The sequence below is a fragment of the Phymastichus coffea genome, unplaced genomic scaffold (assembly GCF_024137745.1).
Source record: "Phymastichus coffea isolate CEN01 unplaced genomic scaffold, Cenicafe_Pcof_1.1 PCOF00018, whole genome shotgun sequence".
Classification (NCBI taxonomy): Eukaryota; Metazoa; Arthropoda; class Insecta; order Hymenoptera; family Eulophidae; genus Phymastichus; species Phymastichus coffea.
Genome location: NW_026706829.1, coordinates 4,442,376 through 4,572,009, shown reverse-complemented (window position 1 = coordinate 4,572,009; position 129,634 = coordinate 4,442,376). Strand labels below are relative to the sequence as shown.

The 129,634-nt window shown below is 38.0% G+C and overlaps 4 protein-coding genes across 5 annotated transcripts in view; all 4 read right to left on the bottom strand.

Annotated features, from left to right (window-relative positions):
- Positions 1-775, bottom strand: part of LOC131675293 (piggyBac transposable element-derived protein 3-like) — a 1,149-nt gene extending 374 nt beyond the window's left edge. Inside the window, exon 1 of the mRNA XM_058954222.1 lies at positions 1-775. This exon is cut by the window's left edge and continues 374 nt beyond it. Coding sequence (XP_058810205.1) covers positions 1-775 — 775 coding nt within the window.
- A 9,359-nt stretch (positions 776-10,134) lies between these two features.
- On the bottom strand, positions 10,135-52,994 carry LOC131675292 (ATP-dependent DNA helicase pif1-like). Its single transcript, XM_058954221.1, has 3 exons — positions 52,637-52,994; positions 50,764-51,391; positions 10,135-10,360 (listed from the first exon to the last, which is right to left on the bottom strand). Exons 1-3 carry the CDS (start codon positions 52,992-52,994, stop codon positions 10,135-10,137), a joined length of 1,212 nt encoding a protein of 403 aa, XP_058810204.1.
- Positions 52,995-53,015: 21 nt separating this feature from the next.
- On the bottom strand, positions 53,016-54,854 carry LOC131675291 (uncharacterized). The gene has a single exon (XM_058954220.1). The coding sequence runs from the start codon at positions 54,852-54,854 to the stop codon at positions 53,016-53,018; it is 1,839 nt and encodes a 612-aa protein (XP_058810203.1).
- A 13,141-nt stretch (positions 54,855-67,995) lies between these two features.
- Positions 67,996-70,134, bottom strand: LOC131675268 (prefoldin subunit 6). Of its 2 annotated transcripts, none has more exons than XM_058954195.1 (3): positions 69,792-70,134; positions 69,486-69,681; positions 67,996-68,912 (listed from the first exon to the last, which is right to left on the bottom strand). In XM_058954195.1, exons 1-3 carry the CDS (start codon positions 69,853-69,855, stop codon positions 68,906-68,908), a joined length of 267 nt encoding a protein of 88 aa, XP_058810178.1. In that variant the 5' UTR covers positions 69,856-70,134; the 3' UTR covers positions 67,996-68,905. The 2 variants fall into 2 exon arrangements, with proteins under 2 accessions (XP_058810178.1, XP_058810176.1); XM_058954193.1 differs by having other exon boundaries at positions 67,999-68,916; positions 69,792-70,126.
- Between the last annotated feature and the right edge of the window lie 59,500 nt (positions 70,135-129,634).

Genomic DNA, 129,634 nt, shown 5'->3' with positions numbered 1-129,634 from the left:
TCTCGTCTATCGACAATGCCGTTTCAAAAATTCCAAATCTCATCAAATTTTGTCTAAAAATGTTTACAAATTTTCTTACGCGATAAATTCTATTATTATTATTTTGATCTTGAAGCTCGTGGAATTTAATTTTGGATTTGATATCATAAAATTTGTTACGGCTCATTGCAGACGCCACCAGTTCACTTCTCAAGCATGGATCTAAGGACCAATAATCCTTCTGAGATAGTCTTTTATTATACATTGTAAAAATAATAATACCTATAAATATTTCTAGATCGGTAACTGTGATATCATAATCATTTAGTTTTGAGCATTTGACAATGTAAGATTTAAGTTCGAGTGAAAAGTAGTATTCAAATAATTCTGTCGGAGTACTTTTCAATATAGCAGACACATTATTTTTACTAAGGAAAAGCTCATTTGATAAAGTATTATTGTGACTATATTCTCCTTTGATCCACTCATACTTGTGATTATCTTCCAATTTTTTTTGTGAACTGGTATAACTGTCATACACATTATTATGAGATTGAACAGTAAAGTTAGAATCGCAATTATCCATTATCTCAGAAGAATCAAATTTAGAGTTATCATCATCCTCATAAATATTGGATGCATCTGAATCGGAATGTTCACAGTCCGTAAAGTCAATAGATGGAATAATGCTTCCGTTCACGAAATATTCGTGCTCATCATACTCGACTGAATTGAATTGTAAGTTATTTGGCCGATGTTGATTGGCAGGTGCTGTATTAGATTTCCTTTTAGACATTATGTTCTCTGTTTTATATAAAAATTATTAGAGATTTTATTCAAATTGAAATGAACAAAAAATTACGCTCAAGTTTATGACAGGAATTTACTTTGATTTGAATAGTGGCAGTGCGTTGTTAAATTCTAAAACGTAGCGACTGTTTTTTGGTTCTTGCATAAAGGTAATTGTGCAGTTTGATAGAAACGCAATTACTGCGTAGGAAAATAATACATGTACAACCTACACCTATAAACTATATTCTAATTCCTTGACAAACTTCGTAAAATTAATCTCCATTCGATATGTTGAAGTCACTGATATGTAAAGTTTTCTTTTCGAATTTTTATTCAAATTTTATCTCAAAAACTATAAACTTTTATAAAATTTTGGAAAGAACAAAAATGTTTTAGAATTCATCAAAGAATGATCTCAATTTTTTTCAGATTTTTAAAGGACGTTTTTCGAAATTTCGATTTTTTGACTTTTTGAAAAATCCAAAATCGTACCGGATCAATCTGAAAAAAATTGAGTATATTCTTTGACTAAATCTAAAACATTTTTATTCTTAGGAAATTTTTATGAAAGTCTATAGTTTTCGAGAAAAGAATCTGTGGAATTTAAAACAAAAATTGGGCTTTCGGACGCCATTTTGAATTGGATAACACTATATATCGAAATGTTTCGATGCATATTATTGAAGTGCAAGTATCGGGAACACCTTTTATCTGTATTAGAAGTTGCCTAGACATTCGGAACATTGCTAAAATTAGGTTTGAAAAAAAAATCCGAGTTCAAAAAGTGCATTTTTTTTTATATTTGTTGAAAAATAATAGGTTAAACGTTATTTTTCGGAATTTTCGACACCGCTAATCGAAAGAGCGACCTCAAAAACATAAGTATATGTGCCTTGAGTTCAAAGTCCCTCGTTTATTTTAAAATGATGCGCGGTCAAAGTCAACGTTAAAATTTTGTGCGTTTGGGACTTAATGGGTTAAGACTAAATCACTGACTTCTGAAATCTTAACAATGAAATGTACTGAGACTTATACTGAAAATACTTGTAAAAAAGTTATTCATTGCGAGGTAAATGATTATAACCATTTTGTGAAAAGTCGTCGTACCTAAATATATTTCATGCGGAAATCTTAAATTCGAGGTGTTGTAGCTTGTAACTTAATTAATTAAACTCAATTCATTGTTGAAATAATATGAAATGGAAAAGGAAAACTTGTGCATTATTCATAGGTTGTACCAGAGTCGTCTACATAAAACTTGATATATTCCTAACTTAATTATCGAGTGAAAACTATCCAATTAATTAATTGTTCGGAAATTGTGTTTTTTGAGTTTTGTTGGCCCTTTGATTTACGTAATTTCTGCACAATTAATTTCAAAATTTGGACATAAAAATCGTTCAAATTTACATTTATTATTTTATCTATTGAAATCAATTTTATTTATTACATACACAATTTTAACTTGTGTCGCATAATGGACTAATATAGTTCTGTTCAATAATTAAATTATCTCTGGCATATTTAAGTTTTCTAACTTATGTAGGAAAAATAGTTTCAAAACTTTCGGTTATTTTTATTAATTGTACTGAAATTATGTCTCTAATCAAAAAACATGTGGGAGGTTTCAGGGAGCTGCGAATTTTTTCTATCATTCTGTTATTTTCTTTATTCATTTATTTAAAAATTATTGTATAGTTTTCTTTCCTATAATAAATTTTTTTAGCTTCCAAAAGTGAAAACTCTTGGGAGAAATCGTGTAACAGGATGTAGATAAAATTCCCCAACCTCTTTACTCTATATCCAAACCTATTCAAAAAAAATTTACGTCTTTTCGGAGGAAAATCAGAACGTGCACGACGATTTTGATAGTTTCGTTTTTTATTAAATTTTTTAATGTTATTTTGCGTCAGTATTCCAGTGTGACATCGTGGCAACGTCACATCTCAGGTGCACCTGAGGCTTAGCGCAGTCTCAGGGTTTTGTTGTTGCTAGTAGTGCGATTTCTCGCATAGACTAGCGGGATTACCAATCGAAAATTATTTTAACTGAGGGGGACAGTGCCACAGAATCTATACTGGATTCCAATTGGGTTGGAATTCCAATTGCCATTGGATTCCAATTAATAGTTGTAATCTGAGAGCGCGAAGTACCCAGGGTCCTATCAATAGTAGTACCCGGTTTTTCTATCAAAATTGTACTCGGAGCCTATCAAAAGTAGTCTCCAGATACGGAAAAAGGGAACAATTTTTTATTCACGAGCTGTTTCTAAGATAGAGGAGACATAGATAAATCAGACAATTCTTTGTTTGCTCACTTACTTTTTATTAAATGTTTCGAGTTTCAAAAACAAGCGCGCTTCGTTCCGAACTGGCTGCTTGGCTTGATTCGCTTTTCTTGGTCTTCTTGGCTTCTTGACTGCTTAATTACTTGGTTGACTTCTTGGTTGACTACTTGGCACTACTGATCCTCAACTGATACTCACCCACTGGTACTCAATCTCCTGTTTGGGTCTTGTACAGCCCTTTCTATATTAGGTGGGTGGTTGGGTGGTGAGTCCCTCTCTTAGTCTCTCGGTTTCAGGAGAAGTGGAGCAGACAATGATATGTTAATTGCCTCGTTTATCTCTTCGGACTTTCCTCGCTGGGTTTTCGGGCCCTGATTGGAGCGGGGGCGTGGAGTAAATCGGAGGCACGGACGCAAGGGTACAGGTCTTGCGTCCGCTCATGAGATGGCTCCTCGAGTATCGTTCACAGCCAAGATTTACTCAAAATTTTTGTAATTATTGAATAATCGAAGTCGGAATAAATCTAATCGACCGTACATAACTGATACACTACTTAATACTAACAATAATATTACAATTACATTCGCCGCAAAATATAGTTATTAATAATTATGTAGTAATAAAATATAATAAAAATAGAGCGATGCTTGTTATCTCGCACGCTACGTTGTATAAATTCGTAGATTAATTTCTTATAATAAAAGTTCGCTAAGTAACAGTGAGTTTATTAAAATTAACGTATATTTTTTTATTTTTTCTATTTTCTGCTTAAACTAAGCTCCGGAGCGAAAACTCGATAAGAGGTTTCGAGAGGCCAAAATTATTTCCGTCATATTACTGAAATTAAAATATTCAAATTAAAAAAAAAAATATATCATAATTTCTAATGCTTAATTTCTAGTTTGAAAGGGAAAAATTCGTTAGTCATGATGAGAACAGGATGCAGACACAATTTTATGGCTCTTTTCTTATCGGTATCTCGGCGCCCACGTGTTCGGAGGCTGCATGCACCTTGTATGTAAGTGCGAGAGTGCGAGGGGCGGAAGAGCGTAATAAAAAAAAGGAATGACCGCTTATATGAATTTGGACTTTAGATTTTTATTGCTGTTTGAAGACTGTCAAGGAAAATTTCCCTGGGATACTCGACTCGGTTCCCACAGCTCATAAGAAACAGTTTTAACCGTCGTCGGTCTTCAAACTAAGAAAAAAATTATTCCCTTCTTTTGAAATCATACGGCTCGCCGTCACACCCCCACACTTAAACGATTGCTAGAGGAGTGCAACGAGGAAGAGCAATCGAACTTTTAATCCTAATTATAAGGATTTTGTCGTATCATGCTGTAATCAAAATGTTATCATTATATTTATATTCTATAACTTCGAAGATCTTGCTCTATTATAGAAGAAACCGAAACGATGGTTTAACAGCTTGAGATTGTGATGCTGGAATAGAATTATTCTGGTTGTGTTGTGCTATTTCATTTTCTTTTGTATGTAGAGTCGGATATAATTCCGTTTTGCAATCTTGATCTGAAGCGGTGACAATATTTGCTGGTGTTTTCACATCTCTCTTCATTTCTGTAGGCTTTGGTGCTAAATGTATCAGAAAGGTGGTTAAACTATTCCATATGGCTCCAATCAGATGAAAAGACCATCCATAAATGCTGTGTAAAGTTATTCCATTGATAAGGACTTCTAATAATTTTTTAGTGGTTCAGACAATTAGTATAATCCTAACTACACCGACACTAAATGTACCAAAGGTCATAAATTTCATCCACATTTTATTCCATGTATTGACTACTAATTGATCCATTACATTCTCGCTCATCAGCTTTCCAATTATTCCATTATTATTTTTTATGGTGTGTCCACGAATTTCTTAGGATACATCGTTTATTACTGCAGGTTGTTCCAAAGGGAACAGGATTCTCTTCATTAAATCTTGTAGATCCTTTTCTGTATATATTCCACTGGTGGCTAGTGAAGGAATATTCTGGTATTTCCAGGTTAACCGAGAGAAAGGCTTAAGAGTAGTGGGAGTTTTTGCTTCTACCTCTTTCAGAATCAATGCAATGTTCATTACCTAAAACTTATACCAATCTTCATTAAAATAAAAGAATGTGCGTAGCAGAGCATTACAATCAACTATGGTCCCATAAGCTTTTAAAATGTGAGTTTTAAGAGATAAAAACTTAGTATGATTGTTATGGATTACTTTCAATTTCACCTTCAATCTGGTTAGATACACCTTCATACAATATATGATACTAATTAAATTTACATACATCTTTAGGTATACTTTCCCAAAAAGTATATCCTCTTTCAGAATCAATGCAATGTTCATTACCTAAAACTTATACCAATCTTCATTAAAATAAAAGAATGTGCGTAGCAGAGCATTACAATCAACTATGGTCCCATAAGCTTTTAAAATGTGAGTTTTAGGAGATAAAAACTTGGTATGATTGTTATGGATTACTTTCAATTCGGCATAATATTCGTCTCTTTGCGATTATTTCACATCAACGGGTATACACTTAACGAGGTGTACTACCTCTCCTGCTGTTACAGCCATATATCAGAGATCTCTCATGAGATTAAAGGTAAACTGATCGAGGGATTGACTAGCAATTGCAAGTGCATTTTTCAAAATTTCTCTTTCTTGCTTACAGCGATGTACGACAACATCCTTGTACATACAACTTATTTGTACCTTTATATGATTTACGTACGCAAATATATCTAGGTTATTCAACGATATTTTCTTACGCAGGGAAAACGCATTATTTTTGACAACATAGACAAATAATTTTGGATGTTCGGTAACTATAATTTTATAACCACATAGATTACGTTTGGATTTGGATATTAACGCGAACGCGATGTCTTGTGTTACTAATGAATATAAGGTTTGTTCAATTTCACCTTCAATCTGGTTAGATACACCTTCATACAATATATAATACTAATTAAATTTACATACATCTTTAGGTATACTTTCCCAAAAAGTATATCCTCTTTCAGAATCAATGCAATGTTCATTACCTAAATTACATCTAACGCCACTGCGTAATATTATTTGGTTATTATCTAAGTCGACAAAAGCGGTATATTCTTGCAAAGTTACTCTTATTTTAGCTTGGACCACTACTAAATACCAACTTCCATAAGCATTGTAATAACTACCATCGTTACATTTTCCATTTTGGTCTACACTTCCTGCAAGTATTGCGGGTCTAACTATGGTTTTGTTAACTTTAATATCTCGAAACACATGCGAATTGTCAAAATAAAATGTACCGCTTTTGTGCAAATCATAACAAGTTTGTCGGCTTACATCCATTAAATATTCTATTGCTCCATTCTCTATTATGGAATTGTGTGAATGCATTCCACAATAATAAACAGTTCGATCTACTTGGACTTTACATTGAATTACTTGTGTAGTTTCATAATAATTTAGTTGTAACAATTGAATATAGTTTTTTGTTATGTTTATTTTTGTAGAAAGCACTTCACATTCTTCCACGTTTAATAAGGATATAGTTGTTATGTTGAGAGACCTTGCTCCACAGTCGTATCCTATGACTGTAACTGGGTTATCTATTATTAGGAATAGCAGTGATAATAGAAGAGTATACATCATGTTATAGTTCTGTAATCAGAAAATATTTCATTATATGTTCCTTTTGTTTGAGTGTTAAAGAGGTTATATTATTATCATTATTGTGATCATATTTTTATTTATGTTTGGTTTCTTTTGTTGGCTTGTTAATATGTGAAATTCGGAGTCTACTTGAATGAACTACTTTTGTGCCTTTTTTAATTTCTATTTTAATATTATGTTCTGGCAGAATACCAACTATTTTATAAGGTCCTGAGAAATGATCCCCGAATTTCCCTGGTTTAGGTCCTGATTTTAAAAAAACGAAATCACCTAAACTAAAATCTTTAGGATTTATATGCTTATCATAATATTTTTTTGATCGTTCTTTAGAACTAAATTTTCATAAGCTAATTTCCGTATACTATATAAACGTGCAACTAAGTCTATTATATATCCCTTATATGTAGGCAACGTATCGCTCTCATGAAGAGGATTACTTGAAGGCAATCTATCAAATACGACTTCATACAGCGTATGCTTGTTACTTTCTTGTACATAGTTATTGTAATTCAGGATAGCTAAATCGAGCCAATCATCCCAATCATTGTCAATGTCGGTGTACTGTTTTAAGTATTCAATAAGTGCGTGATGGGATTTCTCAAGGAAGACGTTGGATTGAGGCATAAATGCTGTAGTTTTCAATTTTTTTATTTTAAACCGCTTAGAAACACGCGTCATTAGCGAACTTAAAAAGTTTTTGCCTTGATCAGTAAGTACAGCTTTTGGGCATCCAAAAACACAAATGAATTTCTTGATGAAAGCGTCAGTTATTGTAGATGATAAGGTGTCTCGTAATGAGACAGCCAGGCAAAATTTACTTAATTGATCTTGCAAGGTTAAAATGTATTCATTTCCTTTTATGGTTCTTTTTAGAGGACCTACATTATCCATTGCAATTTTATCAAATACCATAGCGCAGTTATTGTCATCGGTTATTTGGTTTGTAAACGAGTGAGCTTTTTCAATTGGCATTCTAAACATTGTTGAATACGCCTTTGGATATCGTCTTTTAGATTTTCCTAGTAATACTCTTGTCTGATTCGGTAAAAGGTCTTTGAAACGCCACGATGTCCTCCAATCGGGGATTTATGGAATTCATAAAAGATCGCGTCTCGTTGTTCTAAGGGTACGTACGTTAACTCATCCATACAAATTATTATTTTTATTCCACTATTTCTAAACACACTATCTAATAAATTCAATATCTCTGGCCAGCTTAAATTTTCTATGTGTTTACTTTAAGCAAAACAAATCTCAGTTTGATTAGTATTAATTATAGCAAGTCTCTTAATAATTTTAAAGTACTATGTACATAATTTTTAACATAAGTAAGGGATTCTGGATGGTCTCCTCGTATACAAAGTTCAAATTGGTAATAGTTCGTTTTCTTCTTCTCCTTCGAAACTTCACCTACTCTCAATATTTGTTTACTATTATTTTTTTTCTTTTCCATCAGTTTTCGCGCACCTTCGTCAAAAGGCTGTCCATTGCTACTTATAAAGTGAGCAACATTGTCGTTTCGAACATTTGATTTTAACTATATTAGTGGGGTTGTTATTTTCGTCTTCGAATTCGTCCGAACTACTGTTTATCGTGTCTTTATCAGAATCATTTTCTTGTATATCATGTGAAGAATCGGGATGTACAGGCATTTTTGGTACCGCTCGTGCCTCACCTTCAAATTCACTATCTTCAAGATCACTTTTCTCGTAGTCTGGTATATCTTTTCGTATTCTTTGCGAATAACGCTTTGAAGCAACTTCATTAGTTGAAGGAGTGACAGATTCGACAGAAGATATTTCGGGGCGTGGAGTGACATTTGCACTATTATTGTCGACAGGGTTTTTTCGCGGTCTTCCACGTGGACGTTTTATTAGTTTGATCTTATTAGTTTCTTTATGAACTAACACAGGGTCAGATGATTGTTCCATTTGTTGTTTTTGCGTTCTAGTAACTATATTTACTTCAGGAATTCAATGAGTTTTATCTGCTTCGGTGATTACTGATATGTAAGTATTATTCTCTTGTGTTGGTATTTTCCATCTTCTAAAAGAAATGTACGTGTTTCCTATTTTTATTAACATTGTGTCAAAATTAAGACTTGCTTTACTAGAAAAAAGGAAATCAGATGCCTCCGCAATTCACAGGAAAATCATTTTGCACAATATAGAATTTCATTGGTATCAAATATTTTCAATTTTATTGACCCTAAGGTTCTATGAGTTAAACCATTAATATCTATCAGGTCAATTTGATCAGTCTCATCACGAATTCCTAAAACATATTTTCCCTTTATCAGACTCTGTTCAGATAAACTATTAATCATACACCGTGTCCATCCGTATTTTGCATTATATATGTTCAATAAAGGAGGTTCTTCGTCAACGAGGGGTGTATACAAATTATAAATTTTCCTATATTTCTTCACGTTATTCTCACTAATAATAGGTTTCACAACATTACTTTCGTTTATGCTATTGTTATTATAGTTTATTCTTGTGCTGGTGCCGTACAAGAAGTTTTTACCTATAATTCCGTGATATAGTATTTGACAATTTATGGCTAATTAAGCCTGGTCAAAGACTATTTAAGCCTGGTCAAAGGTTTAGCAATTTTCGCAAAATCTTTAATGAATCTACGATAATAACCACATAACCCTAAAAATTGACGTACAGGTTCAACCGACTTTGGTCTTAGAAATTCCTTCACTGCTTCAATTTTTTTCGGGTCTGGCTCTAGACCATTTTCACTTATTATATGACCTAAGTAATTAACTCGTCGCATCAAAAACTTGCATTTTCCAATTTGCAATTCAATCCTGCCTTTTATAATCTTTCAACCAACATTCGGAATTTGCGATCATGTTCTTCGAGTGCCTTGGCATATATAACTATATCATCTAAATACACGAACAGATCTAGTCTTGAAGTCCGCGGAGCAACGTATCCATTAAACGTTGAAAAGTCGCGGGCGCATTCTTCAAACCGAATGACATACGCACAAATTCATATTGGCCGAAAGGAGTACTGAAAGCTGTTTTATGCGCTTCTTTTGGGTGCATCTTGATTTGATAAAATCCCATGGCGAGATCGAGCACGGAATAGAATAGAATCTAGCACCTCCTACTTGGTGAAAAATTTGTGTAATGTTAGGTATTGGATACGAATCAGCAATCGTTTTTTCATTCAATCCTCTCATGTCCAACACCATTCTTCCATTACTGTCTGTTGCCTTAGGAACGATCAATATGGGGATGTTGTATGGTAGATTCTTGTATTATTCCAGCTTTTAGTAATTTTTCGACATGATAGTTAATCTTATCCTTTATAGCGTGGGGAAATTGATACTATTTACTATTAACTAGTACGTCATCGATTGTTTTTATCTCATGCAAGACAAGATTGGTTCACGGTAACTTGTCGCTATGGAGATAAAAAACATCTCGTACTTCTTTAATGAGGTTAATGATGTAAATCTTTTCAATCTCGTTTAGGTTTTTTAAATCTAAATAATCTTCTATGCTTTTATCTATACTATCCTCGTTATTTTCATCTAAAATTACGTCAACTATTCCTAAATCATTATCTATGTCTTCTATATCTAGTTCTTTATTAACGCTTTCTTTTGCAATACTACAAATGTGTCTTACGGCTGAATTAAACGGTACTCCAAAATCTATGGGTATTAGTTCGTTTAATATACTATCAAACTCGTCAGGTCTAAGCTGCACTTTATTGACTCGTGGTCTTGGCATGATTTTTCCGAGATCTCGTTCTAATAATAGAGGTAGAACAAAGTTTTCTCCTCTAAAATTATTGAATCCGAAGTCTATAATAGCTTTAGTTTCTTCGAGAAATAAAGCGTCTAGTATTCCTTCATAAGTCATTCCAAACGCATCATCAACTACATGAAAAATAGTATAAGTGTCAAATATCCTTATTTCGGTAGTACCAAGGGTTGATATTATTTCCTTTCCTATTCCTCGGACTCGTAACATCAATTTCGTTTCCAGGTGACAGAAGATGTTTTTTTATCCCTATTGAAAAAATCCAGCTGGAAATCCAGGCTGGATTTCCACATGGATATCCAGGTAGATTTCCAGGTGGATTCATATGGATTCCATATGGATTTCATATGGATTTCCAGGCTGGATTTCCATATGGATTCCAGATGGATTTTTTTGAAAATCCAGGTGGATTTATCAATCTGGATTTGACGTGAAGTAAAATTTCAAATAATAAAGAAATAACGTATTGGTTATCAGTATATAAAATTTTACTAATAGGTTCTATGGAGGATGAATTATAAAAAAAAAAAAAAAAAAGTGTCTTGACCAAGGCTTGAACCCGGGATCTTTATATTATCAGACTTGTCCTTTACCACTTTGCTATCGATGACTGTTGGGATGCATTCGTTTTCTTTCCTATATCACGTGCAACTTGAAAGTTGCGAATAAGCCATATTTCTACTTATTGTATTGTTCATCTCTGATTATATGCATGAGTTTCAAATTAAGGACGTCGTCTGGTCCATTTCAAATAATGACAGAATTTACTGAAACTCAAACTTATCATCGTTTGAAGTCTTCTGTACTCACACCAGTTTTTTTGGGACATATAGTATAGTACTACATAAAGAGAAATATGATGTTTAACATGTGCTCTTATGAAACGGCATCGAAATTATGCGTAAAAAAATAAGTGTACTTATGGGGCAGTGTCAAAACTATAAGAAAAAAATGTAAGCTGCTAACGCCGAGACTGCGATGATGACTTAAGAGAGCCTTCTTATAATAAGGAAAAAAAAGTAAAAATAATGAGCGTTAGACTCGCAGGGTACATCGGTTCTCGCAGGCTCTCGTGGTTTACCTGTCAGAGTTGTAGAGCTGTTACAGATTACGGTTTTCTTTCCAAAGGAAAAAAATTAAAATAATGAGCCTAAAACTCGCAGTGTATAGGGTTAGAAAAGAAAAACACTAATCCGAAATAACGCTACAACAGAGAGAGGTCAAACTCAAGAGCCAAAATCCAAGTACCCTGAACCCTGCAAGTTTTACGCTACATATTTTTTCTCACGCTCCCGGTGAAAAATAAAATTTTACGCTCGATATTCTTACACGCATTTTCCATTGAGAAAAAAAAATAGAGCCGACGCTACTCCTACGCCGGCTATTTCCGGGAGCCGATACCAAACTACCCTGGACCCGCCGAGTTTTACGCTCATAATTTTCTATTTTTTCCTGTAGAAAAAAAAACACTAATTTGAAACAACGCAACGACTCAGAGAGGTAAACCACGACAGTCATAACCCAAAAATCTTGTACCCTGCGAGTTTTACGCTCATGATTTTTACTTTTTTCTTAAAAAAAAACACTAATCTAAAACACCGCTGTAATTTAGACATGCAAACCACGAGAGCCAAAATCCAAGAACCCTGTACCCTGCGAGTTTGGTGCTCATATTTTTTTTTATATTATACCTAATATTTCGTAAGTATATGTTATATTTTCTGTAGGTATTTCTATGAAAGCAAATAATTTTTGAATAAATAGAGCTAAATTTCTTAAAATTTTGTTGTTGATCTTGATCAACAATTAAAAGCCGAGATCAAATTCTTCAGAGTGAACAAAATTTGTTCAAGAAGAAAAAAAAACTCGTGTAAAAGTCTGGAGCATAAAACTCGGCGGGTCCAAGGTGGTTTGGTTTCGGCTCCCGGAAATAGCCGGCGTAGGTGTAGCGTCGGCTCTATTTTTTTTTCTCAATGGAAAATGCGTGTAAGAATATCGAGCGTAAAATTTTATTTTTCACCGGGAGCGTGAGAAAAAATATGTAGCGTAAAACTTGCAGGGTTCAGGGTACTTGGATTTTGGCTCTTGAGTTTGACCTCTCTCTGTTGTAGCGTTATTTCGGATTAGTGTTTTTCTTTTCTAACCCTATACACTGCGAGTTTTAGGCTCATTATTTTAATTTTTTTCCTTTGGAAAGAAAACCGTAATCTGTAACAGCTCTACAACTCTGACAGGTAAACCACGAGAGCCTGCGAGAATCGAAGTACCCTGCGAGTCTAACGCTCATTATTTTTACTTTTTTTTCCTTATTTTAAGAAGGCTCTCTTAAGTCATCATCGCAGTCTCGGCGTTAGCAGCTTACCTTTTTTTCTTATAGTTTTAACGCTGCCCCATAAGTGCACTTATTTTTTTACGCATAATTTCGATGCCGTCTCATAAGAGCATATGTTAAACATCATATTTCTCTTTATGTAGTACTATACTATATGTCCCAAAAAACTGGTGTGAGTACAGAAGACTTCAAACTATGATCATTTTGAGTTTCAGTAAATTCTGTCATTATATGAAATGGACCAGATGACATCCTTAATTTGAAACTCATGCAAATAATCAGAGATGAACAATACAATGAGTAGAAATATGGCTTATTCGCAACTTTCAAGTTGCACGTGATATAGAAAAGAAAGAGAATGCATCCCTACAGTCATCGATAGCAAAGTGGTAAAGGACAAGTCCGATAATATAAAGATCCCAGGTTCGAGCCTTGGTCAAGACACTTTTTTTTTGTTGTTTTTTTTATAATTCATCCTCCATAGAATCTATTAGTAGAATTTTATACACTGATAACCAATACGTTATTTATTCATTTTTTGAAATTGTACTTCACGTCAAATCCACATTGATAAATCCACTTGGATTTCCAAAAAAATCCATCTGGAATCCATATGGAAATCTAGCCTGGAAATCCATATGAAATCCATATGGAATCCATATGAATCCACCTGGAAATCCACCTGGATATCCATATGGAAATCCAGCTGGATATCCATATGGAAATCCAGCCTGGATTTCCAGCTGGATTTTTTCAATAGGGATTAGATTAACTTCGGACCCGATATCTATTAGAAAATATTCTTTGGTTCTAGTTGATGGGTTCAAAACTTTGACCTTTGGAGAAACTTTTTGTATTGCATTAATATTAACTTCTTCTATTTCTTCTGTACTGTGTAAATAACAAAAATTACTATATTGAAGATTAATTATTTTCTTGAAATCGTATAATATGGTCTCCTACAATAAATTGCCGCGTTGCGAAATTTATTACAGAATTGCTTTCTGAAAAATATGTAGCTCCTAAAATTACTTCACAAGGTACATGAAAATCATCTGATACTAATTGAAATTCCATCGGTAAACCAAATATTGATAATGTAACTGTTCCTAATGTGATAATAACCTCTGAGCCTATTCCTTTTAGCTGTTTGCATTTAGTACTATTTATATGTTCTGTATAATTTTGGATCATTCCTATTTTCATTATGTTTGCTTCCGAGCCTGTATCAATCATAATTTGAAATTTGATATCATCTAAGAAATTTGCGTTAATTATTGGGACTTTAGCTGAAATTCTTGATTCATATTTGGTCTAGCAGGTTACTATAGACGTTTCATCAATAATTTTGCAAAAATTGATAAACCATTAACTAACCTACTGAGGAAAGAGCAGTCATTCATCTAAGGAAAAATTTCTCAGCAATAAAGGCTTTTCAAACTTTCAAAAAAAAGCTATGTGCACCGCGTGTACTCAAACACCAAGATTTCGAGAAAACTTTTTTCTCACAACAGACGCATTCAAAATAGGTATCGTCGGATCTCTGTCACATTTCGACGATAATAATCACGAGCATCCTATAGCATACATATTAAGTAGATAAGCAATGTATGTTCTGGGACACAAAGGAGCCGACAAAGGATGCCGCCAATGTATAAGGATACGTGTATGTTCTGGGACACAAAGGAGCCGCCCGATAAAGGTCTGAAGGTAATGACACCTTTTAATTTATGGTCAGACCCCATGGTGAGTGTCTAAAAGGCATTTGATGTACCTTTGACATCTTCCGCGTGCCAGTGGGCCCCATGCTGAGTGTTAAGGGGCATTTGATGTTGGTTTGACACCTCGCGCGTGCCGCCAATGTATAAGGGATATGTGTATGTTCTGGGACACAAAGAAGCCGCCCGATGAAGGTGTCGTGATAGTGACACCTTTTAATCGCGATAAGGTGAGACCCCATGCTGAGTGTTGCATTTGATGTTCGTTCGACACCTCCCGCGTGCCAGTGGGCCCTTCGAGGGGGCCAGTTTCCCCCCTCCTTCTTCGATAGTAGGACGCTTCACCCACCCACCCACCCACCCACCCACAGGGGATGTTAAGGTAGGATGCTGTAGAAGTCGGTAGGGTGTTTGGTAAACTATATGCTTATGCTGGCTGAGTGTGGACCCTCGGAGAGGGGGTAGCGTCTCTAGCTTGCTAGGCGCGTACGCCGTATAGTGCGGATGCTATTTTCACTCTCTCTCTCTCTCTCTCTCTCTCTCTCTCTCTCTCTCTCTCTCTCTCTCTCTCTCTCTCTATCCCTCTCTCTCGCTCTCCTTCGATAGTAGGGCGCTTCACCCACCCACCCACAGAGGTTGTTAAGGTAGGATGCTGTAGAAGTCGGTAGGGTGTTTGGTAAACTATATGTTTATGCTGGCTGAGTGTGGACCCTCGGAGAGGGGATAGCGTCTCTAGCTTGCTAGGCGCGTACACCGTATAGTGCGGATGCTGTTCTCTCTCTCTCTCTCTCTCTATCCCTCTCTCTCGCTCTCCTTCGATAGTAGGGCGCTATGGGGCCCCTTCGACAGAGTGAGACCCCATGCTGAGTGTCTAAAAGGCATTTGATGTACCTTTGACACCTCCCGCTGAGTACCTAAAAGGTAATCGATGTAGCTTATGCATTGAAGATGCGCCGCCAATGCATAAGGTATATGCGTATGTTCTGAGACAGAAGCTAGTGGGCCCTTCGACAGTGCCCCCCCTCCCATTCACCCACTCCCCCACCCACCTACAGAGGTTGTTAAGGTAGGTTGCTGTAGAAGTCGTTGCTAAGAGTCTAAAGCATAACCGATGTTCCTTTTTTAAATGAAGATGCGTTCTAGCAGCGTGCACTATCCTTTTTCAGGGCCACACATATAATTTAGGAAACTTTCGACCACCCACACCAGCTTGCACTTTCTCCAATAACGCTTTACCTCATGCTAAGGGTTAAAACGCATTCGATGTTCCTTTTTCAATGAAGATGCGTTCGAAAGTATGTACGCAGCAGGTGATTGGAGATAGAGTAATCTTAATGATGAATTGTCTGTTAGTCATTTTATTGCTTTTTTTTGCCTTAGAGATAAGGTTTTTGAGTTAGCCTTGTTTAGTTGCGTTAACATCCTCCAACATGCTAAGCGTCTAAAGCGAAATCAATGTTCTTCTTCCTTTAAAGATTTTTATCAATTTGACTAGAGTTTTTTTTGGAGAGTAGGAATCATCCTGATTTTTCCGAAAATCTTTTCCGGAGTCAATCGTTCGGTAGTGCTCAAGAAGTATACATCGACGAAGCATTTAATATTTTTAATAACTATTCTTTGCTTTTTATAAAAAATTAAAATGGATAGTGTACAAATAATAAGTACAATAAATGCTGTGATTATTTTCATGGTTAACGTAAGTATTTTATCTATATATTCTATTAATTATTTAAGATAGTTTTTATAATAAATTTTTTATTTTTTTCAGACTCCTCCGATCCTGCTAGCTAGTTTACCAACTAGCATATTTTATTGTTTAATGATTGCCATTTTAATAGTGGTACGTATTTTTTATATAATATCAAATATATTTATTTTTAATCTTTTTATTTTTTCTTTTCAGCTAAATATAATCGTGACGGAGCCGTCGCATAGGCGACATATTCAACATATATTAGAAGTAGTTATAAAGGTATGTATATAAATAATTATATTTAAATAAGTATTTTTAAATAAGTATATATATATATTGTTTTTTTAGTTACAGAGCGATGTTGAAAGAATAGAAAGGGCTGCCGTCGAGAGAGCTGTCGCCAAAAGAGCTGCGGTCGAAAGAGCTGCGGCCGAAAGAGCTGCAGCCGAAAGAGCTGCAGCCGAAAAAGCTGCAGCCGAAAAAGCTGCAACTGAAAGGGCCGCAAGCGAGAGGACCGCTGAGCTCGAAAGGGCCGCAAGCGAGAGGGCCGCTGAGCTCGAAAGGGCCGCGGCTGAAAGAACAGTAAAGGCTGCAAAATATTCAGCTGAAAGGGCTGAAAGGGCTGCTAAAGCTGTGGCCGAGAAGACGGCGAGGGCTGCAAAGTCTGCAGCCGAAAAGACTGCGAGGGCTGCGAGCGAAACAACAGCCGTAAAAGCAGCCAAAAAAAGATGTGTAAACGCTGTTCCGTTAGCAGCGTTTACATCTCTTCCACCAAAGAAGAAATTTCTTAAGGTAAGATTATTTATTATTATTATAGATAAATACATTTTTTATTTAATAACTAAATTTTTTTTAAATGAATATTATTTTTTTAGATTAATGTTGCTACTGATGCTGTGGATCGCAATGAACCATCGAGATGCCCCATGAGTAGCATCGAAAATGCCCTTCCACCGGCATTCATCGCTACCAGCAGCAGCAGCAGCAGCAGCAGCAGCAGCAGCAGCAGCAGCAGCATAATTTTACATACCACGAGCAAGCAGAAAGTGGTACCTAAGGTAAAATGTATTAAAATAATCCAGGACCCTAGTGTATTTTCTTGTTTTAACAGGAAACCTACACGACTTACCAAACCATGTGGTAGGAAAAATAATTAAAAATTTTTTGTAATTTAATTAAATTTAATGTAATGTAATAAAATTAAATAAATTGATTTAAATTAAAAAAAAATATCTCTCTCTCTCTCTCTCCCTTCCTCTTTCACTCTCCTTCAAAAGTAAACATGCTGACTAGATGCATGTCCTAGGAGAGGGGGTAGCGTCTCTAGCTGCTTGCTAGGAGCGTGCTCCGTATAGCCCTTGAAGAGGGGGATAGCGTCTCTAGCTTGCTAGACGCATACGCTGTATAGTGTAGATGCTGCTCTCTCTCTCTCTCTCTCTCTCGCTCTCCTTTAATAGTAGGGTATTTGGGCCCTTGGAGAGAGGGTAGCATATTGCTTGGTAAGCTACTATATATGCTTCTCTCTCTCTCTCTCTTTCTCTAAGCAAGCGCTATAGTATTTTCATTAGATTTCGGGAACCTTTCAACCTCACAGTTGATTTTATTCGAATATTAATTAATAAAACTTATAGAATTTTCGTTTAATTATTAATTTATTGTTCATTCAACTATACATTGAATATAATACAGTCTGTCTATAATCTTTATTTTCAGTAGTTGACATCGCTATATTGAAATATTGAGTTGAATTTTTATATGTAATATTGTCCACTTCATCAATACCTTCCATTTCAGATTGCTTCAGTCTAGCTTTTATCCATGAAAACAATCTTTGTGCATTTGTAACGGCACATACAAAGTTAGCTGTATGGTTTATTATAATGATATGTACATATTGTTTCTAATGGGTAAGGTAATGCGCTTATTGGCGGACATCTCATCTCGCTTTCAAGTTCTAAAATTTTTCTAAAAAAGGAAAAAAATTTTTAATTAATAATGATTTTAATTTCTAACCAAAAAAAAATAAATATACTTACTTTTCAGGTAAAATTTTTTGTAACTATTGTTTCTTTTTTAGTCCTTTTACATAAATATTTCTAAAATTATTTAAATGATTGTTTAGTACACGTGTTAAATTTTTATATGGAATAAGACCGGATCTCCATAATAAACCATGATGACACGTTTCTAAGAAATGATTCACTTTTCGATACTTGATAGGAAGTTGAAACCAATGATATGGTGGTTCGAAGAAAAACACAGTTGGAACAGTATCTATATCTAATGGTAGATATGCGAGTTCTTTACAAACAAAAGTCTCGTTTAAACTTTGAAAGCCTTGAAAATCTATTACGAAATCCATTTGAAAAGATGCTGAAGTTAATGTGAACTCTAGTAGTTCCTAAAACCGTTATGAGAGTAGAGGCACGTGTTTGTTCTATATAAAGCCTATACCTTACTATTCAAAAGTAGAGGGCGCCATAGTCACCATACCTCACCAATCGAAAGTATAGGGCGTCATAGACACTATATAATATGGTTATAGGTAGTTTTTATTAAATTCCAACAATATATATAATTTATTTTCTTTTTTATTGAAAAGCATTGTATACATTGATTACATAATGTCTTGTTAATTTCAAACTAATTTTTTAACATCACCACTAATCGGGTTATATTGTACAATACGATCGTGTAATATTAAGCAGTAGGCTGCAGTATCTTCAGGAAAATCACTCCGAGTTTCAAATTCTAGGCGAACATCGACTGGCGCGCTTTTTAATGTTTTATTTTGTTTGGAGCAGTCTATAACTATTAGCGGCATTTTATTAATGAAATCTTTTTTATTGAGTAACGGCTCGTTTTCTTTACCATAATAAGCGTTTTGAAAATTAGTATACATATCGTAGAGAACAGCATACTGATTTTGATTGATATTCAAATTGAGACTTCCATACGGATAGCATTGTGAATTGAGGAATAGCTTCACATTACTAATATTACAATGATCAAAATTACTAGAATTAACACTCGCCGAACTTTTACGTTTAGTTTGAAAAGCTAAAATAACAAAGCGAGGCTTTTCCAATTGATTGGAAGTCTTAACATTCCAAACATGCTTTGATGTACGTGGTAATTTTGGATACTTATACATTTCCCAAGTACGATAACTCATTGTAATTGCACGATCTCGTTCGATCTGATTGAGTAATTTGATTTTTTCTTTGTCTGCAACCATCACATATGGCATCAACCATTCAACCTTAGTTAAAGTAATTTTTGTTTTTTCTGAAGCAGCAGGATTGCCTATTGGAGCACACAAAATAGCATTCAAATCATCTCTTGATCTTGTGAGAATAAGTTCATGCTTGACATTGACTACAATTTTCCGATAATCTTCAGCAAAGCCCATCAACATACTAAGAGGTATAGTAACATCAAAAAAACCTAGAGCATTACATATTAAAACTTCATTGTTATCACCATTCCAACCGGCATTTTCAGCGATAGAGCTCTGACATGGATTGTGTGAAAGCCAATTTTTCATGAGAGTTGTTAAGCCTACATTTTTCACTTTATCAATTTCAATAGCATTTATTTCATATCGTATTTCCTCGAACAAATGACAGAGGGCGTTGTTGATTAATAAAGTGTTCTCCACTGGCGTAGTACCATCCGGCTTGGTTAACCTACCACGAATATGAATCATACTGCGCGATGGAAGCAGAGATAAATCTTGATATAAAAAATTCTTATGTTTTCACTCCTGATATTTGATGATTTTATTTTATTAAATTTCTGATCTTAGGAGTTATCCCTGTAAATAATTACACACCTTGTTTTTCTTGTAAACGTTTCGCAATTCAATTTATTGCCACCTCAGTATACATTTGTTAAATATATAAAATGAATAATTTCAAATCAAATATAGTAATAAATTAAATATAAACCTACGTTTTTTAATATGCTTTGTACTGCAATGTTGATTAAAATAAAAATTATTTCCTCACATATATAACGTCAATATAAAATTATAACATCAATTAAATAAAACAATAATTTTTTGTCAGTACGGTATAAACACATCATGTCCAAGCAAATTAAAATAAAACTGATAGAATACGTTTGTATATGCTCCTAGTAAGTCACTCACGCTGTATAAGAATAGAAAGAGAAAGATTGAATGGTCTAATAAGAGAGATATGAAGAGTGGGGAATACAAAAGAGGAAAACAAAGATCAGATCATGTTAATCTCATAATACTATTACTAAATAGACTTAATGATGTTAAATATTCTCGAATATTGGTTGCTGAGATATTTTGTATCTTCTTGTGAATTAATGGTATTATCCGTAATTTTAATGTGTACTGATTCTGCGATGCATCTTTTTTTGTAATTCTGTTCTACATGTATAATTTTTGTGTTATCCCAATCAAATTCATGTTTCGGATTATTCACTATATGAGCTGGTATAGGTAGATGTCTAAATCTAGAGTTACTTGGATCTTGAATCGTTTTTTTTACCGAATATTTATGTTCATTGATTCTAGTTTTTAGAGCTCTTTTGCTTTCGCCTATGTAGTTAGATGTACATTGTTTACATTGAACATTATAAACTATACCTGTTTTTTCATATTTTATTAATTTATCTTTACCTAGAACAATAATATTGGATAACTTGTTAGTCATTTTTGGTATGCAAACAAGGTTACTCTTCTTTAATGTTGATTTACATTTATAGAAGAATTCTTTTTCGAATGGAATTGGAAAGTATATTGTCTGTTTTTTGTTTTTATTTTGTATAATGTTATGACTGTATTTGTATTTTCTAATGCGATCTTTAATGCACGAATTTACAATTTCTTCAGGATAGTCATTATTATATAATATGTTTTTTACAATAGATATATTATTGCTATGGTAACTTTCATCAGACAACAATATCGATCTATCTACCAGGTTATTAACAATGTTCTTTTTTTGTTTTAATGTGTGGTTTGAGTTATAATTTAAAATACGTCCCGACATAGTTGGTTTTTGGTACCAGTTTGTAATAATTGTATTATTTCTTCTAGTAAGCGATAAATCTAGAAAATCAATAGAACCATTAACCTCTGTCTCGTAGGTAAATTTTAAATGTGAATTATAATCATTAAATGTTCCAAAAACACGATCAAAATCCATGCTCTTAATGCATATTAATGTGTCATCCACATATCGGTAATAAAAAATTGGGTTGATATTAAATTCCTCCTTCAGAAAAAGTAAACATTGTGTCTCTAAATCCTCCATGACTAAGTCTGCAAATAATGCTGATAATGGGTCTCCCATCGAAATACCAAATATCTGTTTATAAGTAGTATTATTAAAACGAAAAAAAGCATTATTGAATAAGAAATTAATTGTTGTTATGATTTCGTCAAACATAATTATCGATTTCCTGTGTAATTTTTGGAACCTCTTATATATGCTGTTAAGTATTAAATATCTAGGTATACTTGTAAATAGTGAAACTACGTCGAAAGATACCAATATATGGTCTGTTGGAATGTATATGTTCTCGATACGTTTTTTTAATTCAAAACTATTTTTAATGTGTGATCTAGGTACGTCTATGGATTCTTTAAGAGCCTTGTTGATCAGTTTAGATAGGAAATGCGTAGGAGTGTTAACTGTGGATACTACAGGCCTGAGTGGAATGTGATTTTTATGGATTTTTGGAAGTCCATATGCTCTAGCTAGTGTTGTATGGGATTGTGTGAGGATAAATTGGTTAATAAGCATATTCGGGAAATATTTTTTTATGTATCCTTTTTCATTGAAATTTGTAAGGAAATACTGAACATCTTTTTGCATTTTGGTTAAAGGGTTATTTTTCTCCCAGATTGTGTAGGTACTGTTATCTGACAACAGCGAATTCATTTTTTCAATGTATTCATTTCTGTATAAGCATACAGTAATGTTGCCTTTGTCAGCTCTAGTGAAAAAAAGGTTTTTGTTTTCTTTTAGAAACATGTTAGTTGCTTTGAGCTTTTTTTAAAATTGTTATCCGATTTTTTAACGTGTCTTTTTTTGTTAAAACTGGACTCAATGTTTTTAATCAAGATGTTTCTAATATCATTTAAAGAGTTTTCAGTGTCCGTATTATTATTATCTTTTTCTCTACTAAGTAAAAATTCTAAATTCGTAATACTGTCTATTATATCTTTTTTATTTAAATCATTTTGTATGTTGTAATTAGGGCCCAAAGATACTACTTCAATGACCTCATTAGGAATGTGTATGTCAGTAGTATTTTTGACCCAATTTTCCTTGTTTTGATTATTCTTATATGATTCATTAGAAATTCCTTTTTCCTTTTTATTAACTATTCTGTCAAATCTATTATTTAATTTTTTATCTAATTTCTGATAAATTTTGTTTGCTTTTTGTTCTGTAAATATTCTAAATTTTTCTATGGTTTTTAAGTTTATATTCATATCATAAATAAGATTTGCAAGGACATTTAAACGCTTCTGACAAAATTTTATATGTATATGTAAGTCAGAGATTTCAGTATTAAGTAATTTTTTATGAAAATCAGATTTTAATTTTATGTACTTTCCACTGGTTGAATTACTATGGAAATGAAATACTCGATTGAAAATGTTTGTAATGTGAGTAGGAGTAACATCATTTTTCCTACAATACGTAAGAAAACGTAATCTCGCTTTACGATAAATCTTGATGTTGAATTGCTATATGGATTTCATCGCTATTATTGAAATATGATAATGAATAAGGCTGATGCGCATGAACTTCATGATGAGCTATAGACTCATCGAAAGCGACAGCTGAATGAATGTCTAGAATTCCCTCCATATTGTTGTTGTTGTTTTATACAGCACACTAATATGCACAATATTTTCTTCCACGATTTTCGACGACTTCTAGTCTCAAGTTTTTCAGGAATTGAATGTTCTGAGGTGTGAGCGGTCTGATAGCTCGCTGTTGACTTGTTGTTGTTCGCCATTTTTCTCTTTTAATATAGCCTCGGCCGCTCTTTATATTGTAAATGATACCCATTACTAAGATATGGTCTTTATATGCACTCGCACTGTGATGACTTCTCCTCGAAAGTTAACTAGGTTTCCGTCTTGATCAACTATACGAATTTGAAAATGATCAATGCTCCTCACAGCGACTGGAAGGTAAATGACGTGAGAGGGAACTTCTATAATCTTATATCCAGGTGGGACTGCTGGGAAAAATTCATGTATAGTATGTACTTTGCGATCGTTTATGTAAGAGCCTGTAGTAATATTACACTCTACACGTAAAGCATTGACTTTGAGTATAGTGACGGGTAAGTCAGAACTATGTGTTTCGTTTTCAACGAGCGTGCGTTTAGTGAAGTCTAAAATTGATCCAATAAATCTTCTGGTTCAAAATGTATTTTTTGACTGCACCGAAGGACACTACGTAAAGTATTATTATTTGGTTTTAGGCTAAACGATATACCTTTAGGTGCTAATTCATCTATGAGAAAGCTTTCAATATCTTCTATTTCGTAGCTACCAGTCGGTTAAGTGATAGCTTCTTGACCTTCAATGTAAAATTTATTACAACCAACGTCAATGTTTGGTATTGAATTAAATGTCAATAGCTCAACTAGACCAAGAACGTATTTTTTGTTTGCTATCAATTCGATCGGTGGAAAATAATATGATTCGAGCACGGATGATGTTCCCGAGAGACTCAATGTTAGTGTATTCTCCATGACAGATTCATATCAAATGACAGTCATTCTTTGAATGAGTATTTTATATACTAGTCGTCTTTTCTATAGTTTGTTTAAAAGAAATTTGAGACAAAGATGGCCGCAATTATATGTATTAAAATCTTGATATCTAATATAATTATACATGATTCTATTAACTTTGAGATAAAGCAATAGATCTATAGGCGGCTGTAGATTACCAAAACTATCAAAATACATAACCTCATCGCCTTTCTTTTTATATGCTACCCAATGAGTACCTGGCCCCCGTTTATTATCCAAATTTACAATAGCTGTCTCTTGATATCGAGGCCCATCGGTCGGTAGAGCATCACGCATAAAAACACCTCGAAAATTTGCAATTTTTAGTATTTTAGCATATTTTCTTATATCATGATCTGTCAGTGCTCGATTAGGTAAAGTTATTTCGAGCTTTTTTTTTTAAACCTTTTCCACTTGAATATGGTTTCAGATGAAGATCATAACCTTTACGATGTGGTTTCAAATAAAGTCCTTTACCAATAGCAATAGCTTCCATAGTTTTATTGTGTCTATGAGCTTCTTTCAATTCATTTTGAGCGGACTTAGCACTGTTAACGGCTTTTGCTATTGAAGCAGCTCCTCCAGCTAAAGCTCCAGTGGCGCTCAAAGCGGCAAATAATGGAATTAAAAAAGGAAGAGCTCCACCCACTTTACTAGGAATTGGTAGAATACGAGGAATATTTATTTTTCTTCTTCCTCCAGCCTTCTTCATAGCTTCTTTAGCGTCTTTTATAGCCGAACGAATGACAAAGAGTGATTTATTACTAGGTACAACACTTCTCGAGGCAGCGTTAATAATTTTTTTCAATGCAATTGATAGATTTTTACTTTTTACATGTGTCTTTCGTCGCTGTCGTTGTTGTTGGCGATTTTTTAATCCCTTACCTCGTTTCTTTCCTCGTTTTAAAATTTTAACACCCATACCAAGTTTACTTTTAACTTTCATTATGTTGGCTACAGCAAATGCAGCAACTTTCTCACCAAAACTACTATCTTTCGCTTGCACTCTATCCCAGGCTTGTTTAGCTAGAATTTTGTCGGCTTCGTTTCTTGCCTCAATGTTCTCTCGATTTTGAGAATAAGAAATATCGTGATCTTTACAAGCAGCGTCTAGCGGATTTTTTCCAGGATCACCACAAGCAAGTCGTTTTTTCAATTTAGTTCCCGGTCCGCAATACTGATAACCAGGCAAATCAGCTTCGGATGGTAAGTTATTAATGATCTTATTCACTAAGCCAGCACCACCAGTCTTTCTTTTGTAACAAATGATCATACCTCATCAGAAGACAAAGTCTTAATGAAACTAAAAATATATAAACAGTCTTTTTATAGTTAGTAATCTCATTCGTCCTTCGATCGGTGATTAGAAAACAATATGGACTTCAAAGAGCAACCACTTAAGTTGCAAGTCATAAATTTTGATAATGTGGTTGAGACGGGAAAACGAGAAAAAAGACAGGGTGAACTACTGCCTGATAGTATACGAGCAGTTTTCTGTGGTCCTAGTAACTGTGGGAAAACTAACTGTTTGCTAACACTAATCACACATCCTAATGGACTTAGATTTGAAAACATTTATGTTTATTCAAAGTCCCTCAATCAACCAAAGTATAAGTTTTTAAAAGATTTATTGGAACCGATTGATGGTATACAGTATTATGCATTCAGCGAGCATGAGGCAGTTGTTTCACCGGATAAAGCTAATCCAAATTCCATCATGATTTTTGACAATATAGCCACTGAAAAGCAGGACAACGTGAGAGCATTCTTCTGTATGGGAAGACATAAAAAAGTAGATAGTTTCTATCTCTGTCAATCATACGCTTGCATACCGAAGCATCTCATTCGAGATAATGTGAATTTACTAGTTTTGTTTCGATAAGATGACGTGAATATTAAACATATTTTTAACGATCATGTTAACTCAGATATAACTTTTGAGAAGTTTAAAGCAATTTGTTCAAAATGTTGGAGAGACGATAATCATGGATTTATAGATATTGATAGAGATAGACCAATCAATCATGGACGGTATAGAAAAGGATTCGATTCTTTTGCTATAAATATAACGGAGTTAACGAATGAAGATTATTTAACTTTAGAAATTGCAAGCGTCAACATGGCTAATTTTGAAAAAGAAAAGAAGATGCTCGAGCAATTATCTGAGGCTTGTGATGCCATCAGACGTAAGTATCAACTAATAAAACGTGACAAAGCTGATTTAGAAAATACATTGAATGAAACTTTCAAACCTATGGTTGATCCATTGAAGAAACTTGTGGAGGTAGCTATTGATAAAACCAACGATAATACTGAACAGGAAACGAACAAGGAGAAGAAAATTACGTTCGATAAAGTTTTCAAGTCAAAAACAACAGCTGACACTCCCTATAAATCTCGATATTTCAATAGTACTGTTAATGACTTAAATTCAACATTACATCCGCTTGATTCTACATTTGAATCCGCTATGTCTATTACTGATAATGGTGATGAAGACGAATTTAGTAAGACTAGTGAATCAACACTTGATAGAACTGCAATAAATTTAGACAATGTTAGTTCAAAACAACAAAAACAGCTATTGGATGACTCGATTGTAGGAAACTATATTCGACTATTGCATGAACCGCAACAGAAAATTAATTTAGACAAGACATTTGGCGTTCGCTTGCATGAAAATACATATGTCATAGGCAATTCTCCAATTTCTTTCCAAAACGATAATGTGACTGTGAATGATAAAGCCTTCAGCAAGACGCCTGGATTAATGGAACTTCTCTTTCGTAAAGAACCTAATTCTAAATTAATCAGTTCATCAGATATTGAAAATTATATAAAAATTCTTGAAATCACTAACGCTCATCGTAAGAGATATGAAACAAATGGAGAATATCGCAATAAGCGTGTAAATAAATTTAAAAAGTATATTGGTCCAAATTTATCTTTAAGTGGTAGTGCTAAGAAGCGAAAATTGACTATTGATAGAAGAGGTCTTTTTCCTAACTATAAAATAGCAAGAAAAGGAACATTATTTGATTATGTATATTGGGATGATCCAAACGAGCTCGTTGATCGATTGAGATTGCTTATCGCCGAACAAACCGCTGGTAATCCTAGTCATATTAATGAAATTCACTCAATCATTGAAGAATTACGTGAAGCTGGCTATATATATTAAGACAATTCTAAATATTCCTCAGTAATAAAATAAATGTTGATGTGTTTGGACGTACATTGAAAAAAAAGGAGGGTAATCAAGGTCCTCCTGGTATAGGGTATAATATCACTAAAGACGGACAATACGACGCGAATGACAAAAGAATTTGTTATATAGCCGATCCTCAGGAGAGTAACGATGCTGTAAACTTACGAACGTTGCAAAAAACTATTGTAGCTAACGTTACTACGCTTACGAGTATGATAAATGATCTCACAAAATCATTGGATACAATAAGATTAGAATTAGTAAAGCATCGAGTAATTATTACTAAGTTAGAAAAAGATAATACTAGTAATCATAAAGAGAAAGAAAAAACTATTGGACCGTTTGACATTTTAAAAACTATTGGACCGTTTGACATTTAAAAAAAAAACTTTAAAATGAAACATCAAAGAGTGGTGGATGAGTTACACAAACCAGCACGTCGAAACTATCCTCGTCGAAAAGTCGATATACGCGGAATAGATGAGACGTGGCAAGCTGATCATGTTGAGATGCAAAACTATTCTAGAGAGAATAAAGGTTTTCGCTATCTATTAACTATTATAGATACGTTCTCTAAATATGCTTGGGGAGTTCCAGTAAAACAGAAAATTGCTACAGATGTCACTAACGCAATGGAGTCTGTATTAAAAAAGGGACGCATTCCTAAAAATCTCCAAGTGGATAGAGGCAAAGAGTTCTACAATACAAATTTTCAAAGTTTAATGAAAAAATATAAAATAAACCTTTATTCTACTTATAGCAATCTTAAAGCATCAATTTGTGAACGTTTCAATCGAACACTAAAAAGTATTATGTGGAAAAAATTCAGTTTAATAGGAAATTATAAGTGGATTGACTTTCTCCCCAGTTTAATAGAATCTTATAATAATCAAAAACATCGTACAATAAATATGAAGCTTAAAGACGTGACTAAAGAAAATGAAATGCAGGTCTTGACACGATTCTCTTACGATCAACGTCTTTTCAAAAAACCGAAATTCCAGGTAGGAGATAAAGTGCGAGTAAGCAAGTCTAAACACGTTTTTGAAAAAGGATATACGCCTAATTGGTCTACAGAAATTTTTACTATTCATCGTATTTCGAGAACTAAACCTGTAACATATCACCTACTAGATTATCAAGAAAATCCCATTGTTGGAGTTTTTTATGAGCAAGAACTACAGAAAGCTATGTATCCTGATATTTATCTTGTAGAAAAAATTCTCAGAAGACGGGGTAATGAAGTCTATGTAAAATGGCTTGGCTTTGATAATACTCACAATTCTTGGATAAATAAGGAGACTATACAACAATGAATTACAAATATAAATTTATATGTATCTAGCTTGTATTTAAATAAATAATTGTTTTCATTTATAAATATTACATTGTTTTTTTTTTTATTTTAAGGATAAGAGCCCCAACCTTCGCTCTTACCTGTGAGGTACTTCCATTTTTTATATTCGACACTAGTGAGTCCATTAAGACAAGTCAAAACCTGCTTTAATAGAAACACTAATGACTCATTTACCTCTCCAGAAAATAAATTTATATAATACAATCTTTATTGAGATCTAATAAGATATACAAATACATTTACTTAATATTAAATTGAAATCTATCACATCCATAATATTGAATAAATAATGCATATTTTTGTACTCTATCAGAAAGATAAATAAAAAGATCCAAATGATGAATTATCGCTCTTGACATTTGGTCCGGTAGAACAATTTCGAACTCACAATCGAGTTCAAGAATAATTCGAGATTCATCTTGCCTCATGTATGTTATTAGATAATTCTGATCTTCATGCAATTCATAATGACTCTTTTCAGGAAGTATATTGAAAAGCTTCATTTCAATGTTATTCAACATTTCAAAATTTATCTTGCTGTAGGTAAAGAGATCTAGAATGTTACGCCTTCTTCTTCTACTACTGCTTCTACTACTACTTCTACTACTCCTGCTGTCACTGCTGCTGGTGCTGGCGCTACTGCTTATGCTGCTATAATAGCTACTACTCAATTCTTGAGGCAGAATGAAGCTCTTCGAGGCTCACAGCTCTTTTAAAACCTTTTCCCACTACTTTGGTTTTCGAGCCGCCACAACCGCCTCCCTCTACTTTAGATTAGATTTCCATTTTATTTAACATATATATAGTGTGATGATTTTCTAATATAGGACCAAGCATTCTATTCATCATCAATATACGTTTCTAGAGTAATACTCGTGATATAACTTTATTCAATTCAGCAATACGTCTTTGGAAACGTTCGTGATCTCGTGCTATTTGCTCCCAAATACCTTTTCTAGAGTCTTTTTCTTCGTATGGAAGATGATGTATTTTAACATTCTTCGCAAACCATACATGCTTAGAAAAGGAGTGAGATCTCCTGTTGTCTCTTATAGCTGGCATGGCTAAGCTTCTACTACTACTACTACTTCTTCTTCTTACCAATGCTTCGAACAGAATGGTATTCCTATTAACATCTTATCGATATTTTAGAATATAACCCCACTACTTCGCTTTTCGAGCCGCCGAAATCCCCCCCCCCCCTCTTTCTTATTTTTTGTTAGGGAATGGTGAGAGCTCCAACCATCGCTCTCACCTGTGAGGTGCTTCCACTACTAACATTGCTTATGAGACCTTTACACTAAGTCGAAACTCAGCAGAAAGAACGCATAAGTAATTACTTCAACCTCTCCAAAAAAAAAAAAAGGATTTGAAGGAATAATTAAATTAGGATTAAAGAGATAATTAAAATTTTAAATATAAATTCATTTACTATTTATACATTTACATATTATGCTAGATTAATTTTTAAATTCAAAATTCGAGCCTTCTCGATGGTAAATAAACAACTTCTTTCTTTCCATAGTCTCGAATAATTTTTCAGCATATCTTCATCTTTTTCTAACACTAAGCTTACTCGCTTAGGTAGAAATATTTCGAATTCGTTGTCTACTGTTATAACTACACTAAATCCATAACGAATATTAAGCCATCTTAATTTCGTTATCATGTAGGTACAGTTATTTTCTAATTGTGCCATTGTTTTTCTTGGTAAGAATGCAGATTTGGCTATCTTATTAATTGATGAAAAGTCCATTCTACAATAACAAAAAATCAATCAATAATTAATACTACTAGGATATATAGTTAGAAAGCTACTAGTATACAAGAAACTTACTTTTAAGAGAAAATCTAGAAGTTTAATAGGAGAACTAGGAAGAGAGACTACTGCTGTTGCTTCAACCTACTGCTGAAGAACTGCGACGGACTGAGGTGTGTTCTCCGTTTTGTACCATGCGTCCCCTCTCGGAGAACTCGAGCCGCCGTAATTTCCCTCTCTTTTCGCCTTATCCCCACTTGAGTAATTTCTCATATGATTCCATTGCCCATACTCCTCAGACTTCAGTCGCCATGTTTGCCGTTGTCCCTCACTCTACCGTTGTCCCCACTCTCTCACTATTCTATCCTTAGTCTTTTCCTAACTGAGCCTTCTTCCTCCCCACTATTACTACTCTGTTCTGAGCGACTTCTGTCGGAGGTTGGAAGAAGCTTACAACTTTCTTGAGGATTTTCTTTCATACTACTCTGTTCTGAGCGACTTTTTTCGGAGGTTAGAGGAAGCTTACAACTTTCTTGAGGATTTTCTTCCATTTTTATGATCTTTCTTTTCCTGCGTTGTTCCGCACTCTTCATTTTAAGCTTTGACGTTTCAATAGTTTTGTAATGACCCCATGGAAGTGTATCAGGATTTTTATCGAATATACATCGTTTATCATCATATGGACTTAGTGCTACTTTCTGCACTCTTTCTGTTCTTACTTGATGTAATACACTTCGTATATTACATTGCTCACGCCTAATAATTTCTAAATCCAATAAACAGTTTCGAAAATCTTCATGATCTATTGTTTTTATGACAGTATGTGTTTTTACGCCTTTTGCTTTCTTTATTGCTTGATGGTTTTCTATTAGTATACTATACATTTTACTTCGAAGTCCAATGAATTCTCTCATAATATTACCATTGCATTCATCTTTCATAATACCGAGAACCTTTTTATTAACTAACGGCATATTAAACTGATTATTTTCTGAGTAATCTGATGTATCAAATTTATTGATATCTTCTTTCATTATTTCATATATATCAACATCTTTAAATTCATATACGAGGCTATCTGTATCAGTATAAAGTAATTTTGCTTTATGAGGTAGTTTTTCTTTTATGTAGCCATAGTGGAAGTCATATACTAATGTTTTTGAGAGATCTAGCACACAAAGTCCAATATATATTGGTTTTTTAATACTAATAGACGTCCATGATAACTGTATTGCTACTAAATTTTCATCAAAGATTGAACTACTATGAAAGTTGGGTTGTGCGATCCGTGCTTCTGCTCCATATCTACCACTCCATGTACTAATTAATTTAACGTCTTTTCGTTTCCTTTCATCCTCCATAGTCTTTCCGTATACTGCATTAATCATGAGTTTATAGAATAACTTTTCAAATTCATTTTTAGCTTGTTTTCTTTTTTCTGTATTCAAATCTACATAAGTTTTAAGCCAAGGCTTTTGATTAAACTGAAGTGCTCTGTGTATTTGTTTTATTTTGAGTCCGTATTTAATAGCCTGCTTTAGCGCTCTATAATGAATGACATACCGTTCTTTATCATACAGTGTTGTTAAAAGTTTTTTTTGTCTTGATCCAGGTGGTGTATTGTGTTCAGAACAAAGTGGAAGGTCCTTATGTTCGTCGTGTAGTTCTTTTGGATACTCTAGATCAACTTCTAAAATATATCCAACCTCATTATTATCGGAAACATTGAAAAAATGAGGCTCATCGATGTTAGAGACCCACTTAAAATTTTTATATGGTAATGATTGCGTCATCGCCCATCCATATAAATTGTTAACGTCAAAGTACATCAAAGTCTTGCTAGGTTCTTTTTCATTATATTCTGAGTCCATATATCGATTATTAGCTTTTGAGTATCTATTACAGCATTGACTAATACCTCCTCGAATGCCTTTTTGGATGAATAAAACCATGTCTATATCGGTTAAAAGTTCTAGCTCAATTTTTGTACACTTTAACATAGCATCCCATGTTAATCCAGGAGTAGTATAATAGTGTGCCGGGTCGAGTTGATACGCGTCCATACACGTTTTACGAAAATTTTCAAAAATATCGGCCAAGAGTAATACGTCAGTTTTTAAATATAAATCAGAATACTGTCCTAAATCAATGATGTCAAATGCATTCCACACTTTTTGAGCATGCTCATAGTCAGCTTCAGAGATGTTGCTATCTATCAATTGACTATGAAAATCTTCGATAGGTGGTAATTGAGTCTGTTTTAATCTTTCAAAACTGTTAACATACTCATATGGAAAAACGTCTTTTCTCTTCAATAATTCTATTTGTGTTTTTAAATATTTATCTATCTTGAATTCATGCTCTACGATATTTAGTTTGGTTAAGTATGAAGACAGTTTTTCGAGAGATGATGGCATAAAACGAAACGAATCAATAAATCGAAAATTTATAGTACTACCGTCCACGTGTTTTGTGAAAGCTATATATCTTTCCTTGTTTTCAGCTAAAACAGTCACATTTCCCTCAAGATCAGAGCTAGTAGCTATTTCTTTTATTATAAAATGAGAATCATATCCAGTAAGGTTATGGAAGACAACTGGTATAAAATAAGGATTCTTATAATTTAAATTACAGGATGCGTGAGCAGCACCTCTAAATCGACCCGTCAAATGACAATGATCTCTAACTCTTGTTTCATCAGGTTGAAAATATTTTCTACAAATATGACACATTTTGCTCATCTTGAAATCCATTTGATTACGCCATGAAAGATTCATTTCTATTGCATTCTTATATATTTGATTCATTTCATCTAACAAAATCTGAAATTGTTTGATAATCCATTGTGCGGGTGATTGTTCTTCATTCAGTTTTTTTCTATACATCTTAAAGACTGATTTGGAATCATCATAACTACATTTTATATAAAGCCCCACACTAAAGGCTTCATGATCTTGTAAGGATCGTCCGTTATTTACTGGTTTCAATAAGCACTCTAAATCAGCATAGATAATAAACGGAACCATTTCTTTTCGATCATAATGATTAAATTTCAGAAGAGGAAAATTAGATAGATTAACTCTATATTTATTTAATTTTGAACAATCTGTCTCATGAATATTCAATTTTTCTTTATTATTAAAATAGTGAAGACAGCGTTCACAGAGATAAATTTGTGCAGTATGTTTCGTTACTTGACTTCTAACAAGAGCAGATAAGTTTTTAATCCATACTTAGTGGAATTTTAATTTGAAATTATCACTGTTATTTGATCTATTAGATTTTTCTGTTTCATTCTCATCAATATAATCGCTTTGTAGTAACAAAAGATTTACATGCTTATCTTGTTTTAAAGTTGATATATAATATGGTGAGACTTCGAATTTAAAACCGTATTTTTTTAGTATGTATAGATTTATTGAAATACTATTTAATTTTTCAAATTTAGGAATATTCTTTACCTCAACAGGAAAGTTTATATCATCGAATTTCAATTCATTCGCAAAGGGCATATAATTTTGAACTCTTTCGCTATGAAATCTAGCTGGATGAAGACAGGCAAGCACAGCCCATTTAAAACATTCATCATCTGTATTTTGAACGTTGATAATTGCTTTTTTATCTGCTATTTGTTTTGGTAGTTGAATATATGAGCCAGGTTTGAAAGGATTAAATTTATTTATATTAACAGTAATACCGATGATAGTTTTTAATGTCCAACAGGAATCTTTTTCTTGAAATTCTTCTAAATTTTTAAGTATAACATCTTCAATATTTTCTGTAAACCATAATTTAAGATCTGTCGTTTTATAAATAGAAACATTTTCGGTGTTGAAATACTTTACTTGAATGTCCTCTACATTATCTTTTATTACGGTAAATTGAGCTGACATTTCTATATTTATTTTTAGAGCATTATGAATTGAAAGATATTTTGGTATTTGTAGTTGTAATAATTTATTTGATGCTTTTAAGAATGACTTTATATCTCTATGTTCTTGATTGGCTATGAATGCAGTAATGATACGTTTTTCAAATGCTGAATTTAATTCACGTCAAATAACTCCGTCCCCTTCAATTTGGTTTGGAATGACTCCTAATGAATTAACTTTTCCTCCGACTTTTATGGAATTATTTAAATTAATTTCGATTGAATTCAAATGAGTAGCGCATGTTTGACATCTCTGTCGTATTGCTCTACTTAAGTTAGGCCGTAACATATATTCTTCAAGAGAATGCAAAGCGGTAATTGTTATATTTTTCCATCTAATAAAATCATCCTTATTAGCGTCTGAGTTGTAATAGGCTTTCCATAAATCGCGTACTGTATTTTCAAAATAAGAAATAGAAGCCATTGTAATGAAAATGTACGTAGGATAACTAGTAATACTACTACTACTACTAGTACTACTACTACTACTACTACTACTACTGCTTGTCACTGCTAAGAAAGCTAGTGAAGCGGGCTGTCTCGAAAGACTGCGCTCTTTTCCAATCGAGCACGGCTTTTAAGCACTATGGTGGCGCTGAAAGCAGCGGTTTCGACGCTGTAGGTTGAAGAGGGAGTAGTCAGACGAAAGGTAGGAGGTGGGTGGGTGGGTGAGTGGTGGCTGCGCCTAGCAAGCTAGAGACGCTACCCCCTCTCCGAGGGCCCACACTCAGCCAGCATAAGCTTACTAAGGAGAGCGAGAGAGAGAGAGAGAGAACGGCATCCACACTATGTATACGGCGTACACGTCTAGCAAGCTAGAGACGCTACCCCCTCTCCGAGGGCCCACACTCAGCCAGCATAAGCTTACTAAGGAGAGCGAGAGAGAGAGAGAGAGAACGGCATCCACACTATGTATACGGCGTACACGCTTAGCAAGCTAGAGACGCTACCCCCTCTCCGAGGGCCCACACTCAGCCAGCATAAGCTTACTAAGGAGAGCGAGAGAGAGAGAGAGAGAGAGAACGGCATCCACACTATGTATACGGCGTACACGCCTAGCAAGCTAGAGACGCTACCCCCTCTCCGAGGGTCCACACTCAGCCAGCATAAGCATATAGTTTACCAAACACCCTACCGACTTCTACAGCATCCTACCTCAACAACCTCTGTGGGTGGGTGGGTGGGTGGGTGAAGCGCCCTACCATCGAAGGAGAGCGAGAGAGAGGGATAGAGAGAGAGAGAGAGAGAGAGAGAGAGAGAGATAGAGAGAGAGAGAGAGTGAAAACAGCATCCGCACTATACGGCGTACGCGCCTAGCAAGCTAGAGACGCTACCCCCTTTCCGAGGGTCCACACTCAGCCAGCATAAGCATATAGTTTACCAAACATCCTACCGACTTCTACAGCATCCTACTTTAACAACCTCTGTGGGTGGGTGGGTGGGTGGGTGTGTGAAGCGTCCTATTATCGAAGGAGGGAGGGGGAGACTGGCCCCCTCGAAGAGCCCGGAGAGGGAGGTGTCGAACGAACATCAAATGCAACACTCAGCATGGGGTCTCACCTTATCGCGATTAAAAGGTGTCACTATCACGACACCTTCATCGGGCGGGTTCTTTGTGTCCCAGAACATACACATATCCCTTATACATTGGCGGCGCGCGCGAGGTGTCAAACCAACATCAATTGCCCCTTAACACTCAGCATGGGGCCCACTGGCACGCGGAAGGTGTCAAAGGTACATCAAATGCCTTTTAGACACTCACCATGGGGTCTGACCATAAATTAAAAGGTGTCACTACCTTCACACCTTCATCGGGCGGCTCCTTTGTGTCCCAGAACATACACGTATCCTTATACATTGGCGGCATCCTTTGTCGGCTCCTTTGTGTCCCAGAACATACATTGCTTATCTACTATATTACGTACACTAACACCGGCTGAAAGCAACTACCCAGCAATACGGCTTGAACTCCGAATAATAGCAATTGAGTATATTACAATTCACACCATGCTTATACGGTCGAAAATTTGTTATAATCACAGATCACACACCATTGTACACCTATATTTGCTATTATACGTAATTATTTTTACACTCTCTTTATGAAACTGGCCACGAGTAAATCGTTTGGTGAAAACGAGAGGAATTATTCTAATAATCTGATACTTGAACGTAAAAATAGGGTGTTGCAATATCGTAATCTAATATTAATTTGACTCATATGGTAAAAAAAAGAACCATAGAAATCGTTTATGTCCGTGACCGATATAATAATCCATAAATTCTACTCCAACGAAAGTGACCATGTATTTACTAATCATTATTTTTATGTAACAAAATTATTTGCTTTAAAGAATTTATATTCGTAATGACAAGTGTCTTTACATGGACCCAAGGACCACATATTATGTACCCTGAACCATAAATTTCTCAACTTAAGTTTATTAATCCGTTAGTGGAGCTAACAACGATTATAAGATATCTTTCCACAATTGTATGAACTGTAGAAAAAGTATATTCATACCTAGGGAAGCAAAAATTTTTAAAGTCATATCTTGTTAAATTGACACACAATACGAAACCCATCGGCTTGCCATTTTACCTTCCATGGTGTGTATTAGATTTTCGTTCTGCGGCGCAAACGAATGGGATCTTACACTATCTGCCCGGTGGCATGAATAAACATACTAATATTTACACAAGATTACACGATGTCAGTTATTGAAAAGGATAGCGAAAAAGACTAATTGTCTAACAATTTTATACATACAGGTGGTATATAATATGTAGAAATTTTGATGTACATTGTATTTGTATAGTATTTTCGATTTGTCGACCGAGAGCTGTTAATACATTTTAAAAGGGTTAAATCAGTAAAAGGAACTCAAGACAATCAGGTATTTATTTCGATCATAGAAAACAATATAAAAATGATTATGTTCAAACGGATGTCGTATGGCTCAGAATATCAAGTACTGAAAATAGAGAAAATAAAAAGAACTATTTAAATGTCAACAAAAGTACACGTTACACTTGCATATTTATAAAACAGAATATAAATTATATTATAAATTTTCTTTTATTATACTCCAAGTTTATTTACAATTTGTCTCACGTATTGAGATAATAAGCAAATATTTTTGCTATTAGACACACACGCACACGCACACACATACGCACGCGCGCACACATAATTTTTACATATAATAAACAGTAGTATACTCCAGTAAGTATACTGTCTTTGTTTTACAGTATGATTGAAAGTATTATGTTAATTTATTTGCGCATTTATTAATTTATGTTACTTCAGTATGGTGTGTGCGATAGATATTCTGAGAAGTTTTTTGACAAGATTATTTAGATAGTTTTGAAGTCCGAAATTATATTTTGCGTAGAATTTAAAAATTTTTTTTATCTGTATGTATCTGTAAATCATTTCGGATAATTTCTTTCGGTAAAAACCATGAGGCCCGTACTATATTGCGTAGAACTTGCCATTTTAATCTTTCTAGGATTTTGATATTCGAGTTAGGAGCAGCCCCCATAGAATACCATATATCCAGAATAGTTCAAGTGCAGCTTTATATAACTTTATATGTTTTCAGTTGATAGTTCTGATTTTGTTCCAATGAGCCAGTACATTTTCCTTCATTTTAGACCATTGAGTAAATATAAGTTCATTTCATGTAAGTCTTCGGTCTAGGTGAATATCTAGATATTTTACTTGATTGCTTTGCGGAATATATTTATCATTTAATCTAATAGAAGGACAGGTATCTTTTCGAAATATGAATGTCTAATGTAATGATTTGCTTTCATTTACTTCTATTCTCCAGAAGTTAAGCCAATTTTAAAGATGATTTTTTATGTAGTTTTTTAATGTTTTAGTCACTATTGCTGCTACTGGGTGTACTGTTAAAATTGCTGTATCATCTGCATATGTTACTGTCAAGATATTGATAGACTTTGGTAGGTCCAAGGTATATTAAAGATATAGTGTTGGACCTAGAACGCTGCCCTGCGTTACCCCTACTTTTATTAAGTGATATTTTAATACATTTTTATTTATTTTAACTTGATAGGTTCTATTGTGTAGATAATATTGTAACAATTCGTAGTAGGGCTGAGAAAAACATCTTTTGAGCTTATTGTTATGTCTAGGCGAGGAGATGTTACTGCTAGACGTAATAATGTATACAAATACTGTCGCGTTGGTAAAAGTTGGATCTTAGTCAGGAGTTAAGCAGAGGTTGGTTAAAGGGATAGCGCCTTTATTATATGTAGCGCGTTTAAGTAGATAAATTAGTTTCTTACCTTATTAGGATTGGATTTCAGAAGAGGTTTTTACGAACAGTCTCAGATGTTTGCGCTTGATTTACGATTTATTGTTTAATGACAATTTTTATAATGCTTAGCAGAGTATAATTCCGGTTCTGAGTAGCCGGACAGTTAGACTTAAAAAATAACTCAATTAGTACTGCGCGAAATGTATGCTGTGCGAACTGAATTGCTCTGAATTGCCAAACTGCTGAACTGTACTGGGTTTTGCGGATCCCGATCCAGCCTTTTTATACCGTAGGCTGATGTACCCCTTCCTGTGTTTTCGCCGAATTAATATGCGGTGAGTAATATTCGCGGAAATATTATGGAGACGTGCTTAGACTAATCTATCCCGCTAGATAGATTTACAAATGTTCCTGGGAGGGTTGATATAATAGGAAATTAAATTACCGATACCCGGTTTGTTACCATAACCCGTTATTTACTTATCATAATTCGTCACGTATTTTTTCTTTTGTATCGACGTGACATGCCCACCCCTCCGAGTCATTTGCTGATAAAGCAAGGGACTAGCGCTCTCCGAGCGCTACTATAACTATTTTGTTGGAGTATATATATTTTTTTATCTGTTTTCTTGTGTCTTATCATTCTACATACATATTTGTTAAATATTTTTTGTGTTTGTTATATATAGATATATATATATATATATACACACACACTGTAACGGGGTAAAACCGTTTAATTATATTTTATTCGCGTAATTAAATCAAAGGGGCGAAAGTAATTATTTATGCTCAAAGTGCAGTTCGGAGAGCATGTGAAGACAGGCGTCAGCCAACCAGTAATCCTAATTAACCTATAATAAATTGAGTGGAAGCTATGAGGTATAAGCGAGTCGATAAACACTTGTTAGTAATACGAACTAAACCTTTTATTATTCCTCAAATACTACACAAAGTCGGCCCGCGCGTTTGTTTACATCGACGCTCGCTCATCGACAACACGTAATGTCGGGACGCTCGCCGCGCTTTGTTAATAGCGCTATTACATGCACGCTTCGGAAACGCTGATTTATTTATTAACCATGCAATCGCGATCGCGAGATTAAGCTGGCCAGCTTACCTTATTATTGCAGGCGTACGGAGAAAACGACAGTCACACACTGCGCGGAATTGTTTTTGTTCGTCTTTCGCCGGTCGCGAATGCGCGCACACACGATTTCGCCCTCGATGGCGAAACCACACACACTCTGCCGATCTCCTGGGGGCCGGTGCTTCCTCGCTGGCTCGGGTCTCTCCCTTAGGTTGCTGAAGGGCACCTTGACGACGGCAGTCACAGCTAACCAGCACTTATCTGCACGTCCTTCCCTCGATAAGTTAGCGTCAACGGCACGTGAATTGTCGGTAGCAAAAAGAAAGCGGCGGACTCTATGATAGTCAATGCTTCACTAGTTCGGTTTCAATCGCGCGCGTTCCGTCTGCTCGCGTGCCGAATTCCTTCGTTACGTATTTCGTCCCCCCGGTAGGTGCTGCCCTCCCAGACAGTAATTAAGTTAGGTTATCAGCGCTAATTTGACGTTTACCGTCACAGCCCCCTTCTAGTCTGGACCTACGGGGTCCTCGACGATAATTCCATTAGCGCTGTCCTTTCCGAGGAGGAGAAGAGAAAGGGTAATAAAGGGTTATAGTCCATATGATGTTAATTTAACATTTATTCGCCGGGTAATATAACGGTGGCGCTGCCCACGGGGGCAGGGGAAGATCACCTGGCTGGTCTCCCGGGTACTTCCTCGCCCCGGTCCTCCAATGGAGGACGGCCACGCGCCTCCCACCCCAGCCTCTCTTGGACCAGGTCGGCGTGTTGTCGCACACGGGGGCAACGGTCCGGGCGGGTCACCCCGGGGTAGTGGCATACGTTGCACCCTTCCCACTGAGCGCGGGAAAGGGTGCCCCGTGGGAGGCCTCGTTCTCTGGAGGTCAGTGGCAACCCGTTCCTACGGTTCGGGGCGGACCACAACGGTCTTTCAACCGTGGGGTCCTCACCCGCGGGGCCTAATACCACATTGATGTGGATGGGCCCTGTTGCATGACCGCCCTGGCTCCCGTCCACATTCACCACCAGGTTTACCCCGCACGTTTGCGGGCCCTGACGCGATGTGACCTCCGACCTGACCTCCGGAGCCGCTGTTCTGGCTCCGGTGATCGGAGGCTGGGGGAGGTTCGTGGAATTGCCACTCGCCGGGCCCTCGAGGGCCTGACGGTGACGCTGCTGCACCTCTCTAATTGCCGACGCGAACTGACGACGGCGGTATACCACCTTATCCCAGTGATCCAGATCGTCTAGGTGGTGCCCCGCGGCCGTGTATGCGTCGTACTCGGCGTACACAGCCCGTTGGAGGGCGTTGAGGGTCACCCAGCCTTGCTCGACTTCCCTCAACTCCTCGACTATTTCCTCCCAGGTCCGTCGGGAGGCGGGAGCGTCTGGCTAGTGAACCTGGGGCGCCAGGTCGCGTCGGTGGCACCCTCCTCCGTCTGGGTGCCGATGGATGATGTTGGATCAATCCCGCTAGGGGTCCGGCTAGCGGTGTGGCATCACTACGTGCGATGCCGGGATTCGTCAACGGCATCGCGGTGGGGTCTTCCGTCGGGAGCTCCTCTATGAGCACGGATGACGAGCTCTCGTGAGCTCGCACCCGTGCTTGCTCCTCCTCCTCCTTCTTGGCACCGATAAGGTGCAGGGCGGCATACACTACCCCTTTAACGGCGGGACCTAAGTCCAAGCCGATGAGGGCGGCTGCCGCTTGCTCGAATTGTTCGAGCGTGATCTGCATCCTGTAATAATCCAGCAAGTTAGTATCCTGAATAATTTTAGATATCGAAGACGGGCGCCTGCTCGGCTGCCCAGGGCCTTCGTCGCCGGAGTCGAAGGTGGGGTCCTTGGCGTCGGTCTTCTAGGTCCTTCGTTCGCCGTGTCTCATGCATTCACGGTTGTCGTTTTCGGTGGTCTGCCCCTCTTCCTCTTCCCGATGCTGGGAGGAAGGGCTCGAGTAGTCTGTCGATGTTGTGTATTGTGTGTGGTTAGCGCGCACTTACGAGGTCTCCCTCGTGGGCGCTTCGTCGCGTTAGTAGGAGAGGTATTTAGTGGGACTCGGCTGGGGGGACCACGACGAGTACGGCGAGGTGAGCTCGGAGTTGTCGCGTCGTCATTTCGGAGTGTATTGTCCGCAGTGTCGGCGCTCCCGTTTCCGTGTATCATCGTATCGCTCGCATTGGGCGGGACGCTCATCGCCTTGGTTCCCTCGGTGGTAGAGGTCTCGTCGTCATCTCGTGGTCGGGTTCCATCTTCCGGTATATCATCATCTCGCCCATAATAGGGTTTGAGGTCCTTAACGTGTATCAACTCCGTGACCTCCTCCTGTTGGTTGGCGAGGCGATATGAGTTGGCGCCGAGTACCTTCGTGACGATAAAGGGGCCTATGGACTTGGGTGCTAGTTTCGCGGAAATGCCCTGCGCCGCGCAGGACAGTACGCGATTCCTTTTCCACACCCAATCCCTTTCTTTAAACCTGTGGTCCCTGTGCTTGGCGTTGTAGTACTTGGACTGCCTCAGGGACTCATCCGAGGCGCTCTCGTGAGCTTGCTGAACGGCAGAACGGCTATTGTGCATGTGCTCGTTCCATTGCCCGATTCGAAGCAAACTCTCCTCTTGTGCGGCGAGCTCGTCCATCCCTTTCCGGAGAGTATTCGGGGCTCCCGGTTGTCTACCGTAGTTGAGCATGGCAGGACTAACCCCGGTGGAACTATGGACGGCCGTGTTCAATGCGAACATGAGTTCGGGTAGCGCTCGGTCCCATTCCCTATGATTCCCCTGCAGATACGATGTTATCATCGTCTTCAAGGTATGGTTAACCCTTTCCGTAGGGTTATAGGTTGGGGTGAAAGTCCGTTTTACCCTCTGATCTCTTCGGTACCCGTCTACCAACTGGTTGCGGAACTCGGTGCCATTGTCGGACAAGAAGATCTTTGGCGTGCCGAAACGTAGGATTACCCGTTCCCGGAGTTCCTTCACTATTGTCTTGCCGTTAGCACTACGTATGGGTATACATTCGACCCATCGTGTGAATACGTCGATGAATACTAGGACGTATTCGTGCCCTCGAGGGCTCTTCGGAAAGGGTCCGGCGATGTCGCCCGCGACCACTTGCCAAGGCATAGACCACGTTCGGTCCTGCATGAGCCCGTGCGGCGGTCGCTGCTCGACCTTGCACTGTTGGCAGACCTGGCACTTTTGGACGTATCCTTTAACATCCGCGTACATTTCCGGCTAGTAATAGGATTGGGCGACGCAGGCGAAGGTCTTCTCGCGTCCCAAGTGTCCTGCCGTCTCTAGGTCGTGATTCTCGAACAACACCACCTTGCGTTCCTCTGGGGGCACGACGAGTTTCCATTCGTCGCCGTATCCATCTTCTTCTTGGTGGTCGTAGTTCGGCTTTCGGTGATACATCACCCGGCCGACGACCTTTCAATTCGGGTATCTTTCTAGGTGGCTCTCGACGCGCCGGAATTGATCCGTGTACCAGGCGCTGTCCCTTGACTTCGGTTGGTACATCGCGCCAACCTCTGCCTTCGTGGGCTCAAAAGCGCGTGATAAGGCGTCGGGCAACACATTGTCTGCCGCTTTCGGTATTCGATCTCGAAAGTATGGCCTTCAAGTTGTAAGGCCCATCGGGCAAGACGTCCAATTGGGTTCTTCAGGTTGTATAGCAATTTTAGACTATTGTGGCCAGTTACCACCTTGAACGGGTACGCCTTTATGTATGGGCGGAATTTTTGGATGGCCCACACGACCGCCAACTACTCGCGCTCTGTAGCTGAGTAGTTTTGCTCAGCCGGATTAAGGACTCTGCTAGCGTACTCTATGATTCGGTCTCCGTCTCCTACATTTTGTATCAGGACGGCACCGATTCCCGTAGCGCTAGCATCTATCTCCAGCACGTACTGCCCATCGGGTTCCGGTAATCCCAGGCATGGTGCGGACATCATGAGTGCCTTAAGTTTGGCAAAGGCTTGATCTTGTTCCTCTCCCCACACATATTCGCTCTTTTTTCCTGTTAACCTCGTTAACGGTTGAGCGTGCGTGGCGAAGTCGGTCAAGAATCTGCGGTACCATGAAGCAACCCCCAGGAAGGTGCGCAGCTGTCGCACGTTTCCTGGTCGTGGGTACTCCACGATAGAGCGCACCTTTGCAGGGTCTGGCCTGATTCCCTCGCGGTTGATCAACAGGCCCAGGTACTTGGCTTCGGACTTGCAGAAGACGCTTTTCTCTCGATTAATCGAGAGGCCAGCTTTGCACAACCTGTCCAAAATGTCGTAGGTGATCCTCGAAACTGGACGATACCACTATGATATCGTCCAAATAGGCGAAAGCGAATTCGCCTAGTTCGGGGCCGATCACGCTATCGATCAACCGTTGGAAGGTGGCGCCGGCATACGAGAGGCCGAACGGCATTCGTACGAACTGGTAATGTCCCAGTCCGGGTACGGTAAAGGCCGTAATTGGCCGAGATTCGGTCTTGAGTGGAATCTGGTGATACGCGCTGCTGAGGTCGAGCGTCGATATATAGCGTGCGCTTCGCAAACGCCTTAATATATCTTGCATAAACGGTAAGGGATACGCATTCGGTTCGGTGACTTTGTTGACCTTTCTGAAGTCAATACAAAATCTGTACGAACCGTCCTTCTTGCGTATCATAACCACTGGGCTCGACCAGCCACTGTCCGCTGGTTCGATTACCCCTTGGGTTAACATTTCCCTTACCAGTCTATGCATTTCCTGCTCGACCTTGTGCGATACCGGGTAGTAACGCTGTTTGATTGACTTCGTATCACCGATCCGAATCTCGTGCTCAATGCCTGCCGCGCATCCCAAGCCCGCAGGGGCTTGCGATAGGGCCACATCGATGGTCTCCTGCAGTGTCGCCTGTTGGGTAGCCGTAACCTCGGCTAGTCCGATTGTAGCTAATCTCGGACCAGCCTCCAAGCTAGCTACTTCTAGCTCCATTTTGGCCTGTGATCCCTTGAACAGCAACGTGTTATCGTCGGGGTCAAGTACCGCTCTGAATAACCTGATGAAGTTCACTCCTAAAATACATTCTTCGACGAAGGTAGGGAGGATGGCTACTCTCGTCGGCATCGTCAATCCTCCCACGGTGAATGGTAGCAGGGCGTGACCAACGATCGTTAACTTACGACCCTCTGATAATCCTGCTGTACCCGCGTGGGTGGTGTCCAATCTGACGCCCAGCACAGACGCTATTTGCAGAGCATTACTACCCATGACCGTGGTGGAAGCTCCCGGATTATAGAGGGCCCGTATTTGGAAGTCCCTTATTTTCACCGGTAGCCACCAACGCGTCTCCTGTTCCGGGGAATATCAGGAAACAGTTTCGACGGCTCCACAGCTTTTCTCCTTACGTATCATAGCGCTAGCCACTGTGCTGTCGCGTGGTCGAATGGCGTCTCTTGTCGTCCGAGCCCCTTTGGTTCGGACGATCGGAGTTTCCATGGGGTTACTCTTCGACGATTTATCCGCCTTTGCCCGTGCCCCCGAGGGCGTGTGCGATCCATACGTGACCGCCTCGGCTGGTCTAGGGTCTCTCGCTTTATTAAAGTCATTACCCTCTTTCTCCGCGTGCACTCTACCACCACGTTCATCTTTGGCGTCACTAAGGGAGTTCTCGCTCTCGTCGTTCAACATGCTGGCTACTAGCGGCGCGGGCTGTGTTGACGAAGGCCGCGAGATCTCTTCAACGGGGTTTTGGTTACGGGATGAAGGAGTGGGGTCAACCCCACCTATCCACTCCTTTGCTCGTTTCCCTTATTACATTGGGGACAGAACTTCCTGTAGTGCCCAGTAGACCACACTCGGCACATTTGATCGGCCCCGAGAACTCTCTTCCTCGTCTGCGGGGAGTCTCCGGCCTCTTGGCTCGGTCCTCGGAAGTCAGACTTTTGTCGGCGCGGTTACTCTTTATATCCACCAATATTTCCTTAAGGGACAACAGCATTTGGTTGAATACGTCGGTGGGTAGAACCTTCTTCTCGCCATCGACCGATTCCAGGCTCGGATAAGGTGTCGCCCCCGAGGGCGTCGGCGTGTAGACGACCTGGTGCGTCACCTTCTCGAGTAGCTTCTCCATGCGGTCCAACCTATCATTGACTTCCGGTTTGTCACCGGACATAGATGCCACCTTCCCCTTACGACCCTTGCGGGGGTGATACGCCAACTCAGGATATAGAGTCGACTGAGGGTCTGGGATCGTCCGCTCCATCCTTCGCTGATGCAAGTTATTCTGGGCCGTCGTGGCCAGGTCGTTCAGGATCCGTACGGATTCCACTTCTGATCTCCGTATTTGGCTCTGGATTTCCGGGAGGAGGTTGGCATGTAGCAGGTCCAGCTGGTTCTCGTGCGTCATTTTGGGGTTCAGCCGACTCATTAGGCCCATCATGTTCGCGATGTAGACGTTCGCGGATTCGTCTGGGCCCTGATATCGGCCTTGAACCTCTTTGGTTAGACGCTGCTGTTGTTGCCTGCTGGTCCCAAACCATGCTCTGGCGTCTGCCTCGAAATCCGCGTAGGAGAATCATTCGTTTCGCATTGCTTCGTACCAGACGAGGGCAGGACCGACGAGTAGCTCGGATACAGCCATGAGCATCTCGTCTTCTGTGAGTCCGGCACTGCTCCTCGAGTTGTCCAGCCTTGATAGGAAGGTGTCAATGCTCGCGTTGCTTTCTCCGGAGAACCTGAGTTTCCATTCCCGGACGATGCGGCCGACGTCCCTTGTTGTCGACCACGGGTTTGACGTCTGTTGGGATGACCACATGCTCGGCGGGTGGTTGTCCACTTCAGCATTAACTCCACCGAGTTAATGCTGTCCACCCTCTCCGAAAGGGGGCGTCCGGCGGGGGGGTCCTGCCGGCGGCCCCCGTGGGCCTCTGTCCGGGTCCGGCTGGAGTGCTCTGGAGTAGCCTGGCGTCGTAGTGGCATGTGAACGTGTCCTGGAATGCAACGCTCCTAAGCGTGTTTTCGGGTTGTGGCTCCTCGTTGGAACTGTTCGCATCTTCTTGCCGCATATCTCTGTGTATGGCATTTTCCAGTGCGTTCATCCTGGCTGACAGGTTGTCCATTTGGTCCTGCACCTTGATGTTGGTCCTGAGGATTTGTTCTACTATTTGTGTTAGGTTAGACATATTCGAACTCCGTGAGTCTTGTATCTCCCATTTCTTCTCATTTTCTCTGGACCGGAAAATGAGGTCTTGAATCATCACCGCGAATGCCGGCGGGAGTTTGAACTGGCTGCCAACGTCAGCCGTTATAGTAATACTCTTATTACTGTTCGTGTTCTCTCCGCTGTCCAGGGCATTCGCGATGTTTATCGCGGTTTTCTGAACTCGCGATATTACGTCCGCACTCTGCATTAGTTGGGCTAGCGGGTGTTCTCCCTCCTGCTCGGATGCTGTGTGTTCCTGGCATAGGGATACGATTAGCTCCGAGCGTAGGGCTGCTTTTTTGGCTGGACTGCTGTGCTGGTTGTTGACTTCCGCGAAATCTGCTGTGGAGTAGTCACCAAGCAACCAGTTATGCAGGCGGCCAGCTCTCGAGAGCTTGGTCCCACTTGTTTTGAGCTCCAGTTGCTCGAGGTACTCTTCGATTTCCTCCTCTTGGAGCGACAATACCCTATTTTCTATCTCTGTCTAAGTGCGGTCCATAATTCTCTGTTTGTTTACTTGCGTTTAATTTCTTTGTAAACTTTACAGGTATGTTACGCGAGTGCGAGTGTTGTATTAAAATTCGTACGCCAAATGGAAATAAAAAAAAATTTTATTAGCCAACACTGGGCTTGATCAAAGGCGTTTTACGATTTATTTGCCGAAAGATTCTTCGCTCGTTAATACGCAATATAATGATCCTGCCTATCAAACGCACTAACTGTTTGTTAGCGCGGCTGTGTTGGTTAGTATCTAAAATATTCTAACGAGCGTTGCGCGTGATCACCAATAACCGCAGTTAATAATATTTAAAAAAAAAATGTTTACTTTAAGGTAACACGACATCAATTGAAATTACTAAATTAAATTAATTTCGTTTGAAAATTGCCGGTGTTAGTTTTCCCCGGGCCAACGGGTATAATAATATTATTTGCGGCAACTTTCAAAATTCGTTGGTGTTTACGCTTAAGAATCTTTCGGTCGCACTCGCACGCGTTCACAGCTATTGTTTACACTTTTACGTCGCGGCGGGCCTTCGCAAGTTAACTAACAGGCTTTGTTTACTAATGTGGCCTTGGGTATCAAGTGTGCACAACAACACTTGATTGCCACCTAAGTTGCTAGTTGACTGGGCGCGAGGTCACTATTGAGAACCGGTGTTTTGAACAATCAAAACACCGTAGGTTCTTTAACGTTGGGCGCCATGTAACGGGGTAAAACCGTTTAATTATATTTTATTCGCGTAATTAAATCAAAGGGGCGAAAGTAATTATTTATGCTCAAAGTGCAGTTCGGAGAGCATGTGAAGACAGGCGTCAGCCAACCAGTAATCCTAATTAACCTATAATAAATTGAGTGGAAGCTATGAAGTATAAGCGAGTCGATAAACACTTGTTAGTAATACGAACTAAACCTTTTATTATTCCTCAAATACTACACAAAATCGGCCCGCGCGTTTGTTTACATCGACGCTCGCTCATCGACAACACGTAATGTCGGGACGCTCGCCGCGCTTTGTTAATAGCGCTATTACATGCACGCTTCGGAAACGCTGATTTATTTATTAACCATGCAATCGCTATCGCTAGATTAAGCTGGCCAGCTTAGCTTATTATTGCAGGCGTACGGAGAAAACGACAGTCACATACTGCGCGGAATTGTTTATGTTCGTCTTTCGCCGGTCGCAAATGCGCGCACACACGGTTTCGCCCTCGATGGCGAAACCACACACACTCTGCCGATCTCCTGGGGGCCGGTGCTTCCTCGCTGGCTCGGGTCTCTCCCTTAGGCTGCTGAAGGGCACCTTGACGACGGCAGTCACAGCTAACCAGCACTTATCTGCACGTCCTTCCCTCGATAAGTTGGCGTCAACGGCACGTGAATTGTCGGTAGCGAAAAGAAAGCGGCGGACTCTATGATAGTCAATGCTTCACTAGTTCGGTTTCAATCGCGCGCGTTCCGTCTGCTCGCGTGCCGAATTCCTTCGTTACGTATTTCGTCCCCCCGGTAGGTGCTGCCCTCCCAGACAGTAATTAAGTTAGGTTATCAGCACTAATTTGACGTTTACCGTCACAACACACAGAAAATGTAAGTTTCAATAAGGATATATTATTCGCAGTTTTAAGAAATAATTTACCGTGTAAATCACAAATTGGCTATTTACTGCTTTTTATTAATACTTCATTAATGAAAACGAAAAACATAATAGCTTATATTTTTATTATAGCACTAATTTATTAGGAAAATGTTTTAAAATATTTTAAATTAATATGCATGTTATAGTATATGTAACGTCGGATAATTCATAGTACTATTTTTTTTAATTTTTTTTCTATTACGAATTCAATGGTTCAAACTGCATAATTTCGAGAAACGAAAATACGTTGGAAGGTTTCTCTTCTCAAGGTTTCTACAAATTCCAAGAGAAGACAAGCTGACCAAATATTTTGCGATTAGAAAATAGATATAAGAAATTTTACGACTTTGTTATGTGCGTCCATGTCCTTGTATTAACAGCATGGGCTGCCGACGCCCAAACCCTATGCGGAATGTAGAAAAAAAGAGAAAGCTCCTCTCATGCGTTTTCCACTGAGTTTTCATTTTTCCGTTTAGTTTAGTCATCAAAAGTTAAAAATTTATTTTATTCTATTGAATAGCTTGTGCAGTTAGATAAATTAAGTCGTACGATTTATCATTTAAGCTACGTTTTATTTAAGTTTAAAGATGTGAATAAATAACATTTGAGAATTAAATATAATTCTCAGATTGTTATTTATATATATTTAGTAACGAATAATAGATAATAGTTAAATAATAAGTATGTTAAGTCCTTGCACGGTAAGAAATGGGTACTTTTATACGCGATTTGGCATGAGCAACTCCATCTGTCTTAAAGAAACTGTACGTTCTCCTAATGCGGGAAAATTTCCACCAATCAGTTTTGGAGTTTTCATGCCCAAATCCTTCAGAGGCCCTTGCGGCCTTATTTTGAAAGAGAGCGCATCACGAGGGAATGTGCTAAGTAAGGCGCGAACTGTTCGCCACTGCTACGCCACCCGCAGTAAGAAGTGCCACGCTCAAAAAATACACTCTCTCTCAAGTAGCCCAAGGATTCTATTACGAAAACGATCAAAGTTTCCATTGATCGTTCTAAAGGATTCTACAAAAAAAAAATATATATAAAAGTAAGTTTTATTTCTAATACTAATTTTTTTTATTTCTTCACCTTTCACAAACTATTTTTCCCAATTCCGTATCGCTCGGTCCTCTCATTGAAAAACGAGTTGGATAGAGTTGATACAATAGTTTAATGCTCAGAACTTGGATCATTAGGATCTTTATAGGTCTGAGTGGAATCTATAGTTGATGATTCTCTGTGCCTTCCGAAAAGATTTGCGCTAGAATAATCGATTTAGATTCAGGAATTAGAAAAGCACCCACCCCGTGCGCATCAAATTTTTCTGTATTTTAGCAAACACCAATCTTTCCTTACCCGGGTAAAGTGAGAAATCACAGCCCAAAAAGGATTAGAAATCATCACCTCACGAAAAGTGAGACGTAATATATAATCTGATATGTAATAAGATTTAAATTATGGTAAATTTATTAAACTAGAAGTTTATCGCGCGCTACGCGCGCTGTAAATCGCTATTTCAATTATACATTGTTATATAAAAATATCATAATATTTCATTAATTAAGTATTCATGTAAATATTAAACAAATTGTTAGTAAGTAAGGCCATACAATATAATTAACAGTATGTATTTTCAAAATTTAATTAATCTTGAAATAATTCCTTGTAAACGTCATTTTTTGCTTTATTCGAATGTATTTGGCTTCCAAAATAGATTTTTATAGAATTCCACGATCTAACACGAGAGAATGCTACATACAATTGCCCATGACTAAAAACATCTTTTCGTAAATCAACGACAACTTTTCGGAAGGTTTGCCCTTGAGCTTTGTTAATAGTCATAGCAAATGCTAATTTAACTCGGAACTGTCTCCTTTTAAAAGCAAACGGATATTCGTTTTCGCAATATAAAGTAATGCGGTTCAAGAAAACTACTTGTCCTGTTTTATCACCCGTTAAAATTTTACATTTTATTAAATGATTTGATAGATCTATTACTTGCAACCTTGTACCATTGCATAGACCTTCATTAATGCTGATATTTCTTATTAACATTACGATACATTTTTTTTTTAAATGTAATTTGTAAGGTGGCAAGCATGGTGGGTTTAAAGCATTCAAATGTTCCAGCATAATAACATCATCGAATTCACCATTATTTTTGTTTATGATAGTATCAATAGCAGTATAAAAGCGTTGATCTGTGTCATCTAATAAATCCGTTATTTGTCTATTGATCTTATCTACGTCTTCATTCCTAGCAGACAAAATTGCACAACTACTCATTTCATCAAATTTTTTGTCTTTAATTAGTTGACCAAAAATATCATCTATTATGCTAACTGTTTTGGGAAGTATACAATGATGAGGAATATCTATGTAATCATCTGTATCATTTAGTGAACCATTTCCAACATTTATCAAAAAATTAGAAAATTCAATTTCATTTGGCAGAACCCTCATATTAGTCGTTAGTATATATTTTGTGAAATTTTTCTACGATGGGTTGTACTTGTATGGTACTGTATCCATCTTATGGATCGAAGGATGCATCAAATTTTGTGTAAAAAATAAAATAAAGTGCTCCGAAACACTTGAAATGTTGACGGTGGCATACGGTGAAACTGTTCTGAGTAAAAAAAATGTTTACAAGTGGTACAAACTCTTCCAAGATGGCCGGGAAGATGCCAATGACGAGCCTCGTTCTGGACGCCCAAGCACGTCAACAACTGATGAAAACGTTCAAGCAGTGAAGAAAATTATTCTGGAAAATCGTCGAATCACTATCAGAGAAGTTGCTGAGGATGTTGGTATATCACTTGGCTCGTGCCATGAAATTTTTTCTAACGTTTTGGGCATGAGACGTGTGTCAGCGAAGTTTGTTCTGAAATTGCTAAATTTTGACCTAAAGAACCGTCGCATGAGCATCGCTCAAGAACTGTTGAATGACGTCAACGACAACCCAGATTTACTCAAAAGGGTCATAACTGGTGACGAATCATGGGTATATGGTTATGATATCGAAACCGAAGTCCAATCGTTCCAATGGAAGAGCCCAGATGAGTTAAGACCGAAAAAAGCACGCCAAGTTCGATCAAATGTCAAAGTTTTGCTCACTGTTTTCTTCGATTACCATGGCGTGGTGCATCAAGAGTTCTTACTATATGGACGTACGGTCAATAAACAGTATTATCTTGAAGTTATGCGCCGTTTGCGAGAAGCAATATGAAGAAAACGCTCAGAATTGTGGAAAAACAATTCATGGCTTTTTCATCACGATAATGCCCCTGCTCACTCATCTTTGCTTGTGAGAGATTTTTTGGCCAAAAACAACACCACAATCATGCCTCAGCCACCATATTCACCGGATTTGGCCCCATGTGACTTTTTCTTGTTCCCAAAACTAAAGAGACCTATGAAAGGACGGAGATTTGCAACGATTGAAGAGATAAAGACTGCATCGCTGGAAGAGCTCAAGGCTATACCGAAAAGTGCTTATGAGAAGTGCTTTGAGGATTGGAAAACCCGTTGGCATAAGTGTATTATATCTGAGGGGGATTACTTTGAAGGGGACAACATAAATATTGATAAATAAATAAATATTTTTTCTTAAAAATACAAAGTCACCTTACTTTTTGAACACACCTCGTATTTTATAAAGAGATTCAGTATTTCATTTCGTGTTCCTCTCACTTTTATTGGTAATAACTGTTTGAAATCTCCACCCAGAATCATGAGTTTTCCACCAAATGGTAAATTATTTCCCATAATATCTTTCAAAACTTTGGTTGCAATATCTAATGCATATCTTGGAGCCATTGGAGCTTCATCCCAAATAAAAACCGTAGTTTTTTTAAGTTTTTCAGCTTCTTTAGATTGAACTTTGATATTAGAAGTTGAATCATTAAACATGGGAACTGGTAAACCAAAAATTTTATGCACTGTTTTACCGTTAGGAAGTAGAGTGGCAGCAATACCAGTATAAGCCATTGTACATACTTTTATATTTTTTTATGTTAGTAAATCGTATATTGTTTCATATACATATGTTTTTCCTGATCCTCCTGGTCCCTTCATAAAAATACAAGTAGGTCCACTATAATTTTCATTGTCTACAGCATTGATAACTAAATCAACTATCTCTTTTTGCGAAGGATTTAAATTATTAAATTTCTGATTGCCTCTATCAGTCATTTCTTGTAATGAGATATTCTCTTGAACGTGAAGAATATTAATTGGCAATAGTGGTGGCATTGAAGGAAAATCGTTTAAACTTTTACCTTCATTGTTTAATATACTATTAATATCTTGATATGCCATTTGATAAGCGATATCTTTTTCCCATGTTGTAGAAAAATCTTCTGATAATGCATCTTGAAAATTTGTCCATAATTCTTCTGGTTTAACAGGCTGACAATGTATTAAAATTCGAACGAAAAAGAAACGAAGTCTTTGCGGCATCATCCATTGCACTCCTTCATTTATAGCTGTATTCCATTCATCATCGTTTTCAATTAAACCTAAAGCTAAGCAAGCTGCAATGAAAGTTGGATGTATGACGTTATCAACTGTTCTTAAATGCTCAAAATTTACAGCACCTTTTACATGTAATAGTAATAATCTTAAATGAAATAGTTCTAACTGGGCTGGACTTACAGAATACATCCTACCAATTGTATTAAAATGTTTTTTTCTAGGCTGCCACTTTGTAACAGTGACATCCATTAACTTTATTTTTTTATGTGTAAAGTGAGATGGAATTTGATAATAATAATACTGTCTTGCTGATTCATCATCTCTATTTAATTTAAAGTAGTCTAATAGCAAACTGCTTTTATTTTGCAAAAATTCTAAATTTATCTCATTAACTGATTCAGAAAATATTATATTTTGTTCATTCGGTAAATGTATCGGTAATCTAATAATAGAATGACTTTTGTCTTGTAAAGGTTTGCTAAGTATGCGCCAACACGCTTCAACAGGTCCAACGTAACGTGCATCAAGATATTGATAGATTTCATTATGTATAACCATATTACCATTTTCAGAATCTTGGATTATAATTGTTGCTGCATCATGACCTTTATAAATGTCCTTGTACAAATATTTTACGGCACAAATGCTTGATACCGCTGCGAGATTAATATGGCAATCAAATAATTTCAATAATAATGGACAGTATGGTACTACCCAACGATTATCTACTACGTGATCGTTTGTTTTATCAACAGGAATGCCATCGTTTCGTCTTTGATAGTACGGATAACCATTTTCATCCATGGTTGCTTCGTTTTGAAATTCTTTTGGAAAATGTTTTGAGCATTCTCCATCTTTCATGCACCAGACACCACAGGGTCCGTGTGTCATGTGATTTATTACAAGATCGTGCAGATGCGAATTGTCTGTTTTATTAGGAATTTCTGCAGAAATAAATTTGTCTATAATTTCAACAGTAGTCCATTTATATCCTACTGATAACGTTATTAGTAAATGCAAGTGCGGTAAACCTCGTTTTTGAAATTCAATGACATATACATAAGCTGTCACTTCACCAAATAATTTTTTCTTTATAACTAAATCAAGTAAACGTTTTTTTTTCAAATTAAATACTCGTGCAACATTATCAGGCCGGTCACATGCTTGTTGACCAGGTAAAAGGTTTTCTTGTATTTCAACCCAATTAGGATTACACGTCATAGTCAGAAAAATATCAGGTTTTCCTTTTTCATTTACCAAAGCCATTGAGTCTTGATAACATTGTTGCATATAACGTGGTGAACCTATAAAAGTAGATGGAAGAATGACAGATTTACCAACTCGACCATTCACATTATTAGCAGAGTTTTGCATATAATCACTCAAACCTTTATATGTATCTGATCGCAATTCTTGTTGGTGATCTTTACAGTATTGAATACGGTCTTTTTCAATTTTTAATTTTCTTTTTCAATTCTTTTTCATTTTCACTAAAATGAATGGATTAAATTCATTGAGCCTTATTGCAATTCGAAATTTATAATAAGCCATATGAGTTACACGTTTGTTGACATCATCTTTTCGTTGTAAATGTTTATGCCACCCGGGTGAACCATACGGATAAAATAATGGATATATCCACGGCTCAACATTTGGATCCATTGTACTAACACATTGTAATGATTTCGTATTATTATTTCTAATAGTTACATACGATTCTGAATTCTCTCCATTAGCTGTCGTAGTAAATATAGCAGCTACTTCATTAATTCTTTGAAAGTTATATCTTCTTCTGTCTTGCCCTGATTTCAAAGAAAAAAGTAATTGTAATTCCGGTTGAGGCTGATCAGTTTCATTAAATAATTCTTGCTGATATACAATTTCTTGTCTCATCATATGATACGATTGTGCGAAAGCATTATTTTCCCAAATTATTGTATCTAAGATTATGTTAAGATCTTGATTTAAATTTGAAAATGTGTTCATTCGATAATTTATTGCTTCCTCTTGATCAATAATAAAAAGCTGACCATAGGATGGATTTTCATCATTACACGGATATAGTGATGTATTGATTTGATAATATACTTGTCCTTGAATTTTAAAACAATATGGACCTGGTTGACGTGATTGAAAATTAACCAAGTTAGCATTGAAGGACGCAAAAGATAATGAATTATTGTACGCTCTTATGCGTTCAAAAAATAGAACAGATTGACGTTGTTCTCCTTTTAGTAATAACTTTAGTAATAATGGATCTAAAAAAACTGATCCATGGCCACAACAGTCATTAAATCACAATCCTTTACCACTTACCATCTCATCTTTAAAATGTAATGCATGACAATGCTGACATGAATTTTCCAATTTTCCTAAATTATCTGGTCTAGTATTATTCTGTATATTTATTGGTGTCGAATCCCGTGTAGTCCTATTGTTTTCATGAATCAAATGTCGACTTTGTTGCCGTCTAAACCGCTGGCGTTCTGCTCTTTCTTGTCGTCGATTTTGCTGAAAAGCCTCCTCTTCTTCTTGTGACCGAATAGTTTTTCTAGGCATAATGTTTAAATTACAAATTTGCAATATATAACTATCACTAAACAGTAAATAATTTTAAAAGTAATTGTTAAAAAAGACGTATAATAAATCACCTTACTTAAAAATTAATGTATTATTTTTTAAATATATGAAAAATTGATTACTTTAATTATTAATGTCGAATCATCACATGTAAACCCAACCCTACTAAAAGAGTAATTTCAAAAAATAAATATTGCTATTTACAACATTGTGAGCATGTTAAATATTCGTACAAAAATTTAATTTCATGTAATGTAATAATGTAGGTTTAATTCGGTATAATAGATTTCATATATTAGTTTAAATTTCATATATGAGTTCCAATTTCGTATAATAGTTTAAATTCTGTAACGGGGGGGTAAACCTGCAAAATGAGAAATTTATATAAGAGCAAACTCCCACGATGCAGAGCAAACCGCCGCTCCGTTAACACGTATGTTAGTACGTGTATTCGCCTTAACGTCAGCTGACTTAACTTGGTTGTCTTCGATCAAGCAGAGTTGAACTCACCTTAAGTCACGTGCCTTGTGACACACGATGAGTTTCAAGTGTAATCGACTTTACTCCTAATACACTCAATCCCCTAGCTATGATCGGATTAAAACTTAAGCCTATTTCAATTGTTTAAACTACTAGGAGAAATCATACGACGAAATCGGCGAATAATTTTAATAGATTTTATTAATAAAAATTTCTACAGTCTTTATCGGGCCGAAAGACTGACGCACGCGAACAGGATTTACAATTAAATAACTTTCGGTGAGAAAGAGAGAGAGAGAGAAGATACGAAAATTGGCGCGATCTAACGCTCGGCGCGAATACAAAATTATCAACGCTAACGCGGCTGAACAAAATAATAAATATATTTAGACACGCGATAGTAAAGGGAGGTGCACCTACCCTGCGGTGCAATTACGGTGATCAGCCGTAATTGTTGATGTCAGCAAAATATCAACTGCCTCCGGTCCTAGGTTATCAGCTGTGCTGCCTCGTACCACCTATCAGCTGCAAATCTGCTGCTACCAAAACGCTGCAATCTGTAGGTCTCGTTGTTGCACTCACGCGCGTGATTCTTATGGACCAGTAACTATTAGTCGGCGAGAAAAAACAGTGCAAATAACTTCGGCGATATCTACTTGTCACAACAGCTGAGACGTAACTGCTAATTTGAAAGATCGCGCGCCCCCTCTCTCTCTCAATACTTAGAACTAACGCGCGAAAATCAGAATCGCGAACGGTTCGATTAATTGAATCGACTACCGTTGCAGCCCCCTCCAAGTCCTGACTACCCGGACAGGACGAATACCCGCGATTCGCTGCCATCAGGAACCTGAAAGTAATAAAGAAGGAAAGGAAACAAAATAAACACTCCCTTCTTTATTTCGGCTAATTTATTTGCCCTCCAGGGCCTACATCATTGTTTGGCTACACCTGGCGCGCGATGTTTCGGGTAGCGCCAGTGTGTAGCCTTCTTCGGGCACCGCTGGGAGTTGGTCACCCCAGGCTCTCCACAGATGTAGCAGCCCCTCAGCTGCGACCGAGATTGAGCAGCCTCTCGTCCTTGTGATGGCTGCTCAGCAGCCAGAGGGGACTGCTGGGCACTGACTCCCTGTGAGGCGACGATGGTCACGCCTCCCACCGTGGCGGTCGCACGTCCATCCTGCGACCTAACCACGATGGTGGTATCAGGAGCCATGCGCCCCTCCACATGAACCGTGAGCGTCGGTCCAGCGTCAGTAGCTCCCGGGACTCTCTTCTTTTGAGCCGGCGCCGGGAGCGCTGCGGAGGACTCTTGTCCGTTATCTACCCGCAGCAGAGCCTCTTCATAGGCCCTCTGACGCTGAGCCATCCCTGCCCACTCCCCGAGCAACTCTTCTGCGCCCTGGCGGCTCAAAAAGCGTCTCAGGTGCTCCTGCACCTGAGACTGGAGTTCTTGAGCGAACCGCCAGGCACTCCCCACCTCGTTGATCCCCAGACGCACGTGTCTGAAGTCGAGGAGGAGAGTAGGCTGCTCAGGGATCCGGGGATGATTGCAGACCCAGTGCGAGGCCCCACAGGTTTCCCTGGGTCCTGGGCATTGGCTCGCACTGTCCGACGTAAGGGTTACGCCGGACTTGAGGGTCTGCACCCCCTGGTCCATTGTAGACTTGGGACGTTCGACACTGTCCTGGTCCTCGGTCTGTGTCGAAGCGTCCCGAGAAGCCTTCTTCGGGGCGACCCACGACGAATCCCGGAGAACCTCTGCCACCGAGGCATTACGCCGATCCCTTCGGGTGGTCCCTTCCAACTGGACCCTGGCGAAGCTCCGCAGATCTTCAATTAGCTGCGTCGCATCAGAGCCCAGTTGCAGATCTAACAACATCTGCGTGACCACCTCGAAGGTCTCCTCTTCGACGACGATTCTCCGGTCCATCTGAAACATCCAAAAAACAACAAATTTCGGATGAATCTCCCTGCGCGAAGAAACAATCCTAATAATAGCCGCATCCCACCGAGTTATACGCTCCCTCGCGATTCTTTGTGGGAACGTCCTGGTCCTCGTCGGTTACCGCTCGGTTTTATCGGCCCAACCGTCCTTTGTACGACGGGCACGGTCCTTCGAGGCCTACCTCTCCCTCTATTCACCTTCACGGGAGAGTTGTTGCCCCTCGCTGGACCGGTGACCTTCTCTGGAACCTTTCGAGGTCGACCTCGACCTCTCTTAGTTGGGGCAGATACCGGTAACTCCGACGTCTCGGTGGGAACTTTATCTACGACCGTGGGGGCTGCCAACTGGACCCGCTCGCTATCTGATAAATCCCCTCCCGGATTTTCGCGCGCATTCGCGGAATCGTTCGCATCCTCCGACGGCAGTTCTTCTGGCGGCTCGCGAGGTTCGATGACCTCCTCGCTTTCCTCATCCTCACCCGGACCGTAATATGGTTTAAGGTCTTTGGCATGGAAGAGCTCAGATAGGATCTCCAGCTGATTGCCTAGCCTGTACGTGTTGGAACCACAAACCTCTTCAATCACGTACGGACCGGCATATTTCGGCGCTAATTTAGCTGAAATACCTTGAGCAGCTGAAGATAGAATCCTGTTCCTCTTCCAAACCCAATCTCCGACCTTAAACTCGGGTTGCCGTCTCTTCCGGTCATAATAAGCCGCCTGACGCGCAGCTTCCTCCTTTGACTTGGAGTTAGCTCTCTCCCACAAATTAGGAAGCTTCTCCATATGTTCAGCCCAATCTTCCACAGCCTGACCCTCTGAACATTCAAGGGCCTGTTGATCTTGGGTTCTTCTGAACGTCAAAGGAGGTACCGGCTGACGCCCAAACATGAGCATCGCAGGACTATATCCGGTGGCGCTATGAGTTGCCGAGTTCAACGCGAAGTTGAACTCTGACAGGTGTTCATCCCAGCTCTTATGATCACTGCTTACGTAAGACGTGATCATGGTCTTGAGTGTCCTGTTTACTCGCTCTGTGGGGTTCGCTTGGGGATGATACACGGGAGTCAAAGCGCGCTGGATGCCGTTCATCTGCAGGTATGAATCGACCTCCTGATTCTTAAATTCGGTTCCATTATCCGACAAGAATACCTCTGGCGCACCAAACCTAGTGACGATCCTCTCGTGTAATTCCCTTGCGATTGTCTTCCCATTGGCCTTGCGTATCGCAACACACTCTACCCAGCGAGTAAACAAGTCTATAAAGACTAAGATATACTCAAAACCTCGAGAGCTTTTGGGAAATGGACCAGTGATATCACCGGCCACCACCTGCCAGGATCGTGATACTTGTCTACGACCCATCAGCCCGCAAGGTGCTCTTTGTTCCACCTTGCATTGCTGATATACCGGGCAACTCTTTACGTACTCCCTGACCTGATCATACATTTTAGGCCAGTAGTACAAGCGCCTAGCCCTGGAGAACGTACGCTCTCGTCCTTGATGTCCTGCAGTAGGAGTATCATGGACTTCCTGGAGCACCTGGTACCTTTTCTCCCTAGGCACCGCAAGCTTCCATGCTTCATCGTTGTCGATGGACCCTTCACCATCCTCATCAGGCTGATAATGATACAGTCTCCCTCCCACCACCTTCCAAGTGGGATGAGAGTGTGGGTCCTGGCATACTTCCTGGTATTGTAGCAAATACCAGGCGTCAGTGGTCTCCGGCCGACTATTTATAGCACTCACTTCAATCCCCTCCTCCTCATAGGCCCTAGATAAAGCGTCTGGCACCACATTGAGATCCCCTCTTCGATATTCGATATCGAAGACATTGCCTTGTAATGCTAGCGCCCATCGCGCTAATCTTCCTGTGGGATTTCTCATATTGTGGAGCCATTTCAGGCAACTATGATCAGTGATGACCTTGAAGTGATGCCCTTCAATATACGGCCGGAACTTTCCAATGGCCCATACTACCGCCAAGCACTCTTTCTCGGAGACCGTATAATTTCTCTCAGCACTGTTGAGTGATCGGCTGGCGCATTCTATTACACGCTCCTCTCCATCGACATCCTGTGCGAGAACTGCCCCGATCCCACTGTCACTAGCATCAGTTTGCAGTACAAACTGACCGTTCGGATCGGGTGATTGCAGTATTGGGGCGGAAGTCATCGCCTCCTGCAATCTCGTGAAAGCTCGCTCTTGCTCCTCCTCCCAAGAGAAACGTACATTCTTCTTTGTCAGGCGGTTTATAGGTTCAGCGATAATGGCAAAGTCGGGTATAAAACGTCTATACCACGAGGTCATTCCCATGAATCGCTTCACCTGTTTGACAGTCCGGGGTGTTGGATACTCTAATATCGGGCGTATTTTCTCGGGATCTGGTCTTACTCCGTCCTGGTTCACAAGAACTCCCAAGTACCTGACTTCCGTCTTACAGAAGTGACTTTTATCTTTGTTGATGGTTAGGCCCGCACCTAGAATTCTTTTTAATACCCTTTCTAGGTGCCGCTTATGCTCCTCAAAGGACGACGAAACCACAATTACGTCGTCAAGGTAAGCAAAAGCGAATGGATCCATATCCGGGCCTATCACCTTGTCCATCAACCTCTGGAAGGTCGCTCCTGCGTATGACAGTCCGAAGGGCATTCTCTTAAATTGAAAGTGCCCTAATCCAGGAACTGTAAACGCTGATATTGGACGCGATTCTTCCTTTAAGGGAATTTGATGGTACGCACTGCTCAAGTCCAAAGTAGATATGAACTTTGCATTCCTTATTCGTCTTAGGATGTCGTTCATATATGGTAAAGGATAGGCATCAGGTTTGGTAATTGCATTTACCTTTTGATAGTTCACACAAAACCTATATTTTCCATCTGCCTTCCTTACCATTACTACTGGACTTGACCATCCGCTGGTCGCTGGTTCGATAACATCCTTTTCCAGCATATCTTTGACCAGCGTGTGCATTTCCTCTCGCACTCTATCTGAGACTGGGTAATATTTCTGTTTGATGGGTCGAGCATTTCCAACATCTATTTCATGCTCAACCCCCACGGCACAACCTAAAGCCTGACCCCCGTCAGGAATCAATCTTCTGACGAGGTCTTCAATTTCTTCAAGCTGTGACTCCGTGGCTTCCCATAGTCCTACCGGTGCGAGAAATGCCGTACCATCAATTCCAGCCACTTCCATTGGTACTTTCACTTGGGCGTCCTTAAGCCACAATTCATCCTCATCGGGATCCAAAATTGCGCGGAACTCTCTTATAAAGTTCGCGCCTACATAGCAGTCATCTGTGAGCAGCGGCGTAATGGCGACTCTGATTGTCTTCGTGATTCCCCCTACTTTAAAAGGGAACATCACGTGACCAGATATAGGGCACGGGCGTCCATCAGGAAGCCTTGCATCGCCCGCCCTGGTCACATTCAACCCGAGTCCCATCTCCGATGCCAATCTCAGCCCTAATTGACCCATGACCGTGGATGAGGCGCCGGTATCATAGAGTGCTCTGATTTTAAAGTCACCTATGTCTACCCGCAACCACCACCTGGTCTCATCCTCTGGGTCATATCCACGAGTCCCATCTTCGCCTCCTTTCATCGTGCTTTTCAGCGGCTTTTTTCCTTCCGCGGCCGCGACGACGGTGGGCTGGCTTCTACTCGTGGATCCCTTCGGCAGAGGAGCTTCTTGTGTGGAGGGGCTCTCCCTGGAGTCTTCCCCCTCCTCCACAACCTGTATGTGGCCATCTGGTCCTTTCAGGATAACCACTCCCCTATTCTGCCGAGGGCTGACATCGGGTTCAATTGCCTTCCGCTCTAATATACTGCTATGTCCTGGGCTCTCTTGATGCCCTCCCAGGACTTGTTTGGATCCCAGACGAATCCTATGGAACGGTATTGGAACTTTGCGGCAACTTTGCAGTACAGAATGCCCGGAACGTTCCAGAAACGATATTTTTTCTACCATAGCGGACATTGTCACCCATCCTGGTACGTACCCGATACGATTCCCATCCGCACCGCCTTTCGTACCAAAGTTCCTAAAAACTAGTTGCGGGTACGTTCCCGGTACGGTTGATGTTACCTGGGACATTTCTTTTTTTTTCTGGTCATCATTGCCTTTCTCTATGGAAGCAGAGCGTTTCAATGGCTTGTTAGCTTTCTTAACAATTTTCTCTGGTAATGGATCATTTTTCTCCAAAACTGTCATACAAGAGATATGATTACATGATAATGTGATTTTAGGACCTGAAAAATACAAAAGACCATTAATTGATGATATTGATGATGATATTAAATTAAATATTTAATTAGCAAGTAGTAATTAGAATAAATACGATATAAATAATGATACACAAAATATATATATATTTATGTGCACATTGTTACATACCAGAGTTGTTGATATGACCTCTGATCAGTACACAATCACCCTTTGTCAATATATTAGCATCGGCCTCAACAAAATTACTAATATGCAAATCCACTTTGTGCATTCCTTCGGTTATTGTACCAGATGCAAATGACATAGGTCCATTCTTACCTAAGGCAGCAGAAGGCACAGTTTTAATGTATGCTTGAACAACTGCAAAAAGAAAAGAATAAAGTTATTATTTTATCAACAAAATAAAAAGAATGAAATGAAGAATTATAGATACCACTCACTTATTTCTCCTTCAGCATTAGCGAGGTCAAGAAACGGAATATTTGTTACTGGAGACTCTGGTTTTTTATCAGCTTTACGTATACCGAAAAAATTCACTTTAGTCTTCTTCTGAATTATCAGCTCGTAGTTTAAGCATTTCATTTCTCTATGAAATTTTCTTTCTTGAACTACTTACCCTTGTGCTCCATCCATAGACATAATCTGAAAAAATACATATATGTTTAATTATATATTTAATCTAAAAACTATATAAATTTTTTTTCTCCATACCATGCCTGAAATAAGACTGTCGCAATATTTATCAACTAAAGTTTGGCCCCAAATTAACAAATTAAATCTCTAAGTGCCATTACTTATTATTGCTTTGAACAAATTTTTATTATTATTTCCCACCTGTTGAATGCCCAAAACCTCACATAGAAATCCAGTGTATTCCCTTTAAAAAAATATATATATTCAAACTTATTAATTAACTGTTTATAAAATTCAAATTTACCTACAAATAAATACTAACACACAATAATCAACGCCTTATGCTTCCATCAAATATTGAACTTCCTCGTCAGAAGTAAATTCAACATCATTTTCTTCATTAGCCATTATTACTGTCAATTAAGATCGAACCTGTAATGAGTTTTTTCAATCAAAAATATTACAAACGCTCGATAAAAGTAACAAATGATTCTAAAAGTGAAAAACGAAACGGGGGTTTCAACAGTAAAATCATGGACTACCCACGTGTCGCATTGTAAAAAGTGTTTCTAAAACGTTTAATAAAAACTAACAAATGATTCTAAATACTCGCAACTAATAAAAAAAACTTCTTTTTTAGTTACAAATGTTCAAATAAGAAAAACAAATGTTCAAATAAGAAAAATTACTGTTGCACGAAATGTACGAAATGAGGGTTAGGACAAATTACTACTGACTATCACTATATTATCTTTTGGACTACTCACTACTGATTGAAAATACTTACCAAAAATATTCAAATGACGGACGTACAACACAATTAGAAGCACCTACACTATATAATTAATCAATGTGAAATGCCGGAAGCCGAATGTCTGAATGACCGAATTGTCAGACCCTCAGGCAAATGACACAAGTGGCACCACAAGCGTACATTACTTTGACTTTTTTTGTCTAAAATAGGGATTCTCATTTCAATTTCAAATTAAAAATCAAAAATCAAAAATCACTATCAAACATCAAAAATCACCATCAAAATAAAAAAATCAACATCAAAAATCAAAAATCAAAAATTTATTAAAATTTTAATAAATATAAAATAAATTATTATAAATTTATAGCTATGAGCATATTACAATTTAAAATCAGCGCCAGAGCTAAACTAACCAATCAAAATCAATACGTCAGAACTCAAACTAACCAATCAAAATCAATAGAGGCTTCACTCTTCATCATTCTCTCTTTTAACAGGGATTATTTATTCCATTTATATAATAAATTTTGATTCATTATAATCAGACAAAGGCCCAGCAAGAATGAAAGTTATCTAAAATTTATATAAATTATTGGTGACTAGCATTTAACGTATAAGTTACTTATACCATTATTTTCATTCTATCACTTCTTTCAAAACTCGATGTATTGCAATACATAGTGAGAGAAAGTAATAATTCGTACTATACTACTCCTATTAAATGAAGATTTGATAGGAGTCTTTTTTTCCACTTGGCACATACCGATATTCGCACAATAAGTAGTAAACTCTTTGCAGCTCTGCTCATTGTGCTGCACTCACCAGAGGAACTCGATAAATGGAAGATAGATCATGAATAGTGATGACTTGTTTTGGTCCAACATGACAGAAGTCTAAATTTTGTTTAATGCCTAATTTTAATCACAGTCACGTTGAAAATCACAATGAAAACGTTTATCCAACGTTCAAATACATATTAGCTCATTCGAAATTTTAGCGATAAAATGATTTCGGAATGAGTTTGAAACGTTTCAGAAACATAAGATTTAAGATTCCATTTTAATAATTTTTAATTTATTTGGATAAAACGTTTTTCAAATATTCTGGATTTTGGAATAAACAACGATAAAAGCGGTAAATGAAGGTAAAAGAATCAAGAATAGGGCGAAAAATTTGATAGCTTCTCATAAGGATGCCGTGTTCCAGCTCTGTATATAATAGGTGTTTTGTTTTAGTGCAAAATACTAATACTATCTATAATCAAAAATAAATCTCTAAAAATACTATTTACTATTTTATGATGTGTTAGAATTTCAAAATATATTTTCTTTGAACTTTCATCTAAGTCTTATATACTTAATAGTATTTTTCGGCCATTCTTTGCAAATACTGACAAAATCTTTCATAACTAATATGTTAAGCAAAATTCTTTTAAACCAATTTTAGAGCCAACCCGTTGTGAAAAAAATAATAATCAAACAATCATCTCAGGTTACAACACGTGTGTTTCGTTGGTAAATATCCAACCTCATCAGATCTTTATTAAAAAAACAAAACGAGAAAATATTGTCTACTCCATATCTAAAAGTTTGTTTTTTTAATTTCTGAAAACCCTCAAAATAGGCATTTGTTGCGGCGATGATTTCTTCATTCGATGTGAATCGTTGTCCGGCAAGCTATTTCTTGTGGTTAAGAAAAAAGAAAAAGTCACTGGGAGCCAAATCAGGCAAATATGGTGGATGGTCAATTAATTCGAACTTTAAATCGTTAATTTTTGCCATCGAAACTGCACACGTGTGAACTCAAGCATTGTCTTGAAGAAAAAGGCATTTTTTTTTGTTCAAGTGAGGACGTTTTTCTCTGATTTTTTCTTTCAGATGATCTAATAATGACGCATAATATTGTCCAGTGGTCGTCTGGCCCTTTTCCAAGTAGTCGATGTAGATGATTCCATACGCATCCCAGAAAACCGTGCCCATAATCTTACCAGCTGACTTTACTGTCTTTGCTTTCTTTGGGGCTGGTTCTCCTGCGGTAATCCATTGTTTGGACTGTTCTTTGGTTTCAGGAGTGTAGTGGTGTTCCCATGTTTTGTCTACAGTTACGAGTCGATGCCAAAAGTCTTCCGGATTACGAAGTATATGTGCCAAAAGAGCCTCAGAGGTGACCACGCGGGTTCGTTTGTTTTCAACAGTGAGCAAACGCGGCACCCATCTTGCTGATATTTTTTTCATCCCCAATTTTTCATGTGTTGGATTGGAGCAAATGATTGTGAACGCTAAATTTATAAATATTAAACTAGTGAAAGTATGATTTATTACGGTCTCTATTAAACAAAGGTACAAAGTAAAGTTATATTATTAAAAAGGAGCTCTATATCCACTGGTGGTTGCTGCTGGAGTGCCGCGCTAGTTTGAGCGGCAGTGCAGCAAAAAGAAAGGTGGCGTGGTGGGCGCCCGCGCACATGCGCACAGTACTTTCAACATCATGCAAAATTGAAATGATTGTACCCTTTGATACCCCTGTGGCCTCAACTAATTCTCGCAATTTGAATCTTCTATCATTCAACACCATATCGTGGATTTTGTTGACCATTTCGGGCGTACTCACTTCTATGGGGCGTCCTGAACGAGGTTCATCTTTTGTTGTTGTACGGCCGCGTTTAAATTCATTCACCCAGTTATAAACAGTCTTCAATAATATAAATATAGATCTATCTTGATAATTAACTAAAGTCTTACTTGATTAGTTGAAATAAATTCCTTCAAATATATGGGTTATTCTTGGCTATTTCGATTGACTTATAACCCTTAGGTTACGGATTTTTTTTTAATTTGGCACAAATGTTGTACACATGAAAGTGAAATTTTTCCCAAATTTTGATGTCGATACATTAATTATATCAAAAGTTATTAACAATTAAAGAAAAATGATAAAAAAATTTTCACACGGCAATATTTTAAAAACTAATAAAGATATTGAAGTCGGATTTTTTCCAAAATACTTATAATACCTTGAACTTCGAAATAATTACAACAATAAACAATAAAAAATTTTTTTCGAAAGCTATTAACTTTTTGTTTAAATAATTACTAATATCTCAAGAAGTATATTTTTTTGTTTGAAAAATTCTTGCTCCTGCGTGTTGCTGAGGATTTTTGCTATCGAAATCAATCATATAATTCAAGGGCCCGACATATCGAAAAGCGTAGCCCTAATCAAAACAAGATGCCTCGGTGTACGTCGCAACGGCAGCGGGACGTCTTCGTGGTCTTACGCTGAGGCGTTTTCTTCTAATTAGGACTACGCCTTCCGATATGTCGGGCCCTTGAATTTTATGATGATTTCGATAGCAAAAATCCTCAGGAACACGAAGGAGCAAGAATTTTTCAAAAAAAATATACTTTTTGAGATATTAGTAATTGTTTAAATAAAAAGTTAATAACTTTCGAAAAAAAAATTTTATTGTTTATTGTGGTAATTATATCGAAATTTTAAGGCATTATAAGTATTTTGAAAAAAATCCGACTTCAATATCTTTATTTGTTTTTAAAATATAGCCGTTTGAAAATTTTTTATCATTTTTCTTTAATTGATAATAACTTTTGATATAATAAATGTATCGACATCAAAATTTGGGAAAAATCTCACTTTCATGTGTACAACATTTGTGATAAATTAAAAAAAAATCCGTAACCTAAGGGTTATAAGTCAATCGAAATAGCCAAGAATAACCCAACCTATATACTAATCTTAGAAAACAGTAGGAATCAGTTTTTATCATTTTTATTTCAGTCTACCTGTAAAAGAAGATTCTAAACAAAGTATCTGATCAACCAACTGATGTGATTAAATAAAATTGAATAAAAAAAGTATATATCTGATCGTAAAAAAGGTTATATTTACTAAACCAATTACAGCTTTTCCATTTTTCAATAATTTAATAAATAATCTTCTTATTTTTTACTGCACTTTGATAATTTAAAAAATTGTTCACAACTTATTAAAGCAAAGTATCCAGTGCGTAGCGAAGCCTCGGTTTGAAAATGTAAAGACGAAGGGTAACGTGGAAGCGTGGAACCAAATTAAACGACGGTCACGGGTACAAAGAAAATATAGGAATGCTACGACTATACTTTTATAAGTTTGCCTTTGCCAGAGAATGATCGGATTCTCAGGGCTAAAGGAACTCAGCAGGAAGTTAACGAAAATCAACTGAAAAAAATTATAAAAAAACTGCGCATGGTTAACAGAGATAGCAAAAGTTATTTATAACTTCGCGCAATTTCATTTTCATTAATAAAAAAATTATCAAACTCGATCACTTATAGATCATCGATAACTATCTACGTAGAGTTTTAATAAAGTTTTTGAAGAAATAAACCGGTTCAATTGTTAGAATTACTAAATAACTATTAATTAGAATACACAACAATAGTTAACATTGACCGTTATTTCAGAAAATAACCCATTCCTATTAATACAGTTATTATAATTTGAATTTTTTGCTTCTAAAATTCATGCAAAATAAACTTATGATAAGTTCAATTTCTTATATATTCAAAACTCAATTAATATTAGTGTTGGACATTTATTGGATACTATAAGAGTTTATTGGTTAGTACTCTTATAGTTGTTATGAATGCATAATTTTGAAGGTATATAATAATTAAATTGCTTTATTACAATCATTCAAAATCTGTGTCCAATTATTATCTAGATTGCTGGAAAGATTTTTGAAGCGTATCAAGGTTTTCTTTATGGACATGTTGTTTTTCATCCAACTTTATTATAGAATCTTCTACTTTCTTTCTATAACAAATGTTAAGTAATATTAAATAATATATTTAGTTGTAAATACAATGATACCATAATAAGTAAATTATACAATTTTTTCAGGCTACAACAAATTCAAATTTTTTAAATTTTCATCTAATATATATAGTCTTTTTAATTGACTTTAAATGATATTATATTTAATATTACAGAGCCACAAAATTAATTTAAATTACTTATATTTTATTCTTGATTATTAACGGATGGTTTTATTATCTGTTAATAATCAAACTGTGGCAACAAACCAAATAATCTATTAAAATTATATTAGGTTATTGGTAAGATCATCGTAAATAATGAAGAATGGAATATTGATAACATGAATTATTTTTCTAATGTTGTAATACTTTGTAAAATTATATAGCAAAAAACAACTTTCTAATATTTTCATTAACAAACTCTCAAAAAAAAAAAAGTCATGTGAATTATAATATTTGGGAAATTTTTTTGAATTATTTAGTCTGAAAAATTCATATAAATTATTTATTTCAAATTAAAAATAAATATCTCTAGAATATTTCTGCAAAAATATTTTTAATACCTACATTTCAATTTTTATAAATTCCATTCGTTTATTAACATTTTCTTTAGCCTCATCTAAATCTTGTCTAACTAAAACTGGTCCAATGAGTTTGAATACTTTGTTCTCAACTTTTAAAAGATTAAGTTCTTCTTTAACAGTGATATTTTCATTCATTTGGCTATCTAGCTGTTGCCTTCTTGATAATGTTTTATGATAATCTAAAAATAAATTATAAAAGATAATCTTAAGTAGAAAAAAATATATTTCTTATAGTTATAAGAAATTACAGATATTACAATACATAAATTACTATAATAGAATGTTAAACCTTTTTGAACTTGCTTGAAATTTTCAATTTCTTCTTGAAGATTTTTTTTAATCTCTTCAACCATTTTTTTCAACGAATTTTCAAGTCTTTTATTACTGTACAATTGTTTGATGAAAAACTCAATTATTTTATTTTAAGTCAATTTTTTATTTCAATACATCAAAAATATGAGCTCCGTACTATATACCCACAAGTGGTAGATGAGGCTTCATAAAGCATGGAAGCTCCATTGTCTTGACACCAAAAGTGAAAGTTAATGAAACAATATATATCAGCGTATAAGTTTTCCTATGTTCTTTAATTTTATCATGATAAATAATTTTCTATTCTTGCCGTTAACGAGAAATCTAAATAATTTGAAAGTACTGGTACTTATATAAGATTATTTTTTTCTCCGCTCAGCTAAATTAAAACAAATTTCTTGTCCCAATCAAATGCTCTAAATTTTTTCTTTTGAATGATATTTTTACTTTTCAATTACGTATAGGAACATTATCAAAGTTAATTTTTTAATATTTTCTATAATAATGTATATAGATACAGGTGCATAAGCGTATACGCATGCGCCAACTGTAGGTACTTTCTTAGCTATTTGGATACCTCAAGAAGTCATCACATCCATTTTTGAAAATTTTTCATACTTGTTAGTACAATTCCAATTATCAATTTAGCAGAGTTTTAGAAAAAAATAATATTTAATTAAGAAGTTTAAGCTCGGAAATCCTTTAACTTCAATATAAAACTAATAAAAATAAAAATTATTAATTTTTTAAAAAGTTATAAACTTAGAAACTTAAAATTTAGAAACACCATCGTATTCCTTACACTTTTTTACACACGAATATATATCAACATCGACCGGCCTGATATTAAGCAGCCTATAGTAAGTTATTAAACGAAGCGGTTGGAGTATAATGCGACGGCGCCGTAGCGGATTTCAGCACGTACAACACAGGACGTCCTATCAGTCTTAGCCTTTTTGAAATTTACTCTCTACATTTAATTGGACTTAAGACCATCTCTATTATGAAGTGACTGCATTAAAAATGTTTTTATTTATAATATTAGTCACCGTTGGATCACTGAGGTATGCAGACGTGCCAACATTATGCTCTACCTGAAAAGTTAAAGTATTAGCTAATCAATGGTATGACAGTAAAATTAAAAATTTAATTTAATAAACTTTAAAAAAAAAAACAACGCCCGAAATAGCCACTCAGTCAGAAGATGACCAAATCACTCCTAATAAAAAACGAAAACTGAAAAATCGTAAGCAGCACGAGACAAAAAAACAGTCTAGAAAACCAAATACAAAACAAAAAACGAAAAGCACAATTATCAGATTACTGGCTAAGTAACACAAGCAACAGGTACGAAATGCTTCAAAATAAATAAAATGATTAAAAGAAATTTACACTCATCAGCCCAAAGAAGAAAAAGAATTTAAAGTTATATTAAGAAGCATTCACTTGTCAATTGATATGGATGAATTAAAGCAGTCATTGAAAAACATGGATTATATTATAGGATATTATATTATATTATATTATATTATAGGAATTTATTAAAGCACAAACTCCCACGATGCAGAGCTAACCGTTGCTCCATTAAACACGTATGAATATACGTGTATTCACCTTTACGTTTGGAAAAAGACACTGATACTTTCGTTTCAGTGTCTTCTTTCCACCAGAGTTGAACTTACCTTAAGTACCTGACTTGTGACACTCGATCTATTTTAGGTGTGAGTGACCTAATGCTTATTCCACCTAATCCCCTAGATGAAATCGGTTTAAAATTTAATTCGTAATAGCTCCGTTAAACTAATATGAAACGAAATGACGTAATGCAACGAATAAGATTAATAACGTTTAATTCAAATAAATGACATTTTTTTATGGGCCGAAAGACTAATGTACGCGAATAGGATTTTACAATGATTAACAATAATACGGGGAGAGAGAGAGAGAGAGAAAATTCGAAACTAACGCTCAGCGCGAATACAAAATAACAGTCGGGACAGACAAAATATTCTCGCTAGTATTTTGTCGTGCAATAAAAATGAGGTCCACCTACCCTGCGCTGCCTCACTCGAAATATCTGCAGTTGCTCTACTGCTATTTCAATTACTGCTGCTGTAATGCTGCTGCTTCTAATCAGCTTCCTTGCTATCACTCGCGCATGTATTCAATATCCCAGGAAACAATTTTTGTAGCAAAATCGGTGAAACACAGTGAAAACTAATTGGCGGTACTTTCGCAAGTAACAGATGAGGCTTAACTTAAAACTTTGAACTCTCGCGCGCCCCCTCTCTCTCTCTCTTAATCGTTCGCTCTAGCATTGCGAGTACTACCGAATCGCAAACGGATGGATTAATCGAATCGAATACCGTTGCAATTCATAATACTCGTATAAGGCATCGCATCACAAAACTACCATTGCCGCTTTTCACTGTTTAAATTGAACATGATTATAAAAGGCAAAAAATTTATTAAGTAAATCGACTATAAAACACAGTTATTAATTTCGAACCACCGAATGTTAAAAGAGAAATTTCTCAATGTTAAAACTGCCAAGATATGGGCATACAAAAAATTATTGTTACAAAAGTGCTATATATGTGAAATGTACTAAATAATACCAAACTACAAAATGTCGAATTAAACAAAAAATAAAAGACGTAACATGTGTAAATTCCAAAGGAAATCACACCGCAGACTATAAAGGATACATAGTTCGCAAGCAATTACAGTAAAAATTATTTCCTAGGCTCGAAGAAAACATTAAATCCAAATAGTATTCAAATTAATGAAATTCCAAATCAAAATTCGATTGGTATATTTAATTTAAATACCAATGTCAATAGAATTAGAAAATCTATAGGAAAACCTAGTGGTAACAAGATCGGACGAGGAAAAAGCTGAAACGTTCGCAAATCATTTTAGTACAGTATTAAAGTCATCGAAGATAAACAATTCTGCTCTGGACTTCTGGACAACATCCAGGTATATTCCTGGATGTTGTCCAGGCTTTTGACAAGGTTTGGCATAAAGGACTACTGCATAATGTCACGTCGATACAAAGAATAAGTATGTGATGAATTATGATAAGTAAATAACGGGTTATGGTAACAAACCGGGTATCGGTAATTTAATTTCCTATTATATCAACCCTCCCAGGAACATTTGTAAATCTATCTAGCGGGATAGATTAGTCTAAGCACGTCTCCATAATATTTCCGCGAATATTACTCACCGCATATTAATTCGGCGAAAACACAGGAAGGGGCACATCAGCCTACGGTATAAAAAGGCTGGATCGGGATCCGCAAAACCCAGTACAGTTCAGCAGTTTGGCAGTTCAGAGCAATTCAGTTCGCACAGCATACATTTCGCGCAGTACTAATTGAGTTATTTTTTAAGTCTAACTATCCGGCTACTCAGAACCGGAATTATACTCTGCTAAGCATTATAAAAATTGTCTTTAAACAATAAATCGTAAATCAAGCGCATACATCTGAGACTGTTCATAAAAACCTCTTCTGAAATCCAATCCTAATAAGGTAAGAAACTAATTTATCTACTTAAACGCGCTACATATAATAAAGGCGCTATCCCTTTAACAAACCTCTGCTTAACTCCTGACTAAGATCCAACTTTTACCAACGCGACAGTATTTGTATTTAATTATTACGTCTAGCAGTAACATTTCCTCGCCTAAACATAACAATTAGGGGCCCCTCATTTCTTGGTAATTGGGATCTTATTGCAAAAAATTACAATGGTCGAAACACCTTACGAACGAAAACTAATTACACTCAAAATACTAACAAAAAAAATTAGCGAAATAGAACCAAGCTTTACAACGAACAGGGAACCTACGCTTACAGAATATCTGACATATCTGCATCAAAGATCTCCACCCACCGAAACAAAGCAAATTACCCGAGTCGAAGAATTACAAAGATTAGAATATAATTTACAAGACTACATTGATAAAAATCCATTGGACTTTCTATGTAAAGATGACCTAATATTCGACATCCTCATTGAAATGACTAGTAAAAATTTAAATCCAGCATTTCTCCTTAACGCTATTACGGATATAAATTTTGAAAAATTAAAATTAGATAAAACTGAAATTCCATTACTCGAACTCATCGAAAATCAAACGGGTTACGAGACAGCAATTGAAAATTCAGACACGTACAACGCGCCCACTACAAACTTATCTATGACTAATACACCGTCCGCTTCCAAATCAACAGAAATGACTCTTAATAAATCGGAGAAAGTTGATTTCGCTCCAACTCGACATTTTGCCTCTACAAAACACCGTACTATACTCTACACCGTATTATACGTCGGGGACTTTCAGAACAGGATTAATGAATTCCACACAAAACATAGTATCGCCAATAAAAAATTTTAGCTTGAAAGACGCTGTTAACTTCGTACCTAAGTTCGACGGATTTAACATACCCTTACACTTATTTATCGACGGTTGTCGAGAGGCACACAGCATAGTCCCGACAATCAATGAAAATGATCTCACCAAGTTAATTAAAATTGAACTAAGCGGTGAAGCACTTAAAAGTGTGCAAGGAAAAACATTTGATAATGTAGAACAAATGATTAAATTTTTAGACCTAATGTTCGGATCAGCAAAAACTTTTAATCAATTAACAGGCGAATTAGCAACCTTAAAAGAAAAACGTGGTGAGAAAGTAGTTACATTTTCTAATAGAGTTAAAACAGTAGCTGACGAACTTTTTGAAGCAACAGTAAGAGAAAATCGAAACTATGCTGGATTTAAAAGCCAACTTGAAAAAGACAAAGTAAAATTCTTCATCCGCAGTTTATATTGGGTCATCAAAACACGTATGGGGGAAGTCGAAAATTTAGAATTAGCTACAGCTAAAGCAATAGAAATTGAACGAGAATTCAACGTACAGGAACCTGAGGAAATAACTGAAACAGTAAAAGCTCTAATCCAACCTAAAATAAAGCCGGTTCGATTAATGAAAGCGGAAGATACTAACACCTGCCAAATTTCCAATAGGCCGAAACACACAGCTAAAGACTGTTGGTATCGGATACCGCAGAATCAAAATCAAACTCGGCTAACTACGCAACAGCAACGGCAGCAGCCCAAACAGCAGTCGTGGGCAGAGCCTCGCGCGTCAGCTAACAATAGCACTAATCCCCGCTCCAACCATCAGCCACTTTAGGCCGCCCCAAATCAAGTAAAAACAAGCGCCTCAGTCACTTTAAATTAGCAAGAAAAATTGCAACAAATTAATTTCTCGATTTGCAATTACTGTAAAGAAACTGGACATTGGAAGAGTGATTGCGGAAAACGAAAACTCAGAAATCAAAAATTACAACAGGCGGAAAAAGACAAGGGTTTCCAGACTTCATCGTATTTAGCTTCATCGTAGACACTGGGGCAGCAGTCTCACTACTTAAAATTTCAAGTAAACCAGACGGTGTCCACATAAATATCTTAGACAGTTGCGAACTACGGGGGATCTCGCAAGAAAGTATCTCGACATTAGGAAAAGTTTCATTAACCTTTCATAACTTTGTACTAGATTTTCACCTAGTACCGGAAAATTTTCCGATATTAGAAGACAGTGTAATAGGAAGCGAGTCATTAAAAAAATACAGAGCGCATATTGATTACGCCAAGAATCTCTTAAAAATTAATGACTTGTTTCTTCCATTTCTCACCGAAAGTAAATCCTGTTACATTGGAGCTATTCCCGTAACAAAAAAAATTAAACCAGGCACCCAGCAAGATACCTCTCACAAACGAAGAGCAGGCACAGCCTGGCAATAACTTCTCGCATTCGGTCGACGACCCTACTGGGAAACTACTGGACCTAGCAGTCGAAACTCAGAGGACGAACGCACCTGTATACAAAACCCATGTAAAAAAAATGGTCACGAGGCCATAAAACAAAGTAACATACTGACTCCTAAAGAGTATATACTTCAGCTGTCTGAAAACAAAATGCGAGAAGCACAAAAAAAATCAGATTCCGACAAACTGTACAACCTGTCTGTTACCTACCTTTCCGAGAACTCAGAAAAAATTAACTCTGTATCTGTATCTTCTGGCATGCGCATGCAAACTCTCAAAAACGAATCCGATTTACTCTACGCTTTAAACAAAGCATCAGAAATGATTAAAAAATCAGAAAAATCAGAATCAGATTACCCGTCAATACGAGAATTAACTAGCAGTATTATTAGTTGCCTAAATAATAAAGAATCTGAAATTAATAGCGATCGCTTATACTTGCTCGAAATACTAAATAGGTACCTCGATCCAGTTATTAAATCACAAAGTAACTTACAAAAGCCAAATATAGTCAGTAATGCATTAAATGCATTATTAACAGCCCGCTTGATTATTAGAGGAAAAGTACCTAGAGTGCATTGCGCTGCACTGCTTTTTAATCCAGAAACTAATGATCGTCACGAAAGAGTCAAATAGTTACTTGAGTTGATTAAATTGGACCATATCAAACAAGATCATCGAACAAAAATTGAAGAAATCGTCGAAAATTACAGCGACAGATTTTTTGTTAAGGGCGACAAGCTCTGGGCCACAAGTATTATCGAGCACGAGATCTATACTACCTCCGAAGTACCAATCAGACTACGACAGTTTAGGCACCCCCCGCAGATCAGTAAATTTATAAATGAACAAATGCAGGAATTGCTAGAAAGAGGTATTATCGAAAAATCAACTAGCGCATATTGCGCACCAGTCTTTTGTGTGCCCAAGAAGAATACGGAAGATGGCGAACCGCAACCGCCGCGCATCGTATTTGACTATCGCGCGCTAAATAAAATTATTCCAGATTATAATTTCCCAGTCCCTCTACCTGTTGACTTATTTGAACGAATGGCCGGTGCGCAACTATTTCCATCATTCGATATGTATTCATCATATCATCAGATAAGCATTAAAAAGGAACATAGGCATAAAACGGCATTCCAATGCGAGTCAGGCCTGTATCAGTTTTGTCGCTCCCCCATTGGACTTAAAACTAACGCACCAGTTTTTCTGTTACTAATAAATGTACTAGTATGAGATTTAAAAAATGTAGTAGCATTTTTCGATGATATTTGCGTATATTCTAAAACATTCGATGAACACTGCGAGAGCATCATCGAGTTAATGAAACGCCTTCGTGAAACTAATTTGGTCTTTCATCTGAAGAAATGCAAAATTCTACGCCCGGAAATCGTATATCTCGGACATATAATCTCGAAAGACGGACTACGTCCGTGCAACGACAAACTACGCACAGTAAAAGAATTCCCGGTCCCGCGCACGCCAAAGAATGTTAAACAATGGCTCGGCCTGGCAGGATACTATAGACATTTTTTATAGAAAATTTTGCTGAAATCGCGAAACCACTTACTATTTTATTAAAGAAACGCTAGCCGTTCGTTTGGGCGGAAGAGCAGCAAAAAGCTTTCGAGACACTACGCGATAAATTATGTGAATCTCCGGTGCCCTGAGCACCCGGATTTCGACAGAACATTTTTTCTTACCACTGACGCATCCAAAATCGGAATCGCAGGGTCGTTTTCTCAATTTGACGACCAAGAGCGAGAACACGCTGTAGTATACGAGGTGTGATCAAAAAGTAAGGTGAATTTTTATTTTTCACAAAAAATATTTATTTATTCATCAATTTTTATTTTATCTCCTTTAAAGTAATCCCCCTCGGATATAATGCACTTGTGCCAATGCTTTTTCCAATCCTCAAAGCATTTCAAAAAATCATTTTTTGTGATCTTGTTTAGTTCATCCTGCGATGCCGTCTTTATCTCCTCAATCGTGGCAAAACGCCGTCCTTTCATGGGCCTCTTCAGTTTTAGGAACAAGAAGAAGTCACAGGGGGCCAGATCTGCGGAATACGGTGCCTGTGGCATCGTTACTGTGTTGGTTTTAGCCAAAAATTCGCGCACAAGCAACGATGTGTGAGCAGGGGCGTTATCATGGTGCAAAAGCCAATTTTTATCTTTCCACAAATTCGGACGTTTCTGGCGGATTGCTTCGCGCAAATTGCGCATAACTTGCAGGTAATATTCCTTATTTACTGTTCTACCCTGTGGCAAGAACTCATGATGCACCACGCCCCTGCAGTCAAAGAAAACTGTAAGCAAAACCTTTACATTTGATCGAACTTGGCGTGCTTTTTTTGGTCTTGGTGATCCAGAATGCCTCCACTGGGGCGATTGAGTCTTAGTCTCGACGTCATAACCGTATACCCATGTTTCGTCATCTGTTATAACCCTGTTGAGTAAATCTGGATCATCGTTGACGACATTCAGTAGCTCTTGGGCGATGCTCATGCGACGTTTCTTTTGGTCGAAATTGAGCAATTTCGGAACAAACTTCGCTGACACACGTCTCATGTATAAAACACTCGTCAAAATTGATTGGCACGAACCAAATGAGATGCCAATATCATCAGAAATTTCTCTAATGGTAATTCGACGATTTCCCAACACTATTTTCTTCACTTCTTCAACATTCTCATCAGTTGTTGATGTGCTGGGGCGTCCAGAACGAGGTTCGTCGTCGGTGTCTTCTCGGCCTTCTTGGAAGAGTTTATACCACTTGTAAACATTTTTTTGGCTTAAAGTAGACTCACCGTATGCCACTTTCAGCATTTCAAGTGTTTTGGAACATTTGATTCCATTTTTCACACAAAATTTAATGCAAACTCTTTGATCCATGTTTTTAGACAGCAGCAAATCGTGGAGCACGCAAAACATTTCTAACCTTGATGCCTCTCACAAACAAACCAAACATACTACAAAGCTGAAATTTGGAACGTATGTTCTAGACGAGTGTACCGACATAACCAAATAAAAAAGTCGAAGATCGAACGGACGTAGCCCGCTAAATTTCAAAATTCACCTTACTTTTTGATCACACCTCGTACATCTCACGTACCCTCACACCTGCTGAAAGTAATTACCCCGCTATCCGACTCGAACTATTAGCAATAGTATGGAGTATTTCGCAATTCAGACCTTATCTGTACGGCCGAAAATTCATCATCATTACTGACCATAGACCTTTGGTACATTTATATTCGATATGTGACCCAAATTCACAAGCAACTCATCAGCGACTATTGTTACAAAATTTTAATTTCGAAGTCAGATATAAAAGGGAGCGTCGAATGTCAATGTAGATGCGCTCTCTCGAAATCCTATACAGTAAGTCGAACAGCTTAATAAGCATTTACAAGCAACTAGGTAAGATCCGGTTCAAGCATTGGTCTTGACAGCTCAACTAGATGATGACACAAAAAGGCCAGGAAATACGTACGCCATGACCACGCGACGCGCAAGGGGCCGACAACCAAGTGCAAAATACTTGGAAGCCATCAAGTCCCTCCTGCCGCGTCAGAAAAAGTATCCGCCTCCTTAGGAAGTAGACACGTCAGTAACGGAAACTGACACGAATATTAATTATCCTATAGTTACTGAAAACACGTACTGCTCCGAGGGCAATAAAATTGGCACACAATATAATACGCATAATCAAGACTCCAAAAATAAACAGGACTCACAACCAAAACAGAATATGACCTCTTTAAAAGACGTGATGCTTGAAGACTCAGTCAACTCCCCTACCGGACCCGTGACTTTCCCAATGAAAACATTATCTATTGTCGGGACGCACTATTTATGAGGCGAGACAATTACTTGTACTTCATTGACACCTTTGGTACCCCCCTGGATGAAGGTGCACTCAGTTTATTTAGACATGATAAACTACCACAAATGAGCAAATTACAATTAGCCGTTCCCACTATAATCAAAATAGAAAACAAGATGCATTTTATTATCCCAATCCGTCATGAAACTAGTGAGACTACCGAAAACATTAGAAATTATATATACCAGACACTGAAGCAATTAGTAATAAGTTTAACTGAAAATAAAATTAAAATCGTCAGTATAGCCTAAAGTAAAAAAATTGAGCTCGTCGATTTCTTTATTTCGAAATTTTACGAATGATAAAAAATACACTGGGACCTTCTGAAGTCAAGATTATAGTTTATCAGGGACTTATAGTTTTCGTCCCCATCGAGCATCGTCAACAAGTAATCGAAGAGGCCCACTGTTCAGCGATAGGTGGTCATAACGGTTGCAATAGAACTTACAAACGTATCAAGAACAAATACTACTGGGTACATCTGAAGGAAGATGTGCAAGAGTTCATTCAAAAATGCTTACCAATTGAGAAAATTAAATAGACATAATGTCAAACAAAAAATGATCATAACCGATACCCCGCCAGTTCCCTTTTTTAAAGTCAGCATAGACGTAGTAGGCCCACTCGAACCTACCGAAACGGCAAACGCTTACTTACTTACCTGCATGTGTACATTTACCAAATACGCCATAGCGGCACCCATGCCAGACCAAACAGCTACTACTGTAGCTGATAACCTTATTAAAAAACTAATATGTACCTTTGGAGCACCTAACGTCATAGTAAGTGACAGAGGCACTAACTTCACTTCAAAACTAACGAAACGTATTGCAGTTCACTTCAAAATTAAGCATATTACTACAACGGCTTCTCATCCGCAGGCTAACAATATTGAACGAATTCATTTATCATTAATTGAGTATCTAAAAATGTTCACTTCCAAGACCAAAAATTGGGACGAGTATGTCGAACTTGCTATATTTAATTATAATACAAGCTGGCACAGTAACCACCAGTTCTCGCCATGGGAACTGCTGTTCGCTCGCAAGCCACGCCTACCAAGCGCAGAGCCCCTACTAGAGCAAGATTTACTACCTACCTACGAAGGCTACGTGGAAAACTTCGTCAAACAGTTACATAATATACATGAAATAGCTAGAGAAAAATTAATAACATGTAACGGAGAATTCCGGCCGTACCCGTCTGGGTTGCTCGCGACCGTCCGCACAAATTATTTATTCGGGGATTCGGGAAGCAAAAGACGTTCCCATGACTGAATAACGCGTCGAGCATAAACACGTTAAACGCACAGATTCGAAGTCGGGATGAGGAGTGATACAGCGACGAATAAACACAACAGCGGATTAATACACTAGTCGTTTAATTATCAACAATCAATTACAATACGGCGACCTCGGACTTATAGACATTACGAGCGGCACAATAACAACGCGAACGCGAAGGTGAATCGGTGGCTGGTCAGCCTGCCGATTCCCTTGTAAAAACTAAATATTATAACAATATACGCCCGACAAACACTTTCCGCCAATAGCCTACCAACGGGTAGCCAGCAGATCTGCCGTGCTACCAGTCATAAGCTGGCGCCCAAACATGCAAGAGAGAGAGACAAGAGAAAAATACGGCACCGACCGCGACCTTCAGCCTCTCCGACGGCTAGAGCGCTCTGCACCGTGACGTAACTGGTGTGCTCCTCGTTGACCGTCTCGCTGGTATTTTCCTTTTGTCGTCGCTACTTTCCTCCTTCTCGTCCTTTCGTCCGTTGATTGTTGTCTTCGCTGCCTCTCTATCGTTCGGTACCGCAGCACGTCCAGACTGCTCGCGCGCGCACCCGCGCACCTCGCCGGTTACCCACACGCACCGGTGCCGGGTATACTTCAGGACACGGCTGGGCGCGACCCAGCCTTACGCTCCACTACTCGTCCGCTCACCGGGCAGGTCTCCGAAACGAATGCTCGTCGACGAGGTTGCGAGGCCAACTTGGAAAAACCGTAACCGTCGGTTTTATCCGCGCGCGCGACTTCCTCTGCTTATCGCTTAGCAGAGACTCCCCGAATTTTCCGCGGCGATCCGCAATTCGAGCTCTCTCTCTCTCTCTCTCTCTCTCTCTTCTGCACCATCTGCATCGCTCCAGTCGTCAGCTTAGCCCGTGTTCAGCACCTCGCAAACAAAAGATCCAAGCGTGAGTGTGTGTACCAAACGCACACACTCTCAGCCTGGCGCGGCGCACGGACATTTGTGAGAGCCAAACGGACGAGATCGGCCTAGCCGAGATTCTGCGTCACAAACATATAAAGAAAAAACCAAAATGCAATATGATAAAAAAACAAATCTTAGCAAATTCAAAGTCGGTCAATGGATTTTTCTAAAAAGCGGCCCAAAGCCTCATAAACTCACAGGCAGTCACTTTGCCTTTCCCTACTTGGTCCTGGAAGTGGGAGAAAAAGAAAATATTAAAATAAAATAAACGAAAAAGAAACTCGAACGGTCCACGCCAATCGTTTAAAAAAATCGTACATCGAAACAAGTAGTAATTGAAAAATTATGTTTCAGATGAAAGCAATAATTCTCAGCATCTTTGTCCAACAATACTTCAAAATAGTCGCTCCTTTCATAGCCTATAATTGTTTTCAACGTTTTACTAACTTCACTACCTTCTCTCTTGTAGATATTGCTGAATGCGACATTCGTAATCCGATAATCAATTCTACTGTAATTGAAATATCCCTCCTCCAACTTAATGATTTTGCAACTGTAAAAGTTCGTTATTGCAAAATAGAGGTCAAACGATCAGCCAAGATATGCGGCGCGCTTTCTCACGAATGGTCCTCCCCTTTTTCCGAAATAGAATATATTAAGGAAGTAACATGAGAAGAATGCGTTAAAATTCACTCTTATCGAATAATGACGATCGGCGATAATCTAGTATAAAACTTAATGATAAATCAAACAACCGTACACCCAATAGAATTAGCAGGATACATTGCCCCAGACGGCACTTGCACTAACGCAGGAAGTTTCTCCGACCCTTACGGCACATTCAGCAATGTACACGTTACCGGCTATGTTAAAGTATTACTCGAAGAAAGATTTAACTCTGTAACACTGAAAACAAATAAAATCAAACTCGAGTCCGGAACTTCTTGTCAATTTACTGAAAACGTTGCATTGATAGCATATTCGGATACGCATTCTGGGACAGAACCGAGTCTCAGGCGTGCCAAGCCAGCAAGTATACTAATCTATATTCAGGACCCGTTACTAAAGTAACAGAGATCGGTAATGAAAGAAGACCACTTTATGTATTAGATTCTGAGGATATATCTTTTGCTTTCAAAGACCTCGGTAGAATGATACAGTGCGGTTTTGAAATTATTAAAACAGAACACCCGAGATTATTCATATTAGAAAATCGGCTCGGTGAACATTTCATGTCTAACAGAGTTAAAAATATGCACGATCTAGATCTTTTCACTTATGTAAATTCAAAAATATTATTTGTTGAAAAACATATCAAAAATCATTTGCAAAAATTATACCATGACGTATTACTACAGCAATGCGAATTAGAAAGAAAAGTTATTACGAATGCGTTAAATATTGCCACTTTATCGCCGGACCTTTTAGCATATTATTTAGTGAGAGAACCCGGATACATGGCCATGATGGCGGGTGAAGTAGTACACATTATCAAGTGCGTACCTGCAGAAGTCAAAGCTAGAAAGGCCGAAACGTGCTACCAAGAATTACCGGTCACGCGCGGTGAGACTCCGATGTTTATCACACCTCGTACGCATATAATAAAACAATACGGAACCAAAACTGCTTGCGATACTAAAATGTCGGTGATGTATAAGTTCGGTGACTCATGGGTAAAAGTTATTCCGGATGTCACTAGTCAAGAAACCCCGCACATAATCAATCCTCAGGCCAAGCAAAATTGGGAATAGTATAGCCCCATAAACACGGCAACAAGCGGAATTTACACATATAACGACATCGAACACCTTCGTACGTTTATAATGTTCCCTACAGAACGGAACACGGTCCTTAATCAAATCGCGCTCGGCTTCGCTGGAAAATCCAATCTAGCCCCGGGAATATCCATATCTAAACTACTTGACGAAGATACTCTGAATCGTATTGTGAATTCCACGTGGGAATCGCTATGGAGTCGATTCATTAAAACACATACATAATCAACTACACAAACTGGATACGAAACACATATAGCAATATAAGAAATGTAAACCAAATGTAACATATAAGTTGTAAATAAATAAACTAAACTAACTAAATTAAACTAATAATAATAACAAACAAAACAAAAAATATATATATAATAAGATATAAAAAAAGGGATATATATATATAGTGGTTGACTTTCCAGGCTATATATTGATAATCTGTTTCACTTTCCGGGATATTGTTGATTTTCCAGGCATGCCTGGAAAACGTTGACGTATATTTTTACTTTCCAGGCACTTCCGGAAATAATTTATACATATTCTGGGAAGGCCTGAAAATGGCAAATAGATATTCCAGGTGAGGCCTGCAATGGCTCGGTCGGTAGGGCGACGGACTCGCACCCGGTAGGCCCAAGTTCGATTCCCAGTACCTGCTGATTGATACAAGCACCACTGAAAAAAGTTTCATATGCTTGGTTCTCAAACACATTCCAAGCCTCCGTTGCTAATTAGCACTGATGGAGCATAAATAGAGCGACGTTAAATAAAAAAAAAAAAGATATTCCAGGCATGTTCAAAAAATTATATATTTTTCTTTATTAAATTGCAAACTGCAACTACAACTTCACTTTGCAAAGATGAATTATGTCTGCCTAGAAAAAAACATGATCTCACCTGTATGTTAAATTTCAGTTTAAATAAAATATACATAATTTTGAAATTCCCTTGCATGTCCATGTATTGTGAAAATTTTCAAATGAATTATGAAGAAACAAAGATGAAATTACGTAGTCTTGAAACTTATGGAGGTTTTAAATGGCAAACTGAGAGATATGAATCTCGTTTAACATCTTTACTGTCTAAAAACTTGATAACAATTGAAAAATTGAATAAGTTATTGATGAATGATTATGAGGATTTAACAGTAAAAACCAGTCCAGGAAAGGAAATTTATAAACAATACAGTGTAACAGGCTGCCGTCTAGCCGCAAATCCCGGGTAATCGTACTCCTCAATACGGCCAGACGGTGCGCTATTAACTGTGTGCTTCCAGCACACTTACTAACCTTGATCTGCTGTGCGCATGCGCTGTGTCCGCTCAGCGATCTGACTTGGGTGCGCGATTCCTCCGCCCAGTGGCGCTGCTGCGCTAGCTCACCAGCGCTCCGTCGGACACCGCAAGCACCTCGGTCGACGAACGGATTCTACTACGCTAGCACGATCCGTGCTAGATTACCGGCGCATTCGAATCGGATTTCAACAATAACACCGATACCAGACAAAAGGAAAGCTAAATAATAAGATCGTTTTCGGGGATCTCTACCACTTCATTCCATTACCTCTGAACTTGTATAAGGGAGGGATTTGCCGAGAGACTAACGCACGCTGTTTCGATACAACAATTCGAACGGGGAGAGGGAGAGTGAATCTCGCGATCGTCGCGGACTATTCGCACGCACGCTGTTAATAAACCCGCCGCGCACGCTGCGCGGGATCGCACGCTAACACAATGGAAAAGTGCCGTGCACCTACCGATAAATCGAAGGGGATACGGTGGCCAACTGTATCCGACTATCTGCTGGACGACGAATTGCCTCTGCGCCTGCTTCTCCGCTGGGGCTGTCGCGTTGCTGTTGAAGCTGCTGAGGTTGCTCTCGTAGCTGCCGAGGCCGCGCACGTTGAGCAGTGCGCGCACTCGGCACTCCACTCACAATTATCCTTGACACTAGTGGTGCACACGTTCTGCAGTGTGCATACTCGCCTCGTCACTCGCTAATTATCTGTTCTAACTTACGGTATCACTCGAGTGGGAAAGAACACTTTATTTTTCCGACGCAAAGAGCTGTGAGGTCGCCTGACTGAAGGACACAGTCATACTGGCTAGCTAACTCTCCCCTCCCGGTCATTGCCCCTAACGTGTCCTCTCTCTCTCTCCAACTCAAACCGATCGCGGCTGTTACGCTCAGCCACGCTTAGTAGCTCACGCGAGTCCAAACGATTTTCGGCAATCGTTGCAACAGAAATGCTGTTGAAAATTTTATTATTAACTATGCAGATACAATAATTGAATATTTAGAAGATCAGTATTAATTTATATATTTATTTCTTGAATTTGAATATATTTGTCATAAGTAGAGATTTGTGTTTTGCCTAATGCTATCATAGCTAAAAATATATCATAAAAAATACATAGTCTACATAATAATTTTCACATTATGATCACTTATTATTATTAATGTAATATTTGACAATTTCTATAAAATATTATAATAGAGCAGCTGATCTCATTACATAATATAGTATATTATAATATTCTCAGTATATATGACATTTCATACCAACCCGTAACCTATAAAACTCAACTAATTGTTTTTCAATTGGTTTATATAAAATATCCTAATAGATCCGTGCTAGACATTATAAGTGTATATGGATGAATGGATTTCTTTGCAGCTATTAAATCTTATTTTTATCAATCTTGATCACTATACTAGAGTTTAACTTAAATTTTTTATTTTTGGGCCTTTGTTTACAACTAAACCATAGTTTTGTGAAAAACGCATCTTGGCACTTGGACATTATCGGCACGGAAGTGTAAAAAGTTTGAAAAAATAAAATAAAAAATAAAAAATAAAAACTGATGTGCTGCGAGATACACCGCAAAAGTGAGAACTTGACTTGCAAATTATTGAATTTGGAATCGATAGGAATTTATTTCTGGCTACTACGGATAGTTATTAGAGGTAAGGTAACTGCTTTTTTTTAAAGAACCTCTGGGTTACGGTTACGTTTATTGGAAAAAAAAATAAAAAATTGCAGTTTTTGTTATGATACGAATGAAAAATGGGGATCAGCGGCATACGATTTTTTTTAAATACATTTTTTTCAATTCAAATATGAGAAAAACAGGAGAGGCATCGAACTTTACACGATAGTTACCAACGGCTACCTATAAAGATTTATGTCACAAAACAAGCATGGCTAAATAACAAAATTTTTTGTGTAATAAGCGTACCGAAATCACAGTTCTTCATAACCTCAAATTATCAAATAATGTTATTGCCAAGTTATTAAAAATTAGTAGGCATACAATAGATTACAATGTTCCAAAATTTATAAAAATGGATAGTGTCGAAAACAGACGTAATAGAAAGTATTCGAGGAAAACATGTGCCAATGAAAAAAAAAACATTAAACATCTATAACGGAATAGGCATTTAACAGTGCTTGAAATAACTGTTTTTGTTATAATGAACATTTAACAAAAAAATAAAAAACAAAGTGAGCGAATATACTGTACGTAGAAGATTGTGAAAAAGGATTTCTTGGTTGAATGGCTGTTAAAAAAACCGCTTCTAACAAGGAAGGTATCCCAATCCGAACTCACTGATTTTTATAATTCTTGTATATATTGTAGTACATTAAAAAAGCAAGAGATTGGTGCTTTTTAATCGGTCGAAAAACATTTAAGGGGTTCACTCTAAAAGTTCATCCGCAAAAACATTTTTTTCAAATAACTTTTCTTCTAGTCAATATTTGTCAGTAAAACAAAGTGAATAATAATCCCTATGAAAAGTAAAACAAACTCTAGTGTGTTTGACTTTTTGGGGTTGCAACCCCTATTTTTAATACACGAAAAATTAAAAAATTGACATAATTTTCTGTACTAAAAACTTTTAAAATAGTGTAATTATAACCTAATTTTTATATTTATAAAGAAAATAGAAAAAATAAGTTCACGTTTTCCAGCATTTTTAATAAAAAATATTTTTAGAGGGTAAAGCCACCTCTATTAATGAAAATTAAAACTTTCGATATTAAAATTATTTAAAAGCGAATTTTTTAATTTTTACTGCTTTATAGATATTATTATAATAAAAATATTTTAAAAGACACTTAAAGGACACTTTAAAATCTACCCTCAAAGTTCACCCCCAAAAACAGATTTTTTTAAATAGCTTTTTTTCTTAATCAATATTTTTTAGTAAAACCAAGTGGGTAATATTCTTTATCGAAAGTATAACAAATTCTGGTGATTTTGACTTTTGGGTTTGCAACCCTTATTTTTGATAGGTGAAAAATTGAAAAATTTACAATAATTTTCTAGGCATTGTAACTCCCGTTTCTAATGAAAATAAACTGGAAAATTTTATATGAATTCCTATTCTAACCCTTTATAGTGGAAAATCTGATTTTTATACAGCATCGATAAAAAGCGAAAATTATATTTAATCTATATTATCTTACATGACCCTACTTTTAACTCATTTGTCTTTGTACCAATTTTTTGATAGAGTATAGCACACTTACTAATATAAATTTTTATAAAATTTAATACAATTTAGAAGGAACGGTTTTTTAACATTTTTTATTTGTTAAAGTCTGAACAGTAATGATAATCATCAAAAAAGTGTTTGAAACATAGAGACTTTTTACACCAGCCACAACGTATAATTGCAGCATTTTGGCAGCCTTCGATTTCGCATTTTGAACTATATGAATCCCCGAAACTGAAATCAACCGGATTATCAAATTTTACCGGTTTTTCTTTGATATATACATTTTTAAGCCAAGAATATTTAAAAAGATTTAAATATCTTGGTGACTAAAATTGGTTATGAACCAATGACTGACGCCTAATAATATTATTTCTCGAATGTAAATTCATATCGTAATCCATTAAAATAAGGTTATCTGAAAAACGTCGAACAAAGTTTTTCCACACTCAGAATCCGTATACATCTAATGGTTGGATTTTTCCTGTAGTTGCAGTTGGAATTTTCATAACACTAACGATCTTATTTTCTGGTCTAGTTTTTTCAATTTTTTGCAGTGACCACTCCAAGAATCTAGCAGCAATATACTGGTAAGACGAACATTTGGATGAAAAAGGTTCTTCACTCAAATTTTAAAAAGATCTGCAATAAAAAAATTAGTTCAAAATTTTTCTACCAGCATTCTGTTATTTTAAAATTATATTTAATTATTACTTACCTGAAGTTAATTTTCCAGATTTAAATACTTCTACGCATACATTTTGAGGTTTGAACAATTTGGATTCTACAATTGGTCCAAACTGGCCAGATTTTTCCTTTAAAATTAAAAAGAGAGGTAACAAAAGTTTTCTTTCACCTGATATTACCAGTTGTATAGTATAGCTGTGTGTCGTTGATGATACCGATTGTAGTAAATATTGAATCTGACTTTCTCCTTCCACTGCAAGTGTCCTTCTGGAGTGAATTTCCAATTGGAATCCACTTTAATCTGATTAAATGTATTGTGAATTCCAATTTCTTGAATAGCTTTCTTCACATTGGTAACAAATGAAAGAGCTTGTTTCTCTAGTTCTGCATTACTTTCGAAAGTTTTTCGGGTAACGAATTTGTTAATTTTTCTTGATACAATTCTGTGAGTAATTTTAAATCTTGATAACCAGTGTTTTAAAGCTTTGAACCTAAAATCTTCAAACTCTAGATCCTTTTTTACGTGTAATGCCTAACGACGCAAATCTTGATCATGCACAATAAAACCAGCGTCAACAGCAGATTTTAAATTTTGTAATACATAATCACATATTCGGGCAATTTTTTCTCTGTATGTACCACCCTGGTTGACAGTGTGAGCTCAATAACGCCGAAGCTGACTAATAGAAGATACCTTTCTCAATTTACTTTTCACACTCACAAGACTAAAATTTTTTCTTTTCTCACTTCGCAAATAATTCACTGCTCTTTCTTTATAATCAAAAGATAAATATTCTCTATCTTCCTTACACTAATTTGTTGGAAATTCTACAGGAGGAAAATGATACATTATATCGTCCTTCATAATTTGCGCATTAGGATCCTTGTATTTTTCCTGGAAATCTAACGTTTCTTCTGAAATTATTTCTACATCGTGAAATTCGTCCATCGAATCTATTAAAATATTTTTTATGTTTTCCGCTAACTGATTTTCTTGATAATTAGTTGGGCTATTAATCGGTAATTCCAATGTTTGAAAGTATGCCAGCAATAAATTGATTACGTTTAAAGGATTAACTCTCATCGTAAATACTGCAATTGCATTAATTACTTTTGTGAATAGACTGTGTTAATGGAATGAAAAATAAATATTCGAAATTTCTTACCTTTTCGATAAAACAGAAATCGAATAGAACATTGAAAAATCTATTGTATTAATTTTCTTCAATATATGCGTTATAAAAATGTAGAATTTTTTAACAAATTATAATAAAAAATATATTAATACGATAGATATGTGAATAAAAATAATGTACATTAAATAAATTATTATTCTTGTGTATGTTAAGACTTGTGAACCCAGAGAATGTTGTTAAAACCTCCCAAATCCTGTAAGGATATGTAACACTTCCTTGTCATTGATTCTATACTTAATAGATTTCTGTTGGGGTTTTTTTTTATTTTGATGATAAACGATTCATAAGACATTGTAGAACTAGATTCTATGCCTTTTATAGGTCTTATCATTGATCGTCGTTGCGTAAGCATTCATTGTAAATTAGCATTTCGAAAGTAGGTAACATTCGTCCACTATGCGACTGGAAAAGATATTGTATCCTTAATTGTTTCGTACACTGTACCGAATCATCTAATAACTCACTTACATGAAACAAACCTAGACAGCTATTCCTATTTTCAGGTATTTTATGTGCAAAATCGATTATATCGATTATATTGATCGTTCTAATGCGGAAACCGTGATGACATAGTAGATCTAGATTCTGATACCCTCATAGGATTCGCCATTGAACGTCGGTGCAAAGTATGTCTTGTAGATTATGATTTCGAGAGTAGGTCATGTTCGTACACTATCCGACTAGAAATGATATTGTTTCCTTAATCAAATGGTACACTATACGAAACCATTGAATAACTCACCTACATGAATGAAATCTAGACAGCTATTCCTATTTCCAGGTATTTCATAAGCGAAATCCTTTATCTCGATCCGTCTATTGCGGAAAACGTGATGCCATTGTAGAACTAGATTCTGAGGTCATCATATGACTAGCCATTGAACGTCGTTTCAAAGCATACATTGTAGATTAGGATTTCAATAGTAAGACACGTTCGTACATTATCCGACTGGAAATGATATTATAACCTTAATCGATTTGTACACTGTACGAAACAGTATCATAATTCGCCTACGTGATCAAACCTCGAACGTTCTTTCTTACTGAGGTATTTCAGGTGTGAAATCCGATATCTCGAATGAGGTGTTGCGGAAACCGTGATATAAACGTTCAAAACTAAGTTTTGAAGTATATCAGATCAATGTACCCCTTCGTTTTAGCTGAACTCGGGGGTCAAGTAATGGTAGACCGGATTACAAGGAAACATGCATCGTTCGTCTAATTCTAGGTTATAATGGATAATTGGCATAAATGAAATTGTAGACCTTCTAAGGAAGATTTCGGCTTCATTTGAAGTATATCAGATCAATTACCGCTTCATTTTAGCTCAACTCGTAGGCCAAGTAATCGTAACCGGAATTTCACGACCCTTGCAACTATGGTCTGGATTTGGGTTATAATGGATAATTGGCATAAATGAAAGTGTAGACCTTCTAAGGAAGATTTCGGCTTCATTTGAAGTATATAAGATCAATCTACCCCTACGTTTTAGCTCAACTCGTAGGCCAAGTAATCGTAGACCGGAATTTCACGACCCTTGCAACTATGGTCTGGATTTGGGTTATAATGAATCATTGGTGTTCTCAGTGGTCTACCCCTCTTCCTTTTCACGACGACGGGAGGGGGGATATGTGGATTTTGTTGACACGATGAGGTTTGGATGGTTGGCGCGTTCTTGCGAAGTCTCCCTCGTGGGCGCTTTGCCGCATTATTTGAAGTGGTTATTATAACGGTCTTATCGAGGGGGTTAGAAGGGGCGTGATGAGGGTGGCTCAAACTTGTCGCATATCGTTCCGGAATGTGTCATCCGTGGTAACGGCGCGTCCGTTTTCGCATGGCGTCGCATCTCTCGCCGTAGGCGGGATATTCGTCGCCTCGGCTCTCTCGGTGGTAGGGATATCGTCGTCGTCTCGCTGCCGGGTTTCCTCTTCTGATAAGGTATCCTTCTGTCCATAGTAGGGTTTGAGGTCTTTAACGGAGACCAATTCCGTGACCTCTTCCTGCTGGTTGGTAAGGCGGTACGAGTTGACTCCTAGTATCTTAGTGACTATAAAGGGACCCACAAATTTTGGCACTAGCTTTGCTGAAATTCCCTGCGTCGCACTGGATAGTACGCGATTTCTCTTCCATACCCTTTAAATCCTGAGGCCCTGTTTTTGGCGTTATAATATTTCGCCTGCCTAAGGGACTCGTCCGAAGCGATTTCTCGAGCTTCCTGAATAACGAACCAGTTATTCTTCATATGCTCATTTCACTGTTCGATTCGAAGCAAATCTTCTTCTCGGGCCGCAAGCTCATCCATTTGTCTACGAAGGGTGTTCGGGGCTTCCGGTTGCCTACCGTAGTTGAGCATGGCAGGGCTGGTTCCCGTGGAACTGTTTATGGCAGTGTTCAACGCGAACGCGAGTTCACATAAGACTCGGTCCCATTCTTTGTGATTCCCTCGCAGGTACGAGGTTATCATCGTCTTCAGAGTTCTGTTAACTCTTTCGGTAGGGTTAGCCTGTGGGGTATAGGTCGGCGTAAAGGTCCGGTCTATCCCCTGGTCTCGCAGGTATCCGTCTACAGGCTGATTACGGAATTCGGTGCCATTATAACGAGCAGGATCACTCGTTCCCAGAGTTCCTTCATGATCGTCTTACCATTGGCACTACGTATAGGTATGCATTCGACCCATCGCGTGAATAAGTCGACGAATACTAGTACGCATTCGTGCCCTCGAGAGCTCCTCGGAAAGAGTCCGGCAACGTCACACGCCACCACGTGATAGGGTGTGAACGACATCCGATCCCTCATGAGTCCGCGTGGCAGTCGTTATTCAACCTTACATTGCTGACAAATCTGACACTTTTGGACGTATCCCTTGATGTCCGCATACATTCCTGGCCAATAGTAGGACTGAGCGATGTGGGCGAAGGTCTTCTCACGTCTCAAATGTCCAGCGGTCTCACTGTCGTGTTTCTCGAACAGAATAGCCTTTCGGTCTTCCGGTGGTACGACAAGCTTCCAAGTATCCTCGTACCCGTATTCGTCTTGGTAATCACCACTTGGATTTTGGTGATACATCACTTTGCCAACTACTTTCCAGTCCAGGTAATCTTCTGGGTTGTTCTCGGTGCGTCGGAACTGTTTCGAGTACCAGGCGTTGTCCCCTCTCTTCGGCTGGTCCATTGCACTAACCTCAGCCTTCGCGGGCTCGAACGCGCGTGATAACGCATCGGGCAACACGTTGTCGGCCCTCTTCCGATACTCTATCTCGAAAGTATGGCCTTGGAGCTGCAAGGCCCATCGGGCTAGGCGTCCTATGGGGTTCTTCAGATTGTACAACAATTTCAGACTGTTATGGTCCGTTACTACCTTGAATCGGTATGCCTCTATATATTGGCGGAACTTCTGTATAGCTCATACGACTGCCAAGCATTCGCGCTCCGTTGCAGAGTAATTTTGCTCCGCCGGGTTAAGGACTCTGCTAGCGTTCTCGATGATTCGGTCTTCGTCTCTTACTTTTTGAATCAGGACGGCTCCGATTCCCATAGCGCTAGCGTCTGTTTCCAATACATACTGCCGTCGGGTTCCGGTAACCCGAGGCACGGTGCGGATATCATGAATGCCTTGAGTTTGGCGAATGCTTGTTCTTGGTCTGGTCCCCACACGTATTCGCATTTTTTCCCCATTAACCCTTTACGGCACACATTTTTTTTCTAAAAAATCGTCATTTTGGTGCACTTTTCAGCCATTTTTTAAAAAATGGCGACTAAAAATCGATAATTTGATATAGTTATACATTCATTAACATATTAGAAGGATAAAATATTAAAAATCCCCGTGAGCAACCATTTATTAGAGCCCTTCATACATGAAAATCTCATTTCAAAAAGGTGGTAAGTATACTTACCACTATGCCGCAAAGGGTTAGTTTCGTTAACGGTTGAGCGTGCGTGGCGAAGTCACTCAAGAATCGGCGGTACCATGAAGCAACCCCCAGAAAAGCACGCAGCTGTCGCACATTCCCTGGTCGGGGGTACTCGACGTTAGAGCGCATCATTTCAGGATCGGGCCTGATACCCTTGCGGTTAATCAACAAACCCAGATTTTTGGCCTCCGGCTTGCAGAAGACGCTCTTCTTTCGATTAATCGAGAGTTCGGCTCGACATAACCTATCCAACAGGGTTTTTAGATGTTGTAGGTGATCTTCGAATTTGGACGATACCACGACGATATCGTCCAAATAGGCCAAGACGAAATCGCCAAACTCAGGTCCGATCACGCTATCTATTAACCGTTGAAAGGTGACGCCAGCGTATGAGAGACCGAATGGCATTCGTACGAACTCGAAATGCCCCAATCCGGGCACGGTAAAAGCAGTTATAGGTCGAGATTCGGGTTTGAGTGGTATTTGGTGATACGCGCTACTGTGGTCAAGTGTGGAGATATAGCGTGCGTTTCGTAGGCGTCTCAATATATCCTGCATAAGTGGTAGGGGATACGCGTTTGGCTCGGTGACCTTGTTGACCTTTCTGAAGTCCATACAAAATCGACACGAGCCATCCTTCTTGCGTATCATAACCACTGGGCTCGACCAGCCGCTATCCGCCGGCTCAATCACCCCTTGGTCTAACATTTCCCTTACCAATCTATGCATTTCTTGCTCGACCTTGTGTAACACTGGATAGTAGCGCTGCTTCATCGGTTTCGTATCACCAACTCGAATCTCGCGTTCAATGCCTGCTGCACATCCCAGTCCCACGGGAGCCTGCGATAAGGCCTCGCCGATGGTCCTCTGCAATATCGCCTGTTGAGGGGCTGTTACCTCGGTTAGTCCGATAGTAACTAATCTCGGACCAGCATCTAAACTAGCTACCTCTAGTTTCATCTTGGTTTGTGATTTCTTGAGCAGTAACGTATCATCGTCAGGGTCAAGTACCGCTCTAAACAATCTAATGAAATTCACTCCTAGGATACATTAATCGACGAGGGTTGGGAGTATAGCTACCCTCATCGGCATCGTCATATCCCCTACGATGAACGGCAACATCGCGTGGCCGACGATTGTCAAGTTACGGCCATCTGGTAGTCCTGCCGTACCCGCGTGGGCGGTATCCAACCTGATGCCTAACACAGACGCTATCTGCAGAGCATTACTACCCTTTGCTGCGGTGGAAGCTCCCGGATCATAGAGAGTCCTTATCTGGAAGTCTCCTATTTTCACCGGTATCCACCAGTGCGTTTCTTGATCCGAGGAATATAGCGAAACGGATTTAGCGGCTCCACAGCTTTGCTCTTTGCATACCATAGCACTAGCCACTATGCTCTCGCGTGGTAAAGTGACGTCACTGTCTGTTCGAACCACCTCGGTTCGGACTATCGGAGCTCCTATGGGTGTACACCTTGACGGTTTACCTGCCGTTACCAGCGCCTCCGAGGGCGTGGGTAATCCATTCGCCACCACTTCGGCCGGTCTATAGTCCTGGGCTTTACTAACGTCAATACCCCCTTCGCTTTACCGACGCTTTCATCATTGGCACAACCAGGGAAATTCTCGCTCTCGTCACTCAACACAGTCGCTACTATTGGTACTGACTGTGTCGGCGAAGGCTGCGAGATTTCGTTTACGAGGTTTGTTTTCGGGGACGAAGGAGTGGGGCCAACCCCACCTAACCACTCCTTTCCTCGTTTCCCTTGATACATTGGAGACAGTACTTTTTGCTGTATCCCAACAATCCGCACTCGATACACTTGAAATGTTTGGAGAAGTCTCTTTCCCGCTTTCGAGAAGCTTCTGGCTTCTTGGTGCGGTTCTCCGAGGTCAAGTTATTCCCAACGAAATTGTGCTTCATCCCTTCTGATATTTCCTCGAGGGATAATAGCACTTGGCTCAGTATATCAGCGGATGGAGCCTTCTTCTCGCCATCAACTGCCTCGAGGCTTAGACCAGGCGTCGCCCCCGGTGGCGTCGGTGTGTAGACGACCTGGTGCGTTACCTTCTCTAGCACTTTCTCCATACGATCTAACCTGTCGCTGATCTCCGGTTTTATGTATAAAGTTGACTGTGGATCCGGTACCACCCGTTCTGCCCTTCTTTAATGCAAGTTGTTTTGTGCCGCCGTGGCTAGCGCGTTGCAATTGTTATAAATTTTGTCTAACACCTTTGTTAGACTTGATACATTTACTCTTAACGAGTCTAGAAGATCGAGCTTCTCATTCTCTCTGGACCGGAAAATGAGGTCTTGTATCATCACAGCGAATGCAGGCGAGAGTTGGATTTGGCTACCATCATTAGCCGTTATGGTAATATTTTTATTACTGCTAGTACGAGGGTGGTCCGATAAGTACTTAGCCTCAACGCCCGATGGCGCCACTCTCGCAAAAGAAATATTCTATCACGTAGTACAACCTTCTTGATGGTTACTGTCAAGATTTCAGCCGGATCGGAGTTGTAGTTTATTTTTGAGAGCGTGTGAAAGCAAGTGTGTCCGTTGATTTTTGAAAAATGGAAAAAGAGCAGTATCGGTCGGTGATTCGATTCTTGTTTTTGGAAGGGAAATTGCGCAGCGAAATAAAAAAGCGCTTGGATGCTGTGTACGGTGACTCTTCTCCTTCGATGGCGACCGTCAAAAATTGGTTTAACGAGTTTCAACGTGGTCGCACGTCGATTTTTGAAGAGCCACGTCCAGGTGCTCCGAAAACGGCTACCACGGAGGATAACGTGACAAAAATTCACGATTTTGTATTAGCAGATCGACGATTGAAGGTGCGCGAGATAGCTAAGATCGTAGGCATCTCAAAAGACCGCGTGGGTCATGTCCTGCATGAAATTTTGGGCATGAGAAAGCTGTCGGCGTAATGGGTGTCGCGTTTGCTCACTCCGGACAACAAGCGCAACCATGAGACAACTTCAGAGCAATGTCTGACACTATTTAAGCGCAATCCGAAGGAGTTTCTACGTCGTTTCGTGACAGTCGACGAAACATGGATCCACTGGTATACACCAGAGACCAAGGAACAGTCGAAACAGTGGACTTTACCCTGCAGTTCTTTGTACGCTCGTCATAATCTTTGCGCGTCTCCTTACCCGTAACGAGTTAGCCCATACCTCTGCTCCGTAAAGCATAATGGAGTGGGTTACACCCATCAACAGTTTTCATATACTCGGTCTCGGTCCTTTCGTGTTTGCCATCAGCCTACTCAAGGCCTTGGTCCTTTCGCTGGCTCTGGCGGTCCCGTCTCATATGTGGGGCCAAAAGTTCAGTTTCGTATCTAGAGTCACCCCCAGGTAGTTTACCTCACTTTTAGTCTCTAGTCAGGTGTCTGTTGGTTTCCGGCATTCACCCCCGGAGTTTGCTGTGTGGCAACGTTTAGGAGCGTTCTCCATCTTTCGTCATCTACTTGGTCTGGGTTTGGGGTCTGTTTTAGCCATCGCCTTTTATGTCCTGGAGTTTCCTCCATTACATTCGCTCGTCTTTCCGTTACGTTCGTCTTTTGTTTGATCTGTCGCATTCGCTTCAGTTCATACATACAAACTTCTACAGCCTCATATATCTCAGCCATATCGTTCGTAATCACGCGGCTCACGTTTCTTTGGACGTTTATCTTCTCCGTCATTTGTCCTAGGACGCTGTGTATGGTGAGCAGTTGCTCTCGTATCTTACTCTCCACAGCGTCCCAGGATTCTGGTGACGTCGACCCTGTCCTTTTTCCTGTCACAATTATTCGTCCACCAACCAGGTCATCATTATAGGTAATGATAGTGGCACTATCAAATCCAATGAGATACCCTTAATTTGATTCCGCATACGCAATGCGCGAATCGTAAACATACTTAAGTTTTTTAATATTTATTATATGAAAAATTTATTAATTGTACAATCGACTGGACAATTTAAAACATCTTAAGGGCAATTTTTTGCATTTTCAGGAATTATGCATTTCAATTTCCAGGCATTACACTTTCCAGGCATTTTAATTTCTGGGCATTACGCTTTATGGGCATCGCAATTTCAGAGAATTACACTTTCTGGGCATCAGCGTTACCGCTGTATAAGAAATACAGTTTTATACATTATAAGTTACTATTCATAACGTACAAATCAGGTTCAATTTTTTTATACTAACCCTAAAAAATTCTTGAGATAAATTTGTTTAGATCACGGAAATTTATTTCTCATTAATTAACTCCATGCTGATTCAGAATTTCGCTGTTCAGTAAATGTCTTTTTAGTATTTAGTATCTATAAAATTCTCTGATGTAAAATTATGTTTACATACGTGGATAAATCTTACGATGGTGATTGCACGATTGTATTTATTTTAATATATTATTTTCCAAAACTGTTGCTGAGAAAAATTAAAAAACGGAGGGGTAAATTGATCTGATATACTTCAAATAAAGCTGAAATCTTCCTTAGAAGATGTACACTCTCATTTATGCCAATTATCCATTATAACCTACAATTAGACGAAAGACGCATGTGTCCTGGTAATCCGGTCTACGATTACTTGGCCCAAGAGTTGAGCTAAAATGAAGGGGTTGACTGATCTGATATACTTAACATAAAGCCGAAATCTTTCTTAGAGGCACTACACTCTCATTTAGGCTTATTATCCATTATAACCCAGCATTAGACGAAAGACACATGCTTCCTGATATTCCGGTCTACGATTACTTGGCCTAAGAGTTGAGCTATAACGAAGGGATAGATTAATCTGATATACTTAAAATGAAGTTGAAATCTTTCTTAGAAGGTCTACACTCTCATTTAGGCCAATTATCCATTATAACCCAAATCCAGACCATAGGTGCAAGGGTCGTGAAAATCTGGTCTACGATAACGTGGCCCACGAGTAGAGCTAAAACGGAGGGGTAGATTGATATGATATACTTCTAGTGAAGCCAAAATTTTCTTCAGAAAGTCTACACTCTCATTTATGCCAATTATCCACTATAACCTAGAATTAGACGAAAGATGCATGTGTTCTGGTAATCCGGTCTACGATTACTTGGCCCAAGAGTTGAGCTAAAATGAAGGGGTAGATAGATCTGATATACTTAAAATGAAGCCGAAATCTTCGTTAGAGGGTCTACACTCTCATTTGGGCCAATTATCCATTATAATCCAGATTTAGACAAAAGATGCATGTGTCATGAAAATCTATTCCGTTATAGATGTTTAATGTTTTTTTTTTCATTGGCACTTGTTTTCCTCGAATACTTTCTATTACGTCTGTTTTCGACACAATCCATTTTTATAAATTTTGGAACATTGTAATCTACTGTATGCCTACTAATTTTTAATAACTTGGCAATAACATTATTTGATAATTTGAGGTTATGAAGAACTGTGATTTCGGTACGCTTATTACACAAAAAATTTTGTTATTTAGCCATGCTTGTTTTGTGACATAAATCTTTATAGGTAGCCGTTGGTAACTATCGTGTAAAGTTCGATGCCTCTCCTGTTTTTCTCATATTTGAATTGAAAAAAATGTATTTAAAAAAAATCGTATGCCGCTGATCCCCATTTTTCATTCGTATCATAACAAAAACTGCAATTTTTTATTTTTTTTTCCAATAAACGTAACCGTAACCCAGAGGTTCTTTAAAAAAAAGCAGTTACCTTACCTCTAATAACTATCCGTAGTAGCCAGAAATAAATTCCTATCGATTCCAAATTCAATAATTTGCAAGTCAAGTTCTCACTTTTGCGGTGTATCTCGCAGCACATCAGTTTTTATTTTTTATTTTTTATTTTATTTTTTCAAACTTTTTACACTTCCGTGCCGATAATGTCCAAGTGCTAGGATGACTCCCAGGTCGACGAGAGATCGCGTCCGTGAGATGAGGCACGAAGTATATAGGCCAAGCGCAGCGAATACTTTCTTGTGACATCAATCTTTGTAAGTAGCCAACGATACTATCGTGTAGAGTATGTCGCCCGTTCTAATTTGATATATTTTTAAACTCCTGAATTTTGGTCGGAAATTTTGTATAAACAAATGTAAGCAAGAAATCGTTTTTTTACTATATCTTTAAAAATAATGTAGAAATGATAATACTATCATTTCTACTATAACGGGGTTTTGACCCAGCGCGGGTCACTCGTTATATAAATTACGAGGGGATTAAAACAGCTCGGTGTGAGCCTCGTGATAGGCTGCGCAAAGCCTAGCCCAACAGCAACAGGAACGTTGTGGTGCAGCGTCTGTTACCTTGGCCCGCGGAGAGCGTCGTGTAGTCCTATGGGCGCTTTGGAACAATCACGAAATTCAGGTGCGAAAGCCGGACGGAACGGGATTGTTTACGATAGGTAAAAGGAAGCGCAAAAGAAGAAAACAGACATACGAGTAACATCGAGTTTACTACGGAGAGTAATACAAAATTAATACGCAGCGTAAGCGGGAGAGAGAGCGGCGAAAAGCTAGCGAGAGAGACACGTATTCGAGAAGGTACTTACATTAATGTCTCGGCGTTAGCCCTGCAGGCGATATCCTCAGCCTCGCACGTGGCTCACGATGACGCGCAGTGTGCAGCTCGGGTGCAGTCAAGAGGCGGGCGGCCTTAAAGGCTCGCACGCGTGATCGCAGGAACTAGCCCACCAAAGGCACTAGGGGCAATCTCGGCACCGAAATCTTACACCGAGTGGACACTCGCGTATTCGCAGGCAACCGAAATGTCAGTCACAAAAGTTAGTCGCGAAAAGTCGGACAGCAAAAGATCGCAAGCACGTATATAGCCGCTCGTCACACGTCCACGTGCTTCGAAGTCGCCGGTACAAGAGCGAGTCCTTATCGCGCGCCTCTGCCCTACTCTCCTATTCGCGCGCATCGCGCCGGCCTCCCGAATTCTCTCTCTCTAGCTCGCCCTCTATTAGCGCTCTCTCTGACTTACCTTTGGCTGCCATACATGTGGGATAATTATTAGACAATTATATACATAAGAATAATTATAATTATGTATGGGGAGAGAGAGACATAACGAGGGTCTGGCCGCTCGTTATACTACATATAATGTTGTAGTTTTTAAAAGAAATTGTATCTCCGACAATTTCAAACATTTAAGAGCCGAGATTTGAAACAATATTAGCTGGATTTATATGTGCTCTAAGTGTGCGAAACCTTGATTCAATGTAACAATTAGTTTCCGCGCCATCTGCATTTAAACAAATTATTAAATTAAAACGGATTGGATTTACTGATACCTCTTAGGCAGAGCCGGGGCGGATAGAGATACAATGTCGAAAGTCACGTGTTCCTGAGTAGATTATTTTTTGAACCGAATTCTATTATTATTATGAAGTAATATTAATGATTATACGCACAAAAACGAATATTCAAAATAATTTCGACCAAAATATGTCTACTAAAAGCTATAGCAATTTTAAATACATAATTCCTAGAGTAATCTTTACGGTTGACGAGATTCTGAAAAAAAAAAAATTAATCTAGAATTTCAAAAAAATCTGAATTTTTGAAACCAGATGACAAAACATGAATTTATAAAATATTTAGAAATAAATAAAAGATAAAATTCTCAATACTGTATTTATAACATTCTAGAATGTCATAAAAATATAAAGAACTTATTCTAGGATCTTAGAAAAACGTAAAAATTAATCTAGGATCCTAGAAAAATGTAAAAATTAATCTATGACCCTAAAAAAATGAAATAATTTATCTAGGATCCTAGAAAAAAAGTACAGAACCTGGCGTTTTATATATATATATATATATTTATATTTTTAAGGTTTTATGAATTGTAAATGCTTGTAATTGATATGATATTACTGTAAATTACAGCATGAATTAATTTATTGAATAATATATAAGTAAATTGATGATAATATTATAAATATAGAATGCTATACATATGGACCTTTTTTAGAAGGCAGTTGGGACCTTAGACCAATGTAAAAAGGCATTTTGGGCATGTAGAACTTAATTTTCATATATACGTAAAAGTGATTTTCAGATTAAATCCCTTGCTATCGCTCATATACCTTAAACCACTGTTTTTCACAAAACTATGGTTTAGTTGTAAACAAAGGCCCAAAAATAAAAAATTTAAGTTAAACTCTAGTATAGTGATCAAGATTGATAAAAATAAGATTTAATAGCTGCAAAGAAATCCATTCATCCATATACACTTATAATGTCTAGCACGGATCTATTAGGATATTCTATATAAACCAATTGAAAAACAATTAGTTAAGCTTTATAGGTTACGGGTTGGTATGAAATGTCTCATATACTGAGAATATTATAATATACTATATTATGTAATGAGATCATCTGCTCTATTATAATATTTTATAGAAATTATCAAATATTACATTAATAATAATAAGTGATCATAATGTGAAAATTATTATGTAGACTATGTATTTTTTATGATATATTTTTAGCTATGATAGCATTAGGCAAAACACAAATCTCTACTTATGACAAATATATTCAAATTCAATAAATAAATATATAAATTAATACTGATCTTTTAAATATTCAATTATTGTATCTGCATAGTTAATAATAAAATTTTCAACAGCATTTCTGTATTGTTTATAAATTTTCTTTCCTGGACTGGTTTTTACTGTTAAATCCTCATAATCATTCACCGATAACTTATTCAATTTTTCAGTTGTTATCAAGTTTTTAGACAGTAAAGATGTTAAACGAGGTTCACATCTCTCAGTTTGTCATTTAAAACCTCCATGAGTTTCAAGACTACGTGATTTCATCTTTATTTCTTCATAATTCATTTGAAAATTTTTACAATACATGAACATGCAAAGGAATTTCAAAATTATGTATGTTTTATTTAAACTCAAATTTAACATACAGGTGAGATCATGTTTTTTCCTAGGCAGACATAATTTATCTTTGCAAAGTAAAGTTGTAGTTGCAGTTTGCAATATAATAAAGAAAAATATATAATTTTTTGAACATGCCTGGAATATCTTTTTTTTTTTTTTATTTAACGTCGCTCTATTTATGCTCCATCAGTGCTAATTAGCGACGGAGGCTTGCAATGTGTTTGAGAACAAAGCATATGAAACTTTTTTCAGTGGTGCTTGTATCAATCAGCAGGGATTGGGAATCGAACCCGAGCCTACCGGGTGCGATTCCGTCGCCCTACCGACCGAGCCATTGCAGGCCTCGCCTGGAATATCTATCTGCCATTTTCAGGCCGTCCCAGAATATGTATGAATTATTTCCAGGCCATCTCAGAATATGTATGAATTATTTCCAGGTCATCCTAGAATATGTATGAATTCTTTCCGGGAGTGCCTGGAAAGTAAAAATATACGTCAACGTTTTCCAGGCATGTCTGGAAAATCAACAAGATCTCGGAAAGTGAAACAGATTATCAATATATAGCCTGGAAAGTCAACCACTATATATATATATATATCAATACAAATTTTCTAAAATTTATATATATATAGTAAGTGAGGAAAAAAACAAGGATTGATCGATATGTTAATTTTTTATTTATTTCAAATTTCGATATAAAAACGAAATTACATATTATCACGACTTTTGCGAGCAAGCATCTATCTGCTGATAGCCATCGTGTTTTTAAAAGCATCTGGTGGATTTGATATATACGCGTTGTGGTTACTGCATACGGAAATGCTATCGTTTGAAAGATTTTTGAGTGATGGACAACCCAAGTCTTTAACGTTAACCGCAGTCGTTCTGTAAAAAAAAGAAGCAAAAAAAATCGTTAGATATCATTTTTTTTTTTTTACAATGATACACGACAAAATAAAAATTACTGTGCATTGATCAACAAATTTCTCAGCCATTATGATTTTCAAGACCTGTGACAAAAATAGTTGCTCCATAAAGTGTTTTTTTCATCATTTTTCCAGGGTCATCGTACGATAAATGGCCAGATTTGCCTAACTTGATAGTGGCTGGCAGACAGATGCTGCAGAGTTATATACACTGCCGGCCAAAAGTTTGGAAACACTTCGTTCGGATTTCGAAATATGTATTTTTCCAGGAGTTTTGCCTCGAAAAAAGTATTTTTTGCTCATAATGACACAGAATCAAGCCTTTCCAGGTAACTTGAGGGTTAAGGTTTTAGATAAAAGTAGTATGAACTTAGAATTTTTGCCAGTCCGTTTGTTTTCATAATATTGACGATATGAGAGTTTATTATCGATGAGAAATTTATTGTGATGTTCTACTTTTGTTTCCTTTTTTGGCTTTAAACTTTTATCCATATTACTTTGGTTTGTCAGTATTGTTTTTTTATAAGTCTTGTATTTGATTTCCCTCATTTGAGTCAAAACTGTAAGCGTCTTTAAGTTGTCTCGAATATTTTTTTTTATTTAGGAATTTGTAAAAGTTTTGGCTTACATATTTATATTATACGGCTCAGTCATGGGAAAACGTAAAGAAATTCCACTTGAAAAAAGGGGAGCTGTATTGGCATTACATAATGAAGGTATCTCATATCGTGAAATTGCCAAAAAATTGAAAATTTCATTGAAAGGTGTGCATTCAACGATCAAAAGATTTGAAGACACGGGTAATCATCACGATCGTCCTCGAACCGGACGTCCAAAAGTAACTACTTCTCGCGAAGGTAAGCATATAGTGGTTACCAGTAAACGGAATAGACGGTTAACAGCTCCCGAAATATGCGCAGACATCAACAGAAGTCGTGAAAAACCGGTTTCACTAACAACTGTAAAAAGAAGATTAAACGCTGCCGGACTCAAAAGATGTGTTGCAGTGAAAAAACCATTACTACGTAAAGAGAATAAAAAGAAAAGACTACAATGGGCTAAAAGGCATCGAAACTGGACGATGGATCAATGGAAAAATGTGCTCTGGAGTGACGAATCCAAGTATGAAATATTTGGCTCTCGATGTAGAATTTATGTGAGAAGAAGTGCGTCCGAAAAAATGACACCTCAGTGTATAGTGCCTACTGTGAAGCATGGAGGTAGCTCAGTGATGGTGTGGGGATGTTTTTCTGGCCATGGAACCGGAGATTTAGTGAAAATTGATGGAATAATGAGAAAAGAGCAATATAAAAATATTCTCGTTCGTCATGCGATTCCCTCTGGATTAAGAGGACCCGGCCGTGGTTTTGTCTTCCAGCAAGACAACGACCCAAAACATACGTCGATCCTCTGCCGCAGTTATTTAGAGCAAAAAAAAGCTGATAGTGTCTTGGAAAATATGACATGGCCGCCGCAATCGCCAGACCTCAACCCGATCGAACTTCTGTGGGAAGATCTCGATCGAAAAATAAGAACATGTTGTCCAACATCCGCTGGAGACTTATGGGAGAAGCTAAGAGAGGCGTGGGCTTCTCTGGAACAGGAAACTTTGGACAAACTTATCGAAAGAATGCCACGGTTGGTGAGAGCAGTCATCAAAAGCAAGGGTGGATTTTTTGATGAAAAAAAAATCTGATATATTAATACCTTTTCTTTATAGACTTTTGTATTTTTCTTTTTATGTCTAGATACACTTTTTCTTGTTGTCTAGATATATTTTTTCTTGTTGTAAAATATACATTTTTTGTTGTTATACTATGTTTCAAACAAGTGAATCAATAAATTTCCTAATTAATTCATGAATACATATTTTTTCAACACTGTTTCCAAACTTTTGGCCGGCAGTGTATATGATTAGAAGCGTTTTATATCTGCTGTAACGGGGGGACAAACCTGCAAAATGAGAAATTTATATAAGAGCAAACTCCCACGATGCAGAGCAAACCGCCGCTCCGTTAACACGTATGTTAATACGTGTATTCGCCTTAACGTCAGCTGACTTAACTTGGTTGTCTTCGATCAAGCGGAGTTGAACTCACCTTAAGTCACGTGCCCTGTGACACACGATGAGTTTTAAGTGTAATCGACTTTGCTCCTAATCCACTTAATCCCCTAGCTATGATCGGATTAAAACTTAAGCCTATTTCAATTGTTTAATATATTAGGAAAAATTATATGACGAAATCGGCGAATAATTTTAATAGATTTTATTAATAAAAATCTCTACAGTCTTTATCGGGCCGAAAGACTGACGCACGCGAACAGGATTTACAATTAAATAACTTTCGGTGAGAAAGAGAGAGAGAGAGAAGATACGAAAATTGGCGCGATCTAACGCTCGGCGCGAATACAAAATTATCAACGCTAACGCGGCTGAACAAAATAATAAATATATTTTGACACGCGATAATAAAGGGAGGTGCACCTACCCTGCGGTGCAATTACGGTGATCAGCCGTAATTGTTGATGTCAGCAAAATATCAACTGCCTCCGGTCCTAGGTTATCAGCTGTGCTGCCTCGTACCACCTATCAGCTGCAAATCTGCTGCTACCAAAACGCTGCAATCCGTAGGTCTCGTTGTTGCACTCACGCGCGTAATTATTATGGACAAGAAACTATTAGTCGGCGAGAAAAAATAGTGCAAATAACTTCGGCGATATCTACTTGTCACAACAGCTGAGACGTAACTGCTAATTTGAAAGATCGCGCGCCCCTTCTCTCTCTCAATACTTAGAACTAACGCGCGAAAATCAGAATCGCGAACGGTTCGATTAATTGAATCGACTACCGTTGCACTGCTAAACGAATACAAAAGTAGACTGTTGGCACAGTTCCTCCTTGCCACTTCATCGATTGCTGAACTTGTTATAAGCAAGCATAGCGAACAATCGATATACGAACCTCTCATTATTTTGGATGTAGTTAGTGAAGGTCTCAAATCGGCTAATACTACTACTACTACACCGGCTGTTATCAATCCAGCTCAAAACTCAACAGTTCGCTGGAACGACATCAATAGTGTATTCAAAAGCAAAATAAAGACTAGTGTAATAACCAATCTGAAACATCTGGATTTAAATACGTTTTTGAGGTATACTAAACCATTATTCCATGCTCCAATTAAGGAGACAAGAAACATAGTTCTTTACAAGTGAATGCTGTACTAGATGCCGAGTATGCAGTCCAAAAGAATAATTGTGATGAAACACTCGATGTGAAGCATTTCAATACAAATATGGCACCGATATACCTAACTACAGACATAGACAAGTAGTTCATTGAAAACATTTTGATCTATCGATAGTTGTCATTTTGCAGATGTAAGTCGTACTATGCGATCGTTACTTACACTATTTTCGAACTGAAGAATTCTGTGTTGAATTCGAAGACTACGTCAAATGTCTCCGAGAAAATGTGATTCTGAGCCGACAATAAAAGTCTATCAGATCACGTCATCATCAGTTGTACAGCAAGAGGCAACCAAAGCTCGCACTCAGCCCGCATGACGATAATCGCTTCTTGCTACCTGAAACCACCGATACACTTCCTTGAGGTTATTACGGCATTCCATTGGTGGAAAAGGAGGGGAGGGCAATTCTTGGCTATTTCAAACAGTTTAAAATATCAAATCACCAATTTTGTTCAAAGTTGGTAGACTTGTTACCTATACAGAGGTCAACATCTGTGCAGAGTTTTAGATCAAAATATTGATAAGGGGCCGACATATCAACCGTTGAAAAAATATTGGACTTTTTTTATTAATTTGATTTCTCGGAGACTAATAAAGATATGGACATAATTCTTTTTTTTAAAGACGCGGAAAGAGTTTCACTTTTAAAATATAAATAGTAAAATATCAAATCATTTATTTATGTCATTGTTAAAAACAATTTTTTCAAAAAATCGACGATATCTCAAAAAACGATATTTTTTTAAATTTTTGCACCATCGTGTTCTTTGTCATTTTTTACATAAGAAATCGTTGAGAAAATCAAGTGCCCGCTATTAGTATTAAGACAGCACTAAAATGAAACGAACCGCGCGCTAGCCGCTCGGCCGCTCGAACGTCCGCTACTCGTGCGGTCCCAACGTTACTTGCTGCAATTGCCTTTAACGAATAAATAAATTCATATTCTATCAGTCTATATGTATCTATTTAAATAATATATAAATTAATTGATTAAATAAGTAATGTAAATGAATATTTTTTTATACAATATTTTTTTTATACAATCTAATATAATATTGGAATTAAACATTTGCTCTCTGCGTTTGATTGGGCTTGAGACCGGCGCATATTTACGAAGTGGCCGCATTAAAGATGTTTCTTTATCGGACCTACACCATAATACTCTTAATAAGTTATTTACAAGTAATTTGTTCTAACCTATTTTCTACCATATATTTTTGAATATACGTCATTCTCACGCCCGATCAAACGCACAGAGCAAATGTTTCATTCAATGTTGTTTCAGATTGTACAAAACAATAGTTCATTTATATTACTTATATTACTTTACTTATATTACTTTATATTACGTTGTATTAAGTAATGTGACGATAATCGTCGTATTAGCGCTAATAGCCTAACCTAGTGGCTGTCTGCGGGGGCAGCACCTACCGGTAGAGATGTAATGAGGGAATTCGGCACGCGACGAGACGGAACGCGCGCGATTGAAAATGAACCAGTGCAGGATTAACTACCGATACGGACAGCCGCAAGTTGAGGATCAGCATCCGATCGCTAAGCTGTGTGAAAGTGGTTGTCGTTATTCCCGAGCCATCCTAAGTGTTGAGACGAGCTGACCCGGACCTGCAGGAGCCGTGCTATAGCCTGAAGGAGCTGAGTGCGTGCGAGCGTGCGAGAGTGTGCGAGTGAGGAGTTTCGCCATCGAGGGCGAAACCAAAACACGCGAGTTACCTCGACGCGATAAAGACAGACTTTGCCGCAACCGGAGTGCGAATTGGTTCTCCTGGTCTTCGTGCGACTGCTAAAAAAGGTAATCTGGCCAGCTTAATTTCGCGATCGCGATATAATTGCTAAACAACTAATCCCTCGACTCGACAAAAAGCGTGCATGTAACATCTCGGTAAACAAAGAGCGGCGAGCGATCCAACACTGCGTATTGTTGTCGTGCGCGCGGCACGTAAACATAAACACGCGGGCCGAATTCAATGTAGCATTAAGAGGTAATAAAAGTTCTCATAAGTGATATTAACAGTACTTTCGAATTGTTTATTTCGTATTAGTAGATAGTTGGTTGACTGACACCCGTTCCCTCCTGCTATCCGATTTTCGTATTTAACATAGGTAATTACGTGCGCTCTTCAGTACGATCGCGCGAATAAACTAATTAAACGGTATCAACTCCGTTACAGTAAATAAGTCATTAAATTTAATTTAAATTTAACTACTTATTTAATTAACTTATTTATATATTATTTAAATAAATACATATAGACTGATAGAATATGAAATTATTTATTCGTTAAAGGCATTTGCTGCAAGCAACGTTGGAACCGCACGGATAGTGGACGGCCGAGCGGCCGAGCGGCTAGCGCGCGATTCGTTTCATTTTAGTGCTGTCTTAATCCTAATAGTGAACACTTGATTTTTTCAACGATTTCTTATGTAAAAAATGACAAAGAACACGATGGTGCAAAAATTAAAAAAAAATATCGTTTTTTGAGATATCGTCGATTTTTTGAAAAAATTGTTTTTAACAATGACATAAATAAATGATTTGGTATTTTACTATTTACATTTTAAAAGTGAAACTCTTTCCGCGTCTTTAAAAAAAAGAATCATGTCCATATCTTTATTAGTCTCCGAGAAATCTAATTAATAAAAAAAGTCCAATATTTTTTCAACAGTTGATAAGTCGGCCCCTTATCAATATTTTGATCTAAAACTCTGCACAGATATTGACCTCTGTATAGGTAACAAGTCTACCAACTTTGAACAAAATTGGTGATTTGATGTTTTAAACTGTTTGAAATAGCCAAGAATTATCCGGGATAGAAGCGTTGGGAATGGTCGCCGTCGAGCCACCGAAAAAAACTGGAGTGGGGAACGAGTTATATCAATCAGAACCCAAGGCTGCAAAGCTCATTCTCATCGAGAAAAAGTTACCTGCAATAAGTAGTGATCGACAGTAACAGCAGCAACAGCAGTCTTCTAATTTCATTTTAAGTCAACTTGCTCCAAAGATAAGAAAGTTATTAGAAGCTCGTTTTGTCGATAAAATTGAGAAAAAAAAGTTCCGTGATTGAAATTATTCGAGGTAATTATGAGTTTGGTGAAACAAGTTGAAACACGATTCATTGCAAAAGTGGTAGTTAAAGTGAACGATGAGTTCCAGCTGTTTCTACCAAACAAGGGATCAGCTGCATTGATCGTAAATGAAAAGCTGCTGACCAATATGGCAGATTACGCTAATTAACTTAAATTACTTCTCACCTATAAAGGTAGGAGCTGTATAGAATTTATAACTGCATAAATATGTATCAATGTACGTTTAAGAAAAAAAAAACACAATACACTAACGAGTATTTTATATTTTTCAAATCAAATGTGTGTATGTGTGTGTGTTTATTTATTAATACTTCAATCTACATAGTTTCCCTTTTTATTTTTGTACGATTCGGTTCTATTTATCCATTTATTATTCGAATCATCAAATTCTAACCACTTTACTAAAACTTAATTACCACGCCTTTTAATAACTGTTTCTACTAAATAGATGTAGGGACACTTAGTTTTCTGAAGTTCCTGCTCATAGAACCCATGTAGGATATGCTGATTTTGATAATCTTTCAAATGATAAGTAGTTGGATTTGTTAGTTCCACGCACAAAATTGTAAATATTTCCATTAACCAATTTGGTGTATATCCTTTTTCAAATATTAGCTTCGCTTTGCTCACTCTGACTGTCATCAACTTTGAACTTTGACTTTCTCTTTTTTCTTCTTCTTCTTCTTTCAACGTCTTGTACAAAATTTTTTAATAATTGAGCTTGATTCGTCGCTGTAACTTGGAAAGGTTTCATACCAATAGTTCTGTATTTTCGATTATTGTTAGTAGCTGTGAGCTCTGGTAATATGTCCGACCATTTGTAGTTCTCACGGAGACTAAACTTTTTCCACATAGCGTTCTTCGACGTGCGATTAAATCGTTCGCATATCGAAGCTTTGTCGAAAAATTGTCAATTATCGTGAGAAGCCAATTGTAGTCGCGATTTTCCCTAGAGTAGGCCTGCATATCGACGAGATCGCATTGCCACGTCTTATCTATACCTCGAACGTCGTACTTTCGTCTTGGATAATTACTTCTCGTTAGTTTATGCAACTCCTCCACCACCACCGCTTCCATCTAATCGACTGTTTTCTAAATATTGAACACTTGACTTTATTCGTGGTAATTCTTCTTTGATAATTACATCCAAATCTTCAAGATCACTCCTCACTCGTGCGATCATGTCTCTTGTAAATTTGATTTCCATCTGAACGATCTTGTCCACAGTTTCCCAATTTATAATGTCTCAAGCCTGTCGTGGAGGAGCAAGATTTTCCAATCTTTTATTCTCTAGATCGTAATGGTACTCACTCGTGAGCTCGAACCCAATACTGGGCGGACTCCTTGCTCTTTAAATTTACGTCCGAATATGTCGACATTCATTTTGATAATGCTCAAACGATAGGTGTGCTCTCGGTATATATATCCACCCTCACGTAATTCTTTGATTATTGAATGAATTTCGTTGATATGATTATTGTTACATTGTTCAGCCACTAACAATTGAAGACGATCAACGAGCTCATTCGGATCATCCTAGTATACGTAATTTATATAAGTATTGTTTCGTACAACCTTGTAGATAGACAAAGACGTACTAGTCTGTAGCCCCTCACCTCCTTTTGTCTTTTTTGTCAAACTTGAGCAATGGACCAATAATGTTATTAAATTTGATACTATTGTGCGTTCTAATAGCCTCGTTTGGATTATTTTTTTCCTATGAATACTAGATATTTTCAAGATTTCTTTGTTGCTCTTAAAATCATTCGAACTGATTAAATTTTGATTAGGTTGCTTTGTTACCTGTAACTTCATTAAATCCTGTGTTTTTGGATACTTGAAACCATCGACGTCTACGTTATTTTTGTCAAAAATCACCGCAAATTTACCAAGCGTGTATGTACTTTACGTACTCCATAAATCAAGTCTACAAAATTCGAATCACTTTTATTTAATGCATGAGTGTACGTGTCACCAGCTAAATGCTCATTCTCGCTCGGCTCGGATAAACTGTTCTAAATCTGTGTAGTATTGTGTGTGACGATAGCATCGTTATCTTCGCCACTAGACTGAGCGGTGTCATACTTATCGACGTTATTAGCAGAATAATTGATTTCGTATTTTGATTTTTTTTGTTTAGAAATTTCGGCTTTTTAACCGTAATAAGAGCTTTTGGAAGATTTTCCTTTTCACTTATTAAATTTTTGATTGGTTCCACTTCGCTTTAAGAGAATCGACTATTGGTTTCAATATCTTATTCTAAACTTCGTCGGCATAATTTCGGGTATGCTTTAATAAACTATATTTTTGTCTTTTTGCATCTTGCGCTTTTACGAGTTAAGAAAGCACATGTTTTTCCGGTTGATAATCAGCCATGCTGACGCTTCAACGATCATCGAGAGACTGTATATGACATTACTATCGTGATATATATATAACAAAACTACCAAACCCCTTTCGATATCTTCCACAGTTTATAGCTCTATCTTTGTCGACCACTAAAAACCCATATTTATCATCCAACCAGCATTTTGCACAAAGTTCTTTAAATTGATTGTAACTTATATGAGAATTCACATACTCGTCATTTATATGTTTCATATTTACTTCGTCTTATCGAAAAATTGCCAATAAATTGACGTTATCTCTCACGAGATGTTTAGGAATACGTGCGTACGTTTGCGAGACATAGAAACAGTCGACGCTTCTATGTTTGCCCATATAAAAGAAACCACGTACGTTGTCCTGTTTCTCACAGGTAATATCGTCAAATATTATAATTGAATTAGACAGTACATGCTCGGGATCGATCACTGATTCGTGCTCCTTGAACGGAAAATACTTTACTCCATCTATCGGCTTTAATATTTCTTTTAATATTTTATACTTTGGCTGATTGAGAGATTTCTAGTACACGTAAACATTTTCGAATCTAACACCATTGGGATGAGTGACAAGCGCCAAAAGACTGTTGATCTTACCACAGTTGGACGGACAACAAAAAATAGTTCTGATGCTTTTTGACAGTAAACCTCCGTGGCGCTTTGGTTGCTTATCCTCCCGCACGATGACGTCAAAATTTTCTACGGGAAATTTCACAGTTTGTTCTTTGAAATTCATACTTATGAGACAGAGTTCAAACGATAACTGGCCACATGGCTATATACAGGGTGTCCCATTTTAATTTACCACCCCCTAAAACAGGTTAATAATTTGCGCTGAGAAAAAAATGTTTCAAATAAAATTTGTTGGGTTCGAAGGGGGGCATCTTTTGGCTATTTCAGCTGCGACCTTGAACATGACCTTCAAGGTCATTTGAAAGTCAAGACCAAATTTTCATATGAAATGTGCATATTTTATGGCGGATTCGTATTCTACTAAAAAAGAGAAACACTTTTTGTCTGAATCATTTTTTGATCATCAATAGGTAGGTAGCTCTCCCTTTAACTGAAAAGAGAATTTGTTCTAGAAATAAGATGTTTTAGATGAATGTTACTAGCTTCAAATAAAGACAGAGGTATCCTTTGGATCACTTAAGGCAAGACCTTCACGTCCAACCACTTAAGGCAAGACTCCTTCGTTCAGCTAGTCACTGAAATTTCAATGTCTCAAGTGCTCTATCAATTGCCCATTTTGATGAATGTACATTTGTATTCTCTGCCGAAAACTTCTTTGGACATCTATTAATGTTTGTGGGGTTAACTCCTGGAATACTGCAACAATTCTTTCCATCATATTTTGTGCCGTCGTCGGGGCTTCCGCGTAAACTCTCTGCTTCACGGCCCCCCACAGAAAGAAGTCCAATGGGGTCAAATCTGGCGATCGCGCAGGGAATTCACAGATTGGACTACCAATTCCAATCCAACTATTTGGGTATGTCGCGTTCAGAAATCTCCTGACAAGTAGTCGACGATGAGCGGGAGCACGATCTTGCTGGAACCACATGTCTCGCCTTATTTCTAGCGGAATGTTTTCTAGAAGAGGTGGAATTTGGTTCTCGAGAATATCTAAATAAAGCTCGCCGTTTAAATTACGGTCATAAAAAATTGGACCCACAACGTATTCCCCAACTATGCCCGCCCAAACATTAATTGACCACCGTCTTTGTGTACGGTGATCTCGCTGCCAATGTTGATTTTCTTCTGCATAATAATGCGCGTTATGAAGATTAACTCCTCCCATATTGTCGAACTTTGCCTCGTCTGTAAAGAGAGTCCGATCAAAGAAAAATGGATCTATGCGCATTCGTGTTTCCGCCCATTGACAGAATCTAAGTCGCCTGGCAGGATCACCAGGCTCAATGGCATGTGTAAGGTGCAAGTGATATGGATGAAATCTAAAATGACGCAATACACGGGAAACTGTTGATCTAGGTACTCCATGCATTCGCTGAATTTGTTGCGTCGAAATATGAGGATCCTCGGCAATCACAGCACGAACCCCAAGCGCAATATGCTCTCTTGGGCCCGTCCGTCGCCTCTTCCTTCTTAAGTTACCTCCTTGAGCTCTTATCGTTAGAAGTTTAATATTCCTCCTAGTAGGATGACGAGCGTCCGGATACCTTTCAGCGTACAGCCTCGCTGCAGCCTTGTAATTGTCGTGACATTCTCCCAGAATCTTGATCATGTTGACTATCTCTACTGGCGTTTAGTCAGCCATTATCTGTTGCAGGTAGATTTTTTAGGGAATATTTAATCTTAAATTAATAATTTAATTTTTATTTAATCTGAAATTCAGAAAGTCAATGAAAACCTAATGATGAGAAGCTTTGAGGAGCTGTAAGAATTTACAAGCCTTACCAATAGAACGATAACGAAGCAAAAAAATGTCTTTTAGCGAGAAATAAAGCATTTACGAGAAAAATATTCTAATTCTAATATTCTAATTCCTCGAATAAAATGTAATGGTTACCTGTAAATAAACATTTGACCTTCAAAAAATCTTGATGACCTTCAAATGACATTGATGGCTCTTAAGCAAGTTCGTGGTGAAGGTCACTACAGTATGTCCCTCATTGAATCTAGTAACATTCATCAAAATCATTCTTAACTGTAGGAAAAATTCTAACCTTAGTTTAAGGTAGAGATATCTAGTGATTTTTTCTACTTTTTCAAAGCCGTTTACAACAAAAATTTGGGATTTTTTCAAAAAATGATTCATACAAAAAGTGTTTTTCTTTTTTAGTAGAATCCGAATCCGCCATAAAATATGCACATTTCATATGAAAATTTGGTCTTGACTTTCAAATGACCTTGAAGGTCATGTTCAAGGTCGCAGCTGAAATAGCCAAAAGATGCCCCCCTTCGAACCCAACAAATTTTATTTGAAACATTTTTTTCTCAGAGCAAATTATTAACCTGTTTTAGGGGGTGGTAAATTAAAATGGGACACCCTGTATATACCTGCTTTTATAGTTTCAAACGTTAGTCGTGGGTTGGATTTGATCGAGTGATGATCATATGCAAACGTCAAAGAGCAAGGAAAGGACGAGGATTGGTTAATGATATCATCAATAAACTTCCATTTGAGCTCCATATTCCAGGTTATCAATGTTGGGGACCAGGAACTAAGTTACAGACACGTTTAGCTCACGGTGATCCAGGAATCAATCCTTTCAACGATGCTTGCAAACAACACGATATAGCGTACTCGAAAAATCGAGAAAATATACAGGCTAGAAATATCACAGACAAAATTTTAGCTGAAAAAGCGCTCAATAGAGTCTTCGCTGAGGTTTCTAGTTTTATTGAGGAAGCAGCTGCTTACGCTGTATCTAACGCCGTAAAATTAAAATCAAAATATGGTATAAGTCTCAAGAGGAACAAAAGGACCAAGCCGAAAGGACGCAAGAAAACTAAAAAGTTAATTAATTTGAAAAGCGTGATCGAAGCGCATAAAGTCATTGGTTCTGTTTTGAAAAAAGATCGTACAACCGCTAAAAAAGCTGGTGGAAAAGCAAACATTAACGTTCCACGAATTCTGGCAATATTAACTAAGATGGGTGGAGCTTTACCCTTCCTCATACCACTTTTTGCAGGCTTGAGTGCAATTGCTGCTCTAACTGGCGGCGCCGCGGGAATCGCAAAAGCTGTGAACGATGCAAAGCCTGGAAAACAGCAATTGGAAGAGAACAAGAAACACAACAAAACGACGGAGGCCATTACTCTGGGAAAAGGTTTGTATCTCAAACCTTATAAAAAAGGCTATGGACATTATCTCAAACCTAATCTGAGATCAGGTTTGCAAAAAAAGTTCGAAATAAATCTACCGGATAGAGCCTTTATAAACACTGACTTGATGAAGTACGAGGTCTGTCCGGAAAGTATCGGGCCTATGTTTATATCTTCGCGCCATAGTGTTCGAGTGACCTCTACCGGACAGAAACGTCAACAATAAAGCCTCACGAATCTATTGGTTACTTACTGACACCTGCCGGACGTATAGTTCATGCGCAGCGTGTCTTTGTTTACAGTGCCTTCTTCGCGTTCGTCGGATTTTGTTATTGTCAAAAATGACTGAAAAACAAGATCAACGAATTTGCATCAAATTTTGCTTTCAACTCGGAAAAACGAGTTCGGAAACTATTGAAATGATGCAAAGGGCCTTCGGAAGCGAGTGTATGTATTTGTGTAAACACGAATAAAAGAGTGATATAAACGGTTCAAGGATGGTCGCACTTCTGTCGATAGTGATTCTCGTTCCGGCCGACCTTCGACGACAAAAATCGCAGATAATATTAAGCGGGTGCAACTTGCAATCGAACAAGATCATCGTATGACTGTGCGAAAACTAGAAGAAGACCTTGAGATACCAAAAACTATCATTTCAGAAATTATAACCGAAAACTTAGGAATGAAACGCGTGTGAGCGAAATTCATCCCAAAATTACTCACAGCAGAGCAGAAGAACATTCGCTTAGAAATCGCTCTGGACAATCTGGCAATGGTCAATAATGATGATAATGTGCTTAGAAAAGTTATTACAGGTGATGAATCATGGGTTTATGGTTATGATCCTAAAAAAAACGACAATCTTCACAGTGGAAGCATTCTAAATCGCTAAGACCAAAAAAAGCACGTCAAAGTCGGAGCAATGTTAAGTTAATGTTGATTGTTTTTTTCGATTGTGAAGGTGTTGTACATCACGAATATGCACCAACAGGTCAGACAACCAATAAAGAATACTACATTCACATTTTGAAACGTTTGCGTGATGCAGTAAGAAGAAAACGGCCGCACTTTTAGAAAAGTAGTGACTGGCTTCTCCATCACGATAATGCGCCAGCGCATTCATCCAATCTTGTGCAGCAGTTTTTGAATAAACACAATATCGCATTGCTTCGACAACCTCCATACAGTCCCGACATAGCCCCTTGTGACTTTTGGCTGTTTCCAAAACTAAAAAAACCATTCAAAGGACACCGATTCGATGACAAAGCAACGGTTGAAAACAATGCGACGAGTATACTTAAGGCTATCCCTAAAAGAAAGTTCTAGGACTGTTTTGAAAAGTGGAAACATCGATGGAACCGTATTATTCAATCAAGCGGGGATTACTTTGAAAAATGCCACCCACCAGATGATAAAGAATAACGCTTGCACGAAAATATAAAGGTAGGCCCGATACTTTCCGGACAGACCTCGTATGCAAAAATTTTGAATATACCAAATTTGAATTGAAAACTTTAACACATCAAAGCATAAAGTTCCTAAAAAGTCTTGGGTTAAGAGTAGTTCCTGGTGGAAAATACCTAATTTTTTTTGCTTCTTTCAACGAAACAATGAAAAATATTCTAGAAATACAGTCACCTGTTGTCTTCAATGAATCTTTGGCTCATTACAAGATCCACGCTCATCAACCTTACACCAATACATCGTTCAAAAATAGTGACGAGATTCTTATATCAATTCAACATCAAAACTTGTATCTTACCATCTCGCAGCTCGTTGCATATTTGTAGACGATTATGTAGCAACAATAACATTTTGTTAATGAATACTAATTTTGTTAATAATGTTATTTGTCACCTTTTTGAAGAAATTAGGTATCAGCTGAACGCTATAAAAATAGATAAATATAAGAACGTTGGTCTCACAACAGTTATTAAGAACTGGTTATCTCTCACTTCAAGACAAACTTTGATTGCCGAAAATGCCGGATGGATAAATATAGAACGAGAGGGCCCTAAACTAACTCATGTGAATGGCGATTTTGATATTTTGATTCCTCTGAGCTTTATACTTGGATTCGCTGAGGACTATCGCAAAGTGCTAATGAATATGAAACATGAATTAATTCTCATAAGTTCGAGTACCGATGTAAATACAGTTTATCAAACGCAGAAGACCGTCAACGATGTTGAAGCTTACGAAGAATTCAACATTGATGTAACACGTCTCGAATGGCTTATGCCCTATGTGACTGCATCGAATGCAAAGAAAATACGTCTACTCGGCTTTCTAAAAAGCGAGCGAAGTATTTTAATGAATTTTCGTAGTTGGGAACTGTATGAATATCCAGCGCTGCCTGCAAATACAAATCACGTCTGGACAGTTAAAATCAGTTGGAGAAACCACGCTACGTCATCTTAGCCTTCCAAACTAATCGAAAAAATGAACCAAACTCTAACGCTAATATATTTGATCATTGTAACATTAGAAATGTGAAACTCTACCTCAACTCTCAGTATTATCCATATGGCAATTTTAATATTGATTTCAGTAAAAACCAGTACGCAATGTTGTACGATATGTATGCCAATTTTCAAAACGTATACTAAGGTAAAGATGTCGAACCGATGCTCAAAAAACTTGAATATAAAAATTCCATGACACTCGTAGTGATTCATTGTTCGAAACAAAATGAATCATTAAAGACTGCTCCAGTAGATGTACGCTTGGAGTTCGAAACCAGAGAAATCATTCCCAAAGGAACTACAGCGTATTGTCTTATTCTACACGATCGCATCGTTTAGTATGTGAAGAAACTTATTTAAGAGGGGAGAGGAGTATTAAAGAATTTACTCTTTCCTTAAGCAGCTCAGTAGTAGCTTTCTATCGCAATGGAGGACATAGTGGATATACATGGCTTCATTATGACTGACAAAACTTATGCTGTGAAAGAGTTAGCGATACTTCCACTTAACTAATGAAGAACCACTCGTACGCTTGTTGAAACCTCCTTTTCCATTACGACGACTAACGGAGAAATAAAAGTGAGAAAATCTCTGGTTAGAACTTTACTATGATGGATTAACATGGATCTCTGGCGATTTTAAATACGAAAAGCATAAATTCATCATCATAGATACACTCGAAGATGCCATAAAAATTTTCGTTTTCGGAGATCTGAAAAAAGAGTGGTTAGAGCGATATGGTCTCAAAGTTTTCGATTTGAATGATTGACCTTTTGAAAAATTAAAATAAGTTACCGTGTGCCCTAATCATAACGGCAAATACGTAACGACATGTACACATTAAAACGTTAAATTAATGAAAAAGTTTTACATTGATGGCTGTTGTGTGGATTGGGAAGAGAGCGATGAAGTCGTTGAAGGATTTTTGTAGTGATTTTATTTTTTTTAATTAGAATAACATGTATTTTTCAAAAATATGTAGAATAAGATATATTTTTTATCATTTTTTTTCAATTGATACAAAAAAATATTCGTTTATTTTTTATTAAACCATCCAAAAAAAAGCGAAATTCTTCGCTGACTCTGCCGATTACAGCAGCAGCAGTTCATCTTTTTATAATAAATTTTGTATTTTTGTCAATAAAAAAATTATACAACTTAGATTTTAGATAAAAAGAAATGTTTATTTGTTGTAGTTGAGGTAGTGTATAATGATGATATGTGTATATTAGTCCTTTTTTTCGTTATTGAACTGCTGATAGCCTTTTTGTTCAGGAAAATTATTAGTATTGCTCAAAAATGTGGAAATAGTTTGTTTTCATGTCGATGATTGTTTGTTCTTCTATTCATCCAGGTCTTCTTGTGGAAGACGAGACTACTTTACTTTAGGATAGCGATCCATTTTATTGGAATACTGGTTGATGAATGATTTGATAAATCTTACGCTGTGCTATTTATAGTAGCTTACAATCACGAAGGCTACAAATAAAAGAAAGTAAGCAGGATTTTGTGTTGCATTTTTTTTTCATCTTGGTCTTCACAGGTACTTGCAATTTTTTTTTATTAAACCATCTTCGGTAGGTGGGACACATACACATGCATATACACGCACGCACACACATTGAACTGCAAAAAATTCATTTTATACTAATTATAATAAATATATAATAGCATTATTAGTTTTATATATTCGCGCTTTTGGGTCCTATACCAATCGTGTAACTAATATACGAGTACACAATAAGAACTGACCTGGCACCAGCTTAGTAGGGGAAGGGGGGGAGGGAGGTGAGTCGACAGTGCCGAAGCACGTCATAGAATACACTGGCATCAGTTCAGTAGGGGGGGAGTCAACAGTGCCGAAGCACGTAAGAGGAGGGGAGGTGAGTTGACAGTGCTGAGCTGAAGATGCACGGGCATCAGCTCAGGGAATCAGCTAAGTGAGCTGATACCCCCTTGAGGTGAGGATTCCCTTGTTTACCTACTTATCTCTTTTATAATAAAATAATATATTAACTAATATGTTATAAAAATATTAATAAATTACTAATATATGAAATAATGTTAATATATTAAATAATATATTATATTGAAAAATGAATATATTAACAAGGTAATTATCTCTTTTATAATGAAAGTAAAAATTGAATAAGTAAGTAAAAAGTACCAGTAAAAGTATAAGCGCCTGTTCGCGCCGTTTGCGCTCCAAAGAGACAGAGAGAGAGCGAGAGAGAGAAAGTGTGTGTGTGTGTGTATGTGTGAACGCGTGAGAGACGCATCCAGAGAGCGAAAGCTGAGCAGAGGAGCTTTAATAGGCAACATTTTATTCTCCAATGGTTATGTTGGCCTCCACAAAGTTGTCAAATACGAGTGTCGCGAAACTTTAGAGCACTGTGTACGTTCGCTGCAATAGACCATGTCGCATCTGGGCTCCGCCTGTTCAAACAGCTTGAATTACTGTCTATTATATATTTTTTGGGTTGTTTTTCTCAAAAATGTGAAAGCGAAAGAATACATGTGTGTTAGCCGAGCTATTCTCGGTCTCAGTACGTTTGGGGAAACCAAAATTGTTTGATTACCGACGCTCCTTGTTCAAAGGCCCGTACCATAAACAAAAATGTCAGCACCGACCACCCGCAGGTAGCCAATGGACTCCGCGCGAAGTTCTACCGCCCTCTTAGTTGCCGTACTTTTATTGGGCCTAAGGAGTAGGGAGGATTTTTCATGCGTCCCTTCTGCCAAAACACGCATCATGAGACAATCCCGCTTGGAAAATCGACAACTACAAGCGTCCCCTTCTGCTAATCTCTCTCTATCTCTTGTCAAGTTATGTGCTACGCGACTACCAACGGCCGAGTGTCTTGCACGGCACTGCGTCCTTCATCACGTCACGGCTATATGTGTGTATGGGTGAGCGCTGAGCCGCGCATCAACCTCTGCTATGAAACCATACAACGTCAACAAACTGCGTGCGCTCACGAGTGTTTGAGTGTGTAATCTCCACGTTACCAGAGCCGTCGCCTCCTAGGGCTAACTCCGTTAGCTGGCGACGTCATCGCATCCCTGAGGTGCTGCCCAAGAATCAACTTTTTGCCCATTAGTTCGGTAACGTAGATGTTACCGTAGTACATATGTGTGTACCCGAGACGTTGGGATACGGTGCACCCGTGTGCGTGTGTGCGTATGGGGTAGCACCTTCCTCCTAAATCACCAGACGTGGGTGTGCGCTGTTAAGTGACCGTCTCTATGAATAGCCATTCAAGCGTGCAAATCTTTATACGCTTTACGAGCCTCAGGCAACCCGTACGTTTATACTGTAGTTTTCTCTACCTGAATTATTGTGTGTTAGTATAACTCAATCCATTAGCTTTATTATATTTTCGTCATCACTTTGTTACCTTACGCAAGAGTATCTCCAATTTTGTCAATTTATTTGTATTGTGTTTAAATGGCTTTTTCTCCACTTGTGACTGGGGTTGTTTATACTAACTAAATACGAGTTATTTTCATTTTCTTTTCCTTTGAATAAAACTACAATAATTTCATATTAAATCTCAGTGTTATCCCTTATGAATTGCACATACCTTCCCTCAATTATATTTAACTCCCTTTTGTTTGTTTATTGTTTGATGAGACTTATAATTAATTATTCACTATTTAGTCTTGAAGTTGAAAAGCGCGTAACTGTCGAACTGACGTGTGTATAGAGCTCTGAGTTCGAACTACCTGCAAAAGCGGGTGTAGGTTTTATATGGTGTCTGTATTACAGCATATCATCATATTTTAGAAATATGTTCATTTCTAAAGTAGTGTGTGCTTGCTACATTGTGTTTTTTTAATGTCATAAATCGATGCAAGCCTTTGTTTCTTGCAAATACTTTTATAAATTTGGTGTTTTTGAGACATATTATATATGTAATATTATATATGTCTTAGAGATATATTATATACGTAATGTTTAAAATTGAAAACTTCCATAATATGTTTCAAGATGGAACATAAAGAAAAAGATAAAGGAATACTCTAAAATATGCACCGAAATTCTTTTCTTTCTAGAATTATTACAAGAATGCTATAGAAATTAATATCGGAAACAAGACACAAGGTACGGTGATTGACATGGCAGCAATTGATATCGTTCTGACAGAAAACAAAATTTTTTTCATATCGCATTCTAATAGCAATTTGATAGGTGACAACTCGCGCAAGGTGAGTTTGTCCCGTAGGAAGGCTCTTTTAACAGCCGAGCGGCCTTAGACTCGGGCGGTAGTCAGGCTTTCGGGCACCCCGGCCCGTTCGCGCGTCAATAATGGAATCCCTGTTAATTATGATCCGACACTCGGTATCGCGTTCGTGAGATAAATAATTGAACGTTTTATAACGTTCTTCACTTGTTTATTAAGAGAAGAAAATGTAATAGCGATTTTAATATAACCGGGAAGCATATGAATGAACTTAAAGGTGTTTATATTTATAATATTTATTCTAATCTCTTTCGCAACATAAGTAAGTTAAACAAAATAGAGTGGTATACATATAAATTCGCATACGCGTAATTTTCGCCTCGCGCTGTCTATTATTTCTTTAGGTTACATAAAAAGTATTACTCACTTTGTATTGATATTGTAAATATTAATCGGTCCAAAATATTATTCGCTTCGTGATGTGGCCAATCACTTTTTCTTTGTATCTGATCAGATCAACTGGTCCAATATATTTTTATCCAATAGTGTACCAACACGCAACAAAATGATAATTCCTATGATTTCGTTTACACGAAATTATTAAAACAATTGAATTCGACACTTAATCGCAACTTGAACAATTATATTCTCAAAACTCTTTAGTAGGAAAATGCAGGCTTCTTGGTTGAGCGCTCGCTCCTAACTGACTAAAAGAAAAAGATCCCGCTCTGCTTTCGCCGGTTTATTATATAGTCTTTTTTTTCTAGCATGCCGTCTCTCTCCGAAGCGTATATGCTTCGGATGTTTACGCTTTTCGTGGCGGGTCGTCTTACCTAGCTCAGCACGCCGACTGCAGCATGCAGTCCCAGCATGCTGACTCAGTGTGAATCAGCCTCTATCGCTCGTTCCCACCGAGTTGCGCACACGAATACTGCTAGCTAAGCTATGTCCGAACGAAAGTCCCGAGAGCAAGGTTTTATTCGACAATATTTATTTGTTATATAATAAGGCGTCACGTAACATCCCTCCCCCCTTAGAATCGTTGCCGTCCTCGGTAACGTATTAGGTCCAATTAGGGTAATACAAGAATAAAATAACAATATACATAGTAATGAAAAATAACAGTAAAATAATATAAATGGTCCTCTTTATTCATATATAATCAAGATGATTAAGAAGAAGGCAAAAGCTTATTAATTCGGTCCAATTATTACTTGCGCAATGCAAGTTGACGGTTATCATGTCCGGCTGTTAAATCTAGTCCTTCTAAATCTAGTAGACATGAAGCTTGGTCCTGGAGTAGTAAATCTCGGTCCTTCGGATTGGCTGAGGGTCCTTGTAGGAACAAGGTCAGCTTGTTGATATCGTCGAAGGGGGACCCGTTGTAATCGTAGGTCCCTAAGTTGCACTCTTGTAGATGTCGATCCCACTCTGAAAGGTACACCGGCCTTCCACAGAACCAATGTGTTCTCAGCACATGTCTATGTTGGTATCTGCAAATGGTCCCATGTGCTTCTAGTTCCGTCTTAGTGACGTAATGTCTGCAGGCGCTATGATAGACATAGATGGACCTGTTCCTGAGTTTGGCTGTGAGACGACGAGGTGGCGAATGTTTCGCCTTATATCGCTTATTCAGGTTACTTAGTGCTGTAGTGACGCTCCATCCGAATATGTACTTTATTACTCCCATAGGCCCGCAGGAGTCTTGCCATATTTTAATGTAATCAACCGGTCCAAACCGCGTGAAGTCATCGTAGACCCGTTGTTCTGGCCACGGTTTGTTCCGTTCATCTCGGTGCGGTACAAGGAAGTGCAATCGTCGGTCGGCATCATCCTCTCTCGCGCAGGCTGTGGTGGTCAATCGTGGTGTGAACCCAATTGGGTTCGTCGTTTCATCTGCATCTTCCGAAAAGTTCTCGTATGAATCGTGAGGTGACCTTTCTCCCGCGGTGCACGGGAAGAATCGGAGTATTGCCGCAGCGTAATCATGCTCATGAATAAATTCAATGATGGTTTCTCCATAAGATGAGAAGGTCGGGCCTGCTACCGTGGTAGCAGATCGTATGGTTCCCATGGTGCTAAATAGTTTGATGACCGCAGCTTCTTGTCGCGGGTCATCAAATTTGACTCGGATTGCGGTGAGAGAGTCGTCTACTGGTGCAACAGATCGGAGGCGAATGCCGTTAATTTCTTCCATCCTAAGGTAAAAATTTGGTCCGGTTAATTACATAATCAAGAGAGAGAGAGATACATAGATTCGAGACTAAACATAGACAAGAGTAAAAAGATAGGTCACAGATTATAAGTTATGGGTCCACTAAATGCAATTGAGAGGGTCAATAAATTCTCCTAATGTTTGTAGTTTATACAGCAGATTCGAAGTATATTCTATCTACGGGGTCGATTTCTGTTATCCCGTTTTCTTCCGTTAGGTCGATTCGTCGGGCTTTTCGCAAAGTTGCCCGTGGATTAGAAGTAGGGTCCATCGATTTATTTTCTGTGAGTGTAACAAGATCCGTGAAGGGTCCATTTTTGTTTGATACTATATTAGGGCGGCTATTTTCAGAGGAGTTTATTTTGTACACTCTCCTCACTTCTGATTTAGGGTATTGTTTTTTATTTTTCCCTTCCCTGAGCTTATTTTGGTGCTGCCATTTGCAGGTGGTATCATGTTCCTCGTAGATCGATGCGTCTATCCATTTGTCGCAAAGCCAATGGTGCCTAATTTCATCACTATGATCCCATCTCCTTTTCCTTATATCAGCGTATCTGGCGCCATAAACAGGGTCGCATTCTCTTAAGGCTATCGCGGCATCAGCAGCTTTGTAGTACTGAGCGTAACCTATAGAAAGGGCTCCTTTGTTATCCCGCACCACTTTATGATACACTAGGGGTCCGAACTGTGCGAAATGTTGGAAAAATGAGACTTCTCTATATCTCTCTTCAGTTGTCCAGTGAAGTCGACAAAATAGTCGGGTTGTTTCCGTAAGTCTGGAATCATTTCGTCGTAGCGGTTTCGGTTCTCCAATACGGCCGCTACTTATCTCGCTTACGTTCCAGTTTTTTATTTTTTTAGCTTCCACCGCATATTTAACTCTAGTAAATTTGCAGAGAATAGTCCTTGTACTGTTGTTTGTGAGATTTCGTAGAGAATGAAACTCCTCTATGGGTCCGATACTCTCTAATCGTGTCAGGAGTTCGCTGAGCGCCTTATGCTTCATGTATTGTATCTTGATGCAGGTCGGGTCTATTGTGAAATGGTCGGACATGTTACTCATGGCAGTAGCGGGTACTGAAACAGATGATCAATAATTTATTGATAAAAAAAAATTCGTACAGACTCTGCTGTCTGGATTTGTAAACCCGAAGAGTTTCCCGATTTTGCCAACGGGTTAGATATGGTCGCGGAGGGTTTCGTCAATGGTCACTAATCCAAATAAACTATGACTCAGTCTTCCTATGCCTCCAAAAGGTACCAGTCTTTTCGGCCTAATATCGTTGGGTCCCTGGACATCGGGCGGCTGAACATGTCCCATGTTTTCGATAGCTCCTTGGATCTTCGTTCGTACTTGTTCAAGAGTGATTGTCTTCAGATTGATATGATCCATGCCGATTATATTACCGGAAATTTCCTCATTGAGGTGTCCAGTACAATTTCGCAGTAGTGACTGTAGGTCAATTATAGCAGTGGTCTTCGCCAAGAACAAATTAAAGTTGATAGATATGTATATTTTCCAATCTGCCCTCTTCATTCTAATTGGGTCTATCCTCTCGTAGTAAATTCCTGGGTTGTTGTCTAACTTTTCTATAGAATATGCTTGGGGGTCCATAATAGACGGGGCAAATACGGAGAGAAAGGAAAGTAAGATTAGATACATACTAAATGAAAGGAAGTATATTAAAAGAAATAGTACCTGAAAGAACGGAGCAAAGTAAATAGTACAGACGAAGAATATAGAGCAGATAAGATAAGTGAGTAATTGTACTTATATAACTACCCCTGAAGTTTAAGTTTATCCATATGCTTCCGTACTGTTTTTCCATTGGGTAATTCCAATAACACGTTCTTATGATTCAAAATTTCAACGATTTTTAGAGGTCTTTTATAATAACTATCGGCTTTTCCTACCCGAGGTTCGTTTAATATCCAGGCGAAATCACCGACTTTCCCTTTAAAGGGTCTAGCGTGTTTATCATATTGGTCTTTAGATTTTTCCTTTTCGCGAATTTGATTAACACCCGCCAAATAGGGAAACGAGCGATTCGTCCGTAAACTAGTTCGAAGGGGGTGTAACCAGTTCCATTATGTATACTCGTATTATATGTAAAGACCGCGAAGGGAGTTAATCGATCCCAATCGTCAAAACGCTCCGAGTATATTCGTAAGAAATCGATTAATGGTGCATGGCTTCTTTCAAGGGACCCATTGGTCTGAGGTCTATATCCGGAAGTCGTTAAATGATGGGTTTTGAATAGGTGTAGTAATGATTCTACTATTTCGGAAAGGAAGCTTGTCCCGCGATCCGACAATATTGCTCTAGGGGCACCGAATTAGCATATTAAGTGTCTGGCTAACGCATCGGCAATAGTGGTTGCTTTAAGGTCCTTTATCGGCACTACAATTAAGTATTTGGTTAGATTGCATTGCATGGTCAGCAGGTGAGAGTTTCCATCAGGAGTGGTCCGTAATTTTCCTACGGTGTCTATCGATACTTTGTCGAATGCTTCGATTGGTGTGTCCGTAATCAGCATCGGTTCCTTAGTCTTGTGGCGATCAATTTTCTTCTCAAGACAACTTGGGCATTTCCGTACATAATTTAATATATCCTTTCGCAGTCCTGGTCAATAATATCTGGCTCGAATTTTTTGGTATGTCTGGTTAATGCCCTTATGGCCACCCACTAGGCTGTCGTGTAATGTTTTAATTATTTCCATCCGCTGGTTTGCCGGTGGAAGAACCATGTTTCCATAGCAAACAATTACTTTTATAGGACTCTTTTCAAAAATTCTTATTAATATTTCCGTTAGTAATCCAGGTCCAAGGTCATCAGTATAGTCCCCTCGTCTAGCAATCCGGAAACTTACTATATTTCTTTTGATCAATACCTTCTTCAAATTTGTAAGTCCAACTTTCATAGCTTCTATAGTAATGGGATCATTATATCTGTCTTTTATAACTACAGACAAGATATTGTGGTTTTTGAATTTGGTTATTAAGATTTGTCCGACCTTAGGTTTCAAAGATTTCATATTGCGTAGATCTATGGCTCCAATTTCGCTTAATAATTTCGAGATAGTAGTCTGGTTATTACAGTCTCGTGACATAAAATGTACAATGTTATCTCGTCGATAGGTTAGACATTGTTGGCTCGTGCTTACATTATTTTGTAAAATATATTTTGCAGGTCCTATTGAAGAATTTCCGCTCCCGGTTTCGCTGCTTGAACTCGGGTTCTTATAATCTTCCGGTCTTCGATATCGGTTAATTGGTCCTGTCGGCGGTAACGGGAAGAATAATTCATCATCTACGGGTGTTTTCGAGAAGTGTAACTCTACAGGGCTCTCGTTTCTAGAGGTCCTTTAACCATAGGAGTATTTCTGGCTCCCGGTATTCCTGACTTAATAGTCGGGGTTACTGATATTTCTCGGTATCGTGGCTGCCTTAAGGATTCTTCATCTTCCTTAGTTTTCTCGGGACTTACTTCCTTAGTCCTATCCGAGAGACGTTGGTTTTCACCTTCATCCGGGCGATCTATGTCCGAGCCACTGTCATGTTCTAGGTGAGTTTCCATTAATTTTTGCGAATCTTCTACTAGCTTCGTTATCCTATTCGCCATTACCTCATCAGAGTCGTTTACTTCATCATATGGGTCAAGCCTCCATAGTGTCTCTTGTAGTTCCTGGGGGGGCTCGTCTCCATCTGAGAAATGAGAAGGCATTTCTATGGTTCGGTTGTCTCGCGCAAGTCCCATATCATCCCAGTAGTACGATTCATTTCTAAGCTTTTATGTCTTTGTAAACTGGCTTCGAATTTTTCTGCCGATTCCAACACTTCGTTTGCCGACAAACTAGTCCTCTGTCCCGGGGCCCGTTCTTCGCATCTTTTAGTAGAACTTTCGTTTTCTGATAATTCATCGTCTTCTCCAGAGTTTCCACTGGTTTGAGGTCCACTAACTTCTAGCTCTATTCGTTCAGTGAACTCTGATTTATCACTCTGACTTTCATCACTTGAGTCGCCCCTCTCCGTTTCGGTTTCTTTTCTCAGCCCACTATGTCGAGGATCTTCTATCGGGGGTCTGTCATCCGTACTGTCTTGGACATTTTTCGGATCTTTATCCTCCATCCTAGTTGAGGATAACAAGGGTCCCTGAGAGGAGTTTGTTCGTCTCATTCCGATTTCGCTGTCACTAATATTCGTCACTAAAGTCCGAAACACTGGCACTAATATTTTCCTTCTCCAGTCGATCTAAAATATCCTGTACCCGTTTGTGTCGTCCACTCGGCAGATATTGTCCAAAAGACGAATCTTTAACGAACTCGCTGCTATCGATCTCCTTCACGCCAACTTCGATGGCAGATTTATCAGTCGGCGTTACTCCTTCCCGCTCTGTAACGGTAGGCGAGGTTTCCTTGTCCAATTCACCGGTTTTCAATCCGGGATCGTCTATCGTTGCATCCGATGTAGTTTTTCGTAACGCCTTTAACCTCTTGGGTAAGGGTTTATCTCTGTCTGATTTAGTCTCTTTTTCAACTCCCAATTTAAGTTTAGAAGTGCCGGGTTTGGGCTCATTCGGTAGTCGGAGAGTTTTTC

Coding starts and splice junctions, on each gene's coding strand:
- LOC131675292 (XM_058954221.1), bottom strand. CDS start 52,994: ATGGCTTATACTGGTATTGCTGCCACTCTACTTCCTAACGGTAAAACA. Junction 51,392..52,636: donor ATACGAGGTGTGTTCAAAAA/GTAAGGTGACTT, acceptor TAAATGATACAG/ATGATTACATAGATATTCCT. Junction 10,361..50,763: donor GTTTTTAGTCATGGGCAATT/GTATGTAGCATT, acceptor ACACATTTGTAG/TATTGCAAAAGAAAGCGTTA.
- LOC131675291 (XM_058954220.1), bottom strand. CDS start 54,854: ATGCAAAACTCTGCTAATAATGTGAATGGTCGAGTTGGTAAATCTGTC.
- LOC131675268 (XM_058954193.1), bottom strand. CDS start 69,855: ATGGTTGAAGAGATTAAAAAAAATCTTCAAGAAGAAATTGAAAATTTC. Junction 69,682..69,791: donor TTTCAAGCAAGTTCAAAAAG/GTTTAACATTCT, acceptor ATTTATTTTTAG/ATTATCATAAAACATTATCA. Junction 68,917..69,485: donor GAATTTATAAAAATTGAAAT/GTAGGTATTAAA, acceptor CATTTGTTATAG/AAAGAAAGTAGAAGATTCTA.